Genomic DNA, 102,993 nt, shown 5'->3' on the forward strand with positions numbered 1-102,993 from the left:
TCTCCTGTGATTATTATTATCAACATCATTTGACAGTTGTGGCTGGAGCTCATTTGAACTACTTAATATACGGTTTTAGACTTTCTAAACTGATGACTGCTGATTGATGAATACTGAAGTATGAGTACCTCAAATCTGTACTTAAGTATAGTTCTTGAGCGAATGTACTTAGTCACTGTCCACCACTAATAAGCATGTGTGCACGTCCAGCTTTTGATCTCAAAGAAACACACAGAAACACAAAGATCAAAACCAACGACATATATTAAAGTTAACCCCAGTCAGATGTTTTATAATTACAGCATCATAAACAAAAAAAAGAAAGAAAAAGACTGAAACAATAAAACACATTCATCCAAAATGTTTCAGGTTCCACAGTAGCCATAAACAAACACAGAGAGAAAAATAACACCTCAGAGAAGCACCGTCTCACCTCGTCTCTTGCTACAGATGAACAGAACTCATCTGTTCTCAGGTCAGCAGTTCAATCCACGTGTCTTCAGATTTTGGTCTATCAAGGCGTGAACAAAGTCGCCACGTTTAGACGCTGATGTGACATTCTGAGATTACAACATTTAAGTGAACAGTTCAGAGTGACAGACTCTACCGTGATGACACGTGATGTCAGCTCATTTGGCTTAATGCTATGTCAGCCTCTGTGAGATAAATCACGAGCCGACGAAGCAGATGTAATGTGCCGACAGTGTCCGGCTGTGTTTATCTCCACTGGTCATGTGTAAAGTGCAGCATTTACACAAAATCTTAAAAAACAAAGCGTCAAACAAAATCCTTTGCATACTGCTAAAATGAAAGAATTGTACATACAGAAAATAAAAAATAAAACCCTTTAATAGGGCATTAAATATATGCCGTCAACAGTCAAACTCTTTCTTGACCCAGTTGGTTTGATTTTTCCTCAAATGTCACTAACTGTGATTCATGGTGAACCTGGCATGGCAAAACAAACAAACAAACAAACAAACAAAAAGCCCATCATGTCTGAAAATATAGATAGACATGGGATGTTACACGCATGTTGCTCTTGTTTTGTCAGTGCAGATGTAATCTTTACACTCTGTTTCATGAAAATGTACACCTGTTAACTTACAACAGAAGGAGGACGAGGGAACAGTAATGACAACCTGATTACCGTCAACTACTGAAGCAGTCCCGTGCGTAATCAACAGTAAACAGCAACATCATCATTAATCATCTGTCATATATATATAAAAACAGAATAAAAAGAACCATTCAGAGAAATTCCACAAACATTTGTGATTTCAGCAACACAATCTTTATCTTTCTTTATTCCAACTGTAAGTTAAAGCGCCAGTGACTCTTTAGAAATTAAAGGAAAAGTTCTGCATTTTATAAATAGGCTTATTTGATTTTGTAAAGAGTCAAATGAGAAGATCAATAAAAGCTTCACGTCTGCGAAAGAAACATGAAGCTACAGCTAGAAGACCATTAGCTTAGCATAGCACAAAGTCTCAGAGGGGTCAACAGCTAGTCTGGCTCTGCTTGGAGGTAACACAACCCACCAATCAGCACCTCTAAAGTTCGCCAGCTGAAATGATTTATTCTATTTTTGTCTACTCCATAAAAAATACATGTAAAAATGAGAAACCTATGGGGAGTTTTTTTTACCAGGCTACTTCTTGGCTCGGTGCAGTGACTTCCTGAAGTCTCTGTTTACTGACCAAGAAATAGTCCAACAAATACACAGAGTATAATGTATTAGTTGGTGAGCTTTAGAGCTGCTGCTAGGTGTATTTTGTTACCTTTAGACAGAGCCAGGCTAACTTTTCCCCTTGTTTATGGTTGTTATGCTAAGCTAAGCTACCCAGCTTCCGGCTGTATCTTTATATTCACCGTGGTGTCTATCTTCTCATCTAACTCTCTGCACAAAAGAGAGTAAGTGTATTTCCCAAACTGTTAAAACTTGCTATGTGTGTGTATGTCAAAAACTAGACATCACATTAGCTTCCTGGGTAGTCGTAAAGCTCTGACAGGCAAACTGAAGAGTGCTGAATAAATAAAACAGAGACGTCAGAAAAACAGGTATGACAAAAGCATTGTCTGTCTCACAGCAGGGTCATCAAGCTGCTTGTGTCTGGTTGACACCACTGACACCAATGTCCTTTTGAGATGATAGCCTGGGTAAAAGAAAATCTATTTTTCGTTGTACATGCCGTTTGCTTCATAAAAATCAATTCCTCAGTGCCTCCATTGTCATTTTTTATCTAATACTACTAATATCTGAAAATGCTTTGAGTCTCGTGCTCAGTTATTCTACAGTCTTCAACACAGGAACTGCGAGCAGAGAGTTTATTCTACTAAGAATGACTCCAGCAGAGTCACTGGATGATAGCAGAACACCTGCCCAGCCTCTACTCCTGTCCTCTACTCTATTCTACTCCTACTCTACGTTTACTACAATTTTAAGTCCCTTTTGCTCATCCGTACGCCCACCATTTGGTTAAACACAAAAAAGCTTTGTTTGATCAATAATTTACACAGTTGCTGAGTAAAAATCAAGATTACAATGTACAAGATGGCTGTCAAAATAAAATGTGACGCGTTTATCAGTCTGAAAACAGAAAAAAGACGAATTGTCACCATGTTTTCTGCTTTGGATACAAAGATCATTTAATACAGCTCTCTGCAGGTTGTTTGTTGTCTACACTCAAAGCAGTTGACCATCAGAAAGGTCTACAATGTAAATTCACCTCTGAGACCTGATGCTGTGACGCTGACTGAAACTGAGAAGTTTAAATCATCAGGGCCAACAGGAGCACAAATAATCAGACAATAATAACGCTTCCCCCGGCAAGACGGAGTTGTACAGAAAACAACCAGCGATCAATAACTTAAGTTCACATTGGATATAAATTATAGAAATTCAAATTTCTGAAGCAATATGTTAAAACTTAAGTTAAAGAAACTATCTAATACCTAATACCTACTGCTTTGTCTAACAACATACTGTCTCTAATCTACAGAAAAATGATTTCTCACTTAATACAACTGTACTGCAGCTATAACGCTATAGGCTGCTTTTTATGGCCAGTCGTTTGTGTCTCTACAATTTTAACAAATTATATGAAAATGAGATCAATATATTATAGAACTAATGCGTCCCTTTTTGTGATCAAGCATTTCCAATAAAAGTTTCATTAAATACTGGTTATCAATTGCCACTTCTTTTTTGCCAACGCACCCAAAATGTCCATGTTTACTCAATTATTCCAAGTTTCTCATTTTTGAAAAGTGACGCATGAAAACATTGTTTGCACTTAACACACAGTCGCAAAGAAGATGAGTTCTCTGTTCCGTGTGGGCTTCCGCTTAGCTACTTTATCTAAATGTATATAGATTGTCTTAACACCCTCCAGAAGTATTTTCACGCTCTAGCAGCCCTTTGTGAAATCAGATTGGAAATCCTCATCAAAGGGTTAAACATGGCTTAGTTTTAAAATACCTCCTAATGTAAAAGACATATAGACCATTATGTTTTCTGCCCCCTAATCACTGTACAGCATCTTGAAATCAGCTGATTAAAATTCTCTTTCTCTTTGGAACTCTGTGAGATGTAGTTTAGTTCCTCAGAGGTGCATTACAGAGGCGTAATGTAGAAATTTCCAGTCTTTGTTAGGTTAATTTTTATGTCACAGTTTGTTACAAAATAAAAATCAATTGCAGTCACCTCTTTGTAAAATCTCATTTTTACACTGTTTCTGTTTTTCAGTGAGGTCGTTTTATCGTTACAGTGCCTGATGTGTGCATCCTACATGACTTTGTTTACCTTTATAGATTAGTGTTATGTACTGTGTGCGTGTCACTCCGTCACCCCTGAGTAGTCGAGGCTGTGAGAGGCAGATGTGTTTGTGTGTGTGTGTGTGAGTGTGTGTGTGTGTATATTTTGTGTGTTACTGAGTCTACAGTATGTATGCGTCACTCTGTGTTGTTGACGGTGTAGGGCGGTGGAGGGTCCATGCTGTGTTCAGAGGAGGGAGTCGGGGTCCCTGGGACTCCAGAGGAGGGTGTCGGCGAGGCAGGGGGCTCCTCCGAGTCCGAGTTCTCCAATGAGAGGTCGTCCACCAGCGCTCTGCGTCCACGCATGGCCAAGGGCAACGGAGCGCGCCTGGATGAGAGAGAGAGAGTTATAGTACGACCAGCTGTGAGTAAAGATTTCTCCAGAAAACTAGTGAATCATCGAAAATATAAGACAAACCCCCCCTTTACCTGTACCCGATTTCGGAAAAGACTTTTTGAAGATAGAAAGAGCTTTTTAGACTTTATAAGCTGTTCCCCAGAAAAGAGCCTTCATCCTTGCAGCCTTTTCACTTCCATTAAAGCAGAATGTGAACTGTACGTCAGTGAAGCTTGTTTATCAGTCACATATTTGCACACAGTGATTTTCATCACAACACTGCATGACACCTGCAGGTCTTATTGTTTCGGTCCCCAGTCTGACTTTTTATTTATTCAGCAGGAAAACACCTGTAAGTTAAACTGGGCTTCCTTGACACTTTTCGGGCTGACTAACTCTAAAAGACACACTCCACATGGACTTGGATGCAACACTCTGTAGGAGCCAGTGTTACATATTCAGTCCTTGAATATAATACAAGCTCCACTTATCCACAAGTAATCCCTCCCCAATAAAAGCAATACTGTCTTGTATTCAGCTCAATAGGTCTGCCTCTCATTTCGCAAGCTGAAAAACTGATATTTATTAAAATATTTTTTTGATCAATTAATAAAATTATTAATCAGCACGCAATTAATTGATGCTGATTAATCACTGTCTATTGTTTGGCAACAACAATTATCATTAAATTGTCTAAATGATACATGTACCCCTCCACACACAGACACAAACACGCACACAAATAATAAAATTATGACACACACAGTGACCTACTTATCTGCTCTCCATTCAGGGACGCTGAGTGTTGACGGAGACACATGGACAGTTTGTCAGTGTTAGATGGACACAAATGGATGCAACAAAAGAGCAAAGCAAAAGAAATCATATCAAGTTAATGGGGGAGTTAAAAACAAAACAATAAATGACGATCGTTCAAACAGAAAATGCACACACACACAAACACGCACACACACACTCACACATGTGGTTACCTGAGCTGGCTGCGGAGAGAGGTGATCTCTCGCGTCATGCTCTGCCCGCTGTCGGTGAGCTCCTCCAGCTCCCTCTGCAACTTCCTCTTCTGAGCGTTGGCACGAGAGTTCTCCTCCTCCACCTCCTCCAGCTGCCTTTTCAGCTGCTTCAGGCGGACCATCGATTTGTCCAGCTGGGGGGGGGGGGAGGAGAGAGGAGGGGAGCAATGCAGGGGAAGAGGAGGAGAAGGACAGAGCGTATTGCAGAGGTCGGGTGAGACACACGAGAAGAGAAGAGAAGAGAAGAGAAGAGAAGAGAAGAGAAGAGAAGAGAAGAGAAGAGAAGAGAAGAGAAGAGAAGAGAAGAGAAGGGGGTGGATATATAAAAAGAGAGATTAGTCTGGGAGCAGGCAGGGCTGATAGGGATCAGGAGTCAGATTAAACCTGGCAGATTATCACCGATGATGTTTTGGGAGGAGAGTCAGTGTCTCAGCTGTGGTTGAGGGATTTATTTTTCGGAGTGGAATGCGCTCTACCGTCCCAATGACTACACAGATGCCGGGGCGGGATTAGGATTAGGTTGGATTGAGTCGGATAAATCACTCATTTTAGGATGATTTTTCAACACTCTTTGTGCTCTGGGGCAACAATTAGAGCAGTGATCTTATCTGACCTGAACCCATTAAATGATTATTTATACTCTGTGCCTTGCTATACTGGTCTGTGTATCCCCTAGTGTCTCACCTTATTCGATAAAGCTGTTCATTGTCTTACCTGCTCTCTGTACTGGTCTGCATGGCGCCTCTCATCCTCCGCCTGCATCATCACCTCCTTCAGTTTCTTCTCTGTCTTTCGGACCAGTTTGTTGGCAATGGCTCGTTCCCTGAGAGATAAAAAAGTCCATTATAAGCTACCTGTTGCACCAAGAAATTGAAGGGGAAATGTTACCTTCTAGTAGTGTTGTAGGGGACTTTAGGTTGACTTCACTTAAAATCTGCGTTGCATGTTTTGGCAAACGCTGAGCAATTTGTAACACACATTTTTGTGTTTTGTAAAATATTTGTAAATAGAAATATTTCACATTTATGTCTCATTCTGGAAACTGTTGACCAGTCCCATTTTCTTTTGTATTGTCCATGTTATGAGGATTTAAAAGAGTTAATATTCTTTCTCTGTTGTTTGGAATATATACGTTGCAGTCTGACCCTGGCTTGTATGAATTTATGGTGTCTTGAAGCCCCATACAGGCTGGACATACAGTTTACAATTATCTTCATGGTGTGGTTTGTGTGGAGCCAAACAAGGAAAGAGCGAAACAGGTTGTAATGGACAAGAAGTGGCCTTAATTCCCCATTACCATGTTATTTTATTTTAATTTTGGGCGTCTATATGACAGTTTTTATTTTTATTTTATACGTTTGTATTTGTGGAATTAAAGGCACTGCATTAGGTAAAATAATACAATCATTTAATTTAGAAAGTAAGTTCAATATATTGTAAACTTTTACATATAAAATTTGTATTGCCCCTGGTGTCCTCATTTCTTTTGTTTGTGTTAACAAATCTTACGTTTAAAAACAAATAACTCTATTTCTTTGAAGCATATTATCTGTACAAATGCATGTGTGTTTCTCTCACTGTCTCTCCTGCTCCAGCTGCTCCTCCATCGACTCTATCTTTGCCTCTAGGGCGGCGACGCTGAGCCTGTGTTTGCCCCTCACAGCTCCCTCCATCTCCCCCAGTCGGGTCTTCAGCTCCTTGTTCTGCCTCTCCAGCTGCTCTCGAGCCGCCTCTGCTTTCTGGGCCAGAGTCCTCTCTCCCTGCAGCTGCACGGTCAGAGTCTCCACCTGCACCACAAGCAGAGCAGCGACCATGTTGTCAGCTTACATGTGTGTCTGTGAATGCAGATGAGGCGAAAGCAGGTGTGTGTGCATGTACATCTACCGCACCTGTAGAGCAGTCTTCCTTTGTCTCTCTGCGAGCAGTTCAGCATTACTCTGCTCTTCCTCCAACTCCTCCTCCAGCTGACTGACTCGTGCTTCTAACCTCCTCTTCTCTTCAGACAATGCCGTTCTGGACAAACAAACAATGTGAGTAACTGTTCACACCAACAGCACACATTATAACACAGTATATCTATAGTAAAGGGCTACTAACTTTCCAGAACTGCTGTTGACCATCTCATCAGCCATCTCATCTCTCTCCTGCTGAGCCTGTCTCTTCTGTCTCTCTGACACTGAAAGCTCCTACACAGATGACATACAGGCGTGGGTTACAAGTCATGTACTACATTACATCTTAATATTTCTGCTCAGTGTCACAGGAAAATATGCACCTCGGTGTACTGCAGGACTTCTGCTTCCAGTGTTTGGATCTTCTTTTCACTGTCTTTCAGCTGTGCGATGACCTCTTCTCGAGTCAACTTGGCCTCATCTAGCTCACGCAGGACTTCCTTCATTTGACCCTGTGACAAAATTCAATTCAATTCAATTCAATTCAATTCAATTCAATTCAATTCAATTCAATTCAATTCAATATACCTTTATTAGTCCCGCATGGGAAAATGTGGACGTTTTTTAAAAGCATGCCATTGACAAGTACAAAAGATCAAAGTTCACGTGTGGGAGGATTTCCTGTCTTACCTGCAGCCTCCGTAGCTGCTTCACAGCCTCTTCTTTTCCACGGGTCGACGTCTCCACCTGGGCCTCGGCATCCTGAAGTTCTGCTTCCAGCTGCTTCTTTGATGACACGGCCTGAGACCGCTGACTCCGCTCTTCCTCCAGCTGGATCTCCAGCTCCCTCACCTGGCATAGGAAGGAGAACCGGAGAAACACTGTGAATGATTTGGAACAGCGATAACACCTTCTATGAAGTGCTCTCTCCTTCTGCTCTCTACCTGTTTGCTGAGTGCTCTCCTCTTCTCCTCTCCCTTCTCCTCACTGGTGCTTATCTCCCTCTCAAACTGAGCCTTGAGCGCCTGTAGGGTGACCTCCAGCCGCAGCCTCGAGTTCTCTGCCTCCGACAGCTCCTCCTCCAGCTCCTGTGTCTGAACTCGCAGGTTCTGGGCTTCTGTTTCTAAGTTCCTGCGGGTCCGCTCCAGCTCATGGACCTAACGCAAAAGCAAATTCGAGACACTGACTCACTGAGGACTGAGACATAGCAAAGGAGCCTTGGGAGGAAGATTCTTACGTTCTTGCCGACATCATCCTGCTGGTTTACAAGCTGTTCCATTTCCAGACGGAGCTGCTTGTTGACCCTCTCTAGCTCTTCCCTCTGGTCCTGGGCCTCCTACACACGGACACAGACATCACGATTAATCACCACAGTCGTAGATACACAACAAGCTTTGTATTGTCTGCGCTCAGTTAGTTTACCTGCAGGGCTCGTGAAAGTGCCAGATATCTTGTCTCCTTCTCTCGGCTGTCTGCTTCTGCTCTGTCCCTTTCCTCCGCCAGCCGAGCACTCACTGCCTTCTCCTCTGCCAGACACTGAAGGGGCGAAGAAAGGCAAAGGTTAGGCCACTGGAAGACATTTCAGGAGTATTTACTCTGATTCTTGTGCAGGCAAGCAAACCGATGAGGCTCGGACCTGGTCAAACTTCTTCTGCCTCTTCTCCAGGGCTGTGCAGTTCTGTCTCTCTCTCTGCAGGGCAAGCGTCATGTCCTCTATCTCCTCCCTCAGTCGCTCCCTCTGCCTCTCCACTCTCTCCTTTTCTTCTTCTTTCTGTCGCTCCCTCTGGGTGGCGCTATCCAGCTCCCTCTGGAGTTTCCTGCGCGTCTCCTCTCCAGCTTCCACCGCAGTGTTCACCTCTTCTGACTGCTTACGGAGCTCTGCCAGCTGCAGAGGTGGAGCAGAGGGAGGTTTATAGATATGTGGAAATATGAGAAGCTGAAATGTGATCTTTATATGTTTCCATCTACTGTTTTCTTTGTATTGTATGAGATGGGTAATTTTGATCTTTTACTGCTGTGGACCATGGTCTGGAATAACACCCAGTACATTTATTAAGATCTATTTCAAAGAGATGAAGCAGCAGCTTTGAACTTTAAGGTCCATGGTCTCTGATTTACCTGCTGGGTATGAGTCTGGATCTGCCGGGTCAACTCTTTGGCCCTCTCCTCCTCCTCCTCGAGTCTTTCCATCAGTCCATTCTTCTCCTCCTCCAGTGCTCGCACCCTCGAGCCCAGAGCCATCTTTTGACGAGTTTCATCCTGCAGCAATTCCTGGGAGAGAAGAAGAGAAAAGAGTGTCAGCCAAGGCCTGGTGATGATTTGGCTGAACTTTGCTGGACTTTACTGTCCAAACCCACAATTCATCCAGTCCACAAAGAGTGGTCATGCAGATTTTTTGCAGGCTTCCAGAGATTCTGCATGGTGTGCAGATTTCACCAGACTGTTACTGATTTATTTAGTGCAAATTCATTGCAATACGACGGAACATTGCAGTTTTTCCACTTGCCAACTATAAAAACAATTTAAATCATTACGAATGTGTAAAACAATGACTTTATTAGAATGTTTTGAATTATGTATGCCAGAAATAATATTCAACCACATCATGATCCAGAAATATTTCAGTATATTGAACACTAGGTCATAGAAGTGATCAAAATGTAATTTGAAGTCAGCCAAGGCTCAGTCTGTGAGTTCAGAGGGTGGAGGTTTGGATTCTTCTGTGCCTGGATGAACAATGTTTTAAAAACTATTGCTGTTCTCTCCATTGGAGAAAGTGCTCAAAGTGTCTGTGGCTGTAGCCCAGAAGCCAAAGCCCATTATCATGTCTGACCCCCCGCGTGTTTTCACTGCTACCTTTGCATCACTCAGCTGGCTCTCCAGGCTGCTGACTTCTTTCGTGAGCCGAAGGGATTTAGTGTCAGAGGAGGACAAATTGGTGGAGATAGCCTCAATCTCACACTGAAAAAAGACAGAGAGGAGATAACAGTACATTTATCATTCATTCATTCATTCATTCATTCATTCATTCATTCATTCATTCATTCATCACTGTAAGATCTCTTTGAACTGGAAGACTTATTTGAACTTGCAACTAACCTACAGATAAACATATGAATTTAAGGTTTATATCGGTGCCTTCGTATCCATGTGTACCTGCAGCTTGTGCACTCGCTCCTCCTTCTCCTCCCTCTCTCTGTCAGCCTGAGCCAGTCGGGCGCTGAGCTCCTGCAGCTGACTCTCAGCCCTCTTGCGACCTCTCTCGCTCTCCACGCGGCCCGCTTGGAGGGTCTTGAGCTCTGAGGTCAAATTTTGCCTCTCTTCCTCCAGCACTGCCTTGGCCTTCTCCAGGGACTGACGTGCCTGAAAGTGGACATGGATGACGACATGTGATGAGCAGCGGTGCATCTTTACACATGCGTGTCTTTTTGAGTGCGTGTGTGTTCCTCTTACTCTCTTGCTATTGTCCAGCTGTTCCTGGAGGCTGTCTATGGCAGCGCTGTGTTTGACTCTGAGTTCTGAAAGCTGGGCTTCGTGGCGGCGAGTCTCCTCTTCAACACACCGTTGAAGCTCATTTAACTCTGCCTCCCGACGAGACCTGTGTAGACAGAGGAGGAAGGAGGCCAAAGAGGCATTAAAAAATATTGGCCAAAAATTTTCTCGAATTATTTCTTTAATTATGCTGATCTGACAACAGAAACACAAAATTCAATTTCAAACCTTAAAGTTTATGAGAATTTATTGTATATCATTTACCTAAGCTCCTGCTGGGCAGCTGTGGTGTCCAGAGTGTCCTCTAGTTCAGTTCTCAAAGCCTCCAGCTCCTCGCCCAGGTCTCGCCTCTGTTTCTCTGCCCTTTCCCTCATCCCTCGTTCATTCTCCACTTCCTCCTTCAGCTCAGACACCTGGGACATGGCCTCCCTCAGCGCCCTCTGAGCTTCTGTGCGACGGGCTCCTTCTTCCTCCAGCCTGATGGAAACAGAGAAAGACAGATGAATTCAGGGACGGGTGTAAATCTATGACAAGGCTTTACTTGTATCACTGTGTTTGTTGTTATGTTGTCCTGTGTCTCACCGGCCCTGCAGGGTGGTGATTTCTTTCTCTCTCTGAGCAAGACTGCCCCTCAGCTCGGCGGTCATCACGCCCAAGTCTGACAGCTGCTCCTGGGCCTCCACCGTGTCGTTCTCCAGCCTCCTCCTCCACTTCTCCTGCTCCAAACGACCCTGTTCTTCTCGTTTCAGGCGCTCTGCACACAACCACATATTACAGCAGTGAAAATATCGATAAGTTGAATAACAGGGAAATCATCATACAGCTACTGATGAATTATTTGCTCAGAAACTAAATAGTCGAGCTGAAATAATTAGCTGACTAATTGATGGTCAATCTCAGCAAGTCTGAAAACTGATCCTTTTTTAAAGGAAAATGTCAAAAATCACTTGTTCTAGCCTCTCAATTGTTAATATTAGCTACTTTTTCCAGTTTTCTACAATACTAAATGAACATCTTTATATCTTGACAGCTGGGTAGACAAAACAAGACATTAGAATATGTTAACTTGGCACTATTTTCTGACATTCAGTTGAAATAATGATGAAATAATATGACATCACCACAGGTTTTTACTAAATATTGAGGTTGTATTTTTCCAAGTGTTCACTCATTTTCAGGAGAGAAACATACATAGCTGTGGAGAGTTGCTTCAACTTCACATTATGCCATGAATAAAATGTCTTTCAAATAATGATAATAATAAAAATGGCTCATAGAAAATGCTATTACACTTGTAGGTTTCCTGTCGAATGACATTAGGACAGTTACCCTCTAGATCAGCGATGACAGCTTCTTGTTTGTTCTTGAGCTTGTTCAGACTTTTGGTTTTCTCCTCCTCCTCAGTGAGCTGATCAGTCACCTCACTCAGACGCTCCTCAAACTGTTTCTTCTCCTGCTCACAAAAAAAGACACATAAATAAATACTGTGTGTATGTTGTTTGGGTTGTTGTTATGAAAGTAAAGGAATGCTTTAGCTGACATTCACACACAAGATAATTCAGTACTAATGGGATGCCCACCTTGCTGAGCCGGTCTCTCTGCTCCACTGCATTCAACAGGTCGGTTTCCAGACTCTTCACTTTGGTCTCCAAGGTGACCTTCTCCAGCAGGAGGCGCTGTCGGGCGCTTTCCTCCTCCTCTAGCTGCTCCTCCAAATCCTGACAAGGAGAGAAGATGTAAGTAACATGCAGGGAAGAGACAGACAGCCAGAATTAAGCTTCAGTTTTCAAGTAATGTTACAGATTTTCTTCTGTTTTTATGGAAAAGCAAAGGCAGAAGAAACTGATGAGTCAGTGAGTATTTGTTTCTGTTTACATATTTCTGGAGAGTTCACATATATCATATACCTGTATGTTCTGTTGCATCCTCTTCTTCTCATTGGTCAGCTGCACACCTCTCTCCTCCTCTTCCTCCAGTCGACTCTCCAGCTCACCGAGCACTTCCTCCAGCTCCTGTTTGCGGCTGGCTAACCTGGCCCTCATCTCCTCTGCCTCCGCAAAGAGCTCTGCCTCCGCCTGCAGCTGGTCTGCCAGCACTGCCTTCTCCTCCAAAAGCTAGAACATGACAAAGATAGGAGGAGGAGGAGTGATGAGTGACGCAGTGATTCAAAGCAGAGGGGTGGACAGGTGGTGGAACATGGTGGAGGTTTGTTTACCTGAGCATGTTTCCTGTCCAGGTCTGTGTAGTCCTTCTCCACTCGGGTGAGATTGTCCTTGGCCTTCTGAAGCTGGGCTTCCCGAACCTGGATCTCCTCGTCTTGCCGGGTTACCTGCAGCAGGGGCTTCACCTGGTTGGCACAGAAAAAGGGTCAGAGGTCAACTTGAAGAACATCCCCATTCCTGCATCCCCAATGATTTCACTTCCTGCATTGGGTAGATATTTGTTTTTCCCTTGTCAAGGACCTTAAGTCATATTATACCCAGTCCAGTTGTCTTTGCTTTAGCTAATACATTGGTTTATAGTGAGCTGGGATGTTAGATGCTACCCTTCCTGCACCATCTAGTAATTAGTATCTCTCTTTTAAACAATTAAATTGTATATTTCTATGCTGCAATGTAGTTGTGTGCACAGTACCTTGGTGAACAGCCGCCACCACTGCCAGTTTCTGAGTTTGAGGTAAGCAGCACAGTTCCTCTGCATCACCCTCAGAGCGCTCAGCTGCTGCTGCTTCTTCATATAGGCTCTGAGACGATAAATCAGGTGTTAGGTCTTCTTTACCCACAATAAATGACAACTCAAAACTTTGAGTGTTAAGTAAATTTTAAACTTTTGTTTCTGCTACAACCCTGATTCAAAAAAGTTGGGATGTTGATTGAAACATAATAAAACAGAATGTGATAACTTGATCCTTCTTTCTGATGTATACTCAACTGAAAACAGTACAACAAAAACATTTCGTGTTTTATCTCATCAATTTTGTAAATTTTTGCTTATTCTGACTCTGATGCCAGCAACATGTTTCAAACAAGTTTGCACAGGAGCAACAAAAGAGTGGGAAAGTTGAGGTAAACAGATTGGTTGGTAACAGCTGATAGTATCATGATTGGGTAAGAAAGGGGCATCCTGGAAAGGCTCAGTCGTTCATAAGCAAGGGTGGAGCGAGGTTACTACATGGACTCAGGAACACTTGGTTGCAAATGATTGCCTTTTTTTTAATTAACATTTTTTAAACTACTAATTGAATTAGTTAAAATCCTCTGTAAAGCTGTCATTTTATTATTGCTTGCAGGCCTCTATGAGATGTGCCAGATACCTGTCAATACTGTTGCAGTTTCTCACTAACAGTGGCTGACAAATGATTAAATATTGATGTACCTTTAAGAGCAAAATACAAAACTGCCTCCTAAACAGAAGCAAGCGAGAGCTCCACACAGAGGAAGCCCACCAGTGTTACATGTTTGTCTCCAGTCAGTTTAGTTTCAGATCGATTGTTGATTCAAGTTAAATCAGGTCAATTCATGTATAGTAAACATTTAAAAACAACTATTCAGATGTAGCCTAGCGTAGCTTACACATGAAATAAGCTCTCTCTCTCTCTCTCTCTCTCTCTCTCTCTCTCTCTCTCTGCTTACTCTTAGGTCATGCTCTTACTTGCGTGCGAGGAAGCCTCTGGCGGCGCTCTGGAAGCGTATGATGGTGTCAGTGATCTTCAGGTCTCTTTCTTCCTCCAGATGAGCCAGGACTCCAGCTCTGAAGAAGACTTTACTCTGACCCACTCTGAACAGGTTGTGATCTAGTTCCAAAGCTCGGATCTGAATCAGGGAAGAGTGTCCAGTTACAGCAGCAGTTGGAGATTTCCAGATTTTCACCTTTTGAATTTTTACACAGTATCTCGTATTGTTATAGACACTGAAAATGACTCACCATGAGTTCTGATGCCTGTTTGCCATCCATGAAGGTGCGCGGGATAGCATTAGGAGTCAGTATCTCATATCTGGAAGACAAATATTATTTTGTAAGTGTGGATGTGTGAAAAGGGTCATCAGCAGGTGCCAGGGAAAGTGCTCTATGAAGTATTCCGTGTGGGTGTGTGAGAGGGGGAAAGTGAGAAGGACAGGTGGTTATGAAAGGTGGTTCACTGGAGTCTGTTCTGTCTTCTGTGATACGAACACACACAACACAACACACACACACACACCTCTGTCTGAACTCCTGGAATGGGATGCGGTTCGGGAAGCCTTGTCTGCAGATACGGATCCCCTCCAAAACTCCATTACACCTCAGCTGGTCCAAAACCAGGTGGGGAGAGAGCTTACCAGCCTGAGAGAGACAGGAAGTGGGGGGAATATTTCAATCTGTTTTGATTTAAAGGTGTCAACATGTGTCCATATCCCTTTACCCCTCATCTAGCCCAACTCCCACCCCCTCCCCTCCCTGTCTTACCCTCTTCTCATGGTTGGGGATGATGCAGCGGAGGAAGTTGGGGTTGGTGTTCCTCAGCGTGGCCATGAGCTTGGTGAGAGACTCCTTGTAAAGCTGACCGACGGTCCTGAACATTCCCTTCTTCGTCTTCAGTCCTGCCGCGCCAAAAGCAACCGGCCCACTGCTCTCTCCTGACGACACCTGGTCCAGACCCACGATCCTGTCCACTGAACAAAAACACAGAGAGTCTCACTTTAAGCAGCATGCATCAATTTCATGGAGAGAAGAGAGTGTTTAACAGACTCGATTTGGCATGATTAATGTACGTTGGAGTGAGCCACACTAATGCCACGGCATCATGATTTCACGGCTGCTGTATCACGTTTCTGAACAGATGATAGCAGATGGTGAACAATGGATTTGGAGGTCATTACAGATGCAATCGTATGGTTATTTGCTCAATGCAGGTGAGTAACAGGTGGTCTTGCTGAATGTTGAACATGGCATGAGTGTGTGTTTGTCTATCATCAATAAAATAACACCAGGATGATTTATTCTGTCCCTGAAGTGATACACTAGTAGAGAAATGTAAAGAAATTTCCAATTCTACAATCAGTCAAATATCTACATCAATAATACAATCAGACCAATACTGAGGTTGCTATTTAAAGCTTGGTTTTCATGAAACTGCCTCACTCTGATGTGATCCTGAATGTGGCATTTGTGATGAATTGAAAGCATGCTGCTACCTTGACCAAGGTGAATTACGTCTTTATAGATGGAAAAAAATATGTCGCACAAGCACAGCACTGTCACTAAATGCAAAAAACTTGGTGAAAGAGAAAAGAGAGAACGACTGAGCTAACAGCACAGCGACAATATGACCAATAAATGAATAATATGTAACAGCTTACGACACTACAGCACAAAATCAACTAAAAAAGAAAAAAGAACGATACAAAAAGACACACATACACACATGCAATCAGAAGCTGGGCAGACAAAAAACAATGGAGTGATGTAAGCAGAGGTGGGAGTGAGGAATGTGAGTGTAACACACAGAGGAGGAGAGAAACCTACTGTCGGAGCCATTAGCCTGTAGTGTGGCATAGGAGTCAAAGAAGTACACACGAGGAAGAGTTTGAATATCTGATGAAGGATGAAGGAAGGTCCGGGGAGAGAGATAAGAGGGAGGGAAAGAAGAGAGCCCCAAATTGGTGGAGAGAGAAGAGAAAAGAACAGGAGGAAAAAAGGACAAGAGCAAGCAAATACAGGAGAGAACAAGAAGGAAGGAGAATGGAGAGATGAGCAAAAAGTGAGAGACAGCAGGAAGATAGAATATATGCATGACAGAGGAGGAGAAGAGAGAGAAATACAGTAAAGTTAGTACAGTTCGCAACACAAGCCTTCCTTATTTGTATTTGGCAAACTTAAAAAAAAAAACATCACATGAAAACTATTTTCATTTATCAGTTTAAAGTACATTACCCTCATGTCATACACACATTTTTACACACTGCACACATATGAAGTTCGTGTATTAAGGGTTTACTGTGCATGGTGGTCAATGACAGAGAGTGAATCAGTCTCACCTTCCTTCCAAAGCTCTGAGACAAAATGATCAGATGACTGGTGGAGAAGAGACGCCACGTTGTCGTTCAGAGGATCCATGTTCTTCACCAGCCAATCATTTGCCTTATAGTCCACCTGAGAGACAGTACGGAGGGCAGGGAACACTTTTGTCTTGGTTCCTTCGCATGGGAAACATGGCAGACATGGAACATGTTCAAAAATGACGCAATACCTTGCCAGCATAGTGAATGATGGAGAAGTCGGCTTCCCCGCGAGGCTGCTTGGATCGGAAGAATTTTGGATGGCTGCCTTGCTCAGCAGACAGCTTCTCCACAAATGAGCGGTCTGTTGCTCGGGGGAACCAGCACTCTTCATCTAGCAGGGCCAGAACACCAGGCGGGTGGGTCTGACAGAGACAGGGAAAAAACAACAACACTGGTATCAAAGCCGAGTCTGTGGTGGTTTGCTTCTATTCATGTTCCTTCTCCCTTTCATTCCTTCATCTGTGATTGTGGTTGATTGAACTGAACAGGCTCTATGGGCCAAAAGTTGAAGCCCCCATCTGAACGTTATCATGCTATTTTCCCACAGTCACCAAACAGTAAATTTGGACTCAACTATATTCTCATCACTTAACAGGTAACGATGAGTGTTTTTGTGTGAACGTACTGGTTTCTCAATGAGGTCAATGCAGGGCTGTAAATCCAGACCGAAGTCAATGAAGTTCCACTCGATGCCCTCCCGCTGGTACTCCTCCTGCTCCAAGATGAACATGGTGTGGTTGAAGAGCTGCTGTAGCTTCTCGTTGGTGTAGTTGATGCACAGCTGTTCAAAGGAGTTCAGCTGCAGAGGAGGGATTCAGGAGAGCAAACAAAGACTAGTTAAGTCATTGATTCATGTAGTGTCACCTACAGAGGAACATGCACATGGCTGTATGCATGTCGTACAATAAACCTGTGCTCAAAAACGCCGAAATAAAGGGAAACGTCACATTTATCACTTCATCTGAAACATTTCTGAGCAAATGCTGAGGTAAGTTTTAAGTCCACAATCATCCCTTTTTTTAAATGTGAACACGTGATGGGCAAAACAAACCTGGAAGATCTCAAATCCAGCGATATCAAGGATGCCTATGAAGGAGGCTCCCTGCCTCTGTCTGCGGTCCAGAGCTCTGTTGATCCTGTGGACCAGCCATCTGAACAGACGCTCATATGTGGCCTTTGCTAAGGCCTCCACAGCAAAGTCAGCCTGGAGGAAGAAAGATACACTGTCAGATACACAAAGCAGGGACACCTGTTTATCTGTAAGAGTAGAAATGTCTATGTGCCTAAAATTGTACCTGTTCTTTCGTCTGGGCCTTCTGCACATACTCTCGACCCACTTTGATCCTGGGAGTGAGGATGGCCCGAGTGAACTCCAGCACGTTGATGCCCAGCAGATGGCACAGTTTCTGAGCAGCTGTGTTGTCAGGCATTGAGGCCTGGTCCTGGTTCTTCTCCTTCATGAAGGAAATGTTCCCAAACTGGAGCACAGCAGAGATCACCTTCAGCATGGCTGAGCGGAGGCAAGACAGGGAGAAGAAGGGTGTTTTACAGTATAGCAAGGATCAAATATGCAACAAGAAAACTTCTTTCCCTCATCTCCATCATCCCCTCTCTTACATATCAGCTCCTCTGGGGTAAAGCCCATTATAGCCATGGAGTCCATGGTCTGGGTGAAGTTCTCTGAATCGCTCTGACCAGGAACGGGGATGGAGCCTCCACTGAGAAGACGGTACTCATCAGCAGTTCCTAAGAGCAGGTCGGCTAATGATGGGAGTAGTGGAGGTAGAAAATGCATGAATTACAGCAGGACATAGATAAACTGTAGTAGTGCATTTCACCAAAATAACAAACAGTATGTTATGCAGTATTGCAGTATTTTATTATGAACTTTAGTCGACCTTTGGCTTACCTCTTGTTTCCTCTGAAGTTCCACACAACATCTGGTAAAAGATGTGGAACGTCCGCTCATCTTTTGCCTGACGGGTGGCCCGGGACTTTTCAAGGAGGTCTGGATTCATATGGTCATGGACATGTACAGCTGAAACTAGTTATATTAGACTTTAGTTCTGGTCTAAATGAGGTATCTTACTTAGAGAGCAAGAGTGTATTGATCTTTCAAAAACGATGTAAAAGGATACAGGTCTCGATGTTGGCACCAACAATGTACCCCGCCACGTCAAAATTAATGCGAATGAATTTGCCCTGAAGGAGGAGGCGAAAAAGTAGCATTACGTTTCAGTTCATTTCTTTAGTAAATGGTCAAACTGATGAAACTTTCAGGAGATGATAAACATCATCAGTTTGTATAAAGTATCTTGTCTGCTCTTACAAATCTAGAGGAGTTGTCATTCTTGACGGTCTTTGCGTTGCCGAAGGCCTCCAGTATGGGGTTGGCCTGCAGCAGCTGCCTCTCCAGCTCGCCCTGAGACACACAGGACACTTCAAATCAGCTTCACAGAGAATACGAAAATAACAACGTCAACAAAAGACTTCCATAAGGCCTGTCTACTAAAATGCACCATTTAATCCTGCTATCTTTGCAGTAACTACTGATCTGTTATGTAAAACAAAACAAAAAAAGTGCATGACTCATCCTTGAAGAACAGTGACACAAAATGGTGCATTTTAGGGCCCAAAATAGCATCCACAACACACGCCATTCCCAGACCCAGGAACAAATGATTCTCAACATCATTAAGAGTAAAGGGCCCTCATCAGCTGAGCAACCAATAATATGGACATCAACCACTATCCACATTTAATTAGTTAAAATTTAATCTCCTATGTTATTAAAAGGTGATCTCTAGAAACCAACTAACAAGACTCAGTTGAGAACCACTGTTGAGGAAGAACAAAGGCAGAGGGATGCTGCAGCTTGAGATGCGAACATCACACACACGTTACATATTGGCTGATTCCAGCTGGCTGCAATGCATTACTGCAGTTGTCGCATTGCCAGTGCAGCAGCTGTTGATGCAGCATGAGCAGCAGACAGTGATGGGCAGTTACAGGAGCTACCAGAGGTAGTTATACTGTAAGAACTGTCAAGGAATACCAGCTAGCCAACACCCAGGGCAGATACACAAACACACACACACACACACACACACACACACACACACACACACACACACACACACACACACACACACACAAAGCAAGATGTCAACATTTTTATAGCGGCAAAACAACCAGCACACAATGTGTACAATGCACACAATAACAAGAACACATATTTAAGTGTGTACACTCGTTCACTCGCTACACACACACACACACACACACACACACACACACGTATAGAGGCTGCAATTACCCAGCCGCATCCACTCCCACAGGCCAATCTGCACTCATTCGACATACACACATACTGTACAACTTGAGTGATTACAACCACCTCTACAGCAGAAATGCTTCACAGTTCTACAGGGAAGTAGAAACCTGTGGCTTTTGCAAGTCCCGAGGAATGGGAAGCAAACCCAGACTGAAAGAACAGAACAGAAAGTGCCAAAACAAAGACCCAGAAAGCCAGGATTTATTCTGATCAAAGAAAGAAAAGCGCTAATGCACAGAAGACATGATTCTCATTGTGTATCAACAGAATCATATCAGCTCTGGTAAATAGTCTCCATGTTTCTACAAAACGTGACCCCAATGAACAAAACCCCAAGTTGTCTGAATACTTTCATACTCACATAGTGCATACTCTGACGAATTGTGGGGGGGCAAATGAAGTTTTAGGGGGGAGGAGAAATGGGTGGATGGTTGAATACATGGATGGGATAAACAAACAAACAAAAAAAGACAAATAAGACAACAATAACAACAAACAAAGAAATACAAACAAACAAAATCAAATATACTGTACAAGGCTTGACTGTTATGAGGAGCCACATCAGTACTGACAGGTAAAGGTTTAAGGTTACTCTGCTGGTTAGTCAGTATCAGCATGTGTTTATCAAGCAGGAATTAGAGGACGGGACAAAGGCACAGGACAGGACAGCAGGACAGAGGTAACTCACCCTGTTCACCAAAGTACTGCCTCTTGTTAAGGACCTAGAGCCATCCATCTGAACATGCAGGAAAGAGAGGGACAATGCAGAAAGAAGACAATGAGGGGAAACAAGTGCAGGAAGGAGGGAAGGTAAGAAAAAATGCTGAGAAAAAGGAGATTAATAGACAAAAAGCCCACTGCCAAAGCGAGGAAATGAACTGTACTTGTAGGAAAGTCCAGTTTATAATCTTAGAAGTCAGTCAGTGTGAATGAATAAACAAATAAGGAGGAAAATGATGTAATGTGATTCAAGATTCAGTAAATTGTGATTGGGCTACAGAAGAAATACATTGGATTATTATGAACAAACTGAATCACTTCTGAAAACACTGCAACAAAGGTGGTTAGTTAAAGGAATAGGTGAACATTTTGGACAACTTGCTGATTCCCTTTCTTTCTGAGCATTAGGACAGAAGACACCACCACAGAAGCAGACTTGTTTCTTCCTGTTTCCAGTTTTTCCAGTTATGCTAAGCTAGGCTAATCATCACCTCATGAGTACACAGTTCTGCTTAACTTAACTTCCTACAACCTCATCCTCCCTCCCATTTCTTTCCTTATATTTTATCTGTCTCCATGTCACCTGCCTTTCGTTCTTAATGTTCATAGAAGGCCCTTCTTCTCTCTGCATGCTTTTTTCCAGCTGCTCTTCTTTTATTCTTACTTCTGTGGTGTCTCTGCAGTGACGTACCTGTACGGCTTCCTTGTTCCTACCCAGAGTGCCACTCTTATGCGAGGAGGCAACGTGAGCCAAATACTGGATGACTTTCTTGGTGTTCTCTGTTTTCCCAGCTCCAGACTCGCCTCTGGAACACACAAATACACAGACACGCATATAAAAACGGGTGAGGAACACACATACACACAATAAATACCATTCTCTTCACGAAATGGTCCATCTCAAACACATATGGTCTCAATTATGGATGGTATATCTAAGTATTTTAAAGAGAGAGAACACACAGGAACAAGTGACCAAACACACACTCATCACACCAGTAAATATAGAGCTCATGCAGTGCATTCAAAGCCACAGGTCTAAACAGAAAGCAGGTGTGGAGGATACAGGCTGCATCAGTTCTGTTGCTCTTGGAGAAGAATGAAGAAGAATGGAGTAAAAATAGCAGCTGTGAAATATCTGAAAGAAGCAGACTTCTTGTCCCAAATACACTGATTCAAGATGAACCTAAAGTGGGATCCTTGACAATGACAGGAAGAGTCTGGCAGGAAGACATGATGACAGGGAGCCGGCTGGCAGCCCCTCAGGCAAGCAGGTAGGTAGACAAATCATGTGTGTAAACAAACAGGAGGATGCATTTGGGTGACAGGTCTGACGTTTGGCTAAGATGTGATTTCTTTTTGTCCTGATTCTTTAAATCTGTGTTTGAAAATAGCCCACAATGAACAGTTCATGTGCACGTGTGCATCAAAAAAAATCCATATAACACATGAACTATAAATATCAGCAACAAACCATACACATGCAGGACAAAGAATCATGTAAATCAATGAAATGTGGTTAAGAAGACGAAATCTTATTTTCCAGAATCTTCTTTTCACACAGCTGAAAAAAATCAGATCCGTGCCACATGTGAATAAACATATCTAATCTGACAATGTTAAAATTGCAGTTACACACATACGCATGTGCATGGAGGCACCAGCACACACAACTAAGGGCACATTAATGTCACAGCCACCAGGTACGTACTGCACATGCACACACAGAGGCAGACATTCTCAAAGCCAGACAGAAAATTACAAAGCATGCGCACACAGACACACCGGCATATTACAATAGACTACTCACGTGCAGAGGATTGACTGATCTTCTCTGTCTGCGGAAGACAAACGATACAAGGACAAATTAGTAACAGACAGACAGACTGACAGACAGACAGATTGACAGATAGATAGATAGATTGATAGACACCAGAATCATAATTCTCTTTGAAAGTCTACACATAATGACAAGTGGTTCTTTGAAATAACACACTTTAAGGTCCTGTATGGGAGTGAGGAGGACATCTGTGTCATTGGCTCATGTTACACTAAGCCTCCACCCCAAGTAACCAGGCATGAAGGGCTCTGCAGGCGTCCACAGGGGCTTGACAATACATATTAGATGTGTATAGATGGACTCACACTGGCCCCCTGACTGTGTGCTGACTGCACTGTGGAGAGGCAGGCCACTGGCTGAACTGGTCTGTCCAGGCTGCCAAACCACAGGACAGTGGTAGTCAATGGGTGGACATTGTTCACATCATTACATGTATCAGGCTTTTAAGATTCCCACATGTTCAGTCTAGAAGAATTCATACTGGTCCTACAGGTTCGATCGCTGTGGTAACACACCTATAATCTACTCTGGTGGGGGTGCTACACAGACAAACAGCCTCATCTGTCCTCTCCTGTTATCTCAGGGAGGCACCCTGAGGCGGAGACATTGCTCAATCTTAACTTAACTGCTTTTAAATGCTGGGAATTCTCGGTGTCTCACCTCATGAGCTCAACATGATGGGAGGGGCAAAACATGTCATGCATTGTTGTTACAAATATACAATATCCCTGAATCTACTTACAAGGAGTGCCACACCTGAAAATCACTGTTGCACAAAATACTGTCTTGCCTATTTGTTTTCATTTTTAAGGCTTTTGATAACAGCCATGTGTCAAGAATTTACCACACCTTCAAATAGCGTTAACAGCGCGGTTTAACGAGCAAAGATCACAGACATGGCTCAGTACCATGTTCCAAGCCAGCTGAGCTGATAGCAGATACAGCTATAGTGTCAGGGTGAGTCAGCAGCTACAGATAGTGCAGCGTACCTTGTAGCATACTGCGATAGGCTGCCTCTGATATGGCGTAGATGTGAGGGGGCATCTCGTGGCGTTTCTTGCCCCGGTACATCTCCACGATGGACTCCGTGTAGATGGGCAGGTTCTTGTAAGGGTTCACCACCACGCAGAACAGCCCTGAATATGTCTGGAAAAACATACCGGACAGAGATATTTACATGGACCTTATCCTTGCAGCCTATGGAGCCTTTTATTTTGAGGACAATTAGGATGAAATGGCATCATTTTGTTTTCATTTTGATTCATAACCTTCTCTTTTCAGACATCATCACTCTTTGCACATGCTCAGTCACATGAGTTAAGTGGGTTGTTCTAGATTCAAGGAGACTGTCAATAACTGTGGGTGGCTCAACCTTTTCTGTTTGAAAACTGCAGGAGTGGGTATACCTTGATTTAACTATTTGAAAGTACAGTTGAAAGTACAGCAGTAAACCAAAAGAGGTGTCAAGTGCTCATTGTAACTCATGTCATTTACTTTATTCAGTGCAGGAAAACAGGACACCTTAGCTGAGCATTCAGGGATCGTCAGTTAAACTGATGTACCATACAAAAAAAGGATACAGTCAAAAATTGCTACACAAATAATCAAAAACAATCACATGAAAACAGACACGTGATCAAAATAAAAAGCTGTATCGCACACAGAACCCACATTTTTAAATTCTGTCATGTTTAGAAATGTATGAGTTCTTTCAGAAAAGAACATTTTGCATTGTCACTCCACACCAAAACATGACTGTCGTTATCATGGGTTGCAGCTGGAGTGTATGTCAAAGCTATTCCAACAATCTCACTCAGCTCCTCTCTGGCCATCTATTAATCTTTCCTCTCAGCCTCATCCTCCATCATTCATACATTAACAGGCAGCTCAACTACCTTTAAATGCCTATATATCATTCTACTTTAATTGCAAACACTATATGTTTCCTGTATACGTCAGTTATCATTGGCTTCCATCACTATGACTTCCATTCCTCTCTTTCCCATCTTACCCGTATCTTCTCTGCAGGAGAAACTAGAGATGCCTCCCACTGCCACCACACACACAAACAACTTTGTAACCTGACTCCTCACCTCTCTTACCACCCCGTATCAGTTACACAGGAGATGCCAGAGGAGTTGACCGCTAACACATTCATCACAGAGTGAATGTGCACACACTCTTGTTCGTGCATGCATGTGAACATGTGCTTTGGTGTGAGACTCTTAATTGAACGTGTTCCAACTTATTGTGCATTCATGGTTCTGCACACTCACATAGATCAAGCCAGAGTAGTATCTCTCTCTCAGGTTGTGCAGCACCGAGGCTTCGTTGAGGCAGGTGAGGTCGGCCATGTCCTCCACTTTACTGAAGCGTGGGGGGTTCATCCGCTGCACCTCCTCCCTGGACAGAGTGACCCGCCGCTGGCTGTCTGTCAGCTCAACCTCCACCTCATCGCCACGCTCCTCCCGAATACTGGCCGACTGGGGGTAGAAGGAGAGAGAGAGTTTCTGTTTAATGCAACAGCAGAGACTCTAAACTTGCTTGATATAAGTAAAATACTACAGTGAACACCATGTCTTCATTATCATTGTCAGTATCAAGATTTTACAATTGTGTGCTAAACAAGCAATGCTTTTTTGAGGAAATCAATCTCAGAATAATCAGTGAATAAAAATCAATCTCTTGAAGACGTTTATGTGAATTTCATAACTTTTTGTATTTAAAAGGATGCTGTTTCCGATAATCTAAGTCTTAAATTTGACTAACTTTGACTAAAAATAGAACCAGAAAGAATAAAAGCTCACAGCTACCTGAGAGGTAGAACATCAATTTAAAAATGTACAGTTTGCTTTGCAAAATTGTCAAAATGAAAGGAGCTGTATTGTGTATTTGTATGTACTGGGCTATAACACACAAGTAAACTAGCTAGCCTGCATTTAAAATGATGCAAAGATTGAAAATATATTTGTGAAAATGTTTGTGAGAATCTGTTCCAGTGAGCTTTAGAGCGGCCAATGAGTTCAAATGAGGACAAGAATAGATGGTGACAGAACATGGAGCTCTCTTGTGATACTGCTGGTCTTGTGCTTCTAGGACAGGAAGCAGTGAACTCGGGTTTTGACCAGGTCAGAGGACTCTGCTCTGCTTTATTCTCTCTGCTACTTGACATGCACAACACACAAAAGATGTGCGTGTCTGTGTTTGCCTGTGTGTGGGTGTATATTAGTCACAGATTGAAGTACATGCTCTGAATATGAAACTGGATGAAAGTGTGCGTGTCTCTCTGTGTGTTGTACTGTATGAATGTGTATATTCGGTATGTGTGTGTGTGTGTGTGTGTGTGTGTGTGTGTGTGTATTTGTCCAACAGTGCCATTCTCAGATCATGAGTGTAAAATGAAGTCAGTGTCTCTACAACGGCCTCTTTAACATTAGGAGGCTGAAGGAGAGTATTGTTCTATTCATAGAGCTCTGTATGAAACCAGTCCAGCAGCGAGAGAGAGACTCAGAGATAAGACATTGAATTCATATATCACATCCTACAAAATGCGCAAATGAAAACTTGTGATGTGCATTATGCAAGTACCAAGGAAAAGTGGAACAAATTAATATTATGACAAGAGCCTTATTATGTCATTAGGCCAAAATGTGCGAGAAGGCATCACAAGGCACATTAAAGAGTCTAACAGGGTGAATGAAAGCACGCAAAGCAGGGCACCATCCTGGGGATAAAGACCTCAGACGAAATGATATCACACACACATACAAAAATACACACACCTTTTGCTGCTTTGCCTCACCTGTTTGACACACCCTCAGTCGAGAGCACAAACTCGGGGCTAATTATTTACCTCAGGACTAATACTAAGATAAATGTCAAAGAGGAGTGTGAAAACAAGTTGTAAAAATGAATTGCATTTTGCCCGAAAATTCAACTCAGCTCCTCACATCCAGTATAACTTGAATTTGATGTTGGTGCTTGTTGGACGCAAAAAAACAAAAAGTCATCTGTTTCTCCAATGAGCGGACGATACCCGCTTACCTCAAAGCCATGCTTCTCTGACGGCACCCACACCAGCCTCTTAGCCGCCCAGTCAGCCTGGCTGGCAGCAGTGAACACAGCATTGGATGTGGGAGAGCCTGGCGCCGCCCCCGATGACAGGAAGCGGGTGACATCATTGGCACCACCCCCCGTTGGCCTGGACATGGTTCTACTGGCACTGGGTGAGGACAGAATGGGAGACACAAAAAACGGGGACAATAGAAAATGAGCCTGCGTTGAGCCATTTTTTCGTTGCAGGCCTCGTGTCTGGTAGAAGGTTAAAACGGGAGCGCTGTGCATGATGTAGAGGAATGACAGACAGTGACACTTATGTGACTCTCTGTCAAGATACACACACACACACACTCCATGTGCACCCACCTACCCACCCACCCACATATAAAGGAAGAGCAGTAGTAGCACGCAAGTAGCATGCAGGCCATATCCAGCTGAGAATGGGTCAAGGATGGCCTAATTTAAAGACACTGCAAATCAAGGCAAAGAAGAGAGGAAAGACAGAGAGATCGGTGGGTGGAGGGGTGGAGGGTGGAGGAAGAGCAAGATACATCAATCGACTGAGTAAACTGACATGACAGCGCGAGGGGGAGGGATGGCGGAGAAGACGGGAAAAGGGTGGGACAGCAGTGAGGAGAGAGGATCGAAATGGACTAAATTTATTGTTAACTGCAAGAAAATGAAGCACGCTTCTTCTACAGGCCACTGGGCTGAGCAGAGAGGAAACTCTACTCAGGCCCTCACTGAGAACGAGTGGAGCCAAAACACTGATTCGCCTGAGGAGCCAGTATCCTGTGAAAGATGAGGTGACAGTAGCTGGAAGTGGTTACTTCTCTGAAACATGAAGGCAATCTCCAGTCAGAGTGGCTGTAGTACTACAACACAATGTTTCTAGATTTGCTCTGACAACTAAGACATTATCTGCAGCAGTGACTGCGTGAGAGAAGTTCTCTTAGTGGAGTAGAACTCGTGCCTCTGAAACTTTGCATTGAGGTTACAGGAATGACGTCGTTTCAGAGGGACTAGTTGCTGTTCTCTCCATAATGGGCTATCGACAAACTATCTTTATGATTTATTAATGATTTAAGGAATTTTTCACACAAATATGGGGAAAATTCACTGCTTCACCAGCTCCTCAAATGGGAATATTCTATGTTTTTTAGTCTTCTGCGATAGTAACCAGAAAATTTGGGAGTTTTTGAAATAGTCAGACACAAGAATCCATTTTTAACCACCGTGGTCTCTTGGATGGATCGACAAAATCATCAGCTGATGAATCAACAATGAAAATGTTACCAATCACAGCCATGCAGATGAATGTTACTACTGAACCACTGCTCACCACTGACTTAGTAGATAAATTACATAGTAACTAGAGAGAAGCCAGTCTTATATATCATTATATATATCAAAGCAATTTACTTATTAGCTCGTGCATCTTGGTACATTTTTCTGGGACACCGGAAAGGCCGTGCTTTAAGGGATAGGTTCTTTTGAGTCTATGAAATTTGATGACCTGAATTTCATGTGACACCCAAAATAGACATACAAATTTTAAGTTGTTCCTCCAGGAATGAAAGCCTTCAAGCAGCCCAGCTGAAACTCTGAATGATGCTGAACAATTGTTGATGGGTCAAAGTTCTGTTTCACTGAATGACGAGCCAGCTGGTGAAGTACTGATATCTAAATAATGTGCACCTGATAGTCATGATGACCAAACTAGGCTTTATGGAGGAATGGCACATGGTCCTCTTAAGCAACCACAGGGGATCAAACATTCTTGAGCTGGAGTAAATGTCAACTTTCAGCAGACAGGTAGGCTATTGTGACAGCCTGTGTGGCGCATGCGTGTGTGTGCATGCGTGCATGTGTTAACTAGGCGTCTCCATGCCTCAACAGGTATGTCATCTGGCTTGATTCCTGCGATGCATCTCAGTCTCAGTTTGTTCATGACAGGGCCTGGTCCCCAACCCTACCTTAACTGTACCTGTTATTCCCAAATGACTCTGGGTGTGGCATAAATATGCTGACAAAAAGGACTGGCACCACCCAGCCACTCAGTATGGAAATATGCAATTTGTCAGTGTTGTAAAACAGCCATAGATCTGTTCTGAGAGGTAAATAAAATAATACTGAATATTCTTCTTCTTCACGAATGAAAAGGCCAAAATCAACCAACCACCACTTCCTGACTTCTATCCCCTCCCTGTCTGTTCCACTCGACCCCCTGACCGTTTGTTATAGTGCTTTTGTTGGTGACTATTTTCTGCAAATTAATTTCGCGCCATAGTGAGTATTTATCTCACCCGGACAGGTTATGTGGGCTGTGTGAATTATCTACAGCTTCCATGTTTATGGAAATGAAGACACATGTCATCCTGTGCATCGGTGTGGCTGACTGATGTGCCTTTAACACTTTTTTGGGCAACATTGAAAGTCCATGCACAGAGAAACAAACTATATGTCAACCATTATATGTCAGGTTACATATGCTGCACTTCACCATCATGATGGATCCATTGTTGGTTTTGTTCTCTTTATAGGTTTTGCACTTCCAAGATGTGGATAGAAACATTATCTATTATAGCAAAAAATGTCATAGTCATCATAAACCATTTGTTACGACCAACTCTCTGCCCTTTGAGCATATGATCCTTACAACTCAGCCCTGTTCCTAAATCAACTTTAACAGCAATTGTAGAGGAAGACTTTGCGTGCCGACACCATATAGCTGCAGTGTAGGATGCCGCTGGGTCCCATCAATGCTAATGATTCCCCTAAAGCACAGTCTTAACACACACATACACAGAGACCTCACAGGTTGCCGCAGTACAGCCTGGACTGACCAGCAAACTCGTCCTGCAGCAGCTGGAGTTGCCAAAACCTGACTGCTCTCCTCCATAGCAACACCCTGAAGACTAAGCAGCAGCCCACAGACAATAGTTTCAACTGAGGTCATTCACTGCGGGGGGTCTTGCGGTCTATCTATTTGTGTGTGTGTGTGTGTGTGTGTGTGTGTGTGTGTGTGTGTGTGTGTGTAATTAACGTGTGGGTGTCTGCGCGTGATTGCGCGTGTGTTAAACGGGTGGGGGAGCTGGAGACGCCTTTTTCTCCAGCTTTTATGCGAAATGCATTGGTGATGATAATAATGTGGCATCTGCGCACTTGAGCGGACAGTGAGGAGAGGTGACATTATTAAGCCACTGGCAGTGATAATTACAGTGCGGCTGCAGAGCTGTACAGCTGCGGAGTGACCCCTATACATTACCTGCATTTCAGGACTGACGCTCCAGTACAAAAACTGAGGACGGCAACCACACCTCGACCATGAGACATGAACAATCACATGGGGCCCAGCCTTTAATTGACTGTGAATCGCATGCATGTGGCAGCTACAGAACCAAGCCATTTTCACTGAGAATGATATTATTGTTGTTATTATCATATTACACAAAGATCACATTCAGTCTGTGCCTTATAATCATATGGGTCGAAATCTCTTATAACATGGTCATTAGACAGACACATTTTCCTTAGCCAGACTTTAGGTCATCTCGACGTAAGTAAGCCTCTCTTCGAAGGCGTCAGACAAAACCGGTATGAACGCTTTTAGTCCCACCAACGCTTCAGTTTTAGGCGTTAAACCACCGCATTTAGACCAGCCTAGCAAGGTTAGCCAGTTCCACTGAAATATGATACGCTCGGGATATAACACTGGCTATTTACGAGTTGGATTAGACTAAAGGCAATTAAATCTCTCACCTTCAGGTTCCGCTCTGAGTCGTGGATAAGGCTGTGGTGCGAGGAGAACCGGGGTGAGGCTGTTTCTTGGGTATTTTCCTGTCTGATAGGTGTGTAGCCTGCCGCATATGCGGCTTTTATCATTGCACCGCTCTCTCAGCGAAGCCGCACTCACACTTCTCGGTGAGAATAAACTAGACAGAGAGCAGTGAGGGCAAGGCGGCGGCTTCAGCCTCGGAGGGAGCTTCCTGTTGGGGGACCAACCAGGTACGAGAAGTCGGGTTTCAGTCAAGCCTTAGAGAGAAAATTCTCCAATAAAAATCTACACCCGAGCAGGAGACCCGCCTCATGAATAAGACGGGAACTTTCCGCCCTAAAGCTGGCACGAGACGGGTGCGGCGACGAATGGTGTTCACGGTTGCACAAGTGTCTCCGCCGTTAGCCAATGCGAACGAGCAAGAGGCTGGGTCATCTGTGACTGATGTGTATAACAGCCAACTCGAGTGCAGCAGCAGGTGTCTGTGCGGCAGTCTCGCGCTAAAGCAGGGAGATTTGCGCGCTCTTTGTTTACCACTCAGTGGCAGTGAGTGTCCGCAGACACAGATCTAGGATCGGATTTGTTTGAGTCACCATCCACACACAACCGACGGTTTACATGGAATGATCTGACTCTGGGCGCGTGATTCAGATCATCCCAGAAAATCCGACTGAACCCGTGAAGTCGAGGTACCAGGGTACAGGGGCTATGGTAAATGTTTACACCACTGGGAAAATATCAAAGAGATTATAGCTAAATTTTATAGCGAAAAGTATAATTCGTGTAATTTTCCATATAGAAAAATGACATTCATCATGCCAAACACATAACTTGGTGGTCTATGAATCAACTATAATTATCGGCTGATGAAGACCTTGACATACGGTCGAAAGCGCCCCAGAAAGCTAGTAGACCTTAACATGTGATGTTATTTATTAGTCAAACTAAACTATACATTTATCAGTATTGAAGGTGAATAATTAATTAACTGATTAATCTGAACACAAATGTAAAGGATTTATGTACTTTTTAGCAAGTCACATAGGTTGAAGAGTGACAACACTGACCAAGAACAGAATCAAGTCTAAAAAAGACCTGAAATATTCAGGATTTACATGTGTCATGGATTTACATGTATCCTGGCATGGCAAAGTGTTATCTCCTGTGTTTAGAAGTTAAAAGTTATTATACGGTCGTGGTTATTTTCACAAGGGGTGTTTTATTCTTCTGATTCATCAGCAGTGATAGATTTAGCAAAAGCTTTGACAACACAATAAAAAGAAATCAAAACAATTATACTTCATTTTTCTCCTTTACATGTCAAAGTTGTACAATTCAGTTGTCACAAGATATATATATATATTTAACATTCTTCCACTTATTACTGAAAAAAATAAATTAAAAAAAAACCTTTACACCTTACCCTAAGTTTTGGTACCATCTGTATTCTGTGACAGACAGAGCTATCAGTGAAAACATCTAGTTGTGATCATTCTGAGTAATGTTAAATATAAAACTGTAATTGTAAATGTAACAAAGATTATATGATAAATTACAATTGCCATCTGGATGACATTTTTTAAATGGTCAGTAGGTGTATGATGTGACCTACAAGGAGAGCTACCAGGAGAACAAATAAAGAAGCAACCAATAATCGCCATTCAATCGCTGTTTTATTTGCTCTACAACACAGTTCAGTTTCATTTTGAAGTGCTCTGTGCCTGAGGCAGCTCTGAAATTATATTTCAATATTGGAGCAGAGAGGTTTCCTTTTCTCTTTCAAAAAAAAAAGAAAAGAAAAGAAAAGTAATACAGCTATTATTGGTTTCCTCTCACTATTTCATTAAAATGTTTGTAGTATTACAGTATACTATGTATTTTACACTATGTATATTATAAATACCAATGGTTTAAAAAGTGTAGTATGTGTACTGTCAGCTATGAATCCTAAACAACCAGTGAAATGACCAAATAATAATCCATCTATCCATTTCCTTCTGTGGTGTTTAAAAAGCATTATTGTTGTTAAAGTGATGGTGCTGAAAGGTAAAGTTACATTTCATGGAAGTGGAGGCTGGGTGAACGACATGACCCACCATGCAGCCTATAAATAGAACATGGTGGCCATAAAGGAGAAGTGTAAGGGAGGACACAAACATAGGACAGCATTAACACTAAATGTAAAAGATAATATGTTATCAATACCTCAACCCCCCTGAGGTAACTATAAAAATATATCTCAATAACTGGAACGAAACACTGCAACTGATGCATTGAGGTTAGCCTGTGCCGATCCAGTTACACTACTGTGCTATTGTAGAGCTTCATTAGTGATATTAGTCTTCATGAATTGCTTTTGTGCAAAGTACAAAAAACAAGATCCCAGGTTGCGCATTGGTCAGGCTAATTATTGGTCAACACTTGAAATCATGTTGCGCTCCTGACACTGAGTTACCTTTCCTTTATCAACACCTTCTGTAATCAAACACTTAATACTTGGGTGGCATAATTTACTGCGAACTATTACAGGATCTAAAATAAACAAGAACATTCCAGGTGCTTTGTAGTTTAACTGCAAAGTGCAACTACTACACATTCTACAATACGATACACCTTAAAGCATCTTCGTTATCAGTGCACCTTCATATTGAGACTACTCAGTTACTGAGCAGATTCACAGTAATACATCTGCATACATTTTTGTCTACTTAGAACAACATACTGCAAATGTTAGAGTGATTGAAAAAACACTCTTGCTTACATAGCATTATGCATAAACACAGAATAAAAATAAGCTTTAAGCACATTTTAAAACTTGAAATTAACTGCTGCAGATGAAGGGGCAGTCGTAAAATCTCAGGTTTGTTATGAAGGCACCACTCACTAGACTGTTCTCACAATTTTTGAGAGAAACCAACTGTAACACATTAGAACTAAATTAGGGTGTCACATGAGTTTATGGGCACTAAAATACAGAATCATTTTCTATGGATGTGGTGTACTTTCAAGTTCAATTCTTATCCACTTGTGTAGATGTTAGCTAGTTGTTTTATTCTCAGAGACACAGAAACAGAAAGCCATGTCATCATTGTCAGAACACCTCCCTGACTCAGTCCAGCTCAGTTATGTTCTGGTGATTTTGCAGGTGACTGTGGGCCTCCACATTTACAATGAGTCAACGAGAGCAACCACATTTGCCTTGGACTCTGTCCAACCCATCAAGGGTCTTACTTGTGCCAAGACACTTCAAACTTCACTGTCATAGCTCAGTCACTAAGTGCTAGAATTCAAAAGTAACAAAGCAAAACAATACAACGTGGCTGATTTTAGCAACAAAGAACATGAGAAGATACTCTAGATAGTAGTGCAAGAATGCATGGTAATCAAATGATCTGGGCAGAGGCATCTTCATCCGTCACCATGCATTACTACCATACTTCCTCCAACCACACAGCATTTACCTCAACACAAAGTGTTAGATTAAATAAAGCAAATCTTACAATCAATGATTATTTTTTTCATGACACATAGAAGAAACAAGCCAAAAAAATATACAGCATGTAACATGGAAAAGAAACTGCTCAAAACTGCTGCTTGTTTTCAGCTGTTTCTCCTTGTTACGCTTTGGCTCTACAAGTAGCCTACGCCAATAGTCATCTATATATTCTCAACAGCCATCAGCCGCAAGCTCAAAGTATCACACACGTATGTGCACTATCCATACTTACCATAAGAAAATAGAGCATTAAAATGATAAATCAGCATCATAGTGGAAAACATTCCTGAGTTGTACCTCAGTAGGTACACTACCATTCATTTCACACATAATCAGACAGCTTGAGGTGCAGTTACAAGTTAGAGCCACCATGGGGTGCTGTTGTATATTCTGCCAGGTAGGCAATAAAGCCAGATGAGCATATTGTGGTAGCGATGGGCCAGATGTGAGACTCAGCAGACAAGATTTCAATGATCTTGGAAGATTGCCAGGACCAATCAGACAACTAGGTCAGTGTTGTGACCCATTTACCCTATAGACAGACCCCAACCCTCCCACTGTTTCTCTATCTGTCCATATTCTTTCTATTTCTCTGTGCAGTCTAATCTGAAGAGTAGTACTTCTATAAATCTTCCAAACCTTTAAACATTCTCATGGATCTCATTACTTGCTCCTATTCTGGACTTCCTATCCTTTATCTTGACCCTATCTACTTTTAATCCAGTCTCTCTTGGTCTGCCTATTCCTACCTATCTAACCCTGTCTTTTTGCCTGTTCTTCCACTAAACCAACTTCAACTCTGTTTTCCCTTAAGGCCTCCTTTCCCACAGGTTCAGTTGTAGTGGAGATGTTCTGCCAAGGATTGCCTTCGAGTCGGTGGCGAGGGACACTCAGGGTCTTGGTCAGGCTCATCATCAGGGGATACAAGTTGCATTGCCACTTCGTTCTCATAGCAGAATGATGAGCGTGAGCTTTGAATGTACTTTAGCTCGGCCAGCTCTTTAGCACTGCATGAAGGTGTGTTCGGGATTTCATATGTCCGATGGAAGAATGAGTAGTCCACCTGGAAAAAGGGCAGAAAACAAGAATTTTTAATACACGTTATTTGTATGCTAAGAAGACAAGAGTCTGCAGCCATGTAAGTGCTTTTTGCAGCTATATTTGGGTACAGCTGTGCTTTGAGCTAAACACTAATGTTAGCATGCTAATATGCTGACATGCTGTTGTCAAGCAGGTCAATGTTTGACATGTTCACCATCTTAGTTTGATGTGTTAGCATGCTGACATTTTCTAATCAGCACTAAACACAAAGAACAACAAAGGCTGATGGGTGTTTGGTCATAAACCAAAATCCCTGGAATTTAGACCTGTCGATGGCACTAGATGTCAAGTCTGGGGATCACCAGAGTCATATATCATTAGGGAACTGTGAATGTCTGTACAAAATTTTGTGCCAATCTATTTATTAGCTGAGATATTTCATTTTAACTGACTAACTGACTGACATCAGCATCCCTTGAACCACACTGCTATCATGGCTAAAAACATTTATTATATACATCCCTCCCAGCTACAGTGAAGTAACAGATTCCACTTCAGACATAGCATTAAGTACATCTCTGTATCCTTCTGCTCTGACCTGGTAGCAGTCTCTCCTCTCAAAGAGCACCGGTTCGAATCGGTGTCCCCAGAGGATTTCAGAAGCCAGATAGGAGCTACGGCACTGTGTGGTCATGGCTGTGGCCTCCACCATGCCCTCAAGTATGACCACCACCTCCATCTCAGAGTCATTCTCCAAAGTCTTTTTGTCAATCTCGAAGAAGGGTGACTCGTCGTTGATCTCGTGGACAATTGTCACTGGCGAGACCAAGAAGATACGGTCGGTGCCAGTGTCAAAACCCACGTTGATGTCTGCATTGTCCAACGGAAGGAACTCTCCCTCTTCTGTCACCCTTGGCTGAAGTTGGGAATAGAGAGTAAAATAAAGTCACAACTTGATAAAACTTTCCACATTAGTTGTTATGATGTTGCAAAATTGATTTTCACACGTGGGAAAATATTAAATGGAGACTAGAAACGATTTCCAATATGAACAAAAAAAAAAAAAAAACAGCAGCCAAAGGCAGGCAGGATATTATCAAATGAAATGAAATTAAACTGTAATTCTGGCTCTAAAACCCAAGACCATGGTTTGGAAAAGAGGGAATTCATTTATCATTTTAAATATAACTGAATCTAAAACTGACTTAAATTTCTTACCCTGGCACAAAAACTTGAATTTGACAACGCAAATCTTAAGTCATACAACCCATGCATATGCTTATCACTCACCCAACCCTTACTATGGAACAATAACCAGTACCGGTATTTAGAATTGTATTTCTTTGATCCTCGCAAGCTTAATCCCATTTGCCCTATCTGAACTTTGATATGGTCACGCTATTGAGAGAGAGATCAAATTGTCTATGCTGTATCCTCGGTGTTCCACAGATTCTGACCCTCCGGACAACTCTGGCAGCATGCACACTATACACACAGGGCATGATGACAAAACATTAACGAAAAAGGAAACATGTTCAAAACTACCCACAACAAGGCCAGGCAGTGAGGTAAACATAAGCATACACAGTACAAATAGTACAATAACCCACATAGAGTACACACAAGGGAAAATGAGATGACGAAGGACAATGATTCTCAGTTAAAGAATTGTGGGCAAGTTAATCCATGGTAAATCTTCCTAACCCCCTGAGGGAAAATAAAACAAGCTCTCATTAACGACAGTCCACAGAATACAGGCCAGATGGTCTCAGCATTCTCTCATTCTCTCTACTGCAACCTTTTTTTCCTCTACTGCTATCTCTCACAGCAGCAGCCTCTATTTTTGGTACATTCTTTTACTTTCCTTGTCTGCTTTACCATCTCCAATTTACCTCTTTGACCCTTTTCTCAAAAATGGAAAGGCTTCTGTCTTTTATCATTGCCATACTTTCTGACCTCATTCTTTTTTCATTATCATTATCAATCCCCCTCCACTTACCTTCAGTAGTTGTGCTCGAACATGTGCCTCTACCAGGTGACTCTTGCGCAAGTTTCCGACCCTCCACATCATGCATAGTTTCCCGTCCCTCAGGGCCACCACAGCTGTGTCAGAGAACACCAATGTCTCGTTGCGCTTCTTAGGCTTGGCAATCTTTGCCATGACTGCCCCGATGATGAAGGCGTCAATAATGCAGCCCACAATGCACTGCAAAACGACCGCCACCACCGCCAGGGGACATTCTTCGGTCACGCTTCTGAATCCATAACCGATGGATGTTTGCGTCTCCAAGGAGAATAGAAAGGCCGCCATGAAGCTGTTCACCTGGAGGAAGCATGGCTCCTCAACCAGTGCCTCTCTATCAGACTCTCCTCCAGACCCGGCCTCACCTGATCCCAGAGAGGAGCCTGAGCTGGGGGTAAGTCGAATGGAGAGGTCCCCATGTGCGGAGGCAATGAGCCAGAAGGCAAACCCAAAGAGCAGCCAGGAGAGGAGGAAGGAGAGGGTGAAGATGACCAACATCCAGCGCCAGCGGATGTCCACACAAGTTGTGAAGAGGTCGCTGAGGTAGCGCTGGCCCCTCTCGCTCATGTTGACAAAGGTGACGTTGCAGCGTCCGTCCTTGCCCACAAAGCGTTGTCGGGGCCGGCGACTTGAGCGTCTAGTGCACCGGCGGCTGGTACTGGAGGGGGAAGAGAGTGAATCCTGGTCCGAGGATGACCGGCCTTTACCTCTTCCTCCTACACTACTGCCTTTTCCACTCCTTAGTCCTGAGCACATTCCTCCTGCTCTCACCCCGCCTTCTCCTGCTTCTCCTCCAACTGACTCTCCAATGGCGCTCTGCCTCCGTGCATTGTTGGTGTTGCTCTGGAGAGGTAACCTTTTGCCGTTCAAGGCATGGGTCGGGGAGGGGCTGGTTGGGGTCCCTGACCCTGTTGGGCTCCCCCCTGCCCTAGCCGTATCTGCAGCACTCTGTGCCAGCCTCATGACCTCCTCCTCCTCCACTGGCCCATCCACCACAGCACTGAAGCGGCGTTTCACACGTGCTGCTCCCATCATATGCTTTAAAGTTTCCTCTCTCTTATGGAGAAGTTCACAGTCACTCAATATGCCTCAGTGAGCGTTGATTTGATTGTCGATGTGGTAATTAGCACCTTGCCACAGTCAATTAAGTGTGTGGAGCTAACAACGCAGTCCGTGTTTAAGTCCTTCTTGATGAAGAGATAATTGAAAGCCTATAGTTATGAAACAGAGGATAATTCCCTCCAAGGCCATTGATCAGTTACTTATTTACTTTCCCAAACTTGTTATGCTGTTTCACAGTACAGTTTCTACTTTCAGTGACACATCCTTCAGCATCAGTTTTCTTGAAGTATGTCCACAGGTACATTAATTAACAACCAATGTCCTGAAAATATAATACTCACTCAGGTAAAAAAAAGTGAGGTGAGCTGAAAAGAAAGGTGTTCACAGTAGTCCAAGGAGCCTAATTCTGTGTTTACAAGAATCCTTCTGACAAGGAGTGGTAGGACTGGGTTGAACTCAACAGACATCACAAAAGCATGCAGGATTGGTTCTCTTAATTTCAAAACAATGAAAGGGAATCTTCAAGCAGGTATCAGTTGACAAACGCTATAAACTGATAATGCAATGGAGTAGGAAACATGTCAAGGATATACAGTTCATGACAGGGTACCTTCCATAATATTGTGACAAAATGCATACAAGACAGGCAAATCCAAATTAACTTCACATGGGACGATATGATGAAGTTATTTCCAACATGCAGTCAAAAAAGCAAAAAAACATGCCAATTCTTACGATCAAAGTTCTTCCCAGTGTCGCAACCGCTTGTTATGGGCATGAGGAAACAAATAATAGAGTACTTTCAGTACATCAAATGCCTACTGTCATTATTCATCATTCATAATTCAGTGCCAGTACACCTTGGATAAAGCACTGACTGCAGTAGACATACAAAAATGAAAATGTCACTTTTCCCCAACAAGAGGGTCCCAGCTGAAAGAACCATGTTTTGTTTGCCATTTCCTGTTCAATCATGTCACTGCTTTAACAATTTCACATTGTCTTTCAAAGGTTCTGCATATCTGTTTTTTGGCCATTGTCAATTTGGCGATGACTTGTTCTGTGTGCTGAGTGTTTGGTGAATAATACTGACTTGACCTACACGGCTGTTAGCAATCACCTGTAACAGTCTCTCACAGCAGACGTATCTCATTACAGCTCAACATTATGGCTGAGAAATCACCTATGCCTGACAAAAGATAAGAAGACGGGAAGAAAAAAACAGAGAGAGATTACTTTGATCCATCTCCAACATTTCTTTTCAGCTTTAAGTGGAAGATTTATATCGAGGGAAAGGGTAAGCAGGTCACCTGAGGAAGTTTTGTTTTTTTTGTTTTTTTACATTTTTCTGGAGGTCTGGGGCCAAAGTTGATAGACCAGGTGTATGCCACAGAAGGAGAAGAACTGATGAGTGCTGAGAACTAAAGTGGCTGAGCGTGTAACTGAGTTTGTGGATTGTAGTGTCTAACTCAGAATCTGTTTGAACCAGATGACAAAAGGCAACCTGAACATCAGACACTGCAGGTGCAATGTGAAAATAACCTGCAGGAGACACTTTATAGTGCACCATAAAAAGTATCTAAAAGAATACATTAGCATGCAAAATTCCGTAATATATAGAAATAACTCTTAAAAACTCTCTAAAGCTGAAATAAAGCAAAAGAGACAAGTGCAAATAAATCTGACAATGAAAAGGTATACTTGTATTCACCTTGCCCAACCATTTCCAGAGTAGCCACATCCAGTCCCTTTGAAACGGTGGTCAGAGTCAAACCCTCAACCGTAACCCTACACTGTGGTGAGAGAACTGAAAAACAATAGACAAGAGCTTCTGCTATAACTCTACAAATATAGAAGAGGCCATTTCATTCAACCAGTAACAGCAGGGTAGACAAAAGTCTACAACAAATGAAAATGGGGAAAGAGATCCCTCCTGAAGTGTGACGTGACATAAGGGTTCATCTTCGCTTGTGTGTGGATCTCCCTTTATGACACATTGAGCTTTTGAGTAGAGGATCTCAGGAGAAGACAACGAAAGAGTCCGCTGGTTTTTCAGCTTGCTTTACTGTTGGTTGTCTGTTTTGTATTCCTTAAGACCTTCTTGTTTAACACACTGCCAGTCTTAAAAAGAAATGAGAACAAACAAATAGAGAATGAAAATTAAAGGTAGGGTAGAAATTACGAAATTTCTCTATTTTGAACTGTACACATACTCACATTTCACATCAATTCAATCTTAAGTATACTGTAGGCTATATGATAAATATGTGGATAAGTAAATGGTGATCACAAACCTCCCATTTGTTGAGTATGTCTTTGGTTTTTCTCATGCAGTCCTTGGATTGTTACTGGATTATTTTATTGATCAAATATGGTAGAGGTTTTCCTGTAGACAATCAACTTGAATAATCAAACTCTGTCATGATGAAGGAACAACCATCACCCAGACATGGGATCTGTGAATGAAAACAGAGACAAAGACAGAAAGTCATTTTCATTTTTGTTTTTTCTAAACATCACTTCTGTACTGGACTTTGAAATCAGCGTCTAAACGTACACCATTATAATCACCATTATAATTCTAAATATCTGACAGAGTGAGCATACGAATAAGCATTCTGAAGTGCACCTTACATGCATCAAAGCATATTTACATTTATTGATGGACATAGACCTTTATAGGGTGGACAGTTATTTTATTATGAAGAAGTTCTGAACTACAGTGCTCTCATTTTAGGTCAAGAAACCAAGTGGTACACGGTGGGTAATCTTTGATAAATAAGCAATTGTGGATTAAACTCAATAGATTGGGAGAATTGGAGGGGATTTTCTTGAGCAAAGGTTGAGACTGGGATTGTAGCTCAGATGAAGGACTGGGATAAACCAGGACTGTGGGGTGGCTAGGGGTGAGGAAGTAGCATGTCTTGCTGTGGAGATGGCGATGTGCTGTGGATTACAGCTGTGCTCGTGACTCCAGTAATCTCACCGATGATTTTGCTAATCCTTTGAGGACTTATGTAAGAGCCACCACTGAAAGTGATAAGAATCTCTACAAACACACACAGGTAGGATATGTTGTGGCATAAACAGGATTTGGGATAATATGGTAACAAAGTTCACACTTGACAAATTTATGTAGACCTGATCATTTTCACCTTGAGTCAATTGGAACTGATCAATACATCCACTTAAACGTCTTAATTTCCAATGACTGATAAAACAGATTCTTCCAGGTTTGTGTTGCTCAATGTTCAATTAATGAATTGATGTGTGAGGAGGCAGTGCTGACCTTCAGGCCTCTGCTGTGGTTCCTGCCATCACTACCAAATGAACACGCTCTCAGGTTTGCTATCTCCGTGATTGGATTGAAGTGTCACCAGATGACTGACGACAGTCGCTCGAGGAGGTGATGAGGGAAGTGTGTGTGTGTGCATTTGCATGTGTGTATAGGCAATGTCAGGTTGCACGAGTCCTTGTGTTGCCTAACCTTATCACGGTGAAGTGGCAAATGTCTCAGATTACATCTTATATAAGAACATTCATGGAGGGGTGTCTGGGAAAATTGTCCATGCAAAGTTGTTGCTTCACACTGTCAGCAGCATTCGAGCTGCAGTCCTGCCTTATATGATAAAGGCTGAAACGTGATGGGTCCTTTAACCAAACAGATCTTTTACAGCAACCATCAGCCCCTGATATTAGATTATACAGCGGTTATTTATATTGAGTCCAGCAAGCCGAATAGAATGACCTTGAGTTTTGAATGCATAACAGGGGATAATGAGGAACTGGACATTGTTTATTTCATTTGGCAAACATTTGAAATATCTGAATATTTATCCTTGTTCACAGCTAACCATTGAGATCTTACTATTTAACACAACTAATTATTAAAATTAATAAAGCATTCAATAACTGCAATAATTAGTTGGTTGATTGGCAGAAAAAACTTCCTATTTATTTCTTATGATCAATTAATGGTTTAAGTGATATCTCAGGCAAAAATGTAACATTTTCTCCTGTTCCATCTTGTCAAATGTAAGAATTAGCTGTTTTAAACAATATTTATGTATGACAGCGAGACATTTCAAGGTTTAACTGTATTCTGAGTGTATATGACCCCAAAAAATGTACAGCAAAACATTGACACAACAACACAACCTTGATGATCACGTTCATAATTCTCCTGCAAGACCACAATAATCCACATTCATTCCTTATTTTTCAGTTTTTTTTTCATTGTGGGTTTCTCTCCATCTATTATCTCTCTGCATAGCACCTCCCCTGTCCTCTTTCTATCCAGATTATCTGACCATATTAAGGTGTTATGTGGTCAGATTAGGTTTGCAGGGAATATATTTTCAGTGTCATTGAAAAAGGCACTGAATAAACCATGTTCTTCATTTTGTCTCTCACTCTTCTTGCCTCCCATGTCACATGTGACCGGTGACCTATTTCCTGTTCTTATGTTCTGTTGGTTTGAGTAAAATCATTTTCACAAGACAACATTGCTTTATTTATCGTTAAAGTTGGTTTGACGGTTTCATGATGCATTAATCAACACTGTGTACACAATGTACAGTACAATACAAAACCCTCAGAAGTGACCCTCTACATATAGAGACATCAATACTGGTTATTGATCAGTGGGGATTAGAAACCAGGGCACAGGCTGGGTCTCACTCACAGTGTCAAATTGCTCTCTGTTTCAGTCTATTTTCTGCATCTCTTAATTATTCGATTAACCTTCTATTAAAAGATTTTTTTTTAAAAAATGCTTGATGTGCGCAAGAGCTGTAGTGATGCCTGAAAATATCAAACAAATGCAAAGTTGCATTACAACACTGCAATGACTTTTTGCTTTTAGTCTGTCTGATCAATACAGTTCTAGTGAAGTGCTGATCCGGTGGCATCATTCATATGCTGCAGCTGATAGTTACAACACCCGAGCATCAAACACTAATGGGCGCTGTGTCATAAAAAGTAAAATCCAGCTGAATATTAGGTGATATTAGACTTGACTATATGTCCAAAGCATTATAATTTAATATCAAGGATGTCATTCATGCTGACATTTTCTTGGTAGTATTGCACGAAACAGTGTAGATGAACTGGAAGTCAAAAAACAAAGCCCACTTAGATTGGGAATACCATGACATGGTCAAATCTGATTGTGTACGGTCAGGGCTGGTTAGTTAGTTAAATACTGTGAGCTCTGAACGAGGCAAAGATTTGTAATTCACTGATGAACACACACACACACACACACACACACACACTCTCTCTCTCTCTCTCTCTCTCTCTCTCTCTCTCTCTCTCTCTCTCTCTCTCTTCTGGAAACATCTGATAACAAGCACAAGTGTGCGGAGTCATCTTGGCACCGGGCCTTATTCCATCTAATTGAAACTTTTCTTCTGCCGTCTCTGCCTCAGCTGTGTGCAGTGATCGAGGTCATTGTGTGATGATGACCAAACGTTAATCTGGGGAGTTAAGATGGTGCAGGTTGCGATGTGCTGGTTAAAACGCTGCACAATTCTTTTCTAATTAAGAAAATACTCAGAACACTGACAAGTACGCGATCAGGACTAATTAGACTTAATTACTTTTTACAGCTTTCTCATTCCACCTCAACTGTTCTTTCAATAATAGTCACATTTATAGTTACTCCACCTCAACTCAGTGAATAACTGTACTTTCATGTAGGCTTTTTATCTAACTGTTATCATACAGAAACACCATGGAGGCCAAGAATGTCTGTGCTTTCAATGTCTTTTTTAAAGCCATTATATCAACATCACGACGTAATTATTTTGAGAAATTAGATAATCAACCCTTTATCATGAGAAAACAAAAGGTCGTTTCCTCTTATTACTTATGTTTATCTGAGATCAGGAGTGCCATGGAAGCATGCATGGCACGCATGGTGTCCTGACCACTGCAGCAGCTGAATTAAGATGAAAATGTCAGATCAAGGAGTGCCCATTATTGATCAACGCATCAGACTAATCTATTTTCATCTGAGTGCACATGACATCCCAGTAAATTAGCTTGCTGATAAAAGTCCAGGCTCACAGTCAACAGGTGTCTGTAGCCTATGTGGAGATACTATTTGGAGTCACTGTGCACAGTGGAACAAGCTTGCAAGTCTCACAGCAAACTGGATGGCCTTAATGTCTACTTCAGCCACTATAAAAGGCGATATTTGAGCATCTACTGGCTAAAGCAGACAGATGGAAGGTTGTCAGCCTCTCATCTTTGGCTACTAATAAACAATCAGTGCTGTAACTCAAATGAAGCAGACACTCACTCAAGTTATCCATAATTATCCCCTGATCTCCAGACGTCAGCTTTATGTTTTTTTGAGATAACGAGATAAATCGTTATGATGAGAAAACAAGTTTTGTTACAAAAGCATGGCCGTTCTCCACTTCCATACCTTTCACCAATGTAGAAAGCAAATTTCAATAAAACAAATGACCACAGAGCTCAAACAACACCACTCCGACCTTGCATCAACAACAATTACAAATTTGTCAAAGGCAGTATTTCTTTATGTAACTGTTAGAGTCTTGTCGTAGCACCATTGTTCCACTGTTTAAAGAAAGTTTGGGCATGTACACCTTTGTCGTGGAAAATCATAAGTTATCCTACATTTTAAGCTTCTACAAACAAACTGGGGCATGGCGTTTGAAAGGCGTGGGCATTTACTGGGTAGAGATGGACTAGCAAAATTGAGTTGTATCATGGGAGATGTAGGATCCAGGATTTTTGGAGTTTGACCCAAAAAAAGACTAACAGCAAGATATCTTGTCCTCTGTATCATCAATTTTGACCATGTTTTGTCTTATCCATCACTCCCATGTGCCTTAACATTATGGAGGTTCAGTACTAACTTGCTGGAGTACCCGTTATCATAATTAGCTACAACGCGTACTTGCCAGTTGCCTTGCTGTGCATTGGTCGTAAGATATTCTGAAATATAGTTACTATAAAATGACTGACATCAGTGAAAAAGCCTGTTGAGTTGACTGAGGTTTGATTCACGTCTTGTAAAATGGAAGCATGAGCACCTCTTAAAACAGAATCAGCTGCTGTCGTCTTATAATCCTGTGTTACTCTATGACCTCCTTACCCCATGTGCCTCCCTGAAAACCCTCAGCAATGTCTTGCCACTTGATTTAAACTTGCTTTTTCCACCAGTGTTGACACAGCTGCAGTAAATGTTTGAAACCTGCCTGTGTGTAATAGCTACTGCACATTTTGCAAAGAAAAGAACATCGTGTCAAATGACAACACGCAACTTTAAGTGTTTGAAGTGTTTTTCCTCATTTGCTCAGGATGATTAGGCTGCATCATTTTCAAACCCATTTCAAATTGCAGCTGTGTTTTTCAGTTCACAACTCACAAAAATGAAAAATGAATGAATGGATTACTGTCTAGATCATCAGGGCACACCAAGCTCTCTGGCCTCCTCATCTGTTCACTACTCTGACATTGCTTTACTGCTCACTGTTCCCCCCCATACCATCTTTTTATTTTTCTTCATCCTCCAGCTGTGTACAGAATCTACAAGCTATGGTCAGATTTGCCAGAGGTTAATGCAATATTTAAAATTTCCAAATACAGAGTAAAATCGCTTTAAAACACATTGGGGAAAACAGCTTGAGCATCCTTTTGTTTAATAACTGTATTCAGATCAGACTCTGAGAGAAGCATCCTGACAGATCCTCCGTTTATGTAAAGAGCCACGCGTCTGATTTTCAAGCATCATTTGGAGCCAACAGTAACTCTACAAACCAGAAGTCATAAGTCAACGGTGATGTGATAAACAGCCAGATGTTGAAAACCGCACAGCTTCTGTCTGATGCTTTTCAGATTATCACCTGCTATCACCTGCTTTTCAGTTGGCCACCACAGTTTAAAGACAACACCACTGTCAAATGTCACCGATGAAAATAAAAGAAAGAACAAATCCTAAACAAAAGTGGCGTTTTGACAACTTCTTGCGCAGTGAAATTCAGTCTGCACTTACCCGCAGTTGACCTTTTCCTCCCGTTAATTAAGCGCGTTGTGACGACGTAAGCTTGCTTTAACTTTCCTCTTTAACAGAATTTAACATTTCATTACTAAAAAAAAAACACCGATTCGAAACCGGGCGCGAGCCGTCCAGTGCTGCCGGTCCTGTCAACTGTCCGCGAGCCCTCAGGTGGCGACTGAGCGCGCTCACGTTGCGTTGCTATCTGTGCGTGCCCAATCAAAGACTACCACGCGCCTCTCCGGACTGACAGAGTGACCTTGTCACACCACACTGTCTGATTAATCAATGTTAAATTACAGTTTAGATGTGCAATACACGCGGATTACTGACCCCGGATTACTCATTTAGTTCTTTAAAGACTTTGTTTTTATCAGTAGACTTCTCACATACTGAACTCCAATAATACAAATTCCTAAAGAAATAAGTAATATTTTTTATTCAAAGGTCTAACAATTATTTTCCATATTTAATTTATTGTTGATTAAAGCACACATGCCTTATAGTTTTTATAGTTTACTTTCTCTTTATTAGAAAAAAGTATTCTTTTATTTACCTGCTGCAGTTCTGACTGACTGAACTGTTGAACTGAACTATTTGAGATTACTGTAACACCAAAAATCAAAAGGTTGAATGTAATTGTTATAAAAGCGCTACAAAGAAATATGATTCTATTTGGAGTGATGAATGCTGATGTTAATATTTCTTTCTGTGATGTTTATGAAGGCCTTACTGTCTGTGTGTTTTTGTCTGAGAGACATTGTGAACCTTGTACAGCAAGGCTTGGCAATCATTAATTATAGTCAGTGTTGCCTGTATAGCTCATTTGAATTTGCATGTCATTTTTAATTTGAAGGCCAGACAGAAAGATGGAGAGACGAGAGAGAGACAAAGTGATCAGTGACTATAGCCAGATTACTGAGTTACTCTATGAGTGTGTGTGTGTGTGTGTGTGTGTGAGAGAGAGAGAGAGAGAGAGAGAGAGAGAGAGAGAGAGAGAGAGGGAGAGAGAGTGACTGTGTGTGTTTACTAATACTTAATCTGAATTAATCTCAGTCCAGGCGCCCAAGAAGTGACCTATGATGTCATGAGCTCTGTCATTCTATGGAAATAAGGATCAGATTTAAGACGTAATGCAGCAGCCACAACAATCGGCTGCATCCTACAACATCAATATGTAAACATCAAAACATCGTGCATTTATGAAAAGCAGATTACTGAACTTGTAACCACAAATCTATGTACTCTTAATCTGTGTTTATGATATGACAATGAACACAATCAATGTTATATAGATTACATTTGGAACTGGGAACCTTCTGTTATTTCAAATTGCATAACTGTTTGTGTAAAAACACTAATTGTAATTGACCCATGGAAAACTGTCGAGGAGGAGGGAACAGAGGCGGGGAGGGAGAAGGTGACAGGGGAGGGCATGACGATGTCAGATAGAAAGGCATGAGGTTTAAGATAACGAGAGACATAAAAGAGGGAAAAAATGCACTCACCAAATGACTCTGTTCTGGTTTTAAACATGATTACTGGGGCTGCCCTGATGGCCTCTGGGTTAAAGGCGCTGACCAATGCCATGCCCCTGGTTTGAATGCAGCCAATGACCATTGCTGCATGTTCTTCTCCATTTCAAATTCAGATCAGCTGTATTGGCCGTTATTTGATTGCTAAGTTTACATTATTACATCCCTCCACCAAGCCAACTTTCCTGAACTTAATTAATGAAATTCAAAAATGCTTATCTTTGTATTAGCATTGTAAAATGTAATTGCTTGTTGTTTGATTTTGTCTTCTGTTCTGTTTTTATTTTCTATTGCCAATGTATCTGTTTGTGCCATAAAGAAAGAAAAAAAAGCTAAGAAAACAAGTAAAATGTGTCAAACTGTGACTGGACTTCCATGGGTGATGTCAGTAACATTTGGCTTCATTTGATTGTGGTAAAGTTTTGCAGGCATTGCGGCCTAAAGTAAACAAAGAGAAATATGTACATCTGGAACGAAACTTTCCTTTTTACTTGTTTGACTAGAAATGAAGCATAAAAGCACCAGCAGTGCTCATTTTTAACTGCTCAACAGTGAGTCAGCGTTTCCACTATTTAGCCTCAGTTGTGGGTTGCTTTCACAGAGTGATATTTAGAGTGAATCATTTAATGCACAACAGTAATTTGGAAACTTGATATGATATATGTGCTGCAGGAGGCAGAGGGTGATCGGCTCACTGAAGCACAGCATAATTAGTTTGTTATTATTATTGGATGAGTTTGTGGGGATGCAATACTGACTATGAGCCACCAGTGGGCAGATTGAAACAATTTTTGGCATCCATGGGTAAAGCTAAATATCAGTGCCTCAGTTTACTGGCTGTTGATTAGCTGATGGCTGTATATTGACCAGAGGCTATACACCTGGTTTCTGAGGGTCTAATTACAAGCCAAGATTTAAAATCAGCAGCTGTGCAGACACTTAAGGAGCAGAACTTCACACCTTAGGGTGTTTTTATGACTTGAAAGCTGCTATCAGAGACAACTACAGAGAAACAATACCTGCACACATATTTGGGTTTAGAGAATTTCTTTAAAAGTAAAAGGTTAATTATGAACCTGGAGCATGTAACATGTGGACGCCAGTATAAAGATTTGCAATTGAAGTAATTTAATTGTCAAATAGTTTTTACAGCAATTCATAGTAAATCATGGAAAAGGCATTAGTAAACAATCCCGATTGGGAAGCAAGCGTCCATTTCCCTGCTGGCTGGTTAGATGCTTGCTGCTATGATAACGTGGGCCTGTGAAAGGCTGAACTGATTTCTGCAGATGGAGCAGCAAACTTAGGTTCAGTGTCCTGTAACAGGTTCCAGATTTAGTCATGGTTAAATAAGGTCCAAATCTATAGCTCTGTAATTTCAGGGGTAAGTGCATTGGTTCAATGTGTGGTCGTCCCTGTGTAGACTGTCTTCAGGGGCTAACGCAGAAGAAAGATTCCCTGCAGTTCAGACAAGCAGGGTGAAGTGCACACAGATCCTCTCATGTCAAGGATACTGCTGAATCACTGCAGGACAAAGGGCCACAAGACCTACAAAGACATCAGTGCTTAGTTTCAAGGGCTGCAAGTAGCGATTATGTTAATTATTGATTAATATGCTGATTATTTTCTTGATTGAGCACTTCATTTTTTTGGTCTATAGTCTCCAGAGCCCAAGCTGACATCTTAAAATATTCCATTTTATCTAACTGATGGTCCAAAAAGCTGTGCAAACTGTAAGTACATTCACTTAATGTATTTTACTTGAATATTTCCATTTTAATCTACTTTCTAGCTCTAATTCATGACATTAGACAGGCAAATATTGTACTTTTCACTATATCTATAACAGCTTTAGTTACTGCTTTGTAGATTAAAATTTTACATAAAGAACCTGTATTGAGTTTCTAAAACGGTATATCTAGTAAAGGTAAAGGTTGAGCTGACAAATGATAATACATGTAAAGTAGTATTAAGTATTAGCCGGCAACAACACTAATAGTTACGGTATTGTAACAGTAACCAGGTAATATGCTGTAGTATATTATACTCTAGCATTACAGTGAAAGGGGGCATTCTACTGCCTAATCAATACTTTTTATACTTTAATCACTTTTATATTGAAGTAATATTATGAGTGCAGGACGTTTACCTAAAACAGTGTATTTTCACAGTGTGATATTGTTACATTTATATAAGTAAGTTAAGATCTAAATGCTTCTTCCACCACTGGGTTTACTATCATATAAAACTGAGAAGTTCAGATAACATCTACATTTGAGAACCTGGAAACTGTGACTCTTATTTTTTCCTTTAAATCTAATTTGAGAAAAATGTTGTATCCATTATCAAAGTAGCACATTATTTTTGTACTTGTGTCTTACTCAAAGGCAGATGCAGGCATGTCAATTGTGTGCAGAATACTTGTTACAAAGCAATGTGTAAAAAAAAAAAAAAGACAAGAGGAATGAGTTGAGGCTAAATCTCAGGATGTTCTGACTCAGTACAAACACTTGGCTTGCAGAACAAAAGTACTTTGATGTGTAACTGTAAGTACAGACAGGCAGGGGGGTGGCAGGGGGGATCAATAACTCATCGCAAGTTGTGAATCAACTTGCAACCATTCATCACACACAAGAAAATGTCCGCCCATTTAATCAAGACTACGAGACTGAGGACGGTCAACCCGCAAGCAATCTGTCAAATTGCTCAGAAATGGGTCAGCTAATTAATGAAATGAATGAAGAGAGCAAGGACAGCCAGGAAAGGGTTAGAGAGCTGATAATGTTTACGTGTTGGCTGTTTGTCATACTGTGACTACCCACTGATTGGACACGTTACAGCCCCTTCATTTAGGTGTGCTGCATAAATAGATGAAGACATACAGAATAATAAAGGCTGTTTTTTCAAGAGAATGTGAGTGTGATCTCAAGCTCCATATTGTTTTTACATGCTCAACCTCTTGTGAACTCCCAGTAGCACAAAGACAGCAAAGGGCCACTTGGCCCCATGATATCCAAACAGCTGAGCTGCAGAAACCCCAGAATACAATATGTGTCAGAGAACATTTGTACTTATGAAATGTGTCAGTATACAAGGATAGACTGTAATCCAGTGATTAACATGGTCATTATTATGTTCTGTAACAGGTCTCCACTGTGACACTGTAGCAGATGGAGCAGCAGACATCCTGCAGTTTTCTCTTTCTATGAATAAAACATATATCACCCGAAGGAATTTATTAAGGGAATGTTGTAAAACACTAATATATGTTGTATACAACTGAGCTAAATTCATCAATTGAATGGCTGATTCATAGAAATACAATCTGAAACAATTTTAATAAAAGATTAATCAGTGGAGTCATTATGGCTCAATGCTTCATTCTTTGTCTTTTATGAAGTTAAACTAACATTTATGTGGTTTTGGCCTGTTGGTTGAACAAAGCAAGCCATTTTAAAAAATGTCACTATGGGTTTCCAGAAATTGTATTAGTTTCTTACATTCTACAAAGTGAATGATATAAAGAAAATATATTAATTCATAATGAAAATAGTAGTTGTGGTCCCTTCATACAGTGACAATGAATATGACCAAAGAAGTAACTACTGGTTACATGATGCACGTGATGATATTTCAGCAGACAAATATACAGTGTAACAGCTCTTCCTTTATGTGACAAAAAATGTAAACTGATAAGTGAGTCAGTTATGTAGTCAGATTTAACTATTGCCAGGAAATGATTATTTTATAACCTAAATGTGAGCAATATATATCCATCCATCCATTTTGGATGCCGCTTATCCCTATATATATATATATATATATATATATATATATACTTGCAATCTTGGCAATGTTGGCAATGTCAACAGAGCTACAATCATCGACACTGTCCTTATTTTACCGGCTTCATTTCTAATAATACACAGGAAAGCAAATGAGCACAAACTTCTGAGATTTCATCTCCAGACCTTATTTGCATATTAAAGAGTGATAAAAACTAATTAATATGGAAAACGTGTGCTACAGGTCAAAGCACTAGAACAAAAAACCCATAGCTCAGGTAAATGTAATTAGAAATTATACAATGTGTCTGCACAGACTGAGATTGATGTGCTCTGACAAAGACAAATAAACAGAAGAGTACTCAGACACTTTCACTCTCCTTTCCGGCCCCCGACTCCCTTTTTTCCATGTTTGCATGTTAAAGTTAAGCAATATCCGTTTCCAAATGTCTGCCTTCACAGTTCATAATCTCTCCTGCTCCTTTTTTCCACCTCCATGTTAACCTGAGACCCGCAGAGCACCTGATATCATTTCATTAAAACTTTTTTGCCATCTTGGCACTCGTGCCTGCTTCTCCATTTCCATCCATTAAGTTGTTATACCTGTCGTCTCCCTGTATGAGGGAGCCTGGCCCTCTCATGCCTCCATCCCCCCCCCTCCTATTTTGGCATGCCTGTGCCAGGTATTTGTTCAAATTCCTCACACCCCGTGGGGATAGGTATGTCCCCCCTTCCACCCATCCCTCTCGAGTCTTTACTGCCTGTCTCTGTCTATCTTATGTACGCCAGCACATGTATGAAGCAGCCAACGTGGACTCCCCACCACCAACATGAGGCGTACAGCCTACACATTTTACTGGCTAGTCACAACTAAATCATTTCCAAGTTGTTCAGCCTCTCAAAGCTGGCAAACCACACCTGTGGGTTATACAACGGCCAGGCCAAAAACAACTCTGTGGATAACAGGCAACTGTAAGTTGCTTTTGATAACTGCTGAAAGGCCCGTTTATTCTGTCATTTTTTCAGAGCTTAAAGTCCGGCCACTTATATTAGATCTACCAGTTAAACTTTTCTCTGACATGGACAAATGTTGATACAGGCAAGTACACTGGATAATTAATTTCCTCAATAATTTAAACACCAAATCACCATATAAATCCCTTGTGGGGGTGTGAGGCGCCTTGTGTTTGAACATGAGCTGATGTGGTATTGACATTGGGTCAGAGTTGAAGTGCATTAGTTATTGCAGTGTGTCATGAAATGATATGCTGGCTCAGTATGTCAGTCTCTTTGCCCTTCCCACAGAGAGTCTTAACTCTACACAGTCAAATTCACTCTTAGTGGGAGAATCAATGGTGCAGTCTTGTATTTCTGCTTACATTTTTCTGGTATCAAGCAGACAGTTAGATATTCACAAACCTGCCTTGTCTCCTAAAAATTACAAACAGGGTGATGTCAAAGACAATTTGACTTTTGATTGACTTGTTTCTGTTGTGGGGGATCAACCCCACGACCTTTTGGTTGCAGTACAGGCTTCTTTAATCTGTCCCCAACTTACTCTCTGTGTTTATTAAGAATTGGAGAAAAAGACTTGAGTACAAAAGGGAAAGACAGCTTAGTTGTTATTCTGCTGATGGGATCAGCCACCTCTCAACCTCCTCAATGCCTCTGCGCTGATGTACAGCTATTAAAGATCATGGTAATTATAACTCAATATTTGATTATTTATCTACTGGATCTGCATATGTGGACCACAAGTCCATCATTTTGTTTTAAGAACTACTATTGTTGGAACAAGACTTTCTTTAGTGCTGCAAGACTAAAACAGGGGCCAGTACATCATAAAAATAAGAAAACCATAAAGATTTTTATTTAATTCTGTTTTTGATTGTTTATCTACTTCACTGCATTCTTTTGTTTTATATGCATACTAAGATAAAGTATGCTTCAAAGTGCATTAAAAGTGTTATTACTGAATAAACCCAGGTTTTATAAATCCATCACAAGAAATGGGCAGTTTTCAAACTGTAATGTAGAGGCCATATCTGTGACTTATACAGCCTCTGATTATTTGCCAAAATATGATGTTACGATACCATTTATGGTCAGATTCTTGACTTTGGTGGAAAGTCTTTGCAGTGAGTTCACTGTGAGATTTATGCCTGGCTCAAAGGTATTGAAACCATTACAGAGTAATCAAACCATAATCAAACTTACCGCAAATTCCTCTAAACATGGCTGTTAAATATAATAATTTAAAACACACTAATATTAGCTTTATCCGTATTCTAAGTTCTTATCCCGCTGCTCCGTACAGCTGGGCTGGCTCACTCACAATGTTTTTTCAGTCGTACTTTAAAGCAGCCAAAATGTAATTGCTGTAAAGTGAATGTTTTGAAGTGACAAACGTTTTCATGACAGCACCAAATAGATTTCAACCACAACCCCCTTTTTTAATATGGCGAAAACAGACTCTTCACACATCCTTCCTGTTATTAAGTACATTATTAATAAGTACATTAATGTTTGAGAGTCAAACATATGATTGGGAAGGTCATTGTTCTGTTGCAGATGAATGAAAAAAAGGTTGCTCTCTGGACCCCAGTTCAGGCCAAGGCTACTTATTAGTGATACAGTGCTTTTGCCCTGAACACAGAAGGGGCGAAAAACGCACGAAAAAATCCCATAAGAAATGAATGGGACGAGCCGAAAAATGCGACAAAATCTCCCCCTTTTTCAAAGGACTACTGCTCCGGCATACTTTGACCTAGAGACGCCGTTCCAACTTTAAAACGTAGACACAAGTCTCATGTATGGGTGTGTTAAGTCTCGTTTTGATAGGTCGTATAGTTTTCGAGCAGTCGCAGTTCAATGACTGTGAGCGTTTTGGGAGAAATTGTGAGTTTATAATGGGTGTGTATTGCACGGAATGTTCGCGCTAGAGTGGAGGGGATTAACTGCCAGAGTGGAGAGAAGCTGTGAAAATTGTGTGAAACTTTTGTCTTTCCACGCTCCTCCAAAGCACAAATTTCGCTCTACGTGCGCGAAACTTTCCAAGGTTGTAGTGCCGCTTGCGCTGATTCTCACGATGTGCCTGGCTAAGCGATAGGACTTACGGTTTTTGAGTTGTGAGCCTCTGAGCGACGAGAGCGCCTCTGACCTCGCCCATAAGGTCCAATACAAATGAAAAACAGGAGAGACAGAAACCAGCCATTTTTTAACTCGCTCTAAAATCCGTATCTTTGAGCCCAGCGGAAAAAGAAAGTGATCAGCTTGTAGAGCAAAGCCTTGTGGCTCTCACGGTGAAGAAATTTCGGCAATAGGAGTTACAGTGTCGGCGTGAGAAGCGTTTGTTCGGAGGGTGCGCAGAGGCCAAATTCAGACGTTTCTCAGAGTCTCGCAGACCCGCAGGTGGCCTGATCTCAAGTTGCCGTGGCAACCTCTGAGCCTGAGTGCCTCTCCCACACACACACATATGTGGCTTTAGCTGCAGCTGTGCAGCTCAGTCAAATGATCAATTGTCCATTAAGCTCTATAGTGACATGCTAACCAGCCACAGCCAAGCTACCTACTGGTGAGTTGTATGTGTTAGTGATGTAATGAGTGATGTTGGCCTGTTAGCGTTAGCCACAATGCTAACATGCTAATGCTAACATGAGGTCCTATGAACTTGTTGGTGCCTGGAGGTATACCTGTTGATGTCGGGTTGGTGTGCTAACATGCTAATGTTAGCATGCTAATGCTAATATGCTAACATACGTTAAAATGAATGTTCATTGAGTTGTAATGATGGTTCAGAGGTTTTTAATGTGTTATTTGACATGCTAATGTCAGCTTCGCGATGTGTTTTTAGTACTGGACACTGACCTCTGTCAGCAACACGGCCCGGCGTTTGGCACACGGCCCGGCGTTTGCGCACTGTATCACTCTCCAAATTTCCCGCCGAGGGGAATTTGTCTAGTTAATATTAATATTCAGTACCATGAGGGATAAGCCCCCTTACTCAGCATCCCATCCCACCCCCTTTCCACTCGCGCACACACACACACACACACACACACTCCTCTCCTGTTGACTCAGACACATCAAAGACTGAGCTGAGCAGACAAGAGCTGCACTAAGACAGCACAGATCAGATCACAAAGTTTAGGGGCACATTGTCACCACATATACTCAGACCTGGTCCTGCTGAAGATAAAGAATCCTAATATAGTGCCTGATGAATCCAGGGGTGATATTTTAAAATGGGACCTGACTTTTTTCACCACATAAATTCATGGAGTATTATTTTTCCAGCGTCTGGGATTACGCAGTTTTAAGGTAAGATAAGAAGAAATTATTGGCTGATTCATATGCGATTAGTTCTGTGTGACACTGTGTGGATTATAGGCCTAATGCTAATTTTTCTTTAGCCCTGTTAGGGCCCAAGCACGAGCTAATCGCATAGGCAAAACTGTATTTGCAGTCTTTAAAGTGTGAGGCAGTGCTCTCTCTAAAGTTTGTGGATATCAAGGCTAAATATTTTTCAAGTGGCCAAAATTAGCTTTTTATTTATTGCTAACAGTGTCTTCAAATGTGTCAGTCATTCAGATTTTGGTTTATTGATTTATTGAGGATATGGAATTAAAATGGGCGCGCGCACCATTTGCATCAGCTATCGCAGTTTAAAGGGAGTTTAAGTAAGTAATGGAAATCTTCGCCTGCATAGATTTCCCGGTAGGAAAGGTCCTGTCATGAATTTAACACAGCTGTTATTTAAAGGGAGCCGGTAACGTATGCGGCCGCGCAGCACGGCGGGGGTTTGGCTGCTCCTCCACAGTTCAACAGTAGCTCTTAACCCCGGTGCGGCCTGGGTCACCATGTGTCACACAGACCCTTTCTGTCAGGCACCCCGCCTCTGCTTTGATGTCGCTGCGGGTTACATTTCTCCACAAATTCATCGGTCTTGGACGAAAAGTATTTGGCTCACATTTGACAAAATAACATCGCAAACGGCATGTGGAATATAACTACCACGTTTGTCTTCTGGGACAGCAAACTGTCACTAACTAGCAAACTGTCTAAAACTTCAGATTATCATTTAAAATGAAAGTGTATTAAATCTAAGCCCCAGCTGCCCAGCATGTCCGCCTCCACCGACTCGGCAGATTTCATGCTTCGGTCCGCGTCCAAACCACCGGTGCGTAATAACGCACAGCATAAACCAGAAATCTGAACTAAAACGTGACAATCTAGGGTTTTTGTTTTGTTTTGTTTTGTTTTGTTTTGTTCCACACAACAACTTCTCATTCATGTTAGCTCTCTTACACTTTATTGTAAGCCACTTAGCCTAATTGTTGCCCAACTGCTGGCCTTAAAGGCGCAGGCGTTTGGAGGTTTCAGTCTAGATTTACAGTCTCCAGTTGAAGCCCTCCTACCCTGAAAATCCAATTATTTTACTAAAGCCATGACAGGCTCATCTGGCTCCCTGTGAAACTATAAAACTGTAAAGGCTGTGCCAACCAGAGCAGGTTTCTGCTAAAACATAAACCACCCTGGTTTTGCTGACATTTTCATTTCTACTACATGTTTATATGACGTTATTTACTTTATCTGGAGTCAAGATTCACATGTACATAAAACACTTTTCAGCCCGCTCAGAAATCCAAATCAGTTTTGGCTTTGTTGATGCTGAGATGGATGTCAAATAAATAAAACCTCCAGAAACCAAAGAATATAACAAAAAAGAAAGTATTGATGGAAACTAACAAAACATCCTTTTGTTTTTCTCTCCACTGTTTCTGCCTTTTGACCCAATCCACCCCACCTCCCTCCTCTCCGTGTCTTCTAAAACAGACAAACTGGCTGCATTCTTTTGAACTTTTGAACCTTTTTTTTAATATAATTTCACATCATGGACCTCTCAGGCTCCTTGCCTCCACCTTCCCCATACACCTTCCCCCTTCTCCCCAATTCCTCTGTACCCTCCTCCTCTCCCTCCATCTCTCCATCGCCCAGCCTGGCGTCCACAGCTCTCTTCTGCTCCTTTCTCTCACTCCTCTCTTTGCTGGGCATCACAGGAAACCTGTACACTCTGGGCCTCCTCCTGAGGCGTAGGAGAAGTAAGAGAAGGCGTGGGACAGGACCAACCTGCTGCCTAAGGAGAGTACCTGTACCATCCTGCCTTGCCAACTCCTCTTCCCCTTCCTCCTCCCCCATCTCTTCCTCCTCCTCCTCTCTTCACCTCCAGGTGCTGAGTCTTGCTCTGGCCGATCTTCTCTACCTCTTCACGGCTCCCTTCATCGTGTACGACAGCCTGGCATCCGGCTGGGCCTTTGGTGAGCTGGGCTGCCGCCTCCTCCTGAGCCTCGACCTCCTCACTATGCACGCCTCCATCTTCACCCTCACCGCCATGAGCCTGGACCGTTACAGGGCTGTGGCCCATCCCCTGCACACCTCGTCCTCCAACTCCTCTGGCCTGCTGCGTGTAGGTCTGGCCTGGGGCTTGGCTGTGGCTCTTAGCCTGCCCATGATGATCACACTGCACCTGGAGGACGGGGAAAACCAGGAGGGCCAGCTGTGTGTGCCAGCATGGGACGAGCAGAGCTCCAAGGCATATCTGAGTGTGCTTTTCTGCACCAGCATTCTTGGTCCTGGACTGGCCATTGGAGCACTTTATGCAACATTAGGCCGGCTTTACTGGGTGTCTCAGACCAAGCCGGCCTGGGCCAGCGGGAGCAGCACTGCTTGTCCTCCCCGTGCCCCCAAACCCAAAGTTCTGCTCCTCATCCTTGGTATTGTCCTGGCCTTTTGGGCCTGCTTCCTCCCTTTCTGGATCTGGCAGCTGCTGCCTCTCTACCAGCCCGACATGCTGCGGACCGTACCAGTAGGGACACAGGTGACAGTGAATCGCATCCTCACAGGGCTGACGTATGGAAACTCCTGTGTGAATCCTTTCTTCTACACACTATTGACTGGAAAACGAAGACGCAACCGGCAGACGCTGACATCAGCAAATCAGCTCTGCCGTAAGAGCAGCCCACTGCAGTAGTGTGTGTATGTGCCTCACAAACAGTAGAGACAATAATGTGAGTGTGTAGACACATGTGGAAAGGTACTGTTTATGAATGCTTTATGCTTTCCATAATAGACACCAAAGACCAGTGATTTATAATTTGCCTGTAAACTAAGGAAACAGAACGACACTTAGCAAATGAAAGCACTTTGTAAAAATGCTTTGTGAAAAAAATGAATTTCCTATGAGGAGACAATCAAAAAGACAATCTCTGTAAACTGTGCTACACAATTCATGCTGTATCCTTTTCAAAACTTTGGGGGTCATATCAAATAATATGTCTTTAATTGCTGTAATAACCAAGTTTACATCTTGATCATGACTTGACTATGATAAAGTAATACATAACTTTTCTAAAGTAAGTGGTTACTGCAGGAATGAACTGTGCAAAGTCATTTACCCAAATAAGGAGATTCAATAACAGAGACGAATCAACTGAATTTTTTGTCCTGTACTGTAAAACTATACAGAGTTAATGCTGTATGTTGCGCGTGCACAAGCATTTCCAGTAAAATCCTGCTGCACTTCTGCTTGTTTTCAGAGAACTATCAAAGAAAATGTTTGTTTTTGAACAACCGGTTGTAACTGGTCGGAACCTTGTTGGGACATTTTTCGGAGACATCGTTTGTTGACTTAATAAAATACATTTGAGCGGGTCACCAGTCTTTTGTTTGCTTCTCCTGAACCCTGACATATCTAAAACAACTGACTTTTTTATAACCATGGCCTGCATGTTGGATTTGAAAATGTACTTACTATTTTGAATCATGCAATGCTTTGCATGGCCTCAAATTGTGTTGATTGTAACTGATGTTTATAATAATGCATAATATATACCCTTGAATAAAAAGTGTGCTTTCGGTAATTCCTTGTGTGATTGGATCTTTTTTTTACTTGGGACAATGCTGAAAAAGGGTAACAGATGTGACAAATACGAAAAACCTGAGAAACAACAATGAAGTGAGACAGGAGGAGGCTGAAAAGCAGATGCAAAAGATGTTAAATGCTAACAAAAGGAAACAGTGTGCAGTGGAGAAAAATCCTTGAGATGCATCCATACTTTTGTTTGTGTGTCTGTGTCAGCATGTCAGCGACTCTAGAAGGTCTTCCTTGGTCTTGTGTACATGCTCGCTGGCTTGTGTTTCTCCCTGTAGCAACAGCCTGTCTCTGTCTGTCTGACTCAAAGGCTGCACTGTACTCTATCGCAAACCCTGCTGCTCTTTGACGCAGATGAGCAAATATTGTTGTTTGACAGAAAGGACTAAGGATGGGGATGGGATGATGGGACAAAAGGGGAGGGGTCTTGTACGAGCATGGTGCTTTGCTCAGAAACACGGTGTTTTGGGGGGAGGGTGGTGTCCTTGAGACATAGGGGTTTCAGATGCTGACCATGTGATTGTAAGGTCCCTGGTTCAAGTCTGGCAGGGGACAATTACTGCATGTCATTTCCCATCTCTCCCCTTATTTCCGTTTTCGTGTCTGCTCTGTACAGCCTACTTCTAACAAGGACAAAAAGGTCTTAATCTAATCAATCACATCTTGCAGAAATCTAACTCAGAACAACACTGGCTCAGTGGAACTTACAGGAGATGTAATAGCTCAGCAATTACATTTAATTCAGCTTAAATCTACTTAAATTTAATTCTGTTTGCATAGACTTACTTTCTAAAACTAACAGCATGTGTATATCTGTGCTGATGGATGTGAACATTCTGAATAATATTCCAGACAGAATTTTGATGTGAAGCAGGCAGAGAGCAGATCAAAAAGTGGCACTGATTCTGTCTCAAGTGACATATCTCAATAATGGTGTTTTTCTTTGTCCACCCAAATCACACACAAGGAGCCATTAAGCTCTATTAAGTGCGGTTAACTGTGTTTTGACTAGACATTCAGTAACTTATTTGAGAACATAATCCCCAGGTAATTGCTTATTTGAGTGATTAAATGCAATGTAAAATGAAACTGGAATTATACGAGGACAGCGAGCTTAGAGTATGGGTTTATTTATTTGCGCATAAAGTGCATACATGTAGGAACGTTAACTGAGGAAAAGAAAACCTGAGGGCTTCAGGAGAAGCCACGAAGCACCACAGGGCTTTACTGCATTGGTAATACCAACAGGTTGAAGAGACACATACCCAAAGCATTTGTCAAGGGAGCGCGTGTCTCTCTGCACGGTGACGCCATTACTTCTGAGGCTGTAGGGCCCTTCTGTGGTCTATGCAGCCTACCATGTGTTTCCATTTACCTGGCTCGCCTACCTCTGAGCATAACGTTCCCACTGCAGTTATTACCCAGAGCCCTGTGCGGTCACACCACAGGGGGCGCTTCTGTTGTGAAGTTAATGCAATATCCATCCACCTTCCACAGACAGCTGTGGCCCTCTCAGCACATTTGTCCATTTAGATGGAATTTCTTGCAGACCAAGAGTCAGCTACATATACATTTAAAATCATGAGCCCTCATATGAGACTTGGTGATTTTTGGACCCCTGGCTCATACCAAAACGACAGAAGATTGAGGGTGCAGCTTGTGTAAAGATGAAACCCGTCCAAAAAAGACACTCAGCAGCAGTGTGGATATTAAAGCACGGACAGCTTGTTCAATTTTCTGAGTCTGCATAGTGGACAGGTTTTAGGTGTCTGCATATTCTAAAACTCAATATATCAGATGATTAAGTCCTCCCTGAGGTCTGCGGGGATGACTGAGTGTTTGATAAACTTTAAATACATGGTGTTTGGTCAACCCAACCAAATGGATGGAAAATATTGTCTCAGTTGGCAGGCTGGCTGATCTATAAACTTTGTGTTGTTTGTGTTGGTAGTTGCCAGCACTGGCCGACTCACTCCAATCATAACTTTTGTCCTCCTGCGCAACAGAAGCTTTTGATTTCATCCTGAGGTTGCAGGCAGTGTCCTCCTCTCTTGTCCACGGGGGAAAATGCACAGACGAATGTTTTCTTTTGAGAGCGCCGCTCCATTCTACCTGAGGATTTCATAAATCCAGCACATGTCCGTTTCCTGGAACCACCAAGCATCTTTCCATCCCAGCACCCCTCGCCCCGCCTACCAGGCACTCCTGTTGACCAGTGTTTGAGGCGGCTGCAGGTGCCCCTCCCCTGGGCAGCCCCCTCAGGAAAGCATCCCGCTGTGTAGACGAGACGAGGCCACAGCCCGCGCCAAATTCACGCTGTGAGGAGCATAAGAGGCTCCCATTCTCTCCAGACATACACAAAAAAGATTCCCTTCACACTCCTCCTCCGCCTGCCCTCCACTAAAATTCAATCTTCCCATCTGTTTTCCCTCTCTCAATCACTTTTTGTCCCTTCTACACTTTCTGCCTTGCCTGCACTTTCATTTCTCTGCGTGGTCTCACCTTATGACATTTAACAGTTTCACTGCAGGTTTTTGCATTATGGATAACAAGATGCAATCAAATGTCCCAGAATTAACCTCAACTTCCAGCTTTCAACATCTGTAACATTACGGCAGCATAAATCAAACACACTAACTCAAGTTTCACGATACCCGCACATGTAGAGACAACACAGTATTAAAAAAAACTGTGTGTAATTCCTGGTTTGACAGCAAACACTGAAACCAAGGAGCTCACAGTGTTTCTTTGTTCAGCCCATGGCCACCCCACCATGAGGCGCCCTCCTCCCCATCACGTCCCCTGTCTTCACACCTCTGCGTCAGCCACCAGGATCAGGCGAGACCCAGGCTTGCGTACCTTGAAGGCCGGAGGTTACATCAACCGACATACACATTACGGTTCACACTTGGGCTCTTACTAGCAAAGACAGTAAATATGGCACGTCTGCCCCTCTCACTCCTTCTCCCTCTCGCTGCGTTTCACCATGTCTCTGTTCTCCCCCGCCTCCTCCTATGCGAGGCACACTGCCCGTAAACAGTCATCCCTGTCAACTCAGGCGTCAAGGACCCATGACCTCTGACCTTCTGACACTTCACTCATCTGAACCCCATGGTTAGTCCATGACACTGTTCCATATCAGAAAAGCCTGTGTAGCTTATAATGACTTACAATGAAATGATTTGTAGATTACTTGATGAACAGAAAATTAATTTGTAACTATTGCCTTAAAAGTATGTTAATAATTTCTGTTATTTTTCAAGCAAATATGCCAAACAGCACCTGGTTCAAGATCCTCATGTGTAAAGGCTTGCAGCTTTTTTTAGTCTTGTGCGACTACAGACAGAATATTTTAGATATTTTAGAGTTCTGGACTCAGACAAACATTTAAACCCATGAAAGAATGTTAATGGACATTTTTCAAAAAGTAAGAAATTCTTAATCAAATAAGCAGGAACATAATCTGCAGATTCATCAACTAATGAAAATCATTGTTTGCTTTGTAGATGAATAATAATTAATAAAATTAATAATAGACTTTTTAAGGTGTCATGGCTTCCCAGGGGACAACCTGTTTCAATGTGTAAAAGATGCATTTCAGACAAAGGAATGTTCTAACTACTGAAGTTATGGCCTTAAATATAAATCGGTTCAGACACACCATCTCCTTGAGTGAAGGTTGAAGAGTGAACGCTGTTTAGGTCACAGTTAGCGTTAGAGTGCCACCTGCAGGTGAAGTATTAGAACAATGACTTCATATTTGAAACTAAATTACTCACCACTCCAATCCCTGCCAGTAATACATCACAGTTCTCCTTTCCTGTTCCTCACAGCTTCACACTGGCAATAAAGAAAAAAGAATCCCCTCTTTAAGAAATTACAGTTTTCAATTCAATGTGTAGCAAACAGCACTCAATCCAGCTCTCATACGTAGCATCGTGTCTTCATCACCTCGAAGCAACAAAGCACAGAAGAAGGATGGCACTGGATTTTACTTATTAACATTAAACATAATTGTCAGATATCGCTCCATTGTTCAGGCTCATGATTATATTGCTGTGAGCTGTACCATATGTGTTCACAGGTGGCAGCAATGAGTCTTGGCTATTCTCGTTCCTCTTTCCTCATATTGGAGAGCAACACTAGGCTGAACATCACAATGGAAGGCGATGCTGTAGAGTTTCATCCTCTCTGATAGACAACACAACAAATACAAAGAGCTTTGTCTCACAATCCGAGAATGACGAAGCTTTGTTACAGTAACTTTGTGGAAATCATTCATTCAAAATGATCATTATTGTTAACTGTCCAAATATTCACAGTTTTTCTTTGCCTCCTCTCAGTTGCCTACTTTAAGAAAGCTCTGTGTAGACCTCATTGTTCTGCAACAAGCATTCATCATGTATGTACAAAGTTAGTCATTTAAGTCATTGCTGTCGTGGTACAAACATAATTCTGTGAACTTTCATCAGCAGTGGGCTAATAATGGCTTTAAAACGTCTGCACGTTACACAACATTTTCTTCCTCTTGTCTGTTTTTGAACTGACTGAACCTCCAGCTCAGGTGGCTCAGTAACTGACCCATCCCAGTAACAATGTCCCCAGAGGGGAGGACACCTCCCGTCCTGATGGCTCAACACGGCAGAACATGCTCTGTTAACCCAGCAAAACGTCTGTAAAAGAAATACTATTTAATTCCACTGTGAGTACCAAGCTTTTAATGTCAAAGGTTTAAGGCCAATCTAAATTTATACAATCAGTTTTCAGCTTGTCAGCCCTTGAATCAAGAGTTTAGGATGATCAATGTGAACAGTGATGGAAATAGTATAATTCAAAGTCCTATGAAACTGCTGCACTGTGACTTCATCATTACTGTATTGGTGATCATTAAAACTACTTTTATCTAAAACAATTAAATGAAACTCATTAAAATGTCTGATGTATAAAACATACTGAGTAGCTTTTAGAAAGAAAACCATGGTTGAATGTGATCTTTATGACTAAAAAGTGCAAGGAAGACAAGGTTCAAGCATTTCAAACATCAAATATACAATTTCAAAAAAGTTCTTGAGCACCAGAAAGTCTCAGGTGATCAAAAACCAGAGAGTCCTGCATACTGCCCTTCAGGGGATTCGTTAGGGTTTCCTTTCACATCAAAAGGTGAAATATGTCAAATTGTAAAAATTAAGTTTAAAAAAGTGATGCTGATAACGCTTCACTGAAAATGGCACCACAGTTGTAAAATGAAAATTTTCTGTCAGTTTAAAATGTTTTATTGCATGCAGGCCTTCTCTGAAGTGCTGTACAAGAACTGAAAATAACACATTATCTCTACTCTTGAATTATAAACAAATTAGAATTAACATCAGTCCTGATAAATGAGCATGAAGAAAACCAGTGTTGTGACTGAAATCTAACACCTTTAAAGACAAGCCATTTCCTCTTACGCACACATGACAGACCTTGATCCTAATCAAACTCAAGAAAGCAGACTTTCACAGACTGTTTTCAACACCCTGCAAAACAGAACAAAAGAAATTCAACTAGGGCTGCTGGTTGTTCAATCTATTGATCCATGTTGCCCCCACACAGTGTTCTCGCCTTCCACAGTAATCTGCACCTCCTGGCCATGTCCCTGTGCTCCTGGGTGGTCAGTAACTGAACACCTGTACCTGACTCTGAGTAACCCAGTACATCAGAACAGTCTGGGAGCTGGCAGGCATGAGGCGGTGGTCTGTTGTTGAACAGGATGCTGGATGTTGGTCTCATCCTTCACTGGCAACAAGGCCGAAAGGACCAAACAGGGCCTTCAGCGTGGGCCTGGCTGTCATCACAGTGAATCTACAGCTCTGTCATCCTTCAACCAAGTTCAGTTTGAAAGCTTAAGAAGTTAGTTTGTAATCTATTTGCAAAAGAGCTTTGACAGGTCAAAAGACAATTAAAGCCACCAAGTCACATTAAAATGCTGTGACCAGGTTTGCATAAACATTAAATATATAGGCCTTGTTTGAATTTGTCATATTGATCATTTAAATAGTTTTGTGTTTGACTTTCTAGTGTTACAACTATGTTAATGAGCTAAACTTTCCATAAATACATCTATCTTCCTATCTTCCATGCTATTCATGATTATACTATGAAAAGAGCAGAAAGACATAGTTACCTTCTAAAGAGATTTTTTAAAAGTTGTGTCAGATAAAGAAATTGTGTTGCCTATATTAAGTACAAATCAGATACTGAGTCATATTTCATTGTTTGGGATTACTGTAAAACCTTAAAATGGTCAATTTAGCTAAATGTTATCTTCTATTTGTTTGCATTTAATGAGTGACACAAAGGGTAAAACAAAAATCCTGACACATGATTTATAAGTTATATGAGCAGCTATAGGAAATAAAGTGATTGCTCACACTTACCTGGACTAAATTCCCTGGACTGTTTGGTCATGAAACATGTGCTGCTGCTGCTGCTGCTGCTGCTGCTGCTGCTGCTCAAGTCTTTTTCATTCACTGGAAACTTTGATATCTCCTCCGGAGAAACTCACTCGAAGGGGACACGGAGGAGTTTAAAGGCGGGACAGGTGAGGTAAGATAAGAGCATCACACCTGGACCTTTTGGAAGTGCATAAGAAATATGTGCTGATATCTGCCGCCCCCTGGTGATAGCATTACAAACAACATTAACCGGAGGCGGAAACGGTGAGGTGCTTGGTGGAGGCTACTAGCAGTTAACCCAGCCTGCTAAATTGGCTGTGCTGGAACCAAGGGAGAGTTTTTCGCATTTATTTTTGCATTAAGAGGAAAACTTCCGTTTGACAGGACATTGATGTCATTTTGCGGAACCCAAAACGGCGGGTGAGTGTGTCAAAACGGGTTGTTTTTCTATTTTTCTGTGGTATTTGATCCGCCGTTGAGATGCTAGCCGGCTCGCTAGCTTAACATTAGCTTGTTTATGTAACCATGTTTATGGTTGTCGGGCGCACTGGTTCATACCAGTAGTCCTTTAGATACATTTTTTGCAAGATAATTTAACAATGCTTTCAGTTTAACAGTGTACCCGTACTTGTGTACGCGTGAATGATCACTAACAACATTAGAGGGAAGAAGTGAGGCCTAGAATCCAGGGTCTCACTTCTTGATCCATTTCCAAAACATCAGCGATACTGTAGCTCGTCAGTGGCAGGTGTTGTAAAGGAAGCTTAGATTATACCATCAAAAATCAAAGTTCAGGTTAGCTCAACAGCGCTTTCTTTTCCACAGTCATTAATTTAGCTTCCTGTCTTGTTTCCCTGACCTCCCAGCCGCCGCAGCAAATGGGATCAGCCCGGCCCCGGCTCTGCCCCTGGTGGGATGGGGGAGGCTGAAGCTGCACCCACCGGGGCTCTGGATGCCGCAGCTGCCGTGGCTGCCAAGATTAATGCAATGTTGGTAGCCAAGGGCAAACTCAAACCCTCGCAGATAGGCACCCCGGGACCACCTGATAAGGTAATAAGGAGCATTAGATTATATGCCTCGTTAGTAAATTTGGCAACCATGTGGAGCCACAACAATGACTGTTAATGCTGTTGTAGCTATCTGTTTAACATCTGTGGTTGTACTAGGCCTGTGTGAGCAGAGTTTCAGATCAGTCAGTGGGGCTGTTGTATGGCAGCACTGCATCGACAGGTTTATTACATCAGTGTAATGAACCTAAGGATACACCATGAAAGCAGATATTATACATATTGCCTACCCCTGCTGATGAGGTCAAACAATAAATATATTGTCTTGTTGTGTTTCTGGTGAGTCTGGGTGAATTCTGACTCCACAGTTTCTTTTTAATGTAATCAAAAAACATTTCCAGTCAGTCTTTGTCTCTTTCCCCTCTCCCTCAGGCTGTAGGTGTAGGGAAGCCTCCGGTGCCAGCAAAAGCCAAGGATGACCTGGTCGTAGCTGAGGTTGAGATCAATGACGTGCCCATCACCTGTCGGAACCTCCTGACACGCGGACAAATGCAGGATGAGGTCAGTAGCAATATGGATAATTGCATCTTACATAATTAAGTTTGTGGCTAGCTTTGTGGAGCACTCATCGATGTGCGCTCTTGGTTTGTCTGCAGATCAGTAAAGTGAGCGGCGCTGCGGTCTCAACCAGGGGGCGTTACATGACAGCAGAGGAGAAGGGCAAAGCGCTTCCAGGGTGACTTCTCTTGGCTCTTATTTTTTGTAACTGATCATAAAACCTTGTCAACTTGCAGTTTAGTTATTTTGTACTAATGCAACCCCTCTGCTGCTTCCACGCAGGGATCGACCTCTGTATCTACACGTCCAAGGACAGACTAGAGAGCTTGTCGACAGTCAGTACTTCATATTTATCTTTTTTTTTTCCTTTTATCCTTTTTCATAACTGACTTTTCAGTCATTTAGGAATGTCTGTCTTCATATATGATGCAAAGAGACTAAAGCTTTCTTTGCCTCGATCTCCAGGGGCAGTTAATAGAATCAAGGAGATCATCACCAACGGTGTGGTGAAGGCTGCAACTGCCTCATCATCTTCATCCTTCTCCCCGAGTGGAGCTTCAGTCACAATTTACCAGCAGCACAACCCCCCTCCTCCCTCACTGCCCCCCATGACCCATCACAAACCACACTTTCAGTCTGGGGTAAGACAGTCTTCTTTTGTGTTTTTACATCTCATGAACTAAGATGTTACTGCCATGAAAAGTTTAGTGTTACTCCTTTAAATGTTTGTAGGTCATTTTTATTGCCAAGAGCAGACAAACTTTAAAGTCCATGAGACCGTTTTGCTTTGACTTGTACCACAGTTGTCAGTTTGATTGTGTTTTGATTGATTTTGCTATTGCTTGAATGTAGTTTAAAGCATGTACTGTTTTGAGATTGTGAGGAGTAAGCTCAGTCACATGTCAATGTTAAATACAACTCTGATTCTGTAAAAAGTTGGGCTGCTGTTTAAAACATAAAACAGAACTTTATCATGTGCTAATCCTTTTTGACATATTCTCAATTGAAAACGGTAGAAAGACAATATATTTAAAGTTTTACCTCATCAGCTGCTTATTCTGAATTTGATGCAGCAGTATATTTCAAACAAGTTGGGACAGGAGCAACTAAAGACTGTGATATGTTAACATTGTACACAATGTCCCAGCTTTTTTGGAATCAAGATTGTATTAAAGAGCCTTGAACACTTTATCAAAGGAGTCCATCGCATTACCAGGCAACGCCGCTGTAATATGAAGATCAAGACACATTCATCAATGAGTCTCACTTCAGGATTTGGAGTGTTGTAGTAACTGGTCATAGATATGTTCAAACCAACATGGTCCTTGTGACAGTAAAGCTGATGGTTGTTTTTACCGGCAGTAACGTAGTTAAGCATTGCCTTTATGTTGTCTTTCCTTTCTCAGATGCATTATGTTCAAGATAAAGTCTTTGTGGGCCTGGAGCACGCTATCCCAGGCTTTGTGGTCAAAGAGCGGGTTGAGGGCCCTGGCTGTTCGTACCTACAGCACATCCAGGCTGAGACTGGCGCCAAAGTCTTCCTTAGAGGAAAGGGATCGGGCTGTTTAGAGCCTGCCTCTGGACGAGAGGCCTTTGAACCCATGTGCATCTACATCAGGTGGGCGTTGTCCCCGCGACTTAATAAAGATTAAGAATGTTTGCTTGTCAAAGATGATTGCTGCTTGCGCAACTATCTTTGCAGCATTGTGGTCTCACTAGAACTAATCGCAGTCTGCTCTCTCTCCAGTCATCCTAAACCAGAAGGGCTTGCAGCAGCAAAAACCTTGTGTGAGAACTTGCTTCAGACAGTGAGTATTTTCCCGTTGCTGTGAATTGATAAACCATGATACCATATCCAGGTCTGTTTTCCTGGATTGCTAACCAGCACCAGCTGACCACAGCTGCTCGCGGTACAGGCCGTAGTTATTGCGACTGTTTGGAAATTTTGGCAAATGTCTGAAGTATCTCTGTGTGGTTGTGTTGCTATCAAACTGTCGATGGTGGTGTGTCTTCAGTATCTGCAGTTTTAGATTGCAGGTTTGAATGGCATTTGCTTTAGCTGCTTTCTGCAGAAATACAACAAACAGGTTAAAGCTGTTCATACAGTATTTTCTTCCACAACACGGTGATGTGTTACATTTCTGTTTTTATTACTGTCTTAATGTAATTATCTGTAAGAGTAGATATTCATGTTTTAGTCTCTTGAACCACTAATGAGCCTTACGTACAATGTTTCTGTCTCCAGGTCCATGCAGAGTATTCTCGTTTCCTCAATCAAATGAGCACAATGATGCCAACACAACAAGGTACAGTATAGCTGATTGTCTCTCAGTGGTTTAGATTTATGACTTGATTTCTTATAAAAAATAAAACCAAATGTGATCATTTGCCAATCCCTGTTAACATAAACTCAATTAAAAACAGTACAAGGATAGTATATTTAATGTTTCACCTCATCAGCTTCATTGATTTTTGTAAATATCTGCCTATTCTGAATTTGATGCTGCAACATGTTTCAAACAAGTTGGACAGGAGCAACTAGGGACTGAGAAAGTTGTGGAACAGGTGATAGTATCATGATTGGGTATGAAAGGGGCATCCTGGAAAGGCTCAGTCATTCACAAGCAATGATGGAGCGAGGTTCACCCCTTTGTGAACACATGATTGTGTCAAGGATATTAGAACATGGGCTCAGGAACACTTAGTAAAACTGTTGGTAAACACAGTTTGTTTGTTTGTTGGTGTATGTAGGTTTGACAAACCTTGACTTGATCTGTTTCCCTCCTCCAGGTTTTGCACAGCCTCCCGTGGTCAATGGGATGCCTCCACAGCCTCCTTACTACCCCCCTGCTGGATACCAGCCAGGCTACCCCATGCCTGTACCACCACCTCAGCCACAACCTGTCCCTCTACCTTACACTGTCCCACCTCCTATACCTCCCACAGCACCTGCAGGTGTGCCTCCTCAGTATTCCCTTCCCCCCGCCAGCGCCCCTGCTCCTGCTCCTGCTCCTGTTCCCGTTCCAGCTCCAGCTCTTGCCCCTGCACCTGCACCTGCTCCTGCTCCTGCTCCTGCTCCAGGCACCATGCCACAGGTAAGACAAAGCCATCAAATGTTCATTTTATGTAATAATATAAATTGTACCGCCTCCCTCCGCTGTCTCAGCCACGTGTGTATAGCTTTCAAATCACTGATACTTATCGTGTTTTTCCTTCTCTGCAGACTCTTCCACCTGTACCGTTTCCTCCATCAGCTGCAGCCCCGCCCAAAGCTCCACCTCCTGCTGCCCCAGCCAACGCACCACAGAAAAGACGCTTCACAGAGGAGGTCCCAGATGAGAGGAACAGCGGCCTACTTGGATACCAGGTGATAAACAGCTCTTCCAAGTTCACAGCCCCTCGTCATCCTCTTCTGGTTTTTATTTTTCACCCTTTTCTGCACCTCGGACGCCCTTGTTAGTTTATTTTTAGCCCTTCATTGGTTTCTCTACGCTTTAACCTGCATAAAATGCTAATGTATGTATGTGCGTCTGTTTGTTGAGTCACTTAGTTCCATCAGCCAATCACATGCAGTCTCTGTTACTTCACCGTCTGTGATTTGAGTATGACCGTGTCATCTTTCCTTTCTTCAGATGTTGTGTGCTTTGGTTGAGACAGCATGGCTTGGTGTGTCCTGTTTTTGTTTTTTTTTTTCTTTTGGTAACATGGAGTTTCAGAGAAAGGTGTTATTAATGCTGATCAGATTTAAGTATCTTTCATAGTGGCTGGAAAAAGTGTCAGTGTGGTAGACAGACTTGTGGTAAGCGATTCACAGTGACAGATTTTTTTCTCTTTGGTGTTGGTAGAGTTATTAGTCATAGCAAAGTGTCAGGACAGGGTTTAGTCGAGGATGTCTGCTAATCGGGCCTGTGTGTTTTTCTGCTCATAGCATGGACCCATTCATATGACTAATTTAGGTGCAGGCTTCCCAGTGGTCAGCCCGGAGGCTACAGGACCCCCACCACCAAGTTCCTCTGGCCCACCGTGTGAGAGGGACAGGTACACAGACTTTTGGTAGATTATATTAATGGCAAATTAATTCATAGTGTGCAAGGGTCAGTAGGCTTTGTTAACTGACACCATTTCATTCTATGTTCTGCAGTAGGCAGCTAATGCCTCCACCTCCGTTGCCTGTGAATGGAGTGAGACCCAAGATGGAGGAGAGAAGGGCACCGCAAGGCCCCGTGGGTAAGGGCATTATCCTGTGGATTGACAAAATCCCTGTCGAAATCCAAAATCCACAGTTCCCGACTGTGGACTGCGACCTTTGTAAGGTCAGCTATTCACAGCCTCAATGTAGAACTGCGAACTGAGTGAAATGTAAATCCTCCCCGTCCACCAGACTGTGTCTGAGTTCAGTGGTTTTACTTGAGAGTGTTACGTTAAGCCCCAGCAGATGTGCCACATAGTTGGCCTAAATGGCTTTTATTTCTTTGGATTTGAATCCTCGTTTTTATAGCAGATTGGGTAAATGCAGTGTTACACACACTTGCACTCAGCCTCAAACTGGCCCCTATGCTTCTTACAGGATTCTGCTGCTGTGACTAGAAATCTCCACAGAGATGAAGCTATGACTCAGCATCTTTTACGCATTGTAGGGCTGTACTGAAGCATCCGCTTTTTTTTTTTTGCCTATTCATTTTTTTGAAGATAAAGATTAGCTTCCCCTGATATAATTATTGTACCACTTGTAGAATTAGATTCCATAGAATTAGATTCCAGTGGTGGCTGCATAGGCTCGTTCAAAATTATTAAACGACGACATGCATTTATGTTGAATTAGCTGACAAGTTATATGCATGGATGAAGTTGACTTAATAAAAAAGACTAACTCATTTAGTCCAATGAAGCACTTACATTTGGTACAGCCCTCGTGCATTGTTCAATCTTTGTAAAGAAGTCTGATAAGTCGAGTCCACCTTACCGTCCCCTTCTGATGACATCATCAGCCTGGGGTGTCTAATATTCTTGCTTTCCTCACTAATGAGAATCTCTCCTGTTTTTGTGTTTTTCTCTTTTTCTCTGTGTTTTTCTTCTCTTCCATGTATCTCTGGGGTGATGCTGGATTCTGATTGGGGGTGGGGCACGACTCGTCCTGTGACGCCGTCCTTCCACTCGATTGGACGGCCCTAACACTGTCGCTCCCCACCAACCAATGGCTGCTTTTCGAATGGCTGCCCCCTCCTCTACTCCGCTGACAAACTATGATTTGAATCTATTAACTATTTGTTTCTCCCAAAATGTTTTTTGGAATATTAACTCTCACCCGTCTTATCGAAACTTTGCTGCTGTTGTTTTTGGTGTGTCTTTTTTTTCTCTCTTCCCTTATTTTTCTCCCTCCCTCCCCCCAAATGTGCACCTCTTCCTCTCTTCTGTGTACTTCCCCTCTTCTTCTTTCAGATCCTGCAGCAAAGAGATTGAAAACTGGTTTGGTGGCGTACACCGGAGACTCCTCTGATGAAGAGGAAGACCACTCAACCTCCAAAGCCTCAGGGCCAGGTAACCCTGGGGCAGTTCCCCCTACCTCCACCTCCTCAGGCTGGACACAGGGCTATCGCTGCCCTCCTCCACCACCCCCTCGTGCTAAAACACAGTCGCAGTCTATGCCTTTCTGGATGGCACCCTGAAACAGGAAAAATCTAAACTCCCTCAGTGATTTGTGCCGAGTCTTACGGGATGTTCACCCAAACTGAGCCTGTCTTTTTCCATCACTCATCACCCGTTCATCACATGGATTATTTTAGTACTTGGGTCCAAATGGACATACCAGTGTTTTGGAAAACTCGGGGGGGTGTCGCACATTATAGTTTGAAGATGAACATTTGCAGGACTGATATTCCAAACTATTTTGTGGGTGTATATAGATGGTCAGATGAGCAATATTCTGCCTCAAGTTTTATTTGAAATGGGATAAAAACACATGCCAGGTGAAGTGTTTGAATATAGTGTCTGTAAAAACTATCACAAGGCAGTTATGTTGTACATCACTGACTACTTTTCATTTTATCCCTAATACAGCTCTTCCTACTTTGTCACCCCCTTTTCTTTCCCTTTTCCCTGTCCAAGTCGCTGACACCATCCTTTTCTATTCTGTTTTTTTGTAAAGACCATGTTGGACTAACATGTAGTAAAATTATTGAATTTATTTCATGCTTTTATGAAATAAATAAACTTAATTTATTGCCGTGTTTGAGCTTGTGATTCCTTGTTATGCGTATTTTCCCCCATTAAAGTCCATGCTGCCACACTTGGCAAAGAGATCGCTACAAACCAAGTTGGCTACATCTGCCAGTTAGCTGTCAACAGTCCCGCCTGCCAAAGTAAATGGTGGATTAAAGTGATTTACTGCAGAATTGATATTACAACAACAGGCTACTTATCATCCATAAAGAATGCAGTGTTGCAGTGATGATAACTTCAAACTTGGAAAACATTTATTTTAAGCAGTACAACAGCATTCTTAATAAGAATAAATATCACATTTAGAAACTATGTTAAAGTGATCGACACAAAGCAGCAGAGCATAATGACTAAATTTTGCGAAGGACTGAATGTTAAAATGGGCATCTGCACAGTTTCAGATCATCTCAATCTCTGGCTCTCTTGGAGGGTTCTTCTTGTTATACTGAGCGATGCGGCTCTCCATGATTGGCCGGAAGTGGCGGATCAGTCCCTGTCGGTTAAAAAAAGTGATCGTTAAGATGTAAATTAGTACTTGTTTGAACTTGCAGGCTCAGTCAGGGTTTCATTAACAGCTTTGTTTTTCTGTTTTTTTTTTTTTACTGGTTGAAAAAAATTAAAAAACTCCAGAGCTCTCACCTGCACGGGCCAGGCAGCTCCGTCCCCCAGGGCGCAGATGGTGTGTCCCTCTATCTGCTTGCTTAGCTCCCAGATCATGTCGATCTCTGAAACGGCTGCCTCTCCTCGAACAAACCTCCACATCATTTTATCCATCCAGTCAACTCCTGAGGGAGAGAAAAGGTGAATACAACAGAGAAGTATTCCCACCACTGCTTCATATAGTATGTAGTAATCTGTGGGTCATAAAAACCTTAAGGGAGGCACTTGGCTTTATTCATGATGATTTATTTTTCTATTCTACTGGTGTCAACACCTCCGTCTATTTAAGAGAGAAAGGGCCTCAGAGTACAGAGACAGTGTTGGTAGTAAGAAGTGATGCATTCTGCAGTTCTTTACCCTCTCTGCAGGGGGTGCACTGGCCACAGCTCTCATGTTTGTAGAACTCAACCAAACGTGCGATGGCTCGAATCACATCAGTCTGGAGGAAAAATACAGTTCTCAGATTATCTTTCCGGGTTAGTTGTCACTGAAGGCATAGTGTGTGTTGTTATGCACATTGTTCATAGATCTCTTTACCGATTTATCCAAAACTATGATGGCAGCAGTTCCCAGTGCAGTCTCTGCACGGACCAGGTCATCAAAATCCATCAAAACATCATCGCACACGTGGCGAGGGATGATGGGAGTGGAGGACCCTCCTGGGATCACTCCTAATAGATTGTCCCAACCTCCCCTCACTCCTCCTGCACCAATCACACAAGAGGAGAGAGGAAGTCATGTCAGCATCTCAAAGAGTAAATCTGCATCAACACAGAGGTGGACTGTAAACACACACCTGCGTGTCTCTCTATTAGCTCCCTCAGAGGAATAGACATCTCTTCCTCCACTGTGCACGGTGTGTTCACATGACCAGAGATGTTGAACAGCTTCGTCCCAGAGTTCCTCTCCCTCCCAAAGCTGGCAAACCAAGCTCCGCCTCGACGACAGATCGCAGGTGCCACAGCAACTGTCTCCACGTTGGACACCGTCGTTGGGCATCCAAACACCCCTTCAGGGAGAGAGAGAGAAAAGCAGCACTCCACTTCAGGACTGTAATTACAACATAACCCTATTTTGCAGTTTCTTAAACCATAATTAACCCCAGTGGAAACCAGATCTAGGAGCTTTTACCTCACCTATGTCTGCAGGGAACGGCGGCTTGAGTCGGGGTTTCCCTTGTTTGCCCTCTAGAGACTCGATGAGGGCCGTCTCCTCCCCACAGATGTAGGCTCCAGCTCCCCGCATCACAAACACATCAAAGTCATACCCCGAGCCACAGGCATTCTTCCCTATCAGTCCTGCTTTGTATGCCTCATTAATGGCCACCTGTTTGAAGAGACAAGACGTAAAGCATGCAGCTTCTCTGGACTGATGAGCCATGAATCTGCACCTCTGTGTACCTGTAGATTTGATGACTCATTGTAAAACTCTCCTCTGATGTAGATGTACGCAGCACGAGCGCCCATGGCTCTCCCAGCGACCAGACAGCCTTCTATTAGCTTATGAGGGTCATGACGCATTATCTCGCGGTCTTTACATGTCCCCGGCTCACCCTCATCAGCATTCACCACCAGGTACTTGGGCCTAAAACACAGAAAAGAGGAAAACACATAATGCACCGCTACATCAGCAGAGTGGCATTACTGGTGTGGACGGTGACGGATGCTTCGAGCGTCTCTGACAAGTCAGATCTCGATCCTTTCTTTTCCTTCGTGTTCCCACCTGCCGTCGCTGGGCTTGTTCATGAAGCTCCACTTCATGCCAGTGGGGAAGCCTGCTCCTCCCCTGCCTCGAAGCCCTGAGACTTTCACCTCATTTAGGATCCAGTCTGATCCCTTCAGTATGATCTCTTTGGTCTTGTACCAGTCTCCTCGTCTGAGGGCTCCCGTGAGTCTGGAAGGAAGTATTTGTATTAGTGCTGAGCAACATGCAAAGTTAATCATATTACATTTGACAGATGTGATATGAGTTAAGATTTTAGTGGGAATGGTAATTTTTGCATTTCATAATCACAGAAAATATTTTTTATAAATGTAAAAGTGATGGTGTGCTTCATTCATAATGTCATGTTGTTATATGTTTTTACCTCCAGTCATGGCGGCCATATAAGTTGGTAAATATCCGGTCTTCATCACTTAGAGGGCCAAATTTGGTCTTTTTTGGCTTCACCTGGTGACAGATAGGAAGATAGAGAAAAGTGTTACTGACAAAGTGGCCTGTGTGATAACATCAGTGCAAAGATGGATGCATGAAAATTAGAGATGCCATCACTTAAGGGCTGCAACAGAGGATTCTTTCCATTATTGATTTATCTACCAATTATGTTTGTGATTAATCACCTGATGGTTAATTTCCCCCAGTCCAAGGTGACATCTTCAAATGGCTTTTTTGTACAACCAATAGTCCAAAGCCAAAAGACATTAAGTATAGTTTTATTTCCATCAAAGAAAACATCAAATCCTCACATCCAAGAAGCTGGAACCAGGAAATATTTGTCACTTTTGTTTGAAAAAAAAAAAAAAAAAGACCAAAGCAATTGTTGATTATCAAAGTTGGCAAATAATTTTCTGTTGAAAACTAGGCTGCGTTGTATGAAAAATCACTTCAACACATACAGTATGGAGAAGGCCTCACATATGTTTTACATGCCAATATGTGGATTTTATGTCTGAGCTTGGAAATGGAAGTCCTTACTTTATATGCGAGTAAACACTGATTTCTGTCCAAATTTTTTGAGAAACTGAACTTTGTATATATTTATTCAAGTTTCATGCTTCTGAAAAAACAGCTGTTTCAATTCCAGTGGTTTGAAAATTACCATCATATGTTAAACAAACTGTAACTAATACGTAGGACTAATTGGTAGGCTTATATTCTGCAGTATAACGAAAATATATTAGTCCACAATACATTTTAAGACATTTTCATTAAAATTAAAAAATCTCTTCAATAGTTTAAAACTCTTTTACACTTAATCTTATCTTTATGTATCTAGTATCGTTGTCAAATACAGCAATATGCAATGTTCAAATGTTTAAGCCCAAAGACAAAGTCATCCGCAGTAGCTCATTGCTACCAGCCAGCAGCCACCAGCCTACCTGCGGCCGTGCTGCGGTGCTGTAGGTCAGACGCGGAGTGACCTGACGCACCGCAGCGCTCCACAGCATCCGCCCGTGCAGCATCCTGCAGGAGCCCGAGCACCTCAGATTGTTTCGCACCCTAAAGCTGCTCCTGCCGGCCTCCGTTTGACTCCTCAGTCAATCAAATCGATTTCTGAAACCTCTGCTGTTAATGGTGTGGGCCTGCTGCTTCAGCTTAATTAAACTAAGAGGATTAACGAACTACGTCACATCCTATCCCGGTTTCCCATGCGGCGCCCGACAGGTACCCTAAGCACGTGCGCATGCATAATTAGGCGGTCAGTATCAGGGCCACGTTAGAGGCGCGATCACTGCCTGATTTACAGGGATATAAATGGATTATTAATGTGAAAATAACCATTACATGTGCCTAAGGTCCGTATTAGCCCCTGACGTGGAAACAATGCTCAATTTGACAACAGGCCTTTCCCAGCAGTCAGTTCGTGTCATCGCAGCAGAAAAGTGATATTAACAACTTTAAGCTGACTGTTTCATTCAGGTGTGCCAGTAAGCCTTGACAGTGTGACAGTGAACCAGCATGAACAATAACAGGACGCTGAAACTGAAGCAACTAAATGGAATTAAGCCATCAATACAGTTATGATTCACACCTGTGCTTTTCCTGCTGTGACATGTCACAATGTCTGGACCATTTTTTTCAACTCAATCATATTAGTCCTTTAATGGCAAAGACCATGACCACGCCTCTTCATTTGCACTTAAACTGAGAAAAAAGGTTTAAGGTTCAGAGAGTGACAGTGGGATATGTGGGGTAAGTGAGCAGGCCAAAGAGCTAAGAAGTCATTTAAGGTGCTTTAAAAAAAATTCAGCTCTGTATTCTCCTTCAAGATACTTGCTTAACTACTTTCAAGGAGGGCTGGCAGTAATTGAGATTGATGTAATCAAAGGTTTATGTTAAAGGCTGCTGCTTGTCATTATCTGACCAATAGAGCTTGACAAATAAATCACTGGGTTGATATGAACAATATGACCTAATCACAGTGTCTCCATTATATAGTTTGTCCACCAGAGAGCACAGGTTAGTTTTCTTATTAAAACTGTATGTTTAGACTGATATTCTGGATATTTTTAACTCTCAAATATGGACATCAGCCTCAAAAAAAATCCAGTATCGATCCAGCTCTACTTACTAAAGCCCTTAAAGAGCCATTTTTGTAATAGAAATCAACAACAGAAACACAGAGAACAGCAAGCTTAGAGACCTTTATTTATTTTCTTTACATTAACTGAAACAAATGATGGGAAAATGAATTCATATCTCTGAGAAGGTTCCACTAAAAACTGAAAGACAAAAATGTATCCCTGATAGCGGGGTCTCTGCTCAGACTGGACCCCATGTCCCTTCACCAAAGCCAAGAAAACAAACAGCTCACATAGAAACACACACTTCACAGCTGGCATCAGTTAACCCTCATTCATTCACAAAGCTCTGACTGGGAACACCAACACCCTTCATGAACAGGACCAACTGTCATACTGCTTTTCCAGTAGGACTGGTTCCAGTAAGGCCAGTAGTTTACTTTCATCACTGCTATTTCCCTGTTTTATTTCACAATAGGTTTAATTCATTTGGTCAAATTATACAATTCAAAATCTCTTATTTTGAAACTACTGGCCTTAAATTTACATGAAGAGCGTCAATCTCCCTACAGCACCGAACGCTTTCTTCCCATTTTATATTTTTGTATAATCACTTAGTGCATTGCTCGAGGTTTCCTGAGAATAGTTGCAGCACAAAAAAAATCTAAGGCAACTTCATCCCAATATATATTATATTGACTATAACGCTGTACATTATGCAGGAGGAAGAGTATTCAGCGGGGGTTTTAAAGAAGTATAGTCAATTTCAATCACAATCTTAAATCGTACCGAGTGAGTTAATGGACTAGATATTGACGGTCGGACAAAAAGGCTTGAAGCTCTAAATATCATAGTGCAAATAAACTGGAAATAAAAAATGATTTACTACACAACAAGGAGTGGATAGTGCACACAAGGCCAGACCAGCGCGACTGCTACACCAGGTTCTGACTACATGGGTTTCAAGAGAATTGGAAATAAAAAGATAACTGCTGTCACTTAAAGCCATTAATAACGCATTACACCCTGCAAAAGGCCTTAATGCACTGGTCCAGGGCAAGCATGTTGAAGCTAAAAAGGGTTTTGGTCGAAGACAGATAAACTCAAAAGATAATGGCCCCTTTAGACACAGCAGTGGCCGATCTATAGGAACTGCCATGCGATAATGTGATACAGTACTATACATGTTGAATTACCAACAGAGAAGCATGCTGAAAATGTCAAAACAGAAAAGTCATTTTATGCTCCAGTTACAGGGAAGGTTTTAACCCCCTGACTTCTTCTTTGCTCTGTTCCCTTCTCTCAACCCCGGAGGATGGAATGTGCCTGTATTATTGCAGTACCTGACGGGATTAAATGTGCAAAGAATGCATTCGAGGAAGAATTGCCAAAAGAAGACACGCAGCCCATAAGAAGGCGTTTAGGTACGTGAAGATGTTGAGCCAAAATCTTTAGCACAATGCAGCTTCTTGTAAGACTTAGACGAGAAGTGGACCGCGATCTGTGCCCCACCCTGGATTTGGTCTCACAAAAGAGTTTCAGCAGAGGAGTCATAATAAATAACAATAAATAAATAAGTACAGAAAAACGGAGCAAGCCATTTCTTTCATGCCCTCAGCTTGCCCCTTTTCTATTTTTTTTTCCAATAAGGAACCCAAACGAGTGCATTGGAAGACTGAAATCTACAGCCTTTCGGAAAAGATGAATTGTCTTCAGCATAATCAACATCAACTCATCGACCCAGACTTTGTCTCTTTTGGTCAGGCATTTAACACAGAGCTCAGCAGCTCCGAAACACTCAAATATGGAAGCAGATTCTTTCTCATGGCTTTCAGAACAGTTGGGAAGAATATTCTCTTCAGACCCAACATTGGCTACAATTCACCTCTCTCCTCTCCTGTTAACTTAGGATTTAAGAGAACAGTTCAACTAAAATCTTTGGTTTAAGCACCAAATCAAAGCAAAGGTTCTACCACAAACAAGAAAAGACACAAAGAACATTATTGCTTACAATGTACAGAACAAGTTGGATAAATTAGACTGCATTTCCACTGATAACCACCAGAGGGCAGTGGCCACACAAGCTCATTCTTGTGATCTAGGTGAAAAGACTTCTGAATTGCACCTGAATCAATACATTTATGTCGTAACTAAAATATACATCTTCAAATATCCCAATATGTTGCAGCTCTGGACTTGAGTTTGCATAGTGAAAAGCATCCCGGTAACCACACATTCAACACACGCATGTCCAGCTACAAAAATCTAATCAAATCAGCTCAAACCAGAAACACATAAAAATAAATGCAAACGAAAAACGAAAAATAAAAGTTAAAAGACAAATGAAGTAAAATGCCAAGAGCCAGAAGACAAACATTTAAAATATCTCAGAAAACCCGTTTTCCTTTTTTTTTTTTTTTCTTTCTTGTTTTTATCATTTAGTTTTTTTAAGCGCTCTCCATATGGGAGCAGCAGGTCATTAGTCCAGCCACCTGAGTGAGATTTTTTTTTACTGTGGATGCTTTACCACACAGACACACACACATGTACACAAGCAAACGCACACACTCTCTCTCCTTTCACTATTCCTCCTCCTCCGCTGCCTCTTCACCATTTTCCTCTTCCACTTCGTCTGCCCATCGGTCACGGTGCGAAGCCGGTGAGTGGGTTCCTCCGGGATCTTCTCCCTCTGCCTCTCGGCCTCCTCGCAGCTCCAGACCTCGCAGGAAGAGCTCGGGGTAGCTGGCCAGCCTGCGAGGCCCCATTTGAGCCAAAGCCTGAAGAGCGAGAGACCGCTCCCTCTCCACATCACCTGGGAAAATCAGCGGAGGGCCGGCCCGACTACCACCATCCAGCACTGGGTGAGGGAGGAACGCAGAGGAGTGCGCTTGTAAAGACATAGCCTCCAGAGGGTTGGACTGCTCCCTCCTGCCTCCATCACCTCTCCCATCCTCCCCGTGCTCAGGCCCACGTCTGGGCCGGCGTGTGCGCAGCTCCAGGCAGCTGTGCCCCTTGCGGTGACGTTGGAGGTGGTCTTCTCGGGCGAAGGCCTTGTGGCAGAGCGGGCACTCGAAGGGCCTCGCCCCGCTGTGGAGGGACAGGTGGTTTTTGAGGTCGTATGAGTGGAGAAACCGAGCGGGGCAGTGCGGGCAGGGGTAGGGGCGCTCGCCTGTGTGTTTCCTCATGTGGATCTTCAACTTATCGTTCCTAATGAAGAGAAAGATGAAAGAAGAATGAAGAGGCAGAAGCGATGCGCGGTAGGAGCAAAACATGAATAAAAGATCAAAAACATCAGGCCACAATACATCAAACCATTTTGTGCATATTAGATGTGAGGATGGTGATGTACCGGGTGAAACGGACTCCGCAGGCAGAGCACTGGAAGGGCTTCTCTCCAGTGTGTGTCCTCATGTGTCGGGGCAGTTTTCCCGCTCCATGGATGATCTTCTGACAAACGGGGCATTGCTGGGGTGTCTGAGACTTCCTCTTCCTCCCGCCTCCCACTGCTGACGCTGATGCTCCTTGATCAGCTGCAGAGGTAGGTATGGAGATGCTTCCCATCAGCATTCCATCGTCACCAAAACCCTCCATGTCATCATCCTCTGACAGCTTGTCAGTCAAGGGCTGGACAGGAGGCGGGTGGGCTATACGGGGGCGCTCATGGAGCCAGTGAAGGAGCCCCCCATTTGGTGTGGCCCCTCTCCCTGGCTCTCTGATTGCCCTGGGATCTCCATTCTGCCGAGATTTGTGGCGAAGCTCTTCCTGTTCCGGGCTGGGTGGCTGGGTAGACGGCAGGGAGCGGAAGCTGTCGGATTCAGGTGAAGGGTGCGAGACGGGCGAAGCAGGTAATGGGATCAAAATAGAGGAGTTGATGTGATGTGATCCAACCTTTTTCACCTTCTTTTTGTCCGTTTTTCTCCGGGAGGCTTTCATTATCCTGCTCTCTCCCTGCACAATCCTCTCGCTAGCTGCGTGTTGGGCTCTCTGCTCCTCTGCCGTCTCCCCCTCTGCCTCTGCCTTCTCCCCCAGGATGTCTCTGCATGCGTCAGCCACACACTGGATGCCCAGAAGCTGAGCCCCTCGCAGCACATCTCTCATCCCAGAGCTGGGGATGGTCAGGGTGGCAGTGTAGGCGAACTCCAGCAGTGCATCCAGTGCATCGGGTGCCACGCAGTCCAGCTGGCACACGCTGAAACCTCCTCCACCCTCGCCACCCCCCTCCTCTGCCCCGAAGAGCTGGCGGAAGTAGAGACTGACTGCGGCCATGACGGAGCGGTGAGTCGGGTAGCGTGCCCCACGGGACGTCAGAGTGAGGTCACACAGGAGTCCTGCCCTCCTCTGGTCATTCAGGTGGGACAAGAGCTCATTGCTGTGCTCCGGGAAGGGGATCCCAATCAGACCGTCCTCTCCTGGAGACATTGCCACCTGCGTGAACGAGGGAGAAGATCAGGTGAGTGGAGGGACTGAGGCCTCAGCAAATGACAGTTTTGTACCTATCACGATCTGCTTTAATACAAATACATTCAGATTCTTTTCCTACGCATTTTGGCCGCTTCAAACGTTGAAAAATAAGTTTCACCTCTCTCAGAGAGCCGTGTATACACTTAAAAGTACCTAAAAGTAAACCTTCTATGGCGTGACAGACACAAGGAGTTTCTTTCACGTGAGGGACAATTTAAACCAGGCTTAGCAACAACTCTTCCCCCTTATCCTCCCCTCCCCATCCCCCTGCACTCTTTCCAGATTACTAAATCAGGAGGCGGCGATTTTGGCCAGTGTGATGGGGGTTGGGGCATCAGAGGACAAAGGCGATGGAGATGACAGCTAGATGGGGAGGCAAAATATAAGAGGAAGGAGAGGAAGAAATAATCATTAGAGCAGAGCAAGAGAGAGAGGGAGGGAGAGAGAGAGAGAGATAAAACCTAATGGTGGATAACAGTGACGCGGAAAGTATGCAGGATTATGCAATGTGCTGTAGGTGCTGTAACAGTAGGCAGTAGGTTAATTCCTGTGTGAAACCTTTATAGCATTAGCCGTTTGATTAAAATACCTGGAGAAGAAAGAGAGGGACAAATGGAGGAGAGAGAGAAGAAAGAAATGCAAGCAAGGGAGAGGGAGGAAGTGAGAGACTAGAATGGGTGAACAGGGGGGAGTACCAGTGAAAGAATGAGGAAGGAAAAAAACAGCAAGAGCAGAATTACAACCTTTATGCAGAGTGGCATAAAAGTACGTCACTCACAAACTTGATGTGTAACATATACAGTACAGTCAGTAGATTTCAGTTATTACAATCCTCTCCTTGTCTTTTTTTTAACCCAATAAAGATCTTTAGCAAACTCATCGACACAGAGGTAAAATGTTCTAATGCAGGTCAAATAAGCCAACAACTTTTCTTTATTTCTCTTTGTGAGACGTAACGAGGCCTGTTGGTAATAAGACCCAACAACTCCCTTCATTGGCTCCCTAAGCTCACACCTCACCCTGTCCACACTATACCTGCTCAACAATATCTCGAACACACCTGAGCAGACCAGATTTTCCACAAACAACTCACCCTCCAGATTCCCCCTCCCTGCCCTTCATCTCCCTCCCATAGCAACTGGCAGCCCCCTGGCCATCCAATAACAGTGTTCACACAGTGCCCAGAGGGCTCAGCACAACGACAGTACATCCACCTGACTAACCTGCTCCAAAACACACCCTATTAAATACACACAGGCACAGGAGCGCACAGTTGCACACATACACACATCACATACACACATTGCGTGCCAATCTGTGGCTCCCCCCACCCACTATTGTTAGATTTAACCTGTTGTGTGGCCATCTCGACACCAGCCTTTTTAAAACACGCTTAAATGTACTCCACCCATTCAACGAAAAAAAAAGTAAAAGTACAGCCAATTCCTTTCTCAAGAACTTGATGGTGGGTTTTTTTTTTTTAATCTGTCCTGCCGTTCAAATCGATGTCAAACGTATCTTTGTCATCCCTGGACGTGCTTCAGTACCAAGACGTCCCAAATGTTAGCCCTACCTTCCCCATCTTCATGGGCACGGGCACAGTCAGCTGGAGGCGAGGCAGCGTGCGTCTCGTGGCATCCATCTTTCTGCTCTTCACAGCTCCTCTCTCCCTAGCTGTCCTCCTCTCCGTCTTCAAAAACCACTTTCTTGTCTTCCTACTTCCTGCTGCCTTTAGATGTGCAACCTAAAGGTCTGATCTCGCTGTCAGAAGTGGGGGTTAGGCGTTCATCCTTGGGGAGGTCTACCTCTTTCGTACATTCTGTCACTCACTCTCCTTCCTGTTGTATCAGAAGAGTGTGCAAGTGACGAAGGCAGATTCAAAGACACCCCCCCCCCAAACAAGTCGCCTACGCACCCCACTCTCTCCAAAACCCAACGGCCCATTTTCCGAACACTTTCCGATAAACACGGTCTCATCGTCGACCTCTCCCTGTTCAGAAAGAGGCCAACAGGTAGATGCGCCGTAGCGTATGTGAGGTTATGGCAGGACTGTGGACCGTGTAGAACAAATAACCTGCAGACTTCAGACCACACGCATTAATTCAACTGGGTTGGCAGGAAGGAAACCAGCACATTCAATGAACACACCTCAGAAATACCTTTTTTTTTCCCCCAGTCTACTGAATGTATAATTGAACAATCATGTAAGCAACCATATTGGCAAGATGAGTCATATTACACTCAAAAACAAACATTCAGGTAGGTGCAATATGAGAGTTAAGCCACATTACATCGTACCACAGAGACAAAGCTGTGTAGAAAGCTCTTCCTTTGAAACCTGCACCTGCTAAATGCCACTGATTGCTCGTCATAAAATAAAACCAGATATTTATATTATCTCCTCAGCTTGCGGCAACGAGGACGACGTGTGTGTAGCCGCTGACACAGACAAGTGAGGAAGTTAAGGGGCACATGTTTGCTTTGTCCTTTGCATACACGCGCACACACATTTATCTGTTTTTTTATTTACACCACTAACTACTATCACTCATAGGAACCATTTTTCATCATTTCCAATTTCCACAACAGTCTAACATGATTGTAAATGGAACATCTTTTGGTTTTGGGACACTGGGTTGGATGAAACGAGACATTTAAAGTTGCCACCTTGTGCTTAAGGGCATTTTTCACTATTTTCTGACGTTTTATGCACAAATGTTTAATCATGAAAATAATCTGTAGATTAATTAAAACAATCCTTTGCTGTGGCCTTACATCATACACAGATGTAAAATAATATGCAGGAAAATTTGTTGTGGTTTGATGGTGCATTCCTTGACCTCGCATGTGTACATTTGTCTCATCGTAAGTAGACACCAAAACAGACCTGAATGTCATCTTTAAGGATCACCATCAAAGGTAATCATTGTTTAAATGCATCCACAGGAAACCAGGACCGCTGCTAATAATAATTATGTACATAAATACACAATATATCATGTTTTTCCCAATTTCTGAAATGCCATCAATAAGCAAAAAGTCACAAGAACAGAGAAAACATAAAACTGAGCAAAGCTGTGTAGAAAAGCGAGACACAAAGGGGTTTTAGGAGGAGTGCACGACGACGCACATTAAATTTCCGGCGCAGGGGAGAGAAAAAAAAAGCATCATGGGTGGTTGGTGGTTCAAGCGTGTTATTTTAGGCATATTCCTTAGAACACAGACGTGTTCGGAAAATAATAAGATTGCAAAGAAGTTGCAATGATTCCCATCAATTTTCTGTCTGTGAGTCACTTAATACTGACACATCATGACATGCACAGCCACACACACGTGGGACACGCACACACACACACACTGTTCATATCCCCCCTTCCCCTTCCTTGTCACCTTGTTTCTGTTTTTTGTTGCTAACCAAGGACATGTCTGCAAAAGCTGGTGAATCTTGCAACACACTGCAGCTAATGCTAAGACTGCCCACAGGCAGATACCACAAACACACTTTGTCTCGCAAATAAAATAATAGTGTTAGCTCACAAGCTTGTGTTCAGCTATTATCATAAAACATAATTACTGTCATTATAAGTTTATTCATGTTGATTAGGGTTCGGTAGCTTTCAGTCAAATAACCGATATCACTGTTTGCCTTTAGGTGTGTCATTTAATGTCACAGTTAGTCTTTCCAAAACATATAACCACAAAAACACTCACTTTAAAGTATTCTCTCTCTCAGATAACTGCCCCCTTTACACTTTTTATGCATTTGACGCTACAGATGTTAAGATGTTATCCTTCCAACAATCGTCTCTTATCTCTTTCTGTGTTTTTTGTTCTCACCTCCCACTCTTGTGTCGACGGTAGAGGAATTCACCTCCTCTGCAACTCTACGGTTTCCTCATCCCTCACTTTCATTATGTGCATGCTCTTCCTCTCTCTTAACAACGAGGATTTGTGACTTTATAAAAAAACTATTACATATGGAGATTTTTTAATCATTCTGACTTTATCTGACTGTGTCATCAACCTAAAGCCACGAACTAGTCGCACGACCTGAGCAGACCAGAAAACTCAAATGAAACACAAATCAAATGAAACGTGTTCAGCAGAGAATCCACCGTGTATTTGCTTTTACTAAAGAGGAAATGGAAACTTAAGTCCACTAGTACTTGTCCACTACCATGGCTCGGTGTAACTCCTGAAAAAAAAAAAAAAGTAGACGAATTTGCATGGAGGCCAGGAAAGTGACAGCAGCAGGACTGACCAAAGCTGCACAGAGAGATTTATTCTTCGGTCTGAAAGCAGTATCCATCCTCTATATCATGAAATCCTTCTGCACACGCTCAGAGTGTGTGATGACTGGAACTAGAACTGTTAGTATTATTTTTATGGGTCTTATTTTCCGTTAAAGGCTGTAAGTTTTCCCAGTCCACCTCAATTATATCAGGCTCCAGCGCTAAGGGGGAAAATATGACTTTATACTATTCACAGAAAACTGTGGCTGAGAGGGAGCAGGAGAAATGCTTTTAAAAATTCTGATGTCAGATGTTTTCCAAAGTGCCTGTGCGTGTGTGTTTGTGTGTGTGTGTGTGTGTGTGTGTGTGTGTGTGTGTGTGTGTGTGTGTGTGTGTGTGTGTATTGGTTAATGTGTGCACATATGGTTGGTTGCATGTGTTGTGTTCTCAGTACTTTCAGTACTTAAATAAGTAAAGGGGAAGAATATGGATAGTTCTTAGACTTGAACAAGTCATACGTTAAATGTGGAGGGTAAAAGAGTGCAATTTTAAAAGTAGGCATAACAGAATTTAGTAACAATTTTTAGCTTTTTCATGTCCAAAGTGTTGTAAAATGCCTGTATGGGGATGGATTGTACCAGCACAAATACATTTTGAAATCTGCTTATTGCAGTGAAGTGTCACAAATAAGGAACAAATGAAACACTACATGCACACACACACACACACACACACACACACACACACACACACACACACACACACACACACACACACACACACACACACACCATCTCTGTTTTCATTCAGATAAACTCAGAACTTTAGAGGTTATTCATAACCACAATATAACAAATTATGATGCTAAACTACCACTGCACCAGGAAAACAACAAAGCGGCCAAGCACATGGAAAGTAAGATTCAAGCTCATACCGTTTCTCCTCCACACGGCTTCCTCTCACCACTTGTCTTCTCTGTGTGCCAGGTTTTAAGGGTTACGAAAGACAAAAGTCTTCACCCTCTTTACACCTTACTTATTTGGGGTAGTGAGTGGAGGGTGGCACTGGGACACCTTCTCTGAGGAAGAGTAGGGGAGGAGGAAACGGGGGGGATGAGAAGAGATGAGAGCGCACATGCATCTGCCAAACCAAAGCAGCACTCAGCCCAACAGAGCACTCTCTCAGGACTATCTGAGTGCAAAACCTGCTCATTTAAGCAACAAATATACCCAGAACTACACAAGAGTACTGGCTCCACACCAGCTGACACATCCAGGTCTTCTAATAATACAGCTCGTCTCTGCCAGGACATAAAACACAAGCACCCCCGCCCTCTGCGTTCCCAGCTCCCTCCGGACTGAACATTTGCATCCCACCAGGAGATATAAAAACAGATGCAACCAGGGCGAATTTGAATCGCCATTTGAATTTGTCAAAGACAAGACTTGAGACAGTAGATGATTAGAGCAACTGCACCCTGTCATGACTGGATGTAAGGAGAAATTTATAAGAAAAAGGGAAGTCCAGTGACCCGATGTTACTCAGCACAAGTTTGTTCTGTCTTTTATTTAAGAAAGACACTGCAGCCAAGCCCTCCTCTGTCCTTACTGTAACTGGGGCATTATGGTGTGTGTTTGTGTGTGTGTGGACGCATGCGCACATTGTGGTCTTAGAACACATTACATTATTCATTTGGCTGGCAGAGCAGAGGCCCTTATCCCCTCGCCCTACCACACCACAAACACTCCACTGTGAGCTATAACAGCAGCCAGTTTGCATGCGAGACCTGAACACTAATGTGAATCTGCTGGAGGATTATCAGCTTATCAGCACATGGGACAAGACATTTGGGTGTACATATTGGCTCTTCCCCGTAACATCCACCAACTCCTAACCTGAAGTTAAAGTAAATAAAAGTGTCTTCTTACAGAAATGAGCCTCTTTTTGTCAAGGCTAGGCAGCACTGATGTCAAATATCCCATTAATTTGACTTTACTGCCTTAGAAATAGCTATTAGCAATATTTTGGGGATGATTATTGGGGGTTTGTCAAGGATCCATTAACAACCAGCGGCCTGCAGCTCACTGGTGGCCCTAAGAACGCCTGAATGCATTAAATCTGGATTCATAATGGCAGGCAGAGACGTCGAATGTGGTGAAATCCAGCCCAGCTTAATTTTTCTTCTTTTTTGGTCATGTTTTTTTGGTTTTTGCTTTCATTTGGGAAGGTGGTCCCATTTTTAAGAATCAGAGGTTAGCATTCAGTTACAAAAGGATGACTGTTTTTAGAGGACATTCGCTCACAGCACAATTTTAAGAAATGAGGGAATATTTCAGTGACGGCAGAGAACAGTATTATCTTATTGAATTTAGCCCAGAGGACCAGGAAAAGACAAAATCAACGTCCCAAGTTCCTACACAATATCTCGCCTCATATTACAAGACAATACATCGATTGTATGTGCAACCCAACATATCATGTTTTATTTTTTTATCTGGATATTACGACTAAAATTAAACACATCTGCGTGTCTCCTGACAGTTTTGCTCACTCAGCTCCATGTTTGAAGTTTTTCAGGTGGGACGGCTCCCATTTGGCAATTCAAAGCTATTTGTTTTTTACAGATTCTTTGATTCTGAATACTCTGAAACTACTGATTCAGTATCATACCAAAATGATTTCCTATAGACATGTAGTAGCTTTTATGAAATGGGTGTAATGTGCCACATTTCTGCCATGTTTGCTACTGTGAATGGAAGAGAGAGCGACAGGAGCAGGAAAAGAAATCAATCTGAGGTTGGAAAGAGGAAAACTGTACGAGATTTGAGAAGAGACAACAAAAGGAACATGAGGGAGGTATGTTTTCTAAAAACACACATGTTCTTAGAAGTCACACAAAAAAGGAGGTTATGGGGGAGGAGAAACACATGAGAGTGAGTGAATGGGGAGTGGGTGTTGAGATACTGTGTAAGATAAAACACAGGAGAGGGGAGGTTAAGACAGGAAAATCTAGTCCCGGCCTCGAACAATCTGTGTTAGCGAGGAGACATGAAACAGGAGTAGACAGAGTTAAGTTACAAGGGGAGAGGAAGGGGGAGACCGAAGAAGAGAAGGGAGAGGAGCCGTGACACGACGACCGGGAGATAAACAGAGCGATCGAGCAAGAGGTGAACACATGCACACAGCCACAGGAAGTAGCAAGAGAGTCCTTGCAGGTGTGTGTGTGTGTGTGTTTGTGTGGGTGTGTGTGCAGATGTCTGAGGGAGAGATGTGGTAGCAGCCACCTCTATCATTAGCATCACCAAAATGGGAGTTTCACCCTAAGATGGAGAACACACACAGATGTGAGAGAGAAAGCATGCTGACAGGGTGGTTTCACACTTTATTCTCCCTCTCTCTTTGCTCTTTATCTGGTCAGCAGTTTCTACCCCCAAAACACTTCACAAGTGTGTGTGTGTGTGTGTGTGTGTGTGAACGCTGGAGCGTCAAGGTGTGTGGGCGAATCACATTCTGCTCCCTGCGTCAATTAATATGCAAGAGCAAGAGAGAAACGTTATTTTTGTACATGTGGTTTTAATGACGCTTATGTGTCTGATGAGCTCATTTGAGATGATGAAGTTGAGGAACATTTCCTCCGAGAGTCCCACAACCGATTACACTGCATGTGAAAAACTGCAATGGTAACAATGAAAGGGCGATAAAGTGTCATTACAGTCAAACATACTGTAATCTCTCAGCATACTTGCTGTAACTCAGCAGGGGTGTTTGAACATGTCGGTTCGTGATACAAACAAATGAACTATGCAGTTTTTAATCGTGTGTGTGTGGAGAGGAGCACCAAGCGCAGTAACTCAGGACAAAACCTCACATTATTTTAAACTGAGAGTAAGCAAAAATGAATCCTTTCTAGGAAAGACATTCTTCAAGATTACCTTGAGGAATATTTATATTAGGTACAATAGGAAGATTCATTTTCAACATGAAAGTCACTTTTCAGTCAGACGTTCTATGGCGGCCAATATCAAAATCATAGAAATATACATTTAACATTAAAACAGGTGATATTAAAGGCCATTTTCTGTGTTTATATCGTATGTGTGTGTGTGTGTGTGTGTGTGTGTGTGTGTGTGTGTGTGTGTGTGTGTGTGTGTGTGTGTGTGTGTGTGTGTGTGTGTGTGTGTGTGTGTGCAAAGACTGTATTTTCTATATTACATTTTTATTAATATATGTATTAAGTATGATATAAGCTATGTTAAGTTTGCACGAATTACTGGATCATGATATTAAGCATTTTTCACATTCTGAACTGTTGTTATTTTCTCCCGATTTTTTGCTGAATGCTTTGTTTGAAATTGAAATAAAATGCGTTAATCCATAAAAGAATAAAAACGGGTTTCACACGGACATTTAACCATAAACTGTGTTTAAAAAATCTTGCGTTTTTTTCCAAGCCTGTATATAAATGCATGCATTTGTGCATCTGTCTACACAACAAGAATGACTGAAAATATATTTGAATCTTACTCAATAGCTCTATAAGTACGAATGACTATAAATCCCCATATGATGCTTATGAGATGTCCTTTTTTGTTGTTATTTTGTCTCCTGGGATTAGATGAAGCACATAACACAAAGCAGTTGAACACAAAAACACCACACACTGCACCTGCAAACAAGAATCTACAGCTATAAATATTTAAAATGATAAACTTCACAAAAGTACCTCAAACAAAAGAGGTTATTTAGGTTTTTGTTTTTTTTGCCCTCCAACACTGAAAATCCATGAATGTATGTACATATATGTGTAAGTGTACTGCGGTGGGTGTACACATGCGTACGTGTGTGGAGATTCTGGAGATGTTTGGAGGACATGAACCTCTGTACACTGTGTTTCTTCTTCTTCTTTGCTCTTCAGTTGGGGTGCTGGGGGAAATCAAGCTGGTTTTGGAGGTGAGGATGGTAGATGAGGTCGTTGAGTGGGATGTGAGACAAATGTTACGATTTACAGTCTGATGTATACGGTTTCTCGGTGTGTGTCCACGTAATGTATTGAAGTCTGCCTGCGAACACAATAATGTATACAATGAATAACGGATATAACTACAGGACAATGCATTCAGTGAGCGAAAATGTCTTCAACCAATGAAAAATATGATGGAGGCTTTTTAGTCTGCACACATCTGTTGACGAGAAGTCATGTTTAGAAAAACAAACAGCTCATATTGTTACTGCGTGCGTGTTTGTGTGTCTTACATTAAGTTGAGTTGCCACATTACTGGGAGGGTCTCAACGACTGCTGCTCTCCCCCATCAATGACCTCTCATTTTAGAGGAAGATATTGCAAAAGCACTGGACACACACACACACACACACACACACAGACAAACACACAGAAAAGTGTCGCAAAACTAACTGATCCTGATCAGTTTCCTCTTCCTGTACTCAGAAAAGATCGTCGACCACTAGAGCTGATGGAGAGATAAGTGGAAGCTAAACTGAAACATAGAAATCAAGTTAAAAACTAGAAAAATTCAGTGTGTAGCAGCAGAGAGACGTAGAGAAGAGGACATGAGTGAAAGACGCGTCATCTTTCTGACACCTTCCTCACAATCAGCTTAACAGCATGGTAGCAATACAGGGAGGGAGGAGACTGTTTGCTTTTACTGTAACTGCAATCCATGAATTATATCAGAACAGTAACTGTGGGGCAGGACTTGACTTGCGGTCCAGCTGACAAATGCACAACTGCATCACCCACTGCTGTGGTGTCAAAACATCAGGAACCAGACAGCCGCATGAGTTCTAAACCAGCAACAGACGTGGGGTGAAAATAACCGATAGCTTCTCCTGATGGACGTCTTACAGCAGAGTCACTGTTCTCTCTTTCACAGCCTGGATGCTTGATGCAGATTGAGGACAATGCGAACAGTCTGATGTATCATACGCCCCTTCTGCAACAATAATAATGTTTGTTTTTGAAATATCAGCAAAACAAAAAAGTGATTTTATTTTTCCAAAAGGGATGGTACACATGCCTTTTGGAATAAAAGCCTCCATTTGCTGCTGGAGTTCCCCTCTGAACAACACACATGAAAGGGGTCAGTTTCAGCAGCAATGACTCCCTTCGCCTGCTCGTGTTTGGGTGTTTATTCTCACTTTCCCTGAAGTGTTGTCTCACTGTACCTATTTATGATAACCGCCCGCTCAATAAGTACAGAAACAATTGCACTGTTACTAGAAGAGCTGAATCATGATCACTCCTTCAGCCTGCCACTTTTTCTCAAGCCTGTTTTTTCTCTGTCTTCTGACTCTTTACAAGAAGGAGAGGAGTCATGGCCACCTGCCGATTGGTTAGCGCTGGGTGGCGTGGGCTGCGAGGCTGGTGGTCGAGAGCGAGGGAGGGCTGTCAAATGCTACAGAAACTCATGACTGAAAAGAGGAAATGGCAGATACAGAACTTCCTCTATTGACACAGATCGAGTGGGGGCAAGACTCAACTGTAGTAGCAGCAGACAGGATTACGGACACCGTGTAGTCACCCCTGTGCCACTATTGCTTCAATGTGGAGAAGCAACCACCATATATGGTGAAAACATGGCATTTGTACAGAGGTCAAAGGGATAAGGCCATGGTTTACATGTTTTTAAATAAAGGGAACTTCCAAACATACAACTTATACAGCAGTGAAATAATAGGCAGAACTTCATTAAAATAAGAAGCCAAGACCCAAATCTATTCTTGACAGGCTGAGCCCCATTTCATGCACTTGGTGACACACCAGTCTGCCTGCAGATGTGATCTCCTTGTCTTTTTTTGCGAGAACAAAACTCAAAGGAAGAACAAGGAATCGAGCCGTAATCTCAGAATAAATGGCTGTTTGAGCAGCGTGGGCGAGGTCAACTGAAAAACCTGTGAAAAAAGGTGTGACACCTTCAAATATTAGGGCCCAAAGAGACACACATTTACGTCTTTCATCTCCCATTCTCCCTCCCCCGTTCTCTCTCTCTCCCCACCTTCCTCCCACTCAGTCGGTTTGCATGAAACTGAAAGACCCATGTCTGAAAAGGGGGAATTTATATGGGCTCACATGCCCTAATTAAAGCATTTCCTGGAACTGTGTGCATGTATGTATATATGTGTGTCTATATGCATGTGATGGTTTGTGTGTACGTGTTTGTTTGTCCATGTGTGTGTGTATGTGTTCCTCGCCTGACAGACCACTCGAGTTCACTTCCTTCTACCCACCAATTCACGGACACATGGTTGTCACCAGTCATACTCCAGCAAAGCCAAGGTCACATGATCTGTCACACCAACTTGCCCACCACGTGTGCAAGCACGCACACACACACACACACACACACACACACAGGAGTTGCAGAAAAATTCACGTCCAACTCAAATGAAATACGAGTGTTAATAACTATATGTAACACATAATCCCTTTTCATGCTCAAACACAATGCTCTATCATTCATATAATTTGTGTATTTCAAAATATAGTTTAGCAGGAATTTTTCGTTTTGCCTCTGATGATGAGCAGCAGTAACCAGGAAGGGAAGCAAAGGCAGGTTTGTAGCTGTTTTACAGCTGAAATCAGGTGTGTTAAAAGACGTAAAACAATGCATTAAGTGTGGCTGGAGATGCTCTTTTTGCTTTCCTTTGCTGGTTTTACACAGTAAATATTATACACATGTTAAATCCTTCATGATCGAAATATTCTTTACAGTGGGTTTTGTAAGATTTTTATTTTACAGTCTTCAGTGACTTGATGCTAATTTAAAGAAAGTAAAGTCAAAAATAGTTATTTGTGTATGTCTGCAATGTGTGGTCCCGTTTTAAGAGCTAAAACCTGTAGATAAATGTACATTTCTGAGCCACAACTTTCCTCTGCTGAACAGTAATTCAAATTTAATTGGTGTTAAAAACCTGAAAAAGGTCTGTGCATGAGAAGTACTACAGCAACATCCTTTGTAAATGATGAATATGTTATTAGGTTGTTATGTTCCCTCATAAAGTATCATTAGTGACAGGAACCAGAGCTTTGAGCAGGTGCAAAAAACGTCAAACAAATTCAGATATTTCAGTTGCAATATAATTGCAGGTTTCCGAACCAGCTACCGTAGCATTAGCCCGAAGCTAAAAAAAACTATTGAAGTTGCTGGTATTGGAGGAATGTGTGGTTCAGCTTTGTATTACTGTTATACTAATATCAACGAGGTTTTAAAGCAGTGCTGCTTTGTTGTGATCACGTACCCAAAACCTATAAATATCATAAGCCCGTTTTAGACACAAGAGTTTATTTTTGGCATTATTCCCGAGCCATCTTAAAAGCCGTTTGAGTCTGCAGCCAACAAACTACAGAGGAGTTAACTTCCAGGTTGCCTATAAAATATTTAACTGCTTGACCACTTAATTCAGCTCACATTTTTTCTAAAGCCATCCTATAAAAACCAATCTTCTGTGACCCCCACAGCAATGTGTCTGTGGTGTAAAGTGTGTCAGAGGAACAAAAAAATGTGTGAATAAAACAGGTACAGATTTGGCTGTTGTGGATGATTAACATCCAGGAAATCAGTCACGCTATTTTCTAAATTTATCCTGAATCTTATTGGGCTGAACTCAATCATCTCAGTTCATTGTCAATCAGGTAAGAGTCGATTTAACTCATTTTCATCGTCACAGTGCGTGTGTGCAGCTTGGTGTGAGGCAGGTTTGCTGTTGCTTTAAAGCTGAAATCTGTCTTATATTATTTAAAAAATTAAAATTAAATAAAATAAAAAAAATATTTTTTATTTCACCTGTATGGTGGAGTGTTCTAAAACTAGGGCTGCAACCACTGATCATTTTCATTATTGATTAATCTGCAGATGATTTTCACAATTAATCATTAAGCCTATAAAATGTAAAAAAAACAAACAAAAAAAACCCCCAAGAACAATGCTTGTCACAATTTTCCCAGAAAGTGACATCTTCAAATTCTTTTTCTGTCCAACCAACAGTCCAAAATCCAAAGACTCTTCATTAACAATCATACATGCAAAGAAAAGCATTAAATCATCTTTAAAAAGCTCGAACCAGCAAACGTTTTTACTTGAAAAAACACTTAAACCATTAATCAATTACCAAAAATGTTTTAAAAAGCGGCAATTCATTTTCTTTTCATCAACTAATGGTTGAAGCTCTCGTTAAAATAATTAAAACACTTAGCGTGGTTAGAAATGTTGATTATAATAAAGAAATCTTGATTGGGTTTGTTTGACATCACTTTGACTTTTACTGCAAACCAACAGCAACAACGAGCTGAGAGAACTTCATGCAGCATTGATACCCTGTTATCCTTGCCGTAGATTGAATGTGCAGAAAGTTATACGTTCCAACTTGTGCCTGCAGGGGGCGCTACTTAACATAACAGTACTGCATACCTTTGAGATGACACAGAAGAAACATTTCGTGACCAATCACCTCATTGCTGTCACACAGCATTGGTTCATTTGAATGGAGCTTGGGCCCCGTTTCCATGAGGTATCTTAAAGACTTCGGCGTAATTCAAGCAAGGCTGTTGTGGAAGCGTCAGAAACCTCCGCGCACAGCTTTTGGATGTGAGCATTGAGGGATCTGCATTTAGGGAATTCTCACAGTTTTCCAGAACAGACATCGACTGAACGCAGCGACTGGTCGACTGCCGAGGTGACAAAGAAGGAAGGGTTTGACCATCTTTAGTTTAGCTCTTTCAGCATTCTTTGCACAAATTACTCATACAAAGTGCAACACCATAAAAAGCTTTGATAAGAGACTTAAAGTGAAAAAGTGTTTCTGAAAGTGTGCACCATTATCTCCACTGGTACAGTTAATCACATCTCCTTTTGCCCCACATTCAAGCGTGTGCATTTGAAACAGCCATTAACACCTTTGTACCAACTTCTTTTGAACGACGCTGGACTCCAAAGGTAATCTTTTGTCCTATTGTACGTCTCTGGGCTCAGATCTTTTCAGAAAACAAGGTGCCTACAGCCATAAAAGTGTGTTTGAAAGAGAGAGGGACTGATGTCAGATCTTATAATATACACGGTGATTTATGGTGTGGTTCCTACCTCCAGTCCATAAACCCAGGAGAAGATGGGCGCCTGCTTTCTCCTGCCTCACGCTTGACCCCCTCTTCTTTTGGTTCTTTGCTCAGAGGTCAGCAGAGGTCATACACCTGAGGGGAAAAAGGCACAGAAGTATGAAAAAAATCAACCTGATTTAATCTAGCAATATGCATCTGAAATGGGGGGGCTGCTATGAGTCAGGCATTCACCAAGTATGTGAACAAAGATGGCGGATGTGATGAACTGATGTCAAGAAAACGCAAAGTGCTGTCTAATCGAGGCTCATGTTGTCTTTTCTTTTGTGAAACGGGTTAGCTACAGCGCATGTGGATAAACACACACCCACAGGCGATCACATGGTGCATCAGATGTAATTTGGGGTGGAGTGGGGGGGTTCTTGAAAAGGAGAGACAGAAACCGACCGCTTCCTGCTTTGACTTCTTCGGAAAAGAAGTTGTCCAACAGTCAGTAATGTTTGGGAAAGCCCACACACGCACACACACTTGTCTTTGAATGCATGTGATTAACACCATACTGTACATTTTTAGGATTTCCAGAGCTCTGTAAGAAACAACAAGAAATGTAGGCGAAAATGAGGAGTGTGTCAGAACTGCAGACTGAAACATGCGATGATGATGAAGGGGGAAAAACATAGATATGAGCTATGAGAAGAGGGCCTGTGGAAAGCAGAGCAGGATACGGGTCATGTCAGGGCAGCAGGACTGAGGGGTGAAGCACAGATGTCCAATTATGTTGCAGACAAAGTCAAGGCAAACAGAGCTGGCATTAAGAATTTATTTCAAAACCCTGATGGCTCTTCCATATGTGGGGAACCAGCCCAGTGCGAGGGAGCATGAGAAACGTCCACTCACACGATGGCACCCAGACTTTAAGAAAACTGAAAAGCTTTCCTGTCTCCTAACTTTTCTTCCCTTCAGTCACAAGCTTCCCCACACACAGAAATCGCAGAGGGCATTTCAGCCTCCCACACAAGCGCCTCCGAGAACCGAGAGGTGAGCCAAAAACGCTGTGACAACACCTCAGCCTAGAGGGCAAAAGGCATTAACTACCTGGATGGCTAAAGATTTAACCAAACAAGCTGTGCCCAAGACAAGGAAACCAAACCCAAGCCAGTTGAGCTTGTTAGGCCGGTCTGTCAGAGGGGCGAATCAGCAACACATCAACCTCTGCAGTGACACACACACACACATACACACACACACAAAAGCCCACTGGCATGACAGTCCTCCCCACCCATGAGGTAGGCAGAAGCCTTAACCTAACATTACAGCCTGAACACATCCTATTGTAACACAGGATAGTGACGGGATTAACATAAAACACTGGGTGCGCCACGGGGAGGACGATGATGATGATAATGATGATGATGATGATTAACAGACCACTGCAGGGGGATCATTTAGGTGCAAGAGGCTAAATCCAACAGATCCAGCGCTCTGCGTGGCCATGGGCAGCAGAAAGGCAGGTGATGTGCGTGAGAGCAGGTTAGGTTTTGGATGTCAGCCGGTGTTCTCGGCTATAATTAGCAGCTGAGTCTCCAGAAATGTACCCGCCGACCCCGCTCTCTCTCTCTCTCTCTCTCTCTCTCTCTCTGTCTCTCTGTCTCTCTCTCTCTCTCTCTCTCTCTCTCTCTCTCTCTCTCTCTCTCTCTCTCACCTGGCCGCCGCGCACAGACGCACATTATCAACCAGCGGCTGCAGCACCTGCTCAAAAAACACAACCACGCAGCCGCAGTTTTCATTCTGTGCACTTAGCGCGCGCAAGACGTAGAATAAAACCGGGGGGAATAAATGTCGACGGGAGTTACCGAAAACCCGTGACGTGGATTGTCCTCCCGTGACCCCGGTCAGAACCGGGAAGGAGGTGGGAGAGCGGCTATAGGTTGAGACGAGCCGTCCCAAAACAGACCTGTCACTGACATCACATTTAACCTACAGGTGTGTTATAGTTTTCAGTCAAACCGACCGCAGTCAGGTGAAGCGGTTACCTGAGTGCCGGTGTGTCACCTGTTCAGACTCGTCGCCTCCCACCTGACCGGCCTCCACACTTCCTGGATTATTCTGTCCCACCCTGCTTCTTCTACTTCTTCTTCTTCTTTTTCTCTTTCAGCTAATGTTCGCCGGCTCTCACCGCCGTCCTCAGCTCGGCACCCGGGAGTTTTTATTCTTCGCCAAATCGTGCGTCGGCGTTTTTCTCTCCTCCGTCGTCTCCTCTCTCTGCAGACCGCCGGCTCGCTGGGCTGCTCTGACCCCCCTGTCTGCTGCCTCCGCTGGCCCACTCCGACTCCCTGCTCCTTCTTTCTGAGAACCAGGAAGCGGCTTGCCCTACTTACACCCAGTCGCGGATTGGCTCTGGCAGGGCTGGAGAAGAGACCGCCGGGGTGGGCAGGGCACAGGGGGAGGGAGGCAGGGAGGGAGGGGGTCCGGCTCTGGTGCGATAGGCCAACAGCGGTGTCTGTCGCGGTGCCGGCGGCGGAGGGAGGAGAGAGGTCGGCAGGTCTGGAGACCCCGCTCCTCCTCCTCCTCCTCCTCCTGTCTCCCTTGGGCATCACAGCGCATAGCTGAGGTGGGTTGAAACAGCGGGCAGCGAAAGCGGATTGAAGGATATCTGCTTATTGCTTACCTGTCAGATGCAAAAGCATTTTCAGTCGAAACAGACTTAGTGCCCCCTCCCCCTCCTCATGACTCAGCAATACTCCCTCTGAAGCCAGAGATGACCACGTATGGAGAGGTGGAGGTGCGCCACGACAGAACTCCAAACAGGTGCCTGGACTGAGGCTGACACATGATTAAACCGAACCTGCTGTGATAAATGAAACTTTTGCGGAGGATGTTTCACATCCAGTGTGAGGGCAGCGGCGGGGCAACACCGGGGACTTTTAGAAAATGACTAGTGAATCAGTTAAGAGAGAAAGAATAAAGGCTAAAGTCAGCTGAAGCACAAAAAACAGTAGCCTTTTCATGAACACTTTTTTCCAGAGACAAAAATCTGTTTTTTGTGACACAAGCACAAACGCTAAACAGAAGCCTCGTTTCACTGCAAACAGCTCAACTCTGAACACTTACGTACATGCGTCCTGTTTGAAGTGGTTATGGGGATGGGAATCACCTCGCTTTTTCAAAGTTTGAATCTCATCCTCGTCTACAGCAGCTCCAGGATTGTGTGCTGCTGGGTTTAGAAGTGAGGCTGCAGGAAGTCTATATATAATATTGCGGTGAGCTCAGTCAGCCCACCCATCACCACCCCCCTAACCTTAAATCTCTGCTTGCTCTGCGGCTGTGCTACTAGTCAAAGAAGTAAAAGTACATGTGCGACATATGTTCCATAAATGCAACTGATTTCCCACGGTCGGTTTTTTTTTTTTTTTTTTTTTTTTTTTTTTTTTGAAGCACGTAGCTCTCAACCTGCGGGTGCGAGACAAATCTGAGGGGTCACGAGATGATTAACAAGATAGTACACAAGAACAAAACGTGCTGCTGCTTCGCAGTGTTGTCTTTATTTTTTGCTTCTTTATTGTGAAATTGAAATTACTTCATCTCTACAGGCCCCTAAAAAGTTTTTGTATGAAACAATCTGAAAAGGAACCATCACCCTTTGGTTGGACGGGAAGCCCAATATGCAACATGTGTCCAGCAGTGTAATGTACATGTACTCAAGTGTACTTACAATTCTGAGGTACTTGAGTATTTTCATTTTATGCTACCTTATACTTTTACTCCATGACATTTATTTTGACAGATTTAGTTAGGCCTACTTTCCAGATTCCAATTATTAATTATGTATGTATGTATGTATGTGTGTGTGTGTGTGTGTGTGTGTGTGTGTGTGTGTGTGTGTGTGCGTGTGCATGTGTGTATAGGTATTACAGTATTATGGATCGAGGTGTTGGGTCACCACGGGCTGACAGAAAGGCTTCAGTGCACCTTTGCACTGATTCTATAAGTCTCTGGAACTGTACTGGGTGGATGGAACGCCTTCTTCCAAAAGATATTTCTTCTTTTGGTGTATTGATGATGGTGGCGCAGAGCACTGTGTACTGCTCTGATCAGGATAAGGTGATCACTCTGAACAACTCTGTATTGATTTACAGTTACCTTTCCCTCTTTGACCACAAGCAGACCCAAACCATGCCAGCAAAATCTTTGTAATTAGGTGTTTATGCACTGCAGCCCTGCTATAATATCCCTCTCTGTGTAATGGTCAACGGACCGCATTGACATTCTTGGTCACCTGAGGAAGAGTTGCTCTTCTGTTTTTACTTACATATCACACTAATGCACACGCATCACAGTCATTAATAGCCCTGTTGCCAGAATGGATTGAAATTGTACATTTCTGCAAACCAGAACTATTTGTCATCAGATGTGCGCTGTCAACCACAATTTCAGGGCCTAGTTACTGATGTCTTTCCCACAGATCGACATACAGAAACGACTTTAGTCACTGTTCCAACTCAAACACGAGCCAGCTGAACCTCAAAAACGAAGCATCTTTGAAAGTCACTCAGTTCTTTTCCTTTTGCCATCTTGATATAAAATGAAATTTAGCTGGTTAGGTTATACATGATCCGATTACTTAACCGAACCATTCATCTGTGTGTGTGTGTGTGTGTGTGTGTGTGTGTGTGTGTGTGTGTGTGTGTGTGTGTGTTTGTGTGTGTATATATATATAGTGTGTTCCCTTACACACACACACACGAACACACACACACACACACACACACACACACACACACACACACACACACACACACACACACTTGTACCGCTACTTAAGAAAAAGATCTAAGTACTTCTTCCACCACTGCCTGTTACAAGAGGTCATGAATAGGCATTGCACAGCTTTAAATAGTGTTGTAAAGCATAAGAACGTACATAGAGACCCTTCAGTCTGTTTGTGGGTGGATGTTTTGAGGATTATATCAATCCAGTGATTAAACTTGCAAGAGAAATGCACACAGGGCTATTGCTATACTATGTAATGAAACACTGTTGTATGATGAGGAATAAAATGCTCATTATTGTGAGTTTTTAGCCCTCAAAACTCATTGCCAGTCTAGTTTGTTTCCAGTGAAACCTCATTGTAAAGACTTCCCTCTGAGTCTATTTCAGATCCAGAATGACAGGCAGCAATTACAGACCTGTTTATCCCCCCACCTCTATTCATGGCTGGTAATCCAGGCTGGTCTGCCATCATTAACCTCATCTGCACTGTCTCCTTGCTCCACTGCCCTCTCTTTTTCACATTAAAGTTCTGTGTCATTTAAATAGCTGTCGGAGGGCCTGTCCTCTCATGTGACTGTGCAGATAGATACATATTTGTGCAATATAAATGGTGCCATTGTGCAAGATGCTTCTTCTTCCTGCTGTCTTAATCTGATTATTAAAGTGTCATCGCCATCTAGTGGTCACTGTACAGCCTGCAGGCCTGAATCCCTCACAATTGCCTGCTCAGCTGAGGCCTCCTCTACAAAACTAATCTGTTTGTGCGCTGTGGAACTGTAGAAACATGGCTAAAAATACAAGCTTACAGCCTCTCTCCATTAACTGTCAACATCACCATAATTCCCAAACAATAAAACAGAAAACCTTCAAAAATTTACGGAAAGGCAATTATCCTCTACTGACAATTTCATGCTGTGAAAATAAGAATAGATCCAATATATTAATGGCTCTTAACTCATAGAGGTGAAAAATAATTCTCTCATCACCGCCTACATGGGCTGAAGGGCTGTTAAAAACCACTTGAACGTTAATGAGAGAGGTGAAGTAAAATAAACGTGTGCTGCGGAGAGAAGGTTATAGGAAGGGAAGGGGATGCAGGTGTGT

The 102,993-nt window shown here is 42.6% G+C and overlaps 6 protein-coding genes across 11 annotated transcripts; 2 read left to right on the forward strand and 4 right to left on the reverse strand.

Annotated features, from left to right (window-relative positions):
- Window positions 1–246: 246 nt before the first annotated feature.
- Window positions 247–30,500, reverse strand: myh14 (myosin, heavy chain 14, non-muscle). 3 transcript variants are annotated; one of them, XM_070967104.1, is made up of 45 exons: window positions 30,322–30,500; window positions 26,545–26,722; window positions 24,777–24,983; window positions 23,490–23,646; window positions 22,471–22,498; window positions 21,352–21,466; window positions 20,629–20,676; window positions 18,936–19,028; window positions 18,745–18,808; window positions 18,516–18,614; window positions 18,224–18,367; window positions 17,902–18,116; window positions 17,658–17,810; window positions 17,232–17,405; window positions 16,795–16,968; window positions 16,583–16,697; window positions 16,071–16,139; window positions 15,012–15,217; window positions 14,767–14,888; window positions 14,493–14,562; window positions 14,220–14,380; window positions 13,203–13,311; window positions 12,784–12,915; window positions 12,476–12,682; window positions 12,149–12,286; window positions 11,898–12,021; window positions 11,151–11,322; window positions 10,833–11,045; window positions 10,530–10,674; window positions 10,233–10,439; window positions 9,933–10,037; window positions 9,195–9,347; window positions 8,713–8,961; window positions 8,499–8,612; window positions 8,314–8,412; window positions 8,021–8,233; window positions 7,767–7,928; window positions 7,460–7,588; window positions 7,282–7,370; window positions 7,074–7,197; window positions 6,763–6,971; window positions 5,899–6,007; window positions 5,146–5,318; window positions 4,928–4,951; window positions 247–4,144 (listed from the first exon to the last, which is right to left on the reverse strand). In XM_070967104.1, exons 2-45 carry the CDS (start codon window positions 26,707–26,709, stop codon window positions 3,955–3,957), a joined length of 6,168 nt encoding a protein of 2,055 aa, XP_070823205.1. In that variant the 5' UTR covers window positions 26,710–26,722; window positions 30,322–30,500; the 3' UTR covers window positions 247–3,954. The 3 variants fall into 3 exon arrangements, with proteins under 3 accessions (XP_070823205.1, XP_070823206.1, XP_070823207.1); XM_070967105.1 differs by lacking the exon at window positions 4,928–4,951; XM_070967106.1 differs by lacking the exons at window positions 16,071–16,139; window positions 20,629–20,676 and adding an exon at window positions 20,302–20,313 and having other exon boundaries at window positions 30,322–30,461.
- Window positions 30,501–32,155: 1,655 nt separating this feature from the next.
- kcnj14 (potassium inwardly rectifying channel subfamily J member 14) lies at window positions 32,156–39,177 on the reverse strand. Its single transcript, XM_070966784.1, has 3 exons — window positions 36,874–39,177; window positions 35,473–35,790; window positions 32,156–34,896 (listed from the first exon to the last, which is right to left on the reverse strand). Exons 1-3 carry the CDS (start codon window positions 37,930–37,932, stop codon window positions 34,666–34,668), a joined length of 1,608 nt encoding a protein of 535 aa, XP_070822885.1. The 5' UTR covers window positions 37,933–39,177; the 3' UTR covers window positions 32,156–34,665.
- Window positions 39,178–57,204: 18,027 nt separating this feature from the next.
- uts2r3 (urotensin-2 receptor 3) lies at window positions 57,205–58,341 on the forward strand. Its single transcript, XM_070966906.1, has one exon. The coding sequence runs from the start codon at window positions 57,205–57,207 to the stop codon at window positions 58,339–58,341; it is 1,137 nt and encodes a 378-aa protein (XP_070823007.1).
- A 7,602-nt stretch (window positions 58,342–65,943) lies between these two features.
- On the forward strand, window positions 65,944–73,082 carry khdc4 (KH domain containing 4, pre-mRNA splicing factor). 3 transcript variants are annotated; one of them, XR_011602339.1, is made up of 14 exons: window positions 65,944–66,095; window positions 66,542–66,725; window positions 67,115–67,243; window positions 67,339–67,418; window positions 67,523–67,575; window positions 67,706–67,881; window positions 68,647–68,858; window positions 68,988–69,048; window positions 69,486–69,546; window positions 70,031–70,335; window positions 70,464–70,607; window positions 71,197–71,278; window positions 71,382–71,467; window positions 72,680–73,082. XR_011602339.1 is itself a non-coding variant. In XM_070966078.1 (14 exons), exons 1-14 carry the CDS (start codon window positions 66,067–66,069, stop codon window positions 72,904–72,906), a joined length of 1,857 nt encoding a protein of 618 aa, XP_070822179.1. In that variant the 5' UTR covers window positions 65,944–66,066; the 3' UTR covers window positions 72,907–73,082. The 3 variants fall into 3 exon arrangements, 2 of the variants coding, with proteins under 2 accessions (XP_070822179.1, XP_070822180.1); XM_070966078.1 differs by having other exon boundaries at window positions 71,169–71,278; XM_070966079.1 differs by lacking the exon at window positions 72,680–73,082 and having other exon boundaries at window positions 71,382–71,516.
- Window positions 73,083–73,161: 79 nt separating this feature from the next.
- LOC139333577 (NADH dehydrogenase [ubiquinone] flavoprotein 1, mitochondrial-like) lies at window positions 73,162–77,432 on the reverse strand. Its single transcript, XM_070966080.1, has 10 exons — window positions 77,218–77,432; window positions 76,206–76,288; window positions 75,842–76,012; window positions 75,520–75,703; window positions 75,256–75,445; window positions 74,916–75,128; window positions 74,657–74,823; window positions 74,477–74,558; window positions 74,099–74,244; window positions 73,162–73,952 (listed from the first exon to the last, which is right to left on the reverse strand). The coding sequence occupies exons 1-10, from the start codon at window positions 77,299–77,301 to the stop codon at window positions 73,857–73,859; spliced, it is 1,416 nt and encodes a 471-aa protein (XP_070822181.1). The 5' UTR covers window positions 77,302–77,432; the 3' UTR covers window positions 73,162–73,856.
- Window positions 77,433–80,793: 3,361 nt separating this feature from the next.
- zbtb7b (zinc finger and BTB domain containing 7B) lies at window positions 80,794–99,518 on the reverse strand. Of its 2 annotated transcripts, none has more exons than XM_070967030.1 (4): window positions 99,153–99,518; window positions 97,148–97,254; window positions 81,710–82,785; window positions 80,794–81,567 (listed from the first exon to the last, which is right to left on the reverse strand). In XM_070967030.1, the coding sequence occupies exons 3-4, from the start codon at window positions 82,777–82,779 to the stop codon at window positions 80,943–80,945; spliced, it is 1,695 nt and encodes a 564-aa protein (XP_070823131.1). In that variant the 5' UTR covers window positions 82,780–82,785; window positions 97,148–97,254; window positions 99,153–99,518; the 3' UTR covers window positions 80,794–80,942. The 2 variants fall into 2 exon arrangements, with proteins under 2 accessions (XP_070823131.1, XP_070823133.1); XM_070967032.1 differs by having other exon boundaries at window positions 99,172–99,467.
- Window positions 99,519–102,993: the final 3,475 nt, after the last annotated feature.

The sequence above is a fragment of the Chaetodon trifascialis genome, chromosome 7 (genome assembly GCF_039877785.1).
Source record: "Chaetodon trifascialis isolate fChaTrf1 chromosome 7, fChaTrf1.hap1, whole genome shotgun sequence".
Lineage (NCBI taxonomy): Eukaryota > Metazoa > Chordata > Actinopteri > Chaetodontiformes > Chaetodontidae > Chaetodon > Chaetodon trifascialis.

Excerpts from the sequence above, each read along its gene's own strand:
- khdc4 (XM_070966078.1), top strand. The coding sequence starts at position 66,067 with ATGTCATTTTGCGGAACCCAAAACGGCGG. Across the intron at positions 67,576-67,705 it reads GACTAGAGAGCTTGTCGACA|GGGCAGTTAATAGAATCAAG; the intron begins GTCAGTACTTCA and ends CTCGATCTCCAG. Across the intron at positions 69,049-69,485 it reads GTGAGAACTTGCTTCAGACA|GTCCATGCAGAGTATTCTCG; the intron begins GTGAGTATTTTC and ends TTCTGTCTCCAG.
- uts2r3 (XM_070966906.1), top strand. The coding sequence starts at position 57,205 with ATGGACCTCTCAGGCTCCTTGCCTCCACCTTCCCCATACACCTTCCCC.
- kcnj14 (XM_070966784.1), bottom strand. The coding sequence starts at position 37,932 with ATGATGGGAGCAGCACGTGTGAAACGCCGCTTCAGTGCTGTGGTGGAT. Across the intron at positions 35,791-36,873 it reads TTCGAGCACAACTACTGAAG|CCAAGGGTGACAGAAGAGGG; the intron begins GTAAGTGGAGGG and ends TCCCAACTTCAG. Across the intron at positions 34,897-35,472 it reads AGAGGAGAGACTGCTACCAG|GTGGACTACTCATTCTTCCA; the intron begins GTCAGAGCAGAA and ends CCCTTTTTCCAG.
- LOC139333577 (XM_070966080.1), bottom strand. The coding sequence starts at position 77,301 with ATGCTGCACGGGCGGATGCTGTGGAGCGCTGCGGTGCGTCAGGTCACT. Across the intron at positions 76,013-76,205 it reads TATGGCCGCCATGACTGGAG|ACTCACGGGAGCCCTCAGAC; the intron begins GTAAAAACATAT and ends ACTTCCTTCCAG. Across the intron at positions 75,704-75,841 it reads AACAAGCCCAGCGACGGCAG|GCCCAAGTACCTGGTGGTGA; the intron begins GTGGGAACACGA and ends TCTGTGTTTTAG.
- myh14 (XM_070967104.1), bottom strand. The coding sequence starts at position 26,709 with ATGTCCAGGCCAACGGGGGGTGGTGCCAATGATGTCACCCGCTTCCTG. Across the intron at positions 12,683-12,783 it reads TGGACAGGAAACATGCTCAG|CTTTTGGAGGAGAAGGCAGT; the intron begins GTAAACAAACCT and ends GTCATGTTCTAG. Across the intron at positions 8,413-8,498 it reads CACTTTCACGAGCCCTGCAG|GAGGCCCAGGACCAGAGGGA; the intron begins GTAAACTAACTG and ends GTCCGTGTGTAG.
- zbtb7b (XM_070967030.1), bottom strand. The coding sequence starts at position 82,779 with ATGTCTCCAGGAGAGGACGGTCTGATTGGGATCCCCTTCCCGGAGCAC. Across the intron at positions 81,568-81,709 it reads TGCGGAGTCCGTTTCACCCG|GAACGATAAGTTGAAGATCC; the intron begins GTACATCACCAT and ends TCTCTTCATTAG.